General features: G+C 44.0%; 6 protein-coding genes across 8 annotated transcripts in view; 5 read left to right on the forward strand and 1 right to left on the reverse strand.

Moving 5' to 3' along the window:
• The window catches only part of LOC306937226 (keratin, type I cytoskeletal 19-like), a gene marked incomplete at both ends in the record, with an annotated part of 15,107 nt that extends 12,952 nt beyond the window's left edge, over nucleotides 1-2,155 (forward strand). The window contains 3 exons of the mRNA XM_079520891.1: nucleotides 466-591; nucleotides 1,369-1,589; nucleotides 2,038-2,155. Of these exons, the coding sequence (XP_079377017.1) occupies nucleotides 466-591; nucleotides 1,369-1,589; nucleotides 2,038-2,155 (465 nt within the window). The remainder of the gene's footprint in view (nucleotides 1-465; nucleotides 592-1,368; nucleotides 1,590-2,037) is intronic.
• Nucleotides 2,156-9,398: 7,243 nt separating this feature from the next.
• Nucleotides 9,399-21,580, forward strand: LOC306937227 (keratin, type I cytoskeletal 50 kDa-like; the record flags this gene model as incomplete). The annotated part of the gene is made up of 7 exons (XM_079520892.1): nucleotides 9,399-9,842; nucleotides 10,913-10,995; nucleotides 11,550-11,706; nucleotides 12,545-12,706; nucleotides 13,374-13,499; nucleotides 20,797-21,017; nucleotides 21,385-21,580. The coding sequence occupies 7 exons, from the start codon at nucleotides 9,399-9,401 to the stop codon at nucleotides 21,500-21,502; spliced, it is 1,311 nt and encodes a 436-aa protein (XP_079377018.1). The 3' UTR covers nucleotides 21,503-21,580.
• Nucleotides 21,581-24,400: 2,820 nt separating this feature from the next.
• On the forward strand, nucleotides 24,401-30,127 carry LOC306937229 (keratin, type I cytoskeletal 50 kDa-like; the record flags this gene model as incomplete). Its single annotated transcript, XM_079520894.1, has 7 exons — nucleotides 24,401-24,849; nucleotides 25,916-25,998; nucleotides 26,731-26,887; nucleotides 27,363-27,524; nucleotides 28,160-28,285; nucleotides 29,365-29,585; nucleotides 30,010-30,127. Exons 1-7 carry the CDS (start codon nucleotides 24,406-24,408, stop codon nucleotides 30,125-30,127), a joined length of 1,311 nt encoding a protein of 436 aa, XP_079377020.1. The 5' UTR covers nucleotides 24,401-24,405.
• An 8,845-nt stretch (nucleotides 30,128-38,972) lies between these two features.
• Nucleotides 38,973-43,215, forward strand: LOC306937230 (keratin, type I cytoskeletal 13-like; the record flags this gene model as incomplete). The annotated part of the gene is made up of 6 exons (XM_079520895.1): nucleotides 38,973-39,094; nucleotides 39,679-39,835; nucleotides 40,666-40,827; nucleotides 41,494-41,619; nucleotides 42,466-42,686; nucleotides 43,098-43,215. Exons 2-6 carry the CDS (start codon nucleotides 39,698-39,700, stop codon nucleotides 43,213-43,215), a joined length of 765 nt encoding a protein of 254 aa, XP_079377021.1. The 5' UTR covers nucleotides 38,973-39,094; nucleotides 39,679-39,697.
• A 15,574-nt stretch (nucleotides 43,216-58,789) lies between these two features.
• On the forward strand, nucleotides 58,790-93,113 carry LOC306937231 (uncharacterized protein; the record flags this gene model as incomplete). Its single annotated transcript, XM_079520896.1, has 18 exons — nucleotides 58,790-59,176; nucleotides 60,042-60,124; nucleotides 60,463-60,619; nucleotides 61,917-62,078; nucleotides 67,511-67,636; nucleotides 69,392-69,466; nucleotides 69,780-69,931; nucleotides 70,078-70,182; nucleotides 82,530-82,697; nucleotides 83,141-83,660; nucleotides 85,973-86,055; nucleotides 87,480-87,636; nucleotides 88,517-88,540; nucleotides 88,606-88,743; nucleotides 89,642-89,767; nucleotides 89,928-90,002; nucleotides 90,710-90,894; nucleotides 92,546-93,113. 18 exons carry the CDS (start codon nucleotides 58,790-58,792, stop codon nucleotides 92,610-92,612), a joined length of 2,790 nt encoding a protein of 929 aa, XP_079377022.1. The 3' UTR covers nucleotides 92,613-93,113.
• A 419-nt stretch (nucleotides 93,114-93,532) lies between these two features.
• Nucleotides 93,533-106,799, reverse strand: LOC306937731 (uncharacterized protein). 3 transcript variants are annotated; one of them, XM_079521646.1, is made up of 3 exons: nucleotides 106,613-106,799; nucleotides 102,006-103,004; nucleotides 93,533-95,729 (listed from the first exon to the last, which is right to left on the reverse strand). In XM_079521646.1, the coding sequence occupies exons 2-3, from the start codon at nucleotides 102,603-102,605 to the stop codon at nucleotides 94,638-94,640; spliced, it is 1,692 nt and encodes a 563-aa protein (XP_079377772.1). In that variant the 5' UTR covers nucleotides 102,606-103,004; nucleotides 106,613-106,799; the 3' UTR covers nucleotides 93,533-94,637. The 3 variants fall into 3 exon arrangements, with proteins under 3 accessions (XP_079377772.1, XP_079377773.1, XP_079377774.1); XM_079521647.1 differs by lacking the exon at nucleotides 106,613-106,799 and adding an exon at nucleotides 104,045-104,502; XM_079521648.1 differs by lacking the exon at nucleotides 106,613-106,799 and adding an exon at nucleotides 103,896-104,030.
• Nucleotides 106,800-120,635: the final 13,836 nt, after the last annotated feature.

A 120,635-nucleotide genomic window follows, 5' to 3' on the forward strand; every position in this document is an offset into this window, starting at 1 on the left:
GTAGTTTTAGTCACATTTTAGTCTTAGCGTTAGTCTAGTTTTAGTCGACTAAGTCTACAGTTGATTTAGTCGACTTTGGCGGGCCTTGATGCCGTCATAATGACGATAGCAGATCTACAAGCTCACGACGTGCAACGCGTTGTGCAAGTGTAACATTTATACTGGATCTCTTGTCCACTAGTCCCCTCCTAACATTTTAGACCATTTAGTCACCATAGCTTAGTTTTCATTTAGTTTCCATTTAGTTTTCGTCAGTGAAAAATGGTAGTCGACAAAAAATGTCGTCTTAGTTTTAGTCGACGAAACACTGGTCACGACTCGAGTAAAACGTTTTTTTTCCTAGATTTAAAAAATATATATTTGATTTTTTTTGATTTTTTAGAATGAATAGCCTACATTTTAAAACAAACTAACAAACCTAAGAAATTCCATAAATCCCATTAACGTTGGTTTCCGTGTCCACAGACCACCGAGCTGAACCAGGAAGTCACTCAAAGAACCGTGATCCTCGACTCGTCCCGGAGTGAGATCATCGAGGTCAGACGGACGCTGCACAGTCTGGAGATCGAGCTCCAGGCCGAGATCAGCAAGGTAAGAATCGGTTTAGGGCAGAATAATGGCTTGTTATGGTTTTTGTTTCCGCCGACATCAGGGGAAACGCTTAAGCGTTGTAGTGATGACGAGAAAAGCAGACTGACGTTTGATTAGACGGTCTGCTCCTGTTCACATTTTATGATTGGTTTAGTTATTTAAAAGGCCTTGCGAGGCAGAACCGTGAGCCTCAAAGGTACCACTATACCAAAAGTTTACGAGAACTCAGAATGCCAATGTTCTGGTCCAATTGCAATGGAAAGGGGCTCTTATACAGTAACTTCACCCAACTCACAATACGATTTTTCGCGATTTAATAACCACAAAATGATTTTCTAGGTTCAAGATGCAATACTTTATTGCCATGTCAACAGAGTTGATTGGAATTTGTTTCAGTGCTCTAAACACAGACATGCAAATAGACACATAATTCACATCACACAGTAGAAAAAGATACAAAAGTACAAACATCATATGAGAGGGACCAATAAATAAGAAGAATGCAAAACGTTACAATTCATGTTAAATAAATGGCAATTCATCGCAGTTCATCGTTCTTACAAAGCAGCTTCAAGCTGTAAAGTGCGAGTGAAAAGAGGGTCAGCATTCAGGAAGGCGAACAGCCTCGGGATAAGTGCTTCTAGACAAATGACATATTGTTTATCAATTATCTTACAAAGATCCTGTACTTTCCTAAATAGTTTTTAATCGATTTACAGATGAATCGTTACATTCCACTAATCCATCCCCCTCCCCTATCTTCCATGTGTGGAGCAGAAAGCGTCTCTGGAGGGCGTCCTGGACGAGACCCAGTGCGGGTACGCCAACCTGCTGGCCGGCTACCAGAGACAGGTGGGCATTCTGGAGGAGCAGCTGACCCTGCTCAGAGCCGACACGGAGGGCCAGGCTCAGGAGTACCAGAGGCTGCTGCACATGAAGACCAAGCTGGAGATGGAGATCGCCGAGTACAGGAGGCTGCTGGACGGAGACCTCGACAAGTAATATATCTGTAGATGATTTGTTAAGTTAATTTGTTCAATTTATATAGGGGGTCAACAGGCAGAGTATTGTTTATGTTTATGTTTATTGTTTATGTTTATTCAACTTTCAGCATGATCACAGGTTTTAAAAGACAGGTGCCATTAAAAACACTGAATTATTTTGCCGATCACAAATATAAAACTTCAAATCTAAAATGCAATAGCCTATCTAAAAATCCAAATGGTGTATGATGGAGTCATTGTTATGACTATTTGGGGGACTTAATTGGCATGGAAATGTTTGGGAAGCCCTGGCGTGTCTTGTAACCACCCTTTTTGTTCCATTTGGTCTCTCTCTCTCTCTCTCTCTCTCTCTCTCTCTCTCTCTCTCTCTCTCTCTCTCTCTCTGTCTCTCTCTCTCTCTCTCTCTCTCTCTCTCTCTCTCTCTGTCTCTCTCTCTCTGCAGTACCAAGACCATCAAGACCACCAAGGTGGTGACCATCATACAGGAGGTGGACGAGTATGGCAACGTGCTCTCCAGCGAACGCCAGACCAGTTCCAACACCGTGGTCATCGACGAGTGATGTGTCTGACATTGTGCAGGCCCACTGAGAGCCTGATGATGTACTGTACTGCATTGTGTGTAAGCCTGATTCCCCAATAAAACCCCACAGTGACACAGTGCTTCTTTCTGTCGTTTGAGTTTGTTTATGAATGACCCTCAATAACGTACTGTATCGCAGTGGTTTTAAAGGTTTCTGTGCCGAACGAAGGCCGTCAAAGGGCACGTCAAAATCTCGATACTGTAGGCTAAATTAAGGCCTCATAGGCTATTCCGGTTTTAGGTGATAAGGTGACCACCGTTTGGTGGTTAGTAAAAACAGAGCAATGGGTTTGGGTGAGCGGTGAGCCGCTTATCACAGGTGTGACGTCATGTTGCAGTTTCCCCAACCACTGGTATTCATGCTCCTAAAACTGGAGCATGAATACTATAGGCCTAAATCATATGTGTGCAAAACAGCCTCTAAAATGTGTGTTATCACTTTTTGCACATGAATTAATGGAAATTAGCCCTATAGCCCTATTTCATCCTTTCACAAAAAAGAAGAAAGAAAAATACATAGAAAGTGGAAAATAGAGGCTACAAGCTCAAATGTCACATTCTTGAAATTGTGTGTGTGCGTGTGAAAAATAATTAAGAAGAAGCAACACGTGACATGGGTAAATAAAAAACATTCTCTGTTAATGCAACCACATTGCATGCTCCAAAATTCTAGACCTGACTGTATGTGAACGGTGATTTAAGAGTGCCCTCTTCTGTCAAAATGGAGAAACTGCATCAACATTCCCTCGTGCAGTATGATATGTTCCCCCATAGCAGCCTGATGACTACAGGCGATGCCGTTATAGGCTGGCCTTAGACCTTTGCTCTTCCTGAACTGAACTGTGGACTATATCAGGGACAAAGCACTTGGCTTTTTCTTTCTCTTGGATTATGCGGCTGACACACACTGACTCTTCGCACTTGACCCATGATAGCACCTTTATATATGTCTGTATATATCTCATCTCAGGTATAGTGCGGCGGTTAAGCTCATATATGGAAAGTATTGTGCATTTTATGACTAAAGCATGAAACTTTCAGAATATCATCTACACACCCCAAGGTTTGATTTCAGACGTGGAACCACTTTCTGACTGACCTCTGGTGACCTTGAGGGGTCATTGACCTCAGAATTGCATTTTGCACGTTTTGCTCCATTATTTTCCACTATAATAATTATTTATTAGAGCTGGGACTCGATTAAAATTTTTAATCTAATTAATTAGAAGCTTTGTGATTAATTAATCTCGATTAATCGCATTTTAATCGCATATCAATATTCAACCCGAGAACAGTGATAAACCTTTTTTTTCAAATGTTTTTTGGTATCCCAGTGAATCAATGAATAGTGACTACAGGATACCACTCATTTTCAACATTTTACTGTCATTAATATACCTTAGAGCTGTTGTGTGGAAATAATAAAAAAGTCACCCCATTCTGTGTTGCCTAGAACTGGAGGTCTGAAAAAAATCAGTAACAGTAAGTAGATCTCAGTGACATCACAAAGCTGTACTTCATAGTGTTACTGTTTTTTGTCAGACCTCCAGTTCTAGGCAAAATGGGGTGACTTTTTATTATTTCCAGTTTTCCACACAACTCCATAGAAAAATGTTGAAAATGAGGGGTATTCCCCTTTAAGCAATACAACTTTTTTTTCTCCAACAGATAAACAAGTGCAGCAAGTGCCTATATAAAGTGACTATGAATACTCAAATGTGCTTTACATGGTGGGGCATGAGGAAAAAAAATAAAAACAACTTTATTAGGGGGTAAACACTTAGACAAAGGAACAAAATAAAAAAACGGTGGAATGAACTAGCTGGGGAGTGCATTTCACATGGGGTTGGGGCAGACCATTGTCTGACCACGGACTTTCACACTTGCTGCTTCAGTATGTTTCGCATCGAGGACAGCTTGACAGCTTCGTGCTGTGGTGAAATCTCCGCGAGCCTCTGCAAGGCGTGCAAGCCTCTACTCTGCGAGACATGCTAAGCTGAAGCAGCTAGCATGGAAGCTAGCTCTGATCCATGGCTATGGACCAGAGCTAGCATGAAGCATGGAAGCTAACATTGGTCATATGGCTTATGGATCCGATTCCTTTCCCTCTGACATTGCACACAACCATGCTGCTATCCACGCGTCCATCCGATAGCTTTTAAATCTAAATGTCCCATCCACGGAGCAAACGTTTGGGTGTTATAAGTTGTTGTCTGACGGAGCTGTAGTGTACTGTGCCACTGGACTGCTGCTGCTGCTCCTCCCCTGCCGTGCAAGGAGTGCAGCAGCCTAATGAGCCTAGAAATGCACCCAGTGAGAAATGTTCCGCCGTGAAAAAAAAGGCGCGATTAAATGCGTTAATTTTTTTAACGCGTTAATTTTTCTGTAGTTAATTAATCTCAATTAACGCGTTAAAGTCCCGGCCCTATTATTTATGTTTGTTAAATGGAAGTTTTGTTCTAATGAATGACAACTTAAAGCCCAATAGTCTACAGAGATGGTGAATCATGTCAACTTTTATGATATAAATGTTATGACATTGTAATAACATTAAAAACATAGAGAGCGGTTAAGCTCATATATGGAAGGTATTGTGCATTTTATGACTAAAGCATGACACTTTCTACAGTGCTAGCAAAATAAAATAAAGATAGAGCTACAAAAAGGACTGTATGAAGAGGTATAAGGAGATGGTCAAAGCCAATACAGCTGCACAGGAGCGTGTGCCAGCGAAGAGTAAAAAATGACAAGAACCACAGAAGAGATAGTTGTCGTTATTTTAACATTATTGTATTGGTCTTAATCTTTTTTTAATGAAATTATGGAAGAAAGAAATACAGAAAGACTTGATTGATGAGTTTTTTTGGTTTTTATATCCAATGAATATCGTTACAGTATATTCAAAGGTGCTATAGGGTATAGCAGTGGTGGCTATTTTATGGTTCCAGACTCCATTCATTTTTCACATATAGAGATTTCCAAACAATATATATATCAATCCAGGATCCATAAATGCTGTGAAAAACAAAGGCTATTGTATATTATATAATTAAATATTTAAAAAGAAATCACAGAATCAAATGTTTTAACGTCATGATTCAGTACGGTCCTGGATGGCTTGATTCTATAGGCTTATTGTTTTTTGTATATAAATATTCGTAGAAATCTCTATGGGGGAAAAAACAATGGGGTCTGGAACGATGGAACCCGAAAATGGCTGCCACTGCTATTGTATGCCCTATTCATCTCATGATTTTGGTTTTGGGGGCAGCATGGCGAGCTTTCAGGGTTCATACGTTTTGGGGGAAGTAACTGTTGGATACTCTTAAGCCATCTATACCAGGTGGCAGGAATTTAAGGAGACGTTGGGAGATAATATGGTACCATTTCTGTCATAACACTTGCTACCAGTGACATCGATGGAGAATCCAAGCTAATATAAACTGAAGACTATATTTTTGGAAAGTTAGCTATTATAGAAGTCATTGTTCTCACATTAATACAAAATCAAATTAAAACATTTAAATGTTCGAAATGAAAAACCTGCCTACCGACAATGTCACCGGTAGGCAAGTCTCTGAACTGTCCACAGCCCTACTCTGAGACACAGACTGAGTGGACAAAAAATGTACCATAATGAGCACTAGTGAGTTCACTTAGAACCACAACCTCACACTCAATGGTCTTTTTCCACTATCTTCATCATCTCTCTCCTCATTCCCTTCAGCCTCTACATCTTCTTTGTCTTCATCTTTGTGTATTAGACCTTATATTAACCATATTGGAAAATTCTGTTTTCTGCTTCAATTAGGTTATTGCTGCTCAAGGCCGTCAGACCTTTGAGGTCAGGGGTAGTTGGGGATTAAGGGTCTTTCTTATGTATACCTCGACACATTGCCGGGGCCTGGAATTTAACCTGGGACCTTCTGTTTCCCAGGTGGCTCATTCAGCTATGGCCATCCTTCTTGTGAATGGGTTGTAGAAGTTCCAACAGGAACTGTATTGAGAGACTAGGCATGGTACTTTCTCACAGGGTAGGAGAGTAAGGAGACAGTATCACAAGCACAAGCATCTGATAACACTCGATGCCTGCTTTTATCACATGTTCATCAATGTTCCAATGCAGAGTGTGCATCATGCCGTGCTTTCAGATTCCAAGACGTCCGATCATCTACCTCATGAGCCACTGCTGCCCCGTCACTCCACTGGATTAGACATGTCATAAAATAGGCCAAAAGACGAATTATTATATACTTTATGCAAATTATGCAAATGAGGAACAATTTCATAATTTAGTTATGGCAAGAGATTAATTTATGTAACATAATATAGATGTAGACTCTAAAACAACCTTGATATGTTGACTAAAAGCAATAACACTATAGCTAATTCCTAATTTGTACCTATGTTTTACATAATTTATGCCAATTATGCTAATGAAGAAAGGGTGTATGACTTCACCATAATAACAGATGCATTTCTGGATATCACAAACATAGACTTTGACTAAAGTCACCTTTCAAAGTTAAATGGATGCAAAATGATAGCCATTTCCAGTTAATTTGCTCATTAAGCAATTGATTTGCTCATTATGCTAATTACTCAAATTGTCCAACATATAACTTTTAGCAAACAATCATCATCTGCCAGCCTATAGATGACATTTTAATCATAAAAGTTTAAAGGAAAAAACATTTCTGGGTTTAACATGGGCAGTTTACAGCATGGTTTGACAGCCCGAAATGTGTACAGCCTCTGATAATTTCCATATGTAAATTCAGAAGTGTTTCCACGTCTAAAAACAAACTTCATGGTATATAGAAACACTGTAGAAAGTGCCATGCTTTAGTCATAACATGCACAATACCTTCCATATATGAGCTTAACCGCCGCACTCTCTCTCTCCGCACTCTCTCTCCTAGATGTTTTTAATGTTATAACAATGTCATAACATTTATATCATAAAAGTTGACATGATTCACCATTTATGTAGACTATTGGGGTTTAAGTTGTCATTCATTAGAACAAAACTTCCATTTAACAAACATAAATAATTATTATAGTGGAAAATAATGGAGCAAAACGTGCAAAAATGCAATTCTGAAGTCAATGACCCCTCAAGGTCACCAGAGGTCAGTCAGAAAGTGGTTCCACGTCTGAAATCAAACCTTGGGGTGTGTAGATGATATTCTGAAAGTTTCATGCTTTAGTCATAAAATGCACAATTGGTTTGGTTATCCGCCGCACTAGTACTGTGTGTAAATATGTTATTATGTGTAAAAATAAATAACAGTTACAAAGTTTGTAGCAAAGGTTTGCCACATCTAATGTAGGATTTGTGGAAACGCTTTAAACTTAAACCCTTTTGGGGAAGCCCTTTTTTTGTACGACTTGTGGAAAAAGCTTCAAACTTTAAACCTTTGTTGTTTTTGTTGCCTACGGGAACAGGAGATGTAGGCCCTGACCTATGGGCGGAACGTCTCGGGAGCCATTGGTTCCCAAGTCTATTACTTACAAGGCAACTCACTCAAAACACAATGTGGCGTGTTGTGCACTTCACTCCATCTTCTGGGAGTCCTACAGCAGGGGTTCTCAACGTTTTTGGCCAGGGAATACACCCGGAAATGCTTTGGCAATGTCTCGGGACCCCCGCCCCGCCCCCTACCGACCCCAAATATAAATTGACTGCTACAATAACCTTAATAATAGAGACGATACACCATAAATAAAGACTGAAACCAGATATAATCATTAGGGAAGGTGTACTCTGTGTAGCCTACTATACTGTATGTAAACTTAATTTCCATTTTCCAGCCATTCAGTTGCACAAAAAAAAAGAACCCCTGTCCTACAGGACAGCAGCCGTATACCCACCCTCTGGAAAACATCACCCATCATACCGGTACCCAAGAAACCCCGCCCCTCAGAACCTAACCGCTATAGACCCGTTGCATTAACCTCAGCAATGATGAAATGCCTGGAAAGACTGAAACTATAGTAAAATAATCACTTATATTAGGGGATGTACTGGGTTCAAAAGTGACATCAGAAAAAGAGAAGAGAATCCGCACACTCATCTGCTCCAAAAGTTTATTATTGACCGAAGACTTCTGAACATCATTCTGCCAACTGTCAGGTCACAGCTGGACCCTTTCCAGTTCGCCTATCGGGCCACGAGGGGGACAGAGGATGCTGTCACAACTCCCATGCACACAACATCAGGTGCAGGGAACTGGCAGCCATATGACTAGCAACAGCAACTGAGAAAATAAACGCCAATTGTGTCCAGAATGTGATGAAGTATGATTTTTCATAAGCCCACAGTCAGGTGACTTTTGACATGTTTGAAGGGGCCCAGCTTTGAGGGTTTGTGTAAACACAAACATTGAAGACAAAAGTCGTCAAATTGTGATTGGCCGGCATGAGATGATGTGTGATGATGTATGATGATACAAAACTAAGCTCGTGTGAGCTTGTAGATCTGCTATTTTCAGCATGCAACCAAGTGTAAAATTACTTATACTGGATCTCTTGTCCACTACTCCCCTCCTAACATTTTAGTCTAGTTTTTATTTGTTGACCATTTAAGTCACCATGTTAGCTTAGTTTTCATTTATTTTCCATTTAGTTTTCGTCAGTGAAAAATGGTAGTCGACGAACATTTTTCGTCTTATTTTTAGTCGACGAAACACTGGTCACGACTCGAGTAAAAATGTTCTTTTCCTAGATTTAAAAAAAATATATTAGATTTGTTTTGATTTTTTAGAATTAATAGCCTACATTTTAAAACAAACTAACAAACCTAAGAAATTCCATAAAGCCGGACGACCACTATGGCTAATCTCTAATGGACCTCCATCTGATAGTGACACGCGGTCACACAGGACATTCCAATGTCACGCAGGACATTCCAACCTGCCGGACCTGTGCTGCTGATTAGCCACAAAACCAGTTATCTGGTATTCTAAATGTTCCGAAACCGCCTGGCCGCCCCTCCCTCACGTTCACACTATAAAAGGTGCCGTTGTCAAACCTAGTGCTTCACTTCACTCACAGCCCTCTCCTCTCTCCGTCCAGAGCTTAACCTGCCACCACCGACCAGCCGAAAACCTCGTCCTCTCCATCCAGAGCTTAACTTGCTGCCGCCGACCAGACGAAAACCTCATCCTCTCCATCCAGAGCTTAACCTGCCGCCGCCGACCAGCCGGAAACCTCACTCAGACATGTCTTTTTCCTCTGTGAGCTCTCCTCGCTCTCCCATGACGATGCCCTCCTTCGGTCAGCTATACATCGAGCCTCCCATGACGTCTATGCCCACCTGCGGTTTTAGTGTCGACCCTGCTCCCACCTATACACGTGGTCTGCGGGCCGGCAGCATGTACGGCGGAGCCGGAGGTTCCGGCGTCCGTATCTCCCAGGCCTCCATGGTCCGCAGCACCAGCTGCGTGGAGGTGTCCGGCCCCTGCATCAACATCCACGACAGCAAGAAGGCCACCATGCAGAACCTCAACGACCGCCTAGCCACCTACCTGGACCAGGTGCGCTCCCTGGAGGCGGCCAACACCGACCTGGAGCTGAAGATCAGGCAGTTCCTGGAGCAGAGGGCCGTGCCGGAGACGCACGACTGCACCGCCTTCAAGATCCAGATCAACCAACTTCAGGACCAGGTGAGAAATGAAGAGCTTTTTCCGCGGAGTTAGTTAGGTGCTGTAGCAAACGGTGTCGATCTCATGAACTCATGTATACATTTTCGGAGCTTGGTCACACTTGGTTATTTACTTTCAACATGGCTTCGCTATTTTGTCATCATATAGGAAGATTTCTTGCAAAGGTTTCCCATCATTTTCAATCATTTTCATTTCATTGTCAACACTTCAAAAAGTTTGAGGCCGATTCTACAAATGCCTTCTAAATCAGTACTTCTCACACTTTCAAGTATACCTGCTATTTTTGAATAGCCAATGCTAAAATTTTAAATGACAGATCCTTTCCCAGTCTAAATGGGTTAAAATAATTTTCATTTTCAAAAATCCTGAAAATAGCAGATTTACAAGCTCAATGTATTGCTCACAAAAACCCATAGCATCAGCTTGTAGATCTACTATTCGCTAGTCATCATAATTAAGTAAAAGTATAGAGGTATAAAGTAAACATTGGAAGCAACAGAACTGAGTCTGTATTAATTCATATAAAATTATTGACAAATTATTTATGTTGTATTTTTAAATTGCTGACATTGCTGTCCAGACAATTTAATGAGTAGACTATTTTGAAACCTTTTGGAATGCTAGACTAAATGCTTGCTGAACAGGTTAGGCGTAACCATTACAGATACTCTCCTAGCCTATAGATTCACCCCCCCCCCCCCCCCCCCCCCCCCCCCCAAAAAAAAGAACAAAGGATTTAATGGGAGCCAAAGCCAAAGAGGTCCCACTAACAGGATACTGGTTATGCATCCTTGAGGTGGTAGCCCTTCTACCACCTCCCGACAAAATTAGCTAAAAGCCAGTCTAACCACTTTAGCCCTATTTTTTATATTGGCTATTCGAAAATAGCCGATCTGCAAGCTCACAGTGCGTGAGCTTAATTGCCTCTCATGGTGTACCTCAGTACCTGGCACACAATCTTTTCAGACGGGGGTCTTGGACCAAATACATTTGGGGCTCCTTGACATGAACATGTTTCACTGATCTAGCTGTTCAGCCGTTGACACTTCTACTGCTTCCTCACTCTATAGATCACCAGCTCGGTCCTTGGCAACGCTGCAATCTACCTGGCGGTTGACAATGCAAAGCTGGCTTCAGATGACTTCAAAATCAAGTAAGTACGGAAACAGGCGTCAAAACAGACAAACAAACAAAAATACTGCTTTGTTCTCTTGAGAAAATGAACACATTTTAAGCTGAGAGACACGTCTTGTGGTTTGGGTTGTACTTCCATCGGGTGAATGACAGCATAGGAACAGAGACAGAGAACAAGTTAAGCGGGATAGTATGTTTGAGGCTGAATTTAGGACTATTTTTGATTTTCATCTGTAGTTCACATGTGCAGGCTGTTAAAAGCGGTGATATACAGTAACTAGACAACACAAGACAACATAGTGCAGGAGACTTGGGAACTGAAAGATTGACCTGGATATCAGCACCTGGACTAATTGGGTTAGGCTAACCCAGGTCACATTTTCCGAATTACTGAAAGTGTGGTAAAACGTGGCTTTCAGGCTAGAATACATAATGTTGCTGGGGATTCCCTGGACCCATAGAGTTATAATATATCGCCTGGAACCTCCTCAAGGACCCCCGGGGGTCCACAGACAGACCCCACTTTGATACAACCACTGACTGTATACTGTACCGTTCCCTTCGTTACCCCAGGTATGAGGGCGAGCTGTCCATGCGCCAGTGTGTGGAGGCAGACATCGCTGGTCTGAGGAGGGTTCTGGATGAGCTGACCGTGAGCAGATCAAACGTGGAGATGCACCTCGAGGACCTGAGGGAGGAGCTGATGAGGCTGAAGATCAACCACGAGGAGGTTGGTATAGATGTCTGGAGGTCAAAGATGACGCACAGACACTCAAAAGCTGTTGTAGTTTTGATTTGAAGATATTGAAAGAAATTATAATGGTGATCCAAAAGAAAGAAATAGGGCTTACGTGTTACACTTTTCACTATTTGTCTATGACGAAGTACTGTATATGGGGCTTAAGTGGGCACACATCTTTTCCTTTTTGCCATTTTGGGGGGTACTATGGAGTATAGCTTATACCGGACGGACAGTATACCAATAATCTTAAATAATCAATGAAGTCGATTCATCTGACCAGGGGAGGATTATCCAACGGGCCTGTTGGGCCAAGGCCCAGGGGCCCCTGAGCTAGGGGGGGCCCTGAGATTGAGCGTCCGCATGACCACGAAGAGGCTCAAGCTCAGGGGCCCCCCCAAAAAAGGGGTAACAGTGAATAACAGTGACGCACACGGTCCTTGTCACTGTTATTAACAATGGGCTTATTTATTTGTGTCAATAAAATAACCCCAAAAGTCCTAAACCATCATGATACGGTACATTACTGCAAGTGTTTAAACCCTCAGTTTGCATTTATTTGGCTTAGTTTTTGGCTGTTTATTATTTTTAAGCAATCCCTTGCTGTAAATTCTGAATATCGCAGGCCTATATGTCATAATTGTTATGCGTATACGTGTGCAGACAGTATGCGCCACGTCGGGAAGAAGAAGAAAAAAAAGCTCCAGGGGGGTGGGGGGGGGGGGGGGGGGCTTTTGCATGACGGTGGCCCAGGGGCCCATAATTTCTAGATCCGCCTATGAATCTGACCCGCCACGTACAATAATGCCAATCTGGTGTGGTTCTCCAGGAGACGCTGATGCTGCGTTCCAAGGTGGGATGCCAGGTGAACGTGGAGATCGACGCTGCCCCTCAGGAGTGCCTGGCCACGGTCATGGAGTCCATGAGGGAACACTACGAGAGGGTTACGGCCCAGAACCGCCTGGAGCTGGAGACGTGGTTCCAGACCAAGGTAGGGCCACGCTACACACTGGTTCCCAAACAGTGGGTCGGCACCCATCTGTGGGTCACGGACCAATTTCTATGGGTCACAGCCAGTGTTGTTTTTTGATTTTAGTTTTAGTCATAGTCTCTTGAATAGTTTTTTTGTGGTTTTAATCACATTTTAGTCACCTGGAATGTCTTAGCGTTAATGTCTTAGACTAACATGTGTTTTGGCTGGCCTTGATGCCGTCATAATGACTGATTTTACACTTGCAGATTTTAAACTAGCAGATCTACAAGCTCACAACGCGTCGCGCTGCGACGCGTTGTGAGCTTGTAGATCTGCTATTTTCAGCATGCAACCAAGTGTAAAATTACTTATAGCCTACTGCATCTCTTGTCCACTAGTCCCCTCCTAACATTTTAGTCTAGTTTTTATTTGTTGACCATTTAGTCACCATAGCTTAGTTTTCATTTAGTTTCCATTTAGTTTTCGTCAGTGAAAAATGGTAGTCGACGAACATTTTTCGTCTTAGTTTTAGTCGACGAAACACTGGTCACGACTCGAGTAAAAATTTTCTTTTCCTAGATTATTATTATTTTTTTTTTTAGAATGAATAGCCTACATTTTAAAACAAACTAACAAACCTAAGAAATTCCATAAATCCCATTAACGTTGGTTTCCGTGTCCACAGACCACCGAGCTGAACCAGGAAGTCACTCAAAGAACCGTGATCCTCGACTCGTCCCGGAGTGAGATCATCGAGGTCAGACGGACGCTGCACAGTCTGGAGATCGAGCTCCAGGCCGAGATCAGCAAGGTAAGAACCGGTTTAGGGCAGAATAATGGCTTGTTGTGGTTTTTGTTTCCGCCGACTTCAGGGGCAACGCTTAGCGTTGTAGTGATGAGAAAAGCAGACTGACGTTTGGTTAGATGGTCTGCTCCTGTTCCCGCGCCTCCCAGTAATGTTCTACAATCCATTTTATGATTGGTTTAAGTATTTAAAAGGCCTTGCGAGGCAGAACCGTGAGCCTCAAAGGTACCACTATACCAAAAGTGTACGAGAACTCAGAACTGGACCCTTTATTTGTACATTGAAAGTCCAAAATGCTTGTTTTCTAGAGCCAATGTTCTGGTCCAATTGCAATGGAAAGGGGCTCTTATACATTAACTCATAATACGATTTTTCGCGATTTAATAACCACAAAATTATTTTCTAGATTCAAGAACCAGTACTTTATTGCCATGTCAACAGAGTTGATTGGAATTTGTTTCAGAGCTCTAAAAACAGACACATAAATAGACACATAATTCACATCACATATTCAGACAGTAGAAAAAGATACAAAAGTACAAACATCATATGAGAGGGACCAATAAATAAGAAGAATGCAAAACGTTACAATTCATGTTAAATAAATGGCAATTCATCGCAGTTCATCGTTCTTACAAAGCAGCTTCACGCTGTAAAGTGCGAGTGAAAAGAGGGTCAGCATTCAGGAAGGCGAACAGCCTCGGGATAAGTGCTTCTAGACAAATGACTGAAAACTATATTGTTTATCAATTATCTTACAAATATCCTGTACTTTCCTAAATAGTTTTTAACCCATTCTGACCTGAGATCAGATTCTAAAAATGTCTTCTACATCCTGACAGTTTTCTGAAAAAGCTATGTTTCTGTGTCAGTCGTTCTTCGATTTTTCGAAAATAGCAGACCTACAAGCTCGTAGCGCGCCACTCGGTGGCGCGCTATGAGCTTGTAGATCTGCTATTTTTCGATAGCTAATGCATAACATAATGCTAACACCAAAAGGGGTTCCCGACCCAAAATGGGTTAATCGATTTACAGATAAATCGTTACTTCTATTTCATACCTACTGACCGCCAGAGGGGCGGTGTTTTCAACACCTGGATATACATCGCGCGCACGCGCAGAGGCCGAATATTAATACCAACACTGTCACTCGTGACCCCCTGTGGGCGTGAGCCACCGATATAGGTGCCCAGTTCACAGGGTTCATCCTCTTTCATCTTTTCGCCTTTGAGCGCAGGTCGATTTATTTTATTGAGCTCCTGCTACTAGCACTTCGAGGCTGTATGGGGGGGCTCTCGACGCCGGTCATGCCTATAAGCCTCGTAACCGTTCGGTTGGGGCTACCTTGCGTCCTCCAGAGGCTGCATGGTTGGCGGCGATAATTTTCCGCCGGGCTCCCTGGTCCAACTATTATGTTGGACTTTATTTTCTACAGGTAAGTTGCGTGTTACTTTACTTGCCCGGCGGGCGTGCCTGCTACAGCCTTGCGTTATCTTCGCTTTGCTGTGTGGCGTTACATTGGGTTGGTGACAGTGTTTGCTCGCTGGAATCCAACTTGTATGATTTGTGGGATTGTCGGCAGTATCCGTCCATCCTCCCGACTAATGCATTAAGGGTTAGCGGTTGTGTGTTCACTAACTAAGAGCTAACTTTGTATTTAATGTCGGTGTGCTGTTTGTGTGGCTCGCAGAGGTGTGCTTCGCCTCGAAAGCGACCGCGGCGGCGCTTATTTGACTATTAATCAATACTCATGTTGAATGGCCGCACGATGCTAAATAAGCAACAGCAATGTTTTATGGCGTCAGTAACTGGGCAGTCGCCGTACTGCAGCGACGCTTATTCTGACTGATTTATAGGATTAGTCATGTTGAATGACCACTCCTCTCCACGTGTTTCTGCAAGAAGTGTTTTTCGCTCTGTCGCAGACGTGCAATCTACCACATATGTGGCGCTTGGTTGCAACGATGTCTACCAAGAGGAGGTTTGTGTGGTCGTGACGTTAATGAGCGCTTTCCCCAGACGATTTCTGGTTAAGGAACAAACTTTTTCAAAATGCATGTCAAGTTGTAAACGCAGCTTAGTGCTGACTTGCTAGTTTGTTTTGCTCGTTATATCAAGCAGGAATATGACAATGTTGTCACTGCAGCGTGCTTAACGTCACAGCTTAACTTAAGTGTATACTGTGTGCTTGGCAGTATAATTACTAATATAATGTTTCAAGCGTCTATCGCTTAACCATTGCGTGGTTATCTCTACTAGGCACGGGATCGAGGGCTCTTCCCCTAGGCCTGTAGATGGCCTTCCTCAGTACATAACATGTACTGAGAATCAATATCAATAGGCATATAATGCTGTGCCTATGCCTATTTGGACTAGTCATTAGCTGCCTTTGCAGCAACTGCCCTGATCCGTCTTGGGGGCAAGACAACAGGATACATTGGCGGGTACATATGTAGTGTACTTGATACTGTAGCTTGAGTGATCATGCTCTTTTGCGGCATTATCACTGACACTGGGGGTGTGTTTCGCTCCATTGCTGTCATACTGTGTGCTTGAGTGGTCTTCGCTCTTCGCCATGTCTACATAGTATTGTTTACATACTGTGTGTACTGATGGTCATTTTTACCAGCACCGAGGGCATGTTCCGCCCCGCCACTATCATATTGTGTACTTGACATAGGCATGAGTGGTCTCCGCTCTTCGCCATGTCTGCATTGTATTAATGACATACTGTGCGTACAGATGATCAATAAGCGTAACGCTGTGGCTGACTGGTTCACTGGCATTGAGAGTGTGTTTTGCTCTGCTGCCATTCTCTGAAGGTTACGCAGTAACCATGGTTATAAGAGATATAAGTGAGGCATGCGCGAGTACGTGCTTTTATGCCCTCGTCGAGAGGGCACGTGCTACGTCATGATGCAAAAGAGGCCCATTCTCTTATATACTTAATAGAATGTGAGTGTACTATTAAGTACTTCTATTGTCCGCGCCCAAGTTGGGACGCGTCCCATAGCGAACTGCTGAGGGTTAGATCTTCGTATAACCACGACATTGTGTACCTGGTACTCACTACTGCTTTGACATGTGCAGTATACTGTGATTACTTGCTATCATAGCTTGAGTGTACGTCGCTCTGCTGCTGCCAGATATTACCAATATGCTTGGTACTAAAATGGTTGTATATGACAGTCCAAGTGTTTGGCCTTGCCACTATACTATGGCACTACTTGACACTGTAGCTTGAGTGATTCTCGCTCTTTTGCTGCATTATCACTGATCACTCTTTCGCTACAACTACTGTACATAACCAGTAGTATTTAGAGTGTCTCGCTCTGCTGCCGTTCATGGATTAGTGCAACATGCTGGTCCTCTCTGGTCCCACAGAGGAGGTCCATTACTTGCGCCTGTAGTCGGGTTTTGACTTGGGCGCCGGACACAGGCTATGGCGGTGGTTCATTCTTCCATCCATCTCCAACCGCTTATCCGTAGTCTGGTAGCGAGGGAAACGGCTCCATACCGAGAGCTGCAGACTTCCTCTCCAGAGCAGCATTAGCAACTTCATTCTGGGGGATCCCGAGACGATCCAAGGCCATTTTGAAGATATTGCTGCTATTGTGGCTGCATACTGCTGGCACGTATGCCAACTGTGTTGGCCGTGGTTGTGGCTGATTTGCCTCCCACAAGGATGCTAGCGTTGTGAGATGATGCTCTCTCAACTAGGGGAAATTTCAAGGTGGTACTCTTGGCCACCAAGTTGCTCAGGTTAAGAACGTCTTAACCCATTTAGGGCCGATGCTGTAAACACCTTCTGAATCCGGACCTAGGTCTCGGAATGATTTCAAATGTCGATTTCATGAATTGAGAAGAGTATACATATGGCTATATACTTTACATAGCAGCGGCAACCCAGACTTGTTCCTGTCTTAATGGGTTGATACATGGGTGCTGCTCTTTTCCTGCTGTTTCCAGAGCCGCTACTCGTGGTCTGTGATGAGTAGCACTGAACTTTAGATTGCCTTCTGGGGGTGACCAACGAGACAGGGTCCCTAACCCTGGACTTAATGCCAGCATTGCTTCTCTGGTGGTGTCACTAGATGAAGCCTTCGAGCTAGTATGGCTATTGCCCATGGCCGCACGCAGTGTAGAGTCACTGGTCTGCCAACTAGATCCATGCCACGGCAGCTGGACTGGGACGTGTTGGACGGTCCCTTAATGGTCACCTCATCCTGGCCCTCTGGCCTGCGCGCATTGATGCGCAGGCACGGCACCTATGGGTGATGCTTGTTCTAGGCGTTAGCTTACGTGGTAACTAACTACCCTGATGATGTTGGGGCCTAGTGTGGCCCAGAGGGGCGGCCACGGCGGGTTAGTGAGCCCGCCTGGCGACCCAGAGCCCCTGGATGTCCCGGGTTCAATGCCAGATCCGGCCAGCAATGTGTCCATGTGTGTCCCGGTCTGAGCCCCTAATTGCTCCCCGAGCGCTGTAGAATGGCTGCTCATTGATCCTAGTAGCAATAAGATGGGTAAATGCAGGGGACACATGTTGCGTATGTGCAACCGTACAGCTGAACTAGCTTGCACATCAATTATAGACTCAGCATTCTAACAGGCCCCACTTTCAGGGAAGTACAGTGGGACACTTAACACTCTGCCTGTCGTTCCAGGCCGGATGTTTGGGCCTGCCACCCAACAGACCTTGCAGCATAGTGCACGGTGAACAAGCAGTTTGGTTCAACTGAAGGTTTCTCCTTGATTCATGATGTGACTGATGACGGTGGTGGTTTTCGCCTGATCCTCGATCTCAGACCTACCAGCTGCCTCTGGTCATGTATGCTGGGCACAGTGGATGTGCTCCAGGCGGTGCCAGATTGAGAATGGTCTGCAAGCATGGCCTTGCTTAAACTCTTAGAGTTAATGGGGGGCTGACGGACAGCTTCCACTGACCTGTCTCGTCTTGGACGAGTACAGTGCTGCCAGCCAGTTCCTCTGGTTGTTGGGCACACCGAAGCGACGTTGACAGTTGCTTCTCTAGGGCTGCTTTCATTGCACCCTTTTACATGTTCTGTCTATAATTTCTGGGCCTCGAACCCCAGAATTCTGCCTACCACCGTGGATACGGTTGGGTTACTGTTTCAGTTATGTACAGGCATTTAAGCGTGCTTCGCTCTACTGCCATCTCCAGCCAGTGTCTGTGATGTACTGGGCCAGTGTGCAGTGGACTTGGCCCTTGGGATGGTTAGACTTTGTTCGTAACATGATATGTCAACAGTCTACCTTCCGACCCACTAAGGGGTCGCTCGATCCAGTCAGTCTCTGCAGGAGGTCTTGCCTCATCTTGCTGGTTTCATAGCAATGCTCTTGTTGGGTATACAGTCCAGGCGGCGGACATGCTTCCCATTTAAGCCTCTTGGATCCGATGATGTTTCGTATCACTGGGCATATGTACGGCAGAGCAGGATATTTGGCCTTGAGCGCTTGACGCGTGGCCAACTGTAGTTCTCCCTTCCGGCGCTGACCGTTAGGGCAGGACACTCTGGCCCACCCCTGGCCAGGCGGCTTCTTGTAAGTCTTCTCTACACTGCCACTTTTGGTGTCGTGTATCCTTCACAGGATAGGCAGAGGCAGTCGCACAGTAGTATGGTGCCACCGGTATGGTCAGGAAGTATGAGTTTCCATGTTTCCGCCTCAATTTGTTTTTCATATTGGGCGGGCTATACGCGACTTGAGGTTCGTTTTTGGTTACCACTGCAGCCGAATCATCTACTGCAGCTTCTCGATGAAGTGCTTTGGCCTCCCCACAGACAGAATCCCCTGTCACAGTTTAGGGAGAGGGTGCATTCTCACCCGGGTCACCTTCGGCTGCGTAAACTGACCACTGACAATCATGCCTATTGTCCGAACCCTACTTGATTCTTGTGCATCCTGCACCAGGGCGTTGCACGCCAACACAAGTAAACTGTGGTTTAGTTGAGACAAAGCACCACCATGTTGCTCTGTGTTTTCAATACCTGCCTGTGATATTGGCAGCCTTAACCTCTCCACCAGGAGAGTAATTGTGATTGAGAACTGTTGTGCCCAGTACGGGCCCTGAGAGCCTATTATGTTAGACCTACCACATGCACTTGGTGGTCAGAACGGCTCTTCATTGGCTATGATGGCTCTAATAAAGGTTGCGCTCTCTGGACAGCGCCTGTCACACTTTATTGTGGGTATGCCATCAGCCACGCTGACGGGGCGAGCAATCGCCCCCTACCATCTGGTACGAGGTACCACTCTACCAGGTTTGGATGGACTTTGTCCCCAGCCCTTGGATCGGGCCGTTCTCAAATGGCTATCTACTAGTACCATTTGCCCTCACTGCGACCCTACGGAAGTGAGTAGGTTGTCTTCAGGCCCTGCCCGGTGCCTGAGACTGGGATGCCGATGGGTCTGGGTTTACCATTCGCCAATCCCTCTTATGTCTTCAAGGACTTTCTGCCTTTCACGTTGGCTAGCCTATCATTTTTAGTTTGCTCCACAGCCAGGCATGGAGCATTCTAGTACCTGCCTATTGTGCCCTGTCCGGGCTCTGTGGCACGGCATAGCTGTGATGGCTGTTTGGTTGTTTTTGTCTGTGATAAAGGGCACAGGAAAGGCTGTGCCTTGATTCAACAGAGACTAACGCAACACTTAGAGGTACTTTGATTGTTGCGTTGAGGTAGATCTCTTCAGTAGGCCTCAAGGCCTCCCCAGAGGCATTTTGACATGCCAGACCAGGGGGTGGACATCTGTGCTGCAGTGCAGCCAAATGGGCTCCATCTGTTTTGGGCTTTTGCCAAGAGTCAGCCAACCTGACTCTCCCTCACCCTGTGGTGACGGCTGTTTGGCTGTCCATTAGATCTGCAAACCGACCTCGGTAAGCGCAGATTCCTCGTGACCATGTTGGTATGAGTCATCCAGGTGTTGAAAACACCGCCCCTCTGGCGGTCAGTAGGTATGAAATAGAACGAGAGTTATGTATATAACTACGGTTCTATGAATACCGGATGACCGCCAGAGTTCATTGTCACTCGGAATCCCGACGAAAAGATTTCAGGAGGATGAACCCTGTGAACTGGGCACCTATATCGGTGGCTCACGCCCACAGGGGGTCACGAGTGACAGTGTTGGTATTAATATTCGGCCTCTGCGCGTGCGCGCGATGTATATCCAGGTGTTGAAAACACCGCCCCTCTGGCGGTCATCCGGTATTCATAGAACCGTAGTTATATACATAACTCTCGATTCCACTAATCCATCCCCCTCTCTTCCATGTGTGGAGCAGAAAGCGTCTCTGGAGGGCGTCCTGGACGAGACCCAGTCCGGGTACGCCAACCTGCTGGCCGGCTACCAGAGACAGGTGGGCATTCTGGAGGAGCAGCTGACCCTGCTCAGAGCCGACACGGAGGGCCAGGCTCAGGAGTACCAGAGGCTGCTGCACATGAAGACCAAGCTGGAGATGGAGATCGCCGAGTACAGGAGGCTGCTGGACGGAGACCTCGACAAGTAATATATCTGTAGATGATTAATTAAGTTAATTTGTTCAATTTATATAGGGGGTCAACAGGCAGAGTATTGTTTATGTTTATTCAACTTTCAGCATGATCACAGGTTTTAAAAGACAGGTGCCATTAAAAACACTGAATTATTTTGCCGATCACAAATATAAAACTTAAAATCTAAAATGCAATAGCCTATCTAAAAATCCAAATGGTGTATGATGGAGTCATTGTTATGACTATTTGGGGGACTTAATTGGCATGGAAATGTTTGGGAAGCCCTGGCGTGTCTTGTAACCACCCTTTGTTCCATTTGGTCTCTCTCTCTCTCTCTCTCTCTCTCTCTCTCTCTCTCTGTCTCTCTCTCTCTGCAGTACCAAGACCATCAAGACCACCAAGGTGGTGACCATCATACAGGAGGTGGACGAGTATGGCAACGTGCTCTCCAGCGAACGCCAGACCAGTTCCAACAGCGTGGTCATCGACGAGTGATGTGTCTGACATTGTGCAGGCCCACTGGGAGCCTGATGATGTACTGTACTGCATTGTGTGTAAGCCTGATTCCCCAATAAAAACCCACAGTGACACAGTGCTTCTTTCTGTCGTTTGAGTTTGTTTATGAATGACCCTCAATAACGTACTGTATCGCAGTGGTTTTAAAGGTTTCTGTGCTGAACGAAGGCCGTCAAAGGGCACGTCAAAATCTCGATACTGTAGGCTAAATTAAGGCCTCATAGGCTATTCCAGTTTTAGGTGATAAGGTGACCACCGTTTGGTGGTTAGTAAAAACAGAGCAATGGGTTTGGGTGAGCGGTGAGCCGCTTATCACAGCGGTGTGACGTCATGTTGCAGTTTCCCCAACCACTGGTATTCATGCTCCTAAAACTGGAGCATGAATACTATAGACCTAAATCATATGTGTGCAAAACAGCCTCTAAAATGTGTGTTATCACTTTTTGCACATGAATTAATGGAAATTAGCCCTATAGCCCTATTTCATCCTTTCACAAAAAAGAAGAAAGAAAAATACATAGAAAGTGGAAAATAGAGGCTACAAGCTCAATTGTCACATTCTTGAAATTGTGTGTGTGCGTGTGAAAAATAATTAAGAAGAAGCAACACGTGACATGGGTAAATAAAAAACATTCTCTGTTAATGCAACCACATTGCATGCTCCAAAATTCTAGACCTGACTGTATGTGAACGGTGATTTAAGAGTGCCCTCTTCTGTCAAAATGGAGAAACTGCATCAACATTCCCTCGTGCAGTATGATATGTTCCCCCATAGCAGCCTGATGACAGGCGATGCCGTTATAGGCTGGCCTTAGACCTTTGCTCTTCCTGAACTGAACTGTGGACTATATCAGGGACAAAGCACTTGGCTTTTTCTTTCTCTTGGATTATGCGGCTGACACACACTGACTCTTCGCACTTGACCCATGATAGCACCTTTATATATGTCTGTATATATCTCATCTCAGGTACTGTGTGTAAATATGTTATTATGTGTAAAAATAAATAACAGTTACAAAGTTTGTAGCAAAGGTTTGCCACATCTAATGTAGGATTTGTGGAAACGCTTTTAACTTAAACCCTTTTGGGGAAGCCCTTTTTTTGTACGACTTGTGGAAAAAGCTTCAAACTTTAAACCTTTGTTGTTTTTGTTGCCTACGGGAACAGGAGATGTAGGCACTGACCTATGGGCGGAACGTCTCGGGAGCCATTGGTTCCCAAGTCTATTACTTACAAGGCAACTCACTCAAAACACAATGTGGCGTGTTGTGCACTTCACTCCATCTTCTGGGAGTCCTACAGCAGGGGTTCTCAACGTTTTTGGCCAGGGAATACTCCCGGAAATGCTTTGGCAATGTCTCGGGACCCCCGCCCCGCCCCCTACCGACCCCAAATATAAATTGACTGCTACAATAACCTTAATAATAGAGACGATACACCATAAATAAAGACTGAAACCAGATATAATCATTAGGGAAGGTGTACTCTGTGTAGCCTACTATACTGTATGTAAACTTAATTTCCATTTTCCAGCCATTCAGTTGCACAAAAAAAAAGAACCCCTGTCCTACAGGACAGCAGCCGTATACCCACCCTCTGGAAAACATCACCCATCATACCGGTACCCAAGAAACCCCACCCCTCAGAACCTAACCGCTATAGACCCGTTGCATTAACCTCAGCAATGATGAAATGCCTGGAAAGACTGATTCTGAAACTATAGTAAAATAATCACTTATATTAGGGGATGTACTGGGTTCAAAAGTGACATCAGAAAAAGAGAAGAGAATCCGCACACTCATCTGCTCCAAAAGTTTATTATTGACCGAAGACTTCTGAACATCATTCTGCCAACTGTCAGGTCACAGCTGGACCCTTTCCAGTTCGCCTATCGGGCCACGAGGGGGACAGAGGATGCTGTCACAACTCCCATGCACACAACATCAGGTGCAGGGAACTGGCAGTCATATGACTAGCAACAGCAACTGAGAAAATAAACGCCAATTGTGTCCGGAATGTGATGATGTATGATTTTTCATAAGCCCACAGTCAGGTGACTTTTGACATGTTTGAAGGGGCCCAGCTTTGAGGGTTTGTGTAAACACAAACATTGAAGACAAAAGTCGTCAAATTGTGATGGGCCGGCATGAGATGATGTGTGATGATGTATGATGATACAAAACTAAGCTCGTGTGAGCTTGTAGATCTGCTATTTTCAGCATGCAACCAAGTGTAAAATTACTTATACTGGATCTCTTGTCCACTACTCCCCTCCTAACATTTTAGTCTAGTTTTTATTTGTTGACCATTTAAGTCACCATGTTAGCTTAGTTTTCATTTATTTTCCATTTAGTTTTCGTCAGTGAAAAATGGTAGTCGACGAACATTTTTCGTCTTAGTTTTAGTCGACGAAACACTGGTCACGACTCGAGTAAAAATGTTCTTTTCCTAGATTTAAAAAAAATATATTAGATTTGTTTTGATTTTTTAGAATTAATAGCCTACATTTTAAAACAAACTAACAAACCTAAGAAATTCCATAAAGCCGGACGACCACTATGGCTAATCTCTAATGGACCTCCATCTGATAGTGACACGCGGTCACACATCGCAGGACATTCCAACCTGCCGGACCTGTGCTGCTGATTAGCCACAAAACCAGTTATCTGGTATTCTAAATGTTCCGAAACCGCCTGGCCGCCCCTCCCTCACGTTCGCACTATAAAAGGTGCCGTTGTCAAACCTAGTGCTTCACTTCACTCACAGCCCTCTCCTCTCTCCGTCCAGAGCTTAACCTGCCCCTGCCGACCAGCCGAGAACCTCGTCCTCTCCATCCAGAGCTTAACCTGCCGCCGCCGACCAGCCGGAAACCTCACTCAGACATGTCTTTTTCCTCTGTGAGCTCTCCTCGCTCTCCCATGACGATGCCCTCCTTCGGTCAGCTATACATCGAGCCTCCCATGACGTCTATGCCCACCTGCGGTTTTAGTGTCGACCCTGCTCCCACCTATACACGTGGTCTGCGGGCCGGCAGCATGTACGGCGGAGCCGGAGGTTCCGGCGTCCGCATCTCCCAGGCCTCCATGGTCCGCAGCACCAGCTGCGTGGAGGTGTCCGGCCCCTGCATCAACATCCACGACAGCAAGAAGGCCACCATGCAGAACCTCAACGACCGCCTAGCCACCTACCTGGACCAGGTGCGCTCCCTGGAGGCGGCCAACACCGACCTGGAGCTGAAGATCAGGCAGTTCCTGGAGCAGAGGGCCGTGCCGGAGACGCACGACTGCACCGCCTTCAAGATCCAGATCAACCAACTTCAGGACCAGGTGAGAAATGAAGAGCTTTTTTCCGCGGAGTTAGTTAGGTGCTGTAGCAAACGGTGTCGATCTCATGAACTCATGTATACATTTTCGGAGCTTGGTCACACTTGGTTATTTACTTTCAACATGGCTTCGCTATTTTGTCATCATATAGGAAGATTTCTTGCAAACGTTTCCCATCATTTTCAATCATTTTCATTTCATTTTCAATGCCGATTGTACAAATGCCTTCTAAATCAGTACTTTTAATTATTTTGTACAAGCTTGCAGTGCGGCACAAAGTGACGCACTGTGAGCTTGTATATCTGCTATTTTTGAATAGCCAATGCTAACATTTTAAATGACAGATCCTTTCCCAGTCTAAATGGGTTAAAATCATTTTCAAAAATCCTGAAAATAGCAGATTTACAAGCTCAATGTATTGCTCACAAAAACCCATAGCATCAGCTTGTAGATCTGCTATTCGCTAGTCATCATAATTATGACAAAGTATAGAGGTATAAAGTAAACATTGGAAGCAACAGAACTGTGTCTGTATTAATTCATATACAATTATTGACGAATTATTTATGTTGTATTTTTAAATTGCTGACATTGCTGTCCAGACAATTTAATGAGTCTATTTTGAAACCTTTTGGAATGCTAGACTAAATGCTTGCTGAACAGGTTAGGCGTAACCATTACAGATACTCTCCTATCCTAAAGATACCCCCCCCCCCCAAAAAAAAAGAACAGGATTTAATGGGAGCCAAAGCCAAAGAGGTCCCACTAACAGGATACTGGTTATGCATCCTTGAGGTGGTAGCCCTTCTACCACCTCCCGACAAAATTAGCTAAAAGCCAGTCTAACCACTTCAGCCCTATTTTTTATATTGGCTATTCGAAAATAGCCGATCTGCAAGCTCACAGTGCGTGAGCTTAATTGCCTCTCATGGTGTACCTCAGTACCTGGCACACAATCTTTTCAGACGGGGGTCTTGGACCAAATACATTTGGGGCTCCTTGACATGAACATGTTTCACTGATCTAGCTGTTCAGCCGTTGACACTTCTACTGCTTCCTCACTCTATAGATCACCAGCTCGGTCCTTGGCAACGCTGCAATCTACCTGGCGATTGACAATGCAAAGCTGGCTTCAGATGACTTCAAAATCAAGTAAGTACGGAAACAGGCGCCAAAAAAGACAAACAAACAAAAATACTGCTTTGTTCTCTTGAGAAAATGAACACATTTTAAGCTGAGAGACACGTACTGGTTTGGGTTGTACTTCCATCGGGTGAATGACAGCATAGGAACAGAGACAGAGAACAAGTTAAGCGGGATAGTATGTTTGAGGCTGAATTTAGGCCTATTTTTGATTCTAGCTATAAGCTATATTAATAGATAGAAATAGAGTGTGCATTCTATCACAAATAAAAATGCTTATAGATAGACTAACTTATTCAGGGACTTCAGGCAAATCAATCAACATTTCAGGTTTCACATCCATGCAAATGAGCCAGAGTTAGCAATAAGCACATTTTCATCTGTAGTTTCCATGTGCAGGCTGTTAAAAGTGGTGATATACAGTAATTATCAAAACAAAAAAGACATACTGTATCATACAATACAACACAAGACAACATAGTGCAGGAGACTTGGGAACTGAAAGATTGACCTGGACTGACTTGGGTTAGGCTAACCCAGGTCACATTTTCCGAATTACTGAAAGTGTGGTAAAACATGGCTTTCAGGCTAGAATACATAATGTTGCTGGGGATTCCCTGGACCCATAGAGTTATAATATATCGCCTGGAACCCCCTCAAGGACCCCCGGGGGTCCACAGACAGACCCCACTTTGATACAACCACTGACTGTATACTGTACCGTTCCCTTCGTTACCCCAGGTATGAGGGCGAGCTGTCCATGCGCCAGTGTGTGGAGGCAGACATCGCTGGTCTGAGGAGGGTTCTGGATGAGCTGACCGTGAGCAGATCAAACGTGGAGATGCACCTTGAGGACCTGAGGGAGGAGCTGATGAGGCTGAAGATCAACCACGAGGAGGTTGGTATAGATGTCTGGAGGTCGAAGATGACGCTCAAAAGCTGTTGTAGTTCTAATGGGTGTCCTTCTTGTCTACCGGCCCTGCATGTCTCTGTCTCTTTTGACCCAAAAAACAGTTTTCTTTGTGTACACAATGTTATTAATATTATAGGGATTGGTGTCCCTATTAATTATAAGCTAAAATAAAGGAAATATCCAAGTTGATTTGAAGATATTGAAAGAAATTATAATGGTGATACAAAAGAAAGAAATAGGGCTTACGTGTTACACTTTTTACTATTTGTCATATGACTGTATATGGGGCTTAAGAGGGGACATTGACGTGCAGGCTTTTCTTTTCCTTTTTGCCATTTTGGGGGGTACTGTGGAGTATAGCCTACCGGACGGACAGTATACCAATAATCTTAAATAATCAATGAAGTCGATTCATCTGACCCAACACGTACAATAATGCCAATCTGGTGTGGTTCTCCAGGAGACGCTGATGCTGCGTTCCAAGGTGGGATGCCAGGTGAACGTGGAGATCGACGCTGCCCCTCAGGAGTGCCTGGCCACGGTCATGGAGTCCATGAGGGAACACTACGAGAGGGTTACGGCCCAGAACCGCCTGGAGCTGGAGACGTGGTTCCAGACCAAGGTAGGGCCACGCTACACAACCACTGGTTCCAAAACAGTGGTTCGGCACCCATGTCTGTGGGTCACGGACCAATTTCTATGGGTCACGGCCAGTGTTGTTTTTGGCAGCAGATTTTTTATTTTAGTTTTAGTCATAGTCTCTTGAATAGTTTTCATGTGGTTTTAGTCACATTTTAGTCACCTGGAATGTCTTAGCGTTAGTCTAGTTTTAGTCGACTAAATCTACAGTTGATTTAGTCGACTAACATGTGTTTTGGCGGGCCTTGATGCCGTCATAATGACTGATTTTACACTTGCTGAAAATAGCAGATCTACAAGCTCACGACGCGCAACGCGTTGTGCAAGTGTAAAATGTATACTGGATCTCTTGTCCACTAGTCCCCTCCTAAAATTTTTGACCATTTAGTCACCATAGCTTAGTTTTCATTTAGTTTCCATTTAGTTTTCGTCAGTGAAAAATGGTAGTCGACGAACATTTTTTCGTCTTAGTTTTAGTCGACGAAAACAACACTGGTCACGACTCGAGTAAAAATGTTCTTTTCCTAGATTTAAAAAATATATATTTGTTTTATTTTTAGAATTAATAGCCTATACAAATTCCATGAATCCCATTAACGTTGGTTTCCGTGTCCACAGACCACCGAGCTGAACCAGGAAGTCACTCAAAGAACCGTGATCCTTGACTCGTCCCGGAGTGAGATCATCGAGGTCAGACGGACGCTGCACAGTCTGGAGATCGAGCTCCAGGCCGAGATCAGCAAGGTAAGAACCGGTTTAGGGCAGAATAATGGCTTGTTGTGGTTTTTGTTTCCGCCGACTTCAGGGGCAACGCTTAGCGTTGTAGTGATGAGAAAAGCAGACTGACGTTTGGTTAGATGGTCTGCTCCTGTTCCCGCGCCTCCCAGTAATGTTCTACAATCCATTTTATGATTGGTTTAAGTATTTAAAAGGCCTTGCGAGGCAGAACCGTGAGCCTCAAAGGTACCACTATACCAAAAGTGTACGAGAACTCAGAACTGGACCCTTTATTTGTACATTGAAAGTCCAAAATGCTTGTTTTCTAGAGCCAATGTTCTGGTCCAATTGCAATGGAAAGGGGCTCTTATACATTAACTCATAATTCGATTTTTCGCGATTTAATAACCACAAAATTATTTTCTAGATTCAAGAACCAGTACTTTATTGCCATGTCAACAGAGTTGATTGGAATTTGTTTCAGAGCTCTAAAAACAGACACATAAATAGACACATAATTCACATCAGATATTCAGACAGTAGAAAAAGATACAAAAGTACAAACATCATATGAGGGAGACCAATAAATAAGAAGAATGCAAAACGTTACAATTCATGTTAAATAAATGGCAATTCATCGCAGTTCATCGTTCTTACAAAGCAGCTTCACGCTGTAAAGTGCGAGTGAAAAGCGAGTGGAAGTGGAAGGCGAACAGCCTCGGGATAAGTGCTTCTAGACAAATGACTGAAAACTATATTATTTATCAATTATCTTACAAATATCCTGTACTTTCCTAAATAGTTTTTAACCCATTCTGACCTGAGATCAGATTCTAAAAATGTCTTCTACATCCTGACAGTTTTCTGAAAAAGCTATGTTTCTGTGTCAGTCGTTCTTCGATTTTTCGAAAATAGCAGACCTACAAGCTCGTAGCGCGCCACCGAGTGGCGCGCTACGAGCTTGTAGATCTGCTATTTTTCGATAGCTAATGCATAACATAATGCTAACACCAAAAGGGGTTCCCGCCCCAAAATGGGTTAATCGATTTACAGATAAATCGTTACATTCCACTAATCCATCCCCCTCTCTTCCATGTGTGGAGCAGAAAGCGTCTCTGGAGGGCGTCCTGGACGAGACCCAGTGCGGGTACGCCAACCTGCTGGCCGGCTACCAGAGACAGGTGGGCATTCTGGAGGAGCAGCTGACCCTGCTCAGAGCCGACACGGAGGGCCAGGCTCAGGAGTACCAGAGGCTGCTGCACATGAAGACCAAGCTGGAGATGGAGATCGCCGAGTACAGGAGGCTGCTGGACGGAGACCTCGACAAGTAATATATCTGTAGATGATTTGTTAAGTTAATTTGTTAAATTTATATAGGGGGTCAACAGGCAGAGTATTGTTTATGTTTATGTTTATTGTTTATGTTTATTCAACTTTCAGCATGATCACAGGTTTTAAAAGACAGGTGCCATTAAAAACACTGAATTATTTTGCCGATCACAAATATAAAACTTCAAATCTAAAATGCAATAGCCTATCTAAAAATCCAAATGGTGTATGATGGAGTCATTGTTATGACTATTTGGGGGACTTAATTGGCATGGAAATGTTTGGGAAGCCCTGGCATGTCTTGTAACCACCCTTTGTTCCATTTGGTCTCTCTCTCTCTCTCTCTCTCTCTCTCTCTCTCTCTCTCTCTCTCTCTCTCTCTCTCTCTCTCTCTCTCTCTCTCTGTCTCTCTCTCTCTGCAGTACCAAGACCATCAAGACCACCAAGGTGGTGACCATCATACAGGAGGTGGACGAGTATGGCAACGTGCTCTCCAGCGAACGCCAGACCAGTTCCAACACCGTGGTCATCGACGAGTGATGTGTCTGACATTGTGCAGGCCCACTGGGAGCCTGATGATGTACTGTACTGCATTGTGTGTAAGCCTGATTCCCCAATAAAACCCCACAGTGACACAGTGCTTCTTTCTGTCGTTTGAGTTTGTTTATGAATGACCCTCAATAACGTACTGTATCGCAGTGGTTTTAAAGGTTTCTGTGCCGAACGAAGGCCGTCAAAGGGAACGTCAAAATCTCGATACTGTAGGATAAATTAAGGCCTCATAGGCTATTCCAGTTTTAGGTGATAAGGTGACCACCATTTGGTGGTTAGTAAAAACAGAGCAATGGGTTTGGGTGAGCGCTGAGCCGCTTATCACAGCGGTGTGACGTCATGTTGCAGTTTCCCCAACCACTGTGGTATTCATGCTTCTAAAACTGGAGCATGAATACTATAGACCTAAATCATATGTGTGCAAAACAGCCTTTAAAATGTGTGTTATCACTTTTTGCACATGAATTAATGGAAATTAAGCCTATGTAAGAAAAATACATAGAAAGTGGAAAATAGAGGCTACAAGCTCAATTGTCACATTCTTGAAAGTGTGTGCGTGCGACCCCGTGCGTGTGAAAAATAATAGATTTGATTTAGGAATTAAGAAGAAGCAACATGTGACATGGGTATACACGTGACATGGGGACACCCACGACACATGGGTAAATAAAAAACATTCTCTGTTATTGTAATGCAACCACATTGCATGCTCCAAAATTCTAGACCTGACTGTATGTGAACCGTGATTTAAGAGTGCCCTCTTCTGTCAAAATGGAGAAACTGCATCAACATTCCCTCGTGCAGTATGATATGTTCCCCCATAGCAGCCTGATGACAGGCGATGCCGTTATAGGCTGGCCTTAGACCTTTGCTCTTCCTGAACTGAACTGTGGACTATATCAGGGACAAAGCACTTGACCTTTTCTTTCTCTTGGATTATGTGGCTGATACACACTGACACACTTGACCCACGATAGCGCCTTTATATATGTCTGTCACTCATTCTTCAGATAAGGGACAAAACCTTTTTCAAATCAGATTTTTTTTTTTTTAAGAACCATTAAAATGAAATGGATGTATTTGTAGACACAGGTCTCAACTACCAATCTTGAGAAGGAACAGGTTTTTCGCATAACATTTCTTTCTAAAATGGGACATTTATGCACTTTATAACTGATTTATGTCAACTCCGTCAGACACACTAAAATCCCTTTTATTTTAATTTGATAATTTCAACAATACTATAAAGTCCTCAGTTATGTTATAATGGCTTTTAGTAGTCAAGTTAAGTAATACAATTAATTTAATATTGTTTTATTCCAATATCACACTATTATGAAATATCCCATTTCTCAAATCCTTCATTTTCAACCTTTACTTTCAATATTATAACATAAAAACCATGTAAAAAAAAAAAAAAAAGCATCATTACGTAGTATTTCAGTTGGTGTTTCAATACATAAGCACAAAATATTTGACATTGAATCATCTATTTCTTTGGAAATTAACAAAAACATCATGTGACCAACGTCTGACGGAGTTGACGAACATCTGACAGAGTTGACAAGTTGAACTGATTTAGGTTCTAGACCACTCTTGATTCTGGTAACTAATCCCACATTTTCAAGGATGAGGAATACAGTGGTACTATTTAGATTTGCCCTGTGACCATGGCAGCCATTTTTCAAAATGGCCGCCACCTGCTGTTACTTTACAATAACTCAAGTTCTACACCACCTAGGATCTTGATTCTGGTGACTAATACTATTTTTGACAGCTGCTGAAAGTTGGGTACCATCAACAACCAATATAAGGCTAAATGTTCTAAATTTCATTATGCTTTAAGTAGCATGTGGCATGTCAAACGAGGGGGTTTTCATGATTCTGAATCCATTCCAAGCATTAGTTTTGCACGAAAAACACTCCTTGAGCTAAAAACAGCCATAGCCATCATCACAGATGTGATGAGGTCAGCACATTTGGGCACATTTAGGCAAGTGGCTATGGCCAAACTAGGGGGTCTATGGCCAAACTAGGGGTCAAACTCCTTGGGCTAAATTCGGCCATATCCACTTGCCCAAATGTGCCCAAATGTGCTGACCTAATCACATTTGTGATGACGGCTATGGCCGTTTTCAGCCCAATGAGTGTTTTTCGTGCATAGCTAATGCTTGGAATGCATTCAGAATCATGAAAACCCCCTAGTTTGACATGTCACATGCTATAAGCATAATGAACATTTTGCCTTATATTGGTTGTTGATGGTACCCCAACTTTCAGCAGCTGTCAAAAGTTCCCCTAGGGTGGTTGAATATAAAGCAATGGGATATGTTAGTAGACACCCTTCCAAACACATTGGTGAAGAAAATTCTTGGTAAGGAATTTATTACCAGATTTTATTAATATCCCCATACTAAATAACTCATGTTCTAGACCACCTATAGACCCGACTTCACCAACAGAGACCCGGGTGACACCTAAATAACAAGTTTGGACAGCCCCACCAATTAGTGTTACGGAAAATAGCAAGTGTCTTGGAGGCAGCCGACATCTGTCGAGGCGATGGGGTGGCCTTTGAGAAGTTTGCGCTTCAAGTACAGTCGCTGGTAGGCATGCTAACAACCCTAGGCCCAGAGGGAGACACAGAACTTAGATGCGGCTCACAAGTTGCACGACTCCTCAACAAGCTGCCACCAGAGATAAGAGTTGAATTCCGCCGCACAATGCTCTGCGGCCCAGGAGCAACCAACACCCTGTTGGAGTTCTCGGAGTGGTTGAAGCACGAATCCCAGCCATATAGCCTGTGCAAAGGCAAACACCTTGAAGTCCTGCTTGAGGTGAACAGTGAGCGAAAGACTCTGCCTCAACGGAAAACCTGAAGATCTGCATTCAGAACTATCAGGCAGGATGTGCAGACACTGAAGGCATCAGTGTCGTTCTCTGTGTCCCCAGCATGTCAACCAAAGCAATGTTACCAAATCAAAGGAGCCTTCACCTCAAGTCACCTGGGGCTGGGTGAGCAATCGTATCCTGTATCTAGCCTCACAACTAAATACAGACACTTGGCCAGACTGCCGCTACAACGGTTTGAAAGGGTCAAACCCCTCATCCTGATTGGGGAAGACCACCCCACCTAATCACACCAACCGAACAAGTGAGGTTGGGGCCTCCAGGTGGGCCAGCAGCCATCTGCACAAGACTGGGCTGGACCCTGCAGGAAAGCAATCTCCAGCCAAGACAATGTAAGAGCCCCAGAACACAGAGCTCATGAGGACGGAGAACCACTGGCATGAGGCCACCAAGATACAACGCCCAAGAGACCCAGAGTGTGCCACCGCTCGCAGTAAGGAGATCAACTGCTGCAGCAACGATGTCATGAAAGGCAAGTCTCTACCAAAAAAAACCCTGAACCTAATCGGGGTGTCAAGAGACCAAAGTTTCTCCCCCACAGTTCCCTGCAGTGGCCAGTGAAGTCAAACTGTGCGTCTGTGCCTGAAAGGGACAAGTCAAAGGCCATAAAGCCCACCTCCTGTAATGTCCTGTCAGTAGCAACTCAACCTGCACCTGAAATAAGCCCTGACCCCTCCCAGAGAAAGTTCATCCTTGAAAATGTAATGATTAGTCGCCAGATCCAAGATCCTTGGTGGTTGAGTTATTGGTAAAATAACAGCAGGTTGGTGGCCATTTTGAAAAACAATGGCTGCCATGGTCACAGGACAAATCTAAATAGTACCACTGTATTCCTCATCTTTTAAAATGTATGATTACATTGATTAGTCACCAGAATCAAGATCCTAGGTGGTCTATAACTTGAATTATTGGTAAAATAACAGCAGGTTGGTGGCCATTTTGAAAAACAATGGCTGCCATGGTCACAGGACCAATCTAAATAGTACCACTGTATTCCTCATCTTTTAAAATGTATGATTAGTCACCAGAATCAAGATCCTAGGTGGTCTAAAACTTGAGTTATTGTAAAATAACAGCAGGTGGTGGCCATTTTGAAAAATGGCTGCCATGGTCACAGGGAAAATCTAAATTGTACCACTGTATCCCTCATCCTTGAAAATGTAATATTAGTCACCAGAATCAAGATCCTAGGTGGTGTAGAACTTGAGTTATTGTAAAATAACATCAGGTGGCGGCCATTTTGGAAAATGGCTGCCATGGTCACCACGAGACAAATCTGTGATGGCCCTATAGCCAAAAATGTCCCTTAAGGAGTGCTCTAACTGTCTGCCAAATTAGAATACTTCCCATTATTCAAAAACTATCATTTTATTGTTTTGGGAACACTTTTGTCAACTCCGTCAGATACATGTCAACTCCGTCAGACACAAAACCTGACGGAGTTGACGTCTGACGGAGTTGACAAAAGGGCATTTGTTTTCATCTTAACCCTCTGTAGTACAATTTAGCCATTTAGTTTTTTCTTCAGTTGTTAGCTAAACCTAACCCTAAACTAAAATACTAAACATTATTTTGGAATTCTTAACAAAGATCATAATAATGTCCTGACGGAGTTGACATGTAAAAGCTGTGACCACATTGATATCAACATTGTTTGTTTAAAATATCAAACAATTGAATGCTTGTCAGACCAGGTGCTCCACTGTTGCAACAAATATAAACAGGACTTGGAAAAGGAGTATTCAGGCTAAATCTGTCGACAATATTTTCTGATTAATTTAAGACTTTTAAAAAACCTGACGGAGTTGACGGAGACATGGGACACACATTTGATATGAGATATTTAATTTAAAATATAAATTAAAATTAACTGTGTATATTGTTTGCTATGTTGTTGACAATCTACTTTCATTTAGTATGTATATTTATGTGATTGTGACAGTATTAGACACTTTTTTGGCAGTTTGAAATTGTGACAACTTGCTGGGGACAGGCTAAATACAGGCCTTTTTGGGTACAGTGCCTGCTTTTAACTAATTCAGATATATTCATATGAAAAAATATATAATGAAATTAATGGCATAAGAATACACAACTGTATTACATTTAACTTTGCAAGTGCTTTTATTTTTATGAATTAATTTATTTTTAACATAAATAAGGCTCTTATCTGTGGGACATGTTTTTTCCACTTTTGTCCCTCATCTCAAGAATGAGTGATGTATATATCTCATCTCAGATACTATGTGTAAATATGTCATTATGTGTAAAAAAAAAAATCACACCCCCCCTGCCTCCTGCATTATGTGACATTTAGAAACAGGTGGTACGCAGGACGGTTGAGTGATTTCCAACAAGCGCTTCCAAACTCCAACACTCCATGCTGCTCAATGTTTTGCCACTCAGTCTAGATGAGGGGGGCGTGTCCTGATGGGAAAATCATGCAAGTGCATACTCTTTATATGGCATGCAGCCCCCAGATATAAGTTCTGACCGACCTACCGACCAATACATACAATTAACGAAAGCCTCATTCACACACATTCCCCGACGACACACTGCATCCGTTACCCTCACTTTACGTCAAAAGTCCTAACTATTACTCAAAGTATATTTTTTAACACCATAGCTTTCACTGTGTATTTTATGAATTGAACACATTGAAAAAAATCCCTGCTTCGTTTCCTTGCTGCGCTTGACACAGCCAGTGTGAAGGCAAACCGCAGCAAATTAAATACCGGTATGCAAGAATCCCAACTTCTCCGCCCATTCGCATCAAGTCTAACGAAGTATTAGGTGGGAATGTGTCTCAGGCTATATATATATAGTATATAGTAGCCTGATCAGGCTACTATATACTGTATACTGTTAAGTTCAGACTGAGACGGATCTCCAGAAATCAGATGTGACTCAGATTTGAACCCAACTCTGAATGTGTCTCAAGTCGTATTTGTAAAAAATCTGATTCCATGTGACTTGCTTGTGTTTAAACAAATCAGATTCCAATGTGGATGTGGCACAGGTCTGATTCAGGCTGGATTTGACTGCCAGTGTAAATGGGGCCTTAACCCATTCTGGGCAGGAACCCCTTTTGGTGTTTTAACTAAGCATTATGTAATACTTTAGCTATTGAAAATGTCATAGCGCGCCTTGTAGGTCTGCTATTTTTGAAAAATCGTGAAAATGTGACACAAATATTTGAATATAATATTCTTTCAGAAGACTTTTTATTTATTTCGACGTCAGGCCTACCACCTATACAATACAAAAGCATTAGTAGAACATGTTTCGCCAACAACATAGTTGGCACGCATACAATTTTAATTTGCATGATTAGAGTTGGAATACATGATTATACCAGATTACCAATGATACTAATAATTAGCCAACATAGTTGATAATATAATTATACAGGGTGTCAGAACCATACTGCAAACAACAATGTTAATTTTGTTGACTAGAACTAAAAGGAATATTTTCATATCTATTAGTCGCCTAAGACTTTAAGACTAAACAATTTAAGATTAAAACTAAATGGTGTGTTATTCAAAAGACTAAGACTATATCAGAATTTGCTGTCAAAATGAACACTGGCAAACAACAAGCAAACATGGAAAGGACCAAAAACTAATTAAACAACAAAAAAAGGAATCAATAGGTCTGTGTTATCAGGGTATTAATGTGTGACAATGAATGCGTGCGTGCGTGCGTGCGTGCGTGCGTGCGTGCGTGCGTGCGTGCGTGCGTGCGACTAGGATTGTAAGTGTACGTATGTGGCCTTATGTGAATTGGGTCACATGATGGTTGAATGACGATATTCTTATTATTTACAACCTGTATATCTGGTCAAGAGGATTCTCCTAAAAGGCAGCTTATAGAATACTAAAAGCCACCTGAGAACTACCGTCCATAGGCCTACAGTATGTCCTCAGGCGACAAAGCTGGACGACCACTGTGGCTCATCTCTAATGGACCTCCTCATCTGATAGTGACACGCGGTCACACATCGCAGGACATTCCAACCTGCCGGACCTGTGCTGCTGATTAGCCACAAAACCAGTTATTCTAAATGTTCCGAAACCGCCTGGCCGCCCCTCCCTCACGTTCGCACTATAAAAGGTGCCGGTGTCAAACCTAGTGCTTCACTTCACTCACAGCCCTCTCCTCTCTCCATCCAGAGCTTAACCTGCCACCACCGACCAGCCGAAAACCTCATCCTCTCCACCCAGAGCTTAACTTGCTGCCGCCGACCAGCCGAAAACCTCAGTCAAGCCATGTCTTTTTCCTCTGTGAGCTCTCCTCGCTCTCCCATGACAATGCCCTCCTTCGGTCAGCTATACATCGAGCCTCCCATGACGTCTATGCCCACCTGCGGTTTTAGTGTCGACCCTGCTCCCACCTATACACGTGGTCTGCGGGCCGGCAGCATGTACGGCGGAGCCGGAGGTTCCGGCGTCCGCATCTCCCAGGCCTCCATGGTCCGCAGCACCAGCTGCGTGGAGGTGTCCAGCCCCTGCATCAACATCCACGACAACAAGAAGGCCGCCATGCAGAACCTCAACGACCGCCTAGCCACCTACCTGGACCAGGTGCGCTCCCTGGAGGCGGCCAACACCGACCTGGAGCTGAAGATCAGGCAGTTCCTGGAGCAGAGGGCCATGCCGGAGACGCACGACTGCGTCTCTAAATGTTTTGATGAATGTTTTGATGAATTGAACATGGTGGACCCTGTTGTAAACAAGTGTAATGCTTAATTGGGTCGTCCACTCACAGTTAACAGCCTTTGTATTGAGTTTGTGCTTGAAATGTACTGTAATTCTGCAAACTGTTAATAAAATTTTCAATCAATCAATCAAAACCGCCTTCAAGATCCAGATCAGCCAACTTCAGGACCAGGTGAGAAATGAAGAGCTTTTTCCGCAGAGTTAGTTAGGTGCTGTAGCAAACGGTATCGATCTCATGAACTCATGTACATTTTCGGAGCTTGGTCACACTTTTACATTACATTTACTTTCAACATGGCTTCGCTATTTTGTCATCATATAGGAAGATTTCTTGCAAACGTTTCCCATCATTTTCAATCATTTTCATTTCATTTTCAATGCCGATTGTACAAATGCCTTCTAAATCAGTACTTTGAATTATTTTGTACAAGCTTGCAGTGCGGCACAAAGTGACGCACTGTGAGCTTGTATATCTGCTATTTTTTAATAGCCAATGCTAACATTTTAAATGACAGATCCTTTCCCAGTCTAAATGGGTTAAAATAATTTTCATTTTTAAAAATCCTGAAAATAGCAGATTTACAAGCTCAGTGTATTGCTCACAAAAACCCATAGCATCAGCTTGTAGATCTACTATTCGCTAGTCATCATAATTATGACAAAGCATAGAGGTATAAAGTAAACATTGGAAGCAACAGAACTTTTAGAAAATTATTGACAAATTATTTATGTTGTATTTTTAAATTGCTGACATTGCTGTCCAGACAATTTAATGAGTAGACTATTTTGAAACCTTTTGGAATGCTAGACTAAATGCTTGCTGAACAGGTTAGGCGTAACCATTACAGATACTCTCCTAGCCTAAAGATACCCCCCCCCCCAAAAAAAAAAAGAACAAAGGATTTAATGGGAGCCAAAGCCAAAGAGGTCCCACTAACAGGATACTGGTTATGCATCCTTGAGGTGGTAGCCCTTCTACCACCTCCCCGACAAAATTAGCTAAAAGCCAGTCTAACCACTTTAGCCCTATTTTTTATATTGGCTATTCGAAAATAGCCGATCTGCAAGCTCACAGTGCGTGAGCTTAATTGCCTCTCATGGTGTACCTCAGTACCTGGCACACAATCTTTTCAGACGGGGGTCTTGGACCAAATACATTTGGGGCTCCTTGACATGAACATGTTTCACTGATCTAGCTGTTCAGCCGTTGACACTTCTACTGCTTCCTCACTCTATAGATCACCAGCTCGGTCCTTGGCAACGCTGCAATCTACCTGGCGATTGACAATGCAAAGCTGGCTTCAGATGACTTCAAAATCAAGTAAGTACGGAAACAGGCGTCAAAACAGACAAACAAACAAAAATACTGCTTTGTTCTCTTGAGAAAATGAACACATTTTAAGCTGAGAGACACGTCTTGTGGTTTGGGTTGTACTTCCATCGGGTGAATGACAGCATAGGAACAGAGACAGAGAACAAGTTAAGCGGGATAGTATGTTTGAGGCTGAATTTAGGACTATTTTTGATTTTCATCTGTAGTTCACATGTGCAGGCTGTTAAAAGCGGTGATATACAGTAACTATCAAAACAAAACAGAAATATCATGTCAAAAGACAACACAAGACAACATAGTGCAGGAGACTTGGGAACTGAAAGATTGACCTGGATATCAGCACCTGGACTAATTGGGTTAGGCTAACCCAGGTCACATTTTCCGAATTACTGAAAGTGTGGTAAAACGTGGCTTTCAGGCTAGAATACATAATGTTGCTGGGGATTCCCTGGACCCATAGAGTTATAATATATCGCCTGGAACCCCCTCAAGGACCCCCGGGGGTCCACAGACAGACCCCACTTTGATACAACCACTGACTGTATACTGTACCGTTCCCTTCGTTACCCCAGGTATGAGGGCGAGCTGTCCATGCGCCAGTGTGTGGAGGCAGACATCGCTGGTCTGAGGAGGGTTCTGGATGAGCTGACCGTGAGCAGATCAAACGTGGAGATGCACCTCGAGGACCTGAGGGAGGAGCTGATGAGGCTGAAGATCAACCACGAGGAGGTTGGTATAGATGTCTGGAGGTCAAAGATGACGCACAGACACTCAAAAGCTGTTTTGATTTGAAGATATTGAAAGAAATTATAATGGTGATCCAAAAGAAAGAAATAGGGCTTACGTGTTACACTTTTCACTATTTGTCATATGACGAAGTACTGTATATGGGGCTTAAGTGGGCACACATCTTTTCCTTTTTGCCATTTTGGGGGGTACTATGGAGTATAGCTTATACCGGACGGACAGTATACCAATAATCTTAAATAATCAATTAAGTCGATTCATCTGACCAGGGGAGGATTATCCAACGGGCCTGTTGGGCCAAGGCCCAGGGGCCCCTGAGCTAGGGGGGGCCCTGAGATTGAGCGTCCGCATGACCACGAAGAGGCTCAAGCTCAGGGGCCCCCCCAAAAAAGGGGTAACAGTGAATAACAGTGACGCACACGGTCCTTGTCACTGTTATTAACAATGGGCTTATTTATTTGTGTCAATAAAATAACCCCAAAAGTCCTAAACCATCATGATACGGTACATTACTGCAAGTGTTTAAACCCTCAGTTTGCATTTATTTGGCTTAGTTTTTGTCTGTTTATTATTTTTAAGAAATCCCTTGCTGTAAATTCTGAATATCGCAGGCCTATATGTCATAATTGTTATGCGTATACGTGAGCAGACAGTATGCGCCACGTCGGGAAGAAGAAGAAAAAAAAGCTCCAGGGGGGGGGGGGGGGGGGGGGGCTTTTGCATGACGGTGGCCCAGGGGCCCATAATTTCTAGATCCGCCTATGAATCTGACCCGCCACGTACAATAATGCCAATCTGGTGTGGTTCTCCAGGAGACGCTGATGCTGCGTTCCAAGGTGGGATGCCAGGTGAACGTGGAGATCGACGCTGCCCCTCAGGAGTGCCTGGCCACGGTCATGGAGTCCATGAGGGAACACTACGAGAGGGTTACGGCCCAGAACCGCCTGGAGCTGGAGACGTGGTTCCAGACCAAGGTAGGGCCACGCTACACACTGGTTCCCAAACAGTGGGTCGGCACCCATCTGTGGGTCACGGACCAATTTCTATGGGTCACAGCCAGTGTTGTTTTTTGATTTTAGTTTTAGTCATAGTCTCTTGAATAGTTTTTTTGTGGTTTTAATCACATTTTAGTCACCTGGAATGTCTTAGCGTTAATGTCTTAGACTAACATGTGTTTTGGCTGGCCTTGATGCCGTCATAATGACTGATTTTACACTTGCAGATTTTAAACTAGCAGATCTACAAGCTCACAACGCGTCGCGCTGCGACGCGTTGTGAGCTTGTAGATCTGCTATTTTCAGCATGCAACCAAGTGTAAAATTACTTATAGCCTACTGCATCTCTTGTCCACTAGTCCCCTCCTAACATTTTAGTCTAGTTTGTATTTGTTGACCATTTAGTCACCATAGCTTAGTTTTCATTTAGTTTCCATTTAGTTTTCGTCAGTGAAAAATGGTAGTCGACGAACATTTTTCGTCTTAGTTTTAGTCGACGAAACACTGGTCACGACTCGAGTAAAAATGTTCTTTTCCTAGATTATTATTATTATTTTTTTAGAATGAATAGCCTACATTTTAAAACAAACTAACAAACCTAAGAAATTCCATAAATCCCTTTAACGTTGGTTTCCGTGTCCACAGACCACCGAGCTGAACCAGGAAGTCACTCAAAGAACCGTGATCCTCGACTCGTCCCGGAGTGAGATTATCGAGGTCAGACGGACGCTGCACAGTCTGGAGATCGAGCTCCAGGCCGAGATCAGCAAGGTAAGAACCGGTTTAGGGCAGAATAATGGCTTGTTGTGGTTTTTGTTTCCGCCGACTTCAGGGGCAACGCTTAGCGTTGTAGTGATGAGAAAAGCAGACTGACGTTTGGTTAGACGTTCTGCTCCTGTTCCCGCGCCTCCCAGTAATGTTCTACAATCCATGTTATGATTGGTTTAAGTATTTAAAAGGCCTTGTGAGGCAGAACCGTGAGCCTCAAAGGTACCACTATACCAAAAGTGTACGAGAACTCTGAACTGGACCCTTTATTGGTACATTGAAAGTCCAAAATGCTTGTTTTCTAGAGCCAATGTTCTGGTCCAATTGCAATGGAAAGGGGCTCTTATACATTAACTCATAATACGATTTTTCGCGATTTAATAACCACAAAATGATTTTCTAGATTCAAGAATCAGTACTTTATTGCCATGTCAACAGAGTTGATTGGAATTTGTTTCAGTGCTCTCATACAAATAGACACATAACTCACATCACATATTCAGACAGTATAAAAAGATACAAAAGTACAAACATCATATGAGAGGGACCAATGCATAAGAAGAATGCAAAACGTTACAATTCATGTTAAATAAATGGCAATTCATCGCAGTTCATCGTTCTTACAAAGCAGCTTCACGCTGTAAAGTGCGAGTGAAAAGAGGGTCAGCATTCAGGAAGGCGAACAGCCTCGGGATAAGTGCTTCTAGACAAATGACTGAAAACTATATTGTTTATCTTGTTTAATTATCTTACAAAGATCCTGTACTTTCCTAAATAGTTTTTAATCGATTTACAGATAAATCGTTACATTCCACTAATCCATCCCCCTCTCTTCCATGTGTGGAGCAGAAAGCGTCTCTGGAGGGCGTCCTGGACGAGACCCAGTGCGGGTACGCCAACCTGCTGGCCGGCTACCAGAGACAGGTGGGCATTCTGGAGGAGCAGCTGACCCTGCTCAGAGCCGACACGGAGGGCCAGGCTCAGGAGTACCAGAGGCTGCTGCACATGAAGACCAAGCTGGAGATGGAGATCGCCGAGTACAGGAGGCTGCTGGACGGAGACCTCGACAAGTAATATATCTGTAGATGATTTGTTAAGTTAATTTGTTCAATTTATATAGGGGGTCAACAGTATTGTTTATGTTTATGTTTATTGTCTGTGTTTATTCAACTTTCAGCATGATCACAGGTTTTAAAAGACAGGTGCCATTAAAAACACTGAATTATTTTGCCGATCACAAATATAAAACTTCAAATCTAAAATGCAATAGCCTATCTAAAAATCCAAATGGTGTATGATGGAGTCATTGTTATGACTATTTGGGGGACTTAATTGGCATGGAAATGTTTGGGAAGCCCTGGCGTGTCTTGTAACCACCCTTTGTTCCATTTCTCTCTCTCTCTCTCTCTCTCTCTCTCTCTCTCTCTCTCTCTCTCTCTCTCTCTCTCTCTCTCTCTCTCTCTGTCTCTCTCTCTCTGCAGTACCAAGACCATCAAGACCACCAAGGTGGTGACCATCATACAGGAGGTGGACGAGTATGGCAACGTGCTCTCCAGCGAACGCCAGACCAGTTCCAACACCGTGGTCATCGACGAGTGATGTGTCTGACATTGTGCAGGCCCACTGGGAGCCTGATGATGTACTGACTGTACTGCATTGTGTGTAAGCCCGATTCCCCAATAAAAACCCACAGTGACACAGTGCTTCTTTCTGTCGTTTGAGTTTGTTTATGAATGACCCTCAATAACGTACTGTATCGCAGTGGTTTTAAAGGTTTCTGTGCCGAACGATGGCCGTCAAAGGGAACGTCAAAATCTCGATACTGTAGGCTAAATTAAGGCCTCATAGGCTATTCCAGTTTTAGGTGATAAGGTGACCACCGTTTGGTGGTTAGTAAAAACAGCAATGGGTTTGGGTGAGCGCTGAGCCGCTTATCACAGCGGTGTGACGTCATGTTGCAGTTTCCCCAACCACTGTGGTATTTATTCATGCTCCTAAAACTGGAGCATGAATACTATAGGCCTAAATCATATGTGTGCAAAACAGCCTCTAAAATGTGTGTTATCACCTTTTACACATGAATGAATGGAAATTAAGCCCTATTTCATCCTTTCACAAAAAAGAAGAAAGAAAAATACATAGAAAGTGGAAAATAGAGGCTACAAGCTCAATTGTCACATTCTTGAAAGTGTGTGCGTGCGACCCCGTGCGTGTGAAAAATAATAGATTTGATTTAGGAATTAATTAGTGTGACATGGGTACACCCACGACACATGGGTAAATAAAAAACATTCTCTGTTATTGTAATGCAACCACATTGCATGCTCCAAAATTCTAGACCTGACTGTATGTGAACCGTGATTTAAGAGTGCCCTCTTCTGTCAAAATGGAGAAACTGCATCAACATTCCCTCGTGCAGTATGATATGTTCCCCCATAGCAGCCTGATGACAGGCGATGCCGTTATAGGCTGGCCTTAGACCTTTGCTCTTCCTGAACTGAACTGTGGACTATATCAGGGACAAAGCACTTGGCTTTTTCTTTCTCTTGGATTATGCGGCTGACACACACTGACTCTTCGCACTTGACCCATGATAGCACCTTTATATATGTCTGTATATAATAATAAATAATACACTTTATTTATAAAGCGCTTTTCAAAACAGAGTTACAAAGTGCTTTCCAGTGGCATATAAAAAGGCAATACATCAGTTAAGAGGCACTTACTGGAATGAAACAATAGAAATACAGCGTTACAGCATTACACAGCAATAAATAAACAATACAAATAAAACAATACCACATAGTGAAGACAATACAATAAATCTAGGGGAAAGCCTGTGTGAATAGGTGGGGTTTTAATAGTGCTTTAAAAAGAGCCACTGAGGTTGCGTCCCTCAGGTTCTGGGGTAGGGCATTCCACAAGTATGGTGCCCTGGCTGCGAACGCCCGGTCACCCATGGTGACTAGTTTGGTTTTCATGGGAGTCAGGAGACCCCTACCCACCGATCTGAGGGTACGCGGGGGGTTGTACGGCTTTAGCATGGCAGAGATGTAGGTAGGGGGCAGGCCTCGCACAGCTTTAAAAGTTATCAATACAATTTTAAAATGTACTGGCAACCAATGAAGGGAGGCCAGTACAGGGGTGATGTGTTGTTAGCAGTCTCGCTGCAGAATTCTGTACCATTTGTAGGCGAGCTATTGCTTTTTTGGTGAGCCCAGAGTACATGGCATTGCAGTAGTCTAGGCGTGAGGATATAAATGCGTGAATAACTTTTTCGAGGTCTGTGCGGATGAGGAATGGTTTGATTCTGTGAATGTTTCTCAATTAGAAAAAGCAGGACTGTGACTTTGGTTATTTGCCCGTCAAAGGACAGGTCGGAGTCAAACCATATATGTCTCATATCAGGTACTATGTGTAAATATGTTGTTATGTGTAAAAAGAAATAACAGTTACAAAGTTTGTAGCAAAGGTTTGCCACATCCAATGTAGGATTTGTGGAAACGCTTTAAACTTAAACCCTTTTGGGGAAGCCCTTTTTTTGTACGACTTGTGGAAAAAGCTTAAAACTTTAAACCTTTGTTGTTTTTGTTGCCTACGGGAACAGGAGATGTAGGCACTGACCTATGGGCGGAACGTCTATTACTTACAAGGCAACTCACTCAAAACACAATGTGGCGTGTTGTGCACTTCACTCCATCTTCTGGGAGTCTTACAGCAGTGGTTCTCAACGTTTTTGGCCGGGGAACCCCGGAAATGCTTTGACCCCGCCCCCTACCGACCCCCAATATAAATTGACTGCTACAATAACCTTAATAACAGCGACGATACACCATAAATAAAGACTGAAACCAGATATAATCATTAGGGAAGGTGTATACTCTGTGTACTATATGTAAACTTAATTTCCATTTTCCAGCCATTCAGTTGCACAAAAAAAAAGAACCCCTGTCCTACAGGACAGCAGCCGTATACCCACCCTCTGGAAAACATCCACCGTCATACCGGTACCCAAGAAACCCCGCCCCTCAGAACCTAACCGCTATAGACCCGTTGCATTAACCTCAGCAATGATGAAATGCCTGCAAAGACTGATTCTGAAACTATAGTAAAATAATCACTTATATTAGGGGATGTACTGGGTTCAAAAGTGACATCAGAAAAAGAGAAGAGAATCCACACACTCATCTGCTCCAAAAGTTCATTATTGACCGAAGACTTCTGAACATCATTCTGCCAACTGTCAGGTCACAGCTGGACCCTTTCCAGTTTGCCTATCGGGCCACGAGGGGGACAGAGGATGCTGTCACAACTCCCATGCACACAACATCAGGTGCAGGGAACTGGCAGCCATATGTCTAGCAACAGCAACTGAGAAAATAAACGCCAATTGTGTCCGGAATGTGATGATGTATGATTTTTCATAAGCCCACAGTCAGGTGACTTTTGACATGTTTGAAGGGCCCTTCCTATGCCCAGCTTTGAGGGTTTGTGTAAACACAAACATTGAAGACAAAAGTCGTCAAATTGTGATTGGCCGGCATGAGATGATGTGTGATGATGTATGATGATAAGAGCGCCCCTCACTTCACACGGGTGTGATTTTTAATATCCATACTAGTGCATTAACTAATGCTATAGATGACAAAAAGCAGAATAATGCTGCTTAGTTCAGGGCTTCATTTGGTGTCTTGTAGGGGTTAACTGGCAATGGCCACACCCTCGTGTTCATATTTAACCTCAAATTCAGTTGTTTTATTTAGATTTTCCCAAACTCATTATATCTTTCTTTCTTTCTTTCTTTCTTTCTTTCTTTCTTTCTTTCTTTCTTTCTTTCTTTCTTTCTTTCTTTCTTTTGCTGATTAATCTGATTACATAGTAATGCTGAATGCATCTCAAATTAATCCATGGCTGTCCGTCTAAACTTACATGTTAGATATTGTTTTCTTTTTTTGTAACCACAAATGTATTTATCACTTTCAACCTGGCATCCCTATTCTTGGCATGTCATTATAGGCAAACATTTTCAAACACCCAAGAAACCTTTGCCACACCTTTGTGCCTCTTTTCCTTTTTCTGTTCCCCCCTAATGTTCCCCCCTAATGTCGTGTGGGAGATCTGACTGTTCCAGACAGTACTTAGCTTGCATAACGTGTAGAGCCCAGGATTTCCAGTTTTTCATGTGTTTATGAGGTGACAGTACTTCATTAGACTCCTTGGTGTGGTTGTTATGTGAAATTAATATCTTCCATTTGTATATTATAGGGTTTCTTCCTGGAGGCTGAATCCTCTCCCCTCCCCCTTTATCATACAACAACAGCTGTGGGTGCGGCCTCATCTCAGGTGGATCACCACCCATCACCGCCCACCAGGCAAACCAGGCATACATAAAGGGGAGGCGTCCAAAGGTGTCCTGTGGCATGGAATGAGTTGAACTGGTGGGAGTGTCCACATAAAAATGACATTTTAACAAATACTGTACACGTTTTTGAGGTATTATAATAATAATAATACCTGATGATCATGTTTTCAAATCAGTCTTTTTATCACACGTCTACAGTGCCGGATTAACACCTCTGAGGGCCCCTGGGCACTGTAGCTCGAAGGGCCCCCCTTCACGCGTGCGCAACATTTTTGCTGTTTTGGGGCCGTTTTGGGGCCGTTTTGAGGCGGTTTTATGCCGTTATATTGGCCTATTTCCGGTCGCCTACCCCCCCCCCCCTCCCCCTCAGAGTGATAGCCAATCAAGCTCATTGTTGCTGCTTTACACACAATTGCACTTTTCAGCTGCCTTCTCACCAACAATAAAAAACTAATCTTTTTAGACACCATTTATTTAATTCAGTTTAGCAGGGAAAATGTCTGTTTTTTGTTTTTTTTAGGGGCCCCTGGTGCCCAAGGGCCCCTGGGCACGTGCCCAAAGTGCCCATATGGTAAACTAGATCCTCGGCGTCGGGCAACCAGTAGCCCAAAGTAATAGTTACACTATCAATAAAGCCAGGGGAAAAAATGATTGTTTCCAGCAACCTGCATGCTCTTTCATCAGCCATTCATTGTGGCTGTGCAGGTAGATCGCATGACACACCCCTAAACAATATATCATTTAAATAAATAACCATCCGTGACATCTGCCACTTGAATTTAGGTGACTTAATTCACTTGATGGATTGACATCAAAAAGGTCAAACCCACAATGCAATACTTTGTTTTCCAGAAACAAAGTAAGTCAGTCAGTCAAACGTCAGTCAACGTCAGTCAGTCAAACGTCAGTCAAACGTCAGTCAGTCAAACGTCAGTCAGTCAAACGTCAAAATTACAAAGTAAAAAAAAACACCAATTCCATTTCCCTCCTCTATTTCCCATTCCAAATGCGTTTGCCTAATATGTAACTATTTTCAGCAATGGGGTAATATCTATTTGGTTGATCTGGTTAAGCTGGGCATGTTGAGCCCAGTATAGCTCTCAAGTCTAAAAAGTGTGGGCACCTCTGCTGTAGCTGGTATGATTAATATGTGTATGTAGGCCTAATAATAATAATAGTATACAAATTCTGTACACATTATGCTTAGAAAGGTGTGCATTGGTTTTACTTTAATGTGCAATGCTCTCCTCTTTGTTTATCGTATGTTTACATTGTGCACCTTGGTGAAAGTCCCCAAGCTGAGGTTGGATGCAGGGAACGTGGTTTTTCAGTGAAACCACCATAGCTGTCATGCAGCCAAACCCCCCGAGGGTTAGAAACTGCTTTGTATGCATGCAGCTCCGTCTGTGTGCGGACAGACGCCTTTATCTTTTCACTCTTCAAAAGCAACACAGCGTCGTGAACCAGCCAACATTAAGATTAGTCAACAGCTCGATCTGAGAACTCAAACTTACTTTCACTAGTAAAAGGCTGCCACACCTCTAACTGGGGGAAATGATTTATTGTTGTATGCACAGTATGGAATGTGCAGGTGAGGTGTGGTGATGAGGACACATGGAAGGACGGGAATCAAGCCTGATTCTTACTTCACAGTACGGCTTCATTATGCATATCATGTATTCATAGCGATAGATGGATATTGATCTGTCGCAATAGAACTAAGCTCTCTGGGCTTTCTTGTGTTTTCATCCTCTGTGATCATCATCATCATCATCATCATCATTATCATCATAACCTTGATTTAAGCTCGGAGGACAATTGAGGGACAGGCCCTCATTTTCAATGTAGCCGAAAATACAAAACACCACATCAACAATCAACGATATACATTAAATACAGCAATATCAAATATATGAATTGGAAAACAGAAAGTATTCAAAACTAAAAGAACTATAATAGTTTGAGATGAGAATTAATTAAAACAGTTACATTGTTGAACAAAAGTGCTAGAAATAATTTCCCTGAATTGACCTATAGGGAAGGCAGTGATCTGTTTTTTAGGGACCTCTGGAGTTCGTTCCAATCAAATGGAGCACTGGCAGAGAAAGCTGCTTTACCTATAGCTCTGAGTTAGCAAATGGAACCTTGAGGGTCAGTTGATGCATTAACAATGACATCAATCAATCAATCAATCAATCAATCAATCAAGCAAGCAAGCAAGCAAGCAAGCAATCAAGCATTTTGTTTAACTTTCACTAATAAAGGCCGACACTTTCAACAAAGTAGATTTACAGTAAGGTTATTGAAAAGAGACATAGTATGGTCAATTTGGACGCGTCACGCAGCACGAACTTGACACATTCACATAATGAGCATGCACGATCGCAAGACTAGAGTGTGCAGGTTAGACGGTCAAGGACACAAGGGAGACCGCCAAGGATGGAGGTTCGAGGGAGGGACGTACGTGGATCTAGGAGGAGATCACGACAGGAAGACAAGTTTGAGCTCTTTTACCACAAAAAGGGTGTTCTTCTGTATGTGTCTTAGATATACATGTACAAGCTTTTGCCACAAACGGTACAACGAAAGGTATCTTAGCTTATATTTACAAACTGTACAACCAAGGTCTCTTAGGTTTTTCACAAAAACAAAAAAACATATTTACACAGAGCTAATAAGGTGTGTGAGCATAGCAGCCACTGTGTACTGCAGCATTACACTTAAGGACATTATTCAAGGTGCTAGGAAATGGATTAAGGTGCATGTCCTTGACATTTCCAAGACCCCATCTAGTATCTGGAGAGGATAAAAGAATGGGGTTAAAAAAGGCAGTGCTGCACACTGAACATGTCGGCACAACTGAATTTCCCCCAGGGATCAATACATGTTGATTGCATTCATGATCACGTGATCAAGTGAGTTAGTCGCCTAGGCTATACGTGCATCATCATTCATCGGCTAGTACATTAATCTTCACCCAAAGCGGTGTGAGCTGTTTGCCCTATTCACGAGGTGTGCTGTTGTGTTATGCAGCATATAAAGGTTGCATGGTTTAATCCTAATGCGAGGAACCGATATTTGCATGCTTTGAGACTGCGGTGCGATTGTGTCACGTCTTCATGTTGGGACAGAGGTGGCTTAAAAGGTTACGGATGCTTGTGGCAAGACGATAATAGCTTTCTCTAACACCCCATAGTTTATCTATCAGCCATTTAGCCTGAAGGTCACAGATCAGTGATACTATAGACATGTTTTTCTTTTCTTTTTTCTTCTTTTTTGTATCTTGAGCAACACACTGAACTTCAGCCCACTGATAAATGAATGCACTAAAACCACACACAATAAAGTGGGCCTTGGTCCAACACAATGCTGTTACAGTAGCGCTGAAAACGGAGCAGCCCATATGCAGTGCCCTGAATGTTGCCTTCACATGCAGACAGTGAATCACTTCGAGTGATGACGGGACGCACACTGAAGCATTTCATGACATAATATTGTCTGTCCTGATGAAGGTCGACCCTTCTTTGTTTTTCAAAGATAACCTTTTTAAGTATGCTTTATTGCCCTACGCAGCTGTCAATAGCCTTGAGGTGTGCATCGGCCTTTTGCTAAAATCTACACGCTCTTTAGGGAGGATGCACTGTGACCTTTATGCTTGCGGGTGGCCGTGTTATCATGCTCCTCATGTCGCGTGCGCAGGGATTCCCATAATCCCCTCCCTCTCACACAATATCAAACCCCCCCCCCCCCCCCCCCCCCACACACACACACACACACCCACACACACACACACGTACAGGCATCCATATGCACAACCCACTACACACAAACACAAGAGACACACACCACCCTCCCATCATGAATTCCCTTTCATTAATAAACGATGCCTGCGCCTGGTGAGGAGATCAAGCATGAAAGACAAATATAACAAATCAAGCACTGCTTGATGGAGTTGTTTTGTCCCCTGCAGCCAGCAGCAGCAGTGATCTGTCCCAGCAAATGTGTGTTTTGTCAGGGAAGGCTGAATACGCACGGATGCTTTTTGTTTTGTTTTGTTTTTACATCATCACATTGCTTCGGTTCCCACACCCATTCACACCTGGAATGTACAGTAGCCTACTATGAACTGCAAGTGGATTGGCTGTATAGGCCTGCAGCTAAATTGGTTAGTAGCAATCTCATAATCTGAAGGTTGCAGTTGCAGAGGAGACCCCCCCACGGATCTCTACCCTCCCAATGACTTATTGTGGGGGTTAGCAGAGATAGAGTACTAGTAGAGAGGCTGGGGAATTGGGAATTGGCTTTACTAAATTGGGACTTGAAGGGGAGTTTTTTGTTTTGTTTTTTGTCTGGGAGGGGCATGTGTTGCTCAGCAACATTTTTCATTATTTGTCCGCCCTGATAGATTTATGTTATTGAAAAAAATGCAGTAAAAAGATTTTGAAAAGAAGGTTGCAGTTAAATCCCCCCCAATCTGTCCAGGTTATTACAGTGATCCTTAACCCATTTTGACCTGAGATCAGATTCTAAAAATATCTGTTTGAAAATGACAGTTTTCTGAAAAAGCTATGTTTCTATGTCAGTCGTTCTTCGATTTTTCAAAAATAGCAGACCTACAAGCTCGTAGCGCGCCACTCGGTGGCGCGCTATGAGCTTGTAGATCTGCTATTTTTCAATAGCTAAAGCATAACATAATGCTAACACCAAAAGGGGTGATCCCCAGCTAAATGACGGAGAGTTGCTAACCAAATGGACCCGTATAGACCTGTAACTCTTGAGAGCAGAAAATGAAACCAAATGGGTCAAATGGTAAGGGTCCATTTGGTTTAGTTTTACGCTCTCAAGAGTTCAATTATTGTCTAACATTTGGGTTATTACTAAATTTACAGGTCTTATTTTTGTCAACGTTTGCCTGTTATCTCTGTACACATCAATACAGCATGGAATTGTGGACAAAGTATTATCCAACGATAACAAAATAAGTTTTTGGTCTGAGAGGCTAAAGCCCAAACCACGCCAATGGCTCGAGACACAACAAAACGGTTTTAGCGTTGGTCCCAGCGGTGTGATATGTCCTGCTGCACGTCGGAGCATGGTGGCGCATGTCGACGCAATTAAGGCGACCCAGGTGATTCAATTGGCTCAATTCAGTGGTTGCTTGCAACTACATGCGTCTACTCGCAACCGTTTGGTTACCCATTGGTGTGGTTTGGGCTTTAGTCTCATCAAATGGTGGTTCGTGGCTCAAATGCTGAATAAATAATGGACCTTGATGTGAAAAGGGTTGAAAACCATGCACTGCAGTATGTGGTGTGTCCCTGAGCAAGACTGTAACTCCTAACAACTGCGCAATTTTGGCCATGTAACGTCAGTCACAATTTATTGTTACCGTACTTCATTTTTTGACGAATTGTGAAAAATGTAGAGGGTTCTTATTCAATGATTGTCGTCCGCCGCTGTCCATATTGGGAGAACAGGTGTCGGGTCTCGTTTTCAGGTGGTGAAATTCGGGTTTTGTGGGTTCATTCAATCCTTCCTTCCTTCCTGTCGACCGGCTCACCTGACGTAGCCTATACCTTCTCTTAATTCATCGATGCACCTGACACCTTTCATTCCTGCAGCATGCGACCCACATCTGGTTCACTGAAGGACGCACAGGGCCTGTACAGCCTTAGGTGACAGTCAGACATCTGCGTGCGTGTGTTTGCACGCGCGAAGCGTGTGCGTGCGTGCGTGTGCGGGTGCGGGTGCGAGTGTGTGTGCGTGTGTGTGCGTGTGCGGGTGCAGCTTCACGGTTCAGAGTGCTATGCGGTAATAGCGGTGCCATTCACCTCAGCATTGGCAACGCCAGGCTGGCAGCAGAGGACTGCTTGCAGGATGAAGTATGAGATCATTATGGAAATGAATGTACGGGCGACCAAATTAATATGCAGTATATTAAGTTCATCTATCAACGTAATATTGTACTTAGTAATGTTGCAGAGAGTAGTAGTGTGAGAGAGTATATAAAACTATCCGACTGTCATGGGGAAATAAAACAGTCATATATCATAGAGGTTTCAATCAATTGTCAAGAAGTGCCTGTAGGATAGTTCTCTCTCTCTCTCTCTCTCTCTCTCTCTCTCTCTCTCTCTCTCTCCTGTCATGGGGAAATAAAACAGACGCATGCATATATCATGTTTATGAAGCTCACATCAGGGTGTGTGAACAGGTTTGTTCTTTGTTTTTTACTGTTGCATCTCAATGCTCATACTGAGTCAAATGGAATTTCCTCCTCTGTGCTCATGTTTCGTTACTTTTCATTTCCTTCACAAACACAAAGCAATCGTTCAGATTGAAAGTGAGATGTGGATAGTCTGCAGTTCTGTCAAGGGTGTGGACCGGTGTATGAAAATATCATGATGAGTAACCGGGGTGTGTCTGTGTGTGTGTGAGTGTGTGTGTGGTGTCTGGTATAATTGGCAGCCGTCATATATGGCGGAGACGTGCCTGTGACATGCCTGTTGTATCATGAAAACACATGCCATGACTTTGCAGATGTAACTTTAATGCACCTATAATATTTGTGTCCTTGTATGCATATCCTTTGTGTGGACATAAAGAAATGGTTAAAATGTGTGTGTGTGTGTGTGTGTGTGTGTGTGTGTGTGTGTGTGTGTGTGTGTGTGTGTGTGTGTGTGTGTGTGTGTGTGTGTGTGTGTGTGTGTGTGTGTGTGTGTGTGTGGTGTTTGGCAAAGAGTGTGAGTTTAACAGGTCACGCTATTTTCACTTTTTCTTTCCCATTATGTGAATATAATAAAAATCTATGTTCCTGCACCTATGGGTGCTTAGACTGACATGCACTATAGGGTGTGCGATTACACACACCACATCATGCAGCACAACATCATTTGCACATACAAACCGCAATGGAAATACTGTAAGCAGCTATAGCTGTCTATTTTGCATCCATCCCTTTTGAAAATGGTGTGACAATGTATGTCATTTTACATCATTTATGTTTTGTTGTCAATAAAGTTGTCAAATTCAACTAGTTCCTTATTATAATTTAATTTATATGATTAAATAATGCTAAACATGAACTGATAACTGTAGCCTTGTATTAATGGTGAAGCTATCCAGCAGCACATCAAGTACTTCATTAAAACTGCAGCCCCACCTTTACCAGCGGCAACATTGTGATGAATACATGAACGCATTACAAATGACATTCCAATGGTATGATCGTGTAATAATGGGCCTTTCTGCATAATGTGCACATTTACATTTGGTACTGCAAAGCCTCCGAACGAACATAAACACAAGTGGAAATAGCTCATTCACAGTAGACTTTATACATGATCTTCCATCGTTTTCAAAAATGTTAAAGGATGTTTACATATTTTCTACATAACAGAACGTGTCACATCGTCGACAGGTTGGGAGGGAGCTTGTAGGCTACTAATCGATCTATTTTAAATGTCCCTGTATGTCACTGTATGCTAGCTACTTCGGTTCTTGTCCCTGTATGTCACTGTAGCATGCTAGCTATACTTGCTGTACATGCTAGCTACTTCGGTTCTTGCCAACACAACAGATGACACAGCGCATAAGCATTCGTTTAGTCCAGCCTTGCTGCGTCTGCTGCTTAATGTTATGCATTTGCATCAAAGTCTTTTATGACTTTGAACTTTGCCAGCTCTCTGTCGCTCTCTCGCTCTCTGTCCGGGCTATGGTCTCTCTCTCGCTCTCTGTCCGGGCTATGGTCTCTCTCTCGCTCTCTGTCTGGGCTATGGTCTCTCTCTCGCTCTCTGTCCGGGCTATGGTCTCTCTCTCGCTCTCTGTCCGGGCTATGGTCTCTCTATCACTCTCTGTCCGGGCTATGGTCTCTCTATCACTCTCTGTCCGGGCTATGGTCTCTCTCTCGCTCTCTGTCCGGGCTATGGTCTCTCTATCACTCTCTGTCTGGGCTATGGTCTCTCTCTCGCTCTCTGTCCGGGCTATGGTCTCTCTCTCGCTCTCTGTCCGGGCTATGGTCTCTCTATCACTCTCTGTCCAGGCTATGGTCTCTCTCTCACTCTCTGTCCGGGCTATGGTCTCTCTCTCGCTCTCTGTCCGGGCTATGGTCTCTCTATCACTCTCTGTCCGGGCTATGGTCTCTCTATCACTCTCTGTCCGGGCTATGGTCTCTCTATCACTCTCTGTCCGGGCTATGGTCTCTCTCTCGCTCTCTGTCTGGGCTATGGTCTCTCTCTCGCTCTCTGTCTGGCTATATGGTCTCTCTATCACTCTCTGTCCGGGCTATGGTCTCTCTCTCACTCTCTGTCCGGGCTATGGTCTCTCTCTCACTCTCTGTCCGGGCTATGGTCTCTCTATCACTCTCTGTCCGGGCTATGGTCTCTCTATCACTCTCTGTCCGGGCTATGGTCTCTCTCTCGCTCTCTGTCTGGGCTATGGTCTCTCTCTCGCTCTCTGTCTGGCTATATGGTCTCTCTATCACTCTCTGTCCGGGCTATGGGGCCACAAGAAAAGCGAAGAAACAGCTTCTCACTCCTGTATGCTCAATAATAATAATAAAGCTGTAAAGGACCACTTCACCACTTTTCAACTTCTCTTTAATTGGTCCTCACTGATGTTCATGATAAAATACCACATTCATTTCCTACTGAGTCTGTGTCTCATAGGAGGGCTGTGGGCAGTTCAGAAACCAGTGACATCATTGTTAGGCAGTTTTTTCTTTTTTTAACAAATAAGATTTAGATTTGTATTATCGCGAGAACGATGGCTTCCATTATCGCATTGCAACTTTTCAGGAAAAGAAAGCCTGCAGTTTCTATTAGCTTGGATTCACCATCGATGATGTCACTGGTGGACGGGTTTCTGAACAGCCCACAGCCCTCCCATGAGACACAGACAAAAACATGGTGGCATTTTATCATGAACATTAGTGAGGACCAAGTATGTGAAGGTATAGGCTGAAAAGTGGTGAAGTGGTCCTTTAAATTATAGCACCTTTCAAAACAGAGAATCACAGACAGAACACGCGACACAAGAGAAACATTACGCAGTAAATTCATTAGGACACAGTAGGTTAAAACATGTGGGGAATAAAGGCAGCTTTATAAAAGTACGTTTTCAGGAGGAATTTGAACCGGGGCACACGTACGCACAGCACTCTCTGCCGTCCAGAGAGTCGGAAGTTCTCGGGAACTCTGAATGCGAAGGCCCGATAATATTTTGTTTTTTGCCAATCGGTCATTGCCAATGCAGAACAAATTCAGATTGCTTTATCGACCCACTGATGAGAGGAGTACGTGTTCATGATTTATTCTCATGAAAAGAGGAAAGGAGCACTGGAAATGAGCACTATAGGCCTATTACTGGGAGCACTAGCAAATAAATAACCACAATCTTTGTACTCAAATGCGTTTTTTAGACTAAAGTGTTTTACTATATATTCTTTTGTAAAGTAAAGGTGTTGAGAACTAGGCTAGCACTCATTGCTAATACACTGTAAGCAACGCATCTACAAATTGTATTGTGCAATGTGATTGTGATGTCCATAATAAATAAACATAACGTAACACGACGACTAGGCCTACTATTTACAATCTGGCTGAGAAATGTCACAGGGGAGTTTGGAAACACAGCATTTTCAAACTGTTTGATCCACACCAGAGTTCACATGCGGTTCACACCACTCCAAACAAACCGGACTCAAAAGTGTATTAAGCGGACCGCGGTCCTTTTCAAACAAATCAAACGGTTCTGGTGTGAAAGCAGCCTAAATAGTAGCCTCGGCCCCAGCCTCATTTGAGAAGAGCCTTTAGTCTATAGAATAGCCCAGGGGTTCTCAACCCGTGGGTCGCGACCCCTCGGGGGGTCGCCAAATTATTTTAGGGGGTCCCCAAATTATTTTCAAAAAAAAAAAAGAAAAAAAAGTTTTTTTTTTTTTTTTTTTTTTTCACGATTTTTCAAAAATAGCAGACCTACAAGCTCGTAGCGCGCCACTCGGTGGCGCGCTATGAGCTTGTAGATCTGCTATTTTTCAATAGCTAAATTATAACAATGCTTAAAACACAAAGGGGTTCCCGCCCAAAATGGTTTAAGGTTATTGTAGCAGTCAATTTATATTGGGGGTCGGGAGGGGGCGGGGTGGGGGTCCCGAGACATTGCCAAAGCATTTCCGGGGGTCCCCGGCCAAAAACGTTGAGAACCCCTGGAATAGCCTATAGTCACAATATAAGGCAGAGACATAGCCGGAGCCCGGAAGTGTCGGTCCGGAATATCCGTCAGATGTATATCCCCCCGGATACGATATTGTTTGACCAATCACAACACTTGTTTCATTCACGGAGAATGTAAACAGATTTGTAAAAGGGTCAACGTCATTTCCTTGAACGGTACCAAAATCCAGCTATACTTCCGGCTAATGCACTCTACAGCGTAGGTCTTGCCCAGTGTGCCTATAATAGGCACAATTAGGACTAACAGGACACAGGTGAATTCAGCAGACAATCAACACAGGGATAGCCAGGATACAACAAAAAGGACACAGGTGGAAAAAACATTGACGAATCGCAGGATTGGTGAGACAAGACAGGTAACACTAACAGAAGCAACAGAGGAAACCAGGAGACACCAGAGCATTACTACAAAATAACGTGTAAAACTAAAACTATAAGAAACGAAGAAGACCCAACCAACCATATTATCTATCCTTACACTAGCAGGGCTAAAACGAGCTAACATCACACATATCCTTATGCAACATAACAATGTACTAGAATCATACTTGCAAGGTTCCGCCCTGCAGCATACAGATAAATATACAATACAATACAGTACACAATACAAGACAACAAAGGCACACAGTGACAACATTAAAATACCACACACCACCATACCTAGTGCAAAAGAGGGGAAGAACATCACCTCAAAACCTTCGACCCCTACCCTCTCTGCCCACTGCAAGAGACCTTTAGCTTATCATTTGTATTCTGTGCATACTGTAGTACTGCTACTGCAGCTACCGTATCATGGTAGTTAGTATAATTAGACACATGTTGAAAGGACTGTGCGATGAAGTTGGAAAATGGTCATGGGCAGAGTGTTTCACTTGGTAAAAAGCATGTACGTGTGCACTTACAGTGTGTAATTATGTGTCCAGCCTACGCTATACCTATTCACACACAACACACGATCCCTGCCATCTTAACCCCCCCCTTATTTATAGTGACACTAAATAAGCCTGAGAACAATGTATGGCTGCTGACTGTCTTGTCTGATTATATTTCAGGTGGATATAAGACCCGAGAAAATGTCCATGACCTGATCTGACTGCATGGCTGGCATCCTTAAACTCGTAGCATTTATAGGATACGAAAAGCACACAAAAGGAAAAAGGTTAAAAAAAACATTGCTTTGAATAAATACTTAACCGTCAACCGGCATTCATTCAGCAGACGCTCTTAATCCCGAGCGACTTACAAGGTATCACGAGGTCAATAAATCAAATGCGTAGGAAAATGTCACGTAGAATCACAGGATCATCATCTGTTATTACAGTAGGTTGTAAAGTGACCGTGTGATACCACACCTAGCAGGATTGTAATCGTATGCCATCTGCTCTTCTCATTCAGCGTTCAGAAGAAGAATGCTTGGACCCGTGCCTAAAGCACCAGTGTGGTATTTTGACTACGACGTGATGATTGACGACTGTGTTTCCTCAGACACTTTAAAAAGGGATGTCCAGGGCGGCTTCTCTTCACTTTCTCTCGTCCCCGGGCAGAGACACACAGAAGCAAGCGGCGGCATCCCCATCGTCTGACAATGTACGGCTTCTCCGCAGGCTCCATGAGAAGTTCAAATGTCGGCGCCTCCTACCTCTCTACGGTCAGAGGATCAGGCAGCGTCTACGGAGGAGCGGGAGGTGCGGGGACGCGCGTCTCCACAGCCACGGCATCGTTCTGCTCCATGAGCCGCGGCGGCGGTGGCTACGGAGGCATGGCGGACGACGGCGGCGTCATCGGCAACGAGAAGTGCACCATGCAGAACCTCAACGACCGCCTGGGCACCTACCTGGGGAAGGTGCGCTCCCTGGAGAAGGCCAACGCCGAGCTGGAGCTGAAGATCAGGCAGTACTTGGACAACAAGGCAGGGCCGGCCGCCAGAGACTACAGTGCCTTCTACGCTACCATCACCGACCTGCAGGCAAAGGTATAGGAGGAAAACCCACCGGGAGGCTATCCATCAGAACTCCCATAATGTTTACCATTAACCCATTTAGGCCTGACCTCAAAATTAAAAAAAAATCTTCTAAATCCTCCAGTTTTCTGAAATAAATATTTTCACGATTTTTCAAAAATAGCAGACCTACAAGCGCGTAGGCGCCATGAGCTTGTAGATCTGCTATTTTTCAATAGCTAAATTATAACATAATGTTTAAAACACCAAAAGGGGTTCCCGCCGAAAATGGGTTAAGACCTGAGGCCGATTCTATACGAATGCCTTCTAAAGCAGAAATTCTTCACTTTCAAGATCTTTCAAAAATGTTTAAAAAAATAACAGATGTACAAGCTCACAGCGTGGCACAAAGACGTGAGCTTGTATATCTGCAATGTTTGAATAGCCAACGCAGAACATCTAAAATGACACAGATGCTTTCCCGGTGTTGTTGCGTTGAACAGTTGCTAATGTGTGACATTCTACTCTCACACCCTTCTCTCTCTCTGTGTGTGTGTGTGTGTGTGTGTGTGTGCATGCGTGCATGCGTGCGTGCGTGCGTGCGTGCGTGCGTGCGTTCAAAATAAATCTTGTCATCACCTTTAAATCAAAGATAGCAATTGTGGTATCATGTGTGGTTATGGAGAGAAGCATGTTGGTTATTAGACTTTTTTCAGAAAAGGATTTAAATTAGTCCTGTAAATTAAACAAATCACTTAACTGTACAGCTTCAGCAATACAAGTGAGATTGAGGTAAGGTATACTGAACAGGAGTTAAAACAACTGAACTGAACTGACCTTTTCCTCATGTGTGTGTGCGTGCGTGCGTGTATGCGTGCGCGTGCAATCATGCATACAGATTCAGAGTGCGATTTGTACCAACGCATCCATTCACCTCAGCACTGACAACGCCAGGCTGGCAGCAGAGGACTTCAGGATGAAGTGAGAGTTCATAATGAAATGCCTATAGATGTTTATGGTTATGAATGTGTGAATGATTAGATTGAAGTCATGCTGTGTCACCTTTTCAATCAAACAACCAGTTAGTTTTGAACTTTTGATATAATCTTTCACTTTTGTACAATCACAATTCAGCATGAATAGAAAATGACGTATAGGCACCGGAAACATACAATATAGCATGTGTATATAGAAGCACGTATGCGCATGATATGTTAGACATGCAGATGTAAGATGCCGCCATGAGCCAAGATTAAGAGATATAGATATGATATTCTTAAGGTCTCTCTCTCTCTCTCCCTCTCTCTCTGTGTCTCCAGGTATGAGAATGAGCTGGCCATGCGTCAATCAGTGGAGGCGGACATCTCTGGGTTGAAGAGGGTTCTGGAGGAGCTCGGCATGGCTAAGTCTGACTGGGCCATGCAGTTAGAAGGACTGAAGGAGGAGCTGGTCTACCTGAAGAGGAACCATGAGGAGGTTGGTGCCACCAGGCTGCTACCACTGCTGTCATTTGTACTTTTACCATCCGAGACATCATAAGCCCTTATACCACAGGTCGTTTCGAGGAAGCATCTGATTGGTTGAAACAGCCTTCTAGCCGTGGGTTAAACCAGCACCATTCACCACCTAATCAAAACAAAGAATTCAGCTGCTCTGTTCTCCCAGAGCGCTAGCAAACTCGGTGGCTAGGCTAGCTAGTTTCTTGGGACATTTGTGGTCGTAGTGACTGCATCTGTCATTAAAAAAATATATTCTTTCAGCGATTTTCTTAGCTTTAAGGGTAACTGTTTGTATAATTGCAATATTACACTCGAGGGTGTGGTTTAATGTGATTATTGCCACTTCAGTGATGCTTGTGGAACTCGACTTCGTCTCGTTCCTTATTACCGCATCACTGTGGTGGCAATACTCACATTAACCCACACCCTCTCGTGTAATATTGCTTAATTCAGCCACTTGATGTTGTAAAGTACTAGCCTACACTCCGCATAAAAACACCTCTATTGCATGAGGTTACAGGTTACTTATTTCTCTGAGTCATGTCTATAGGGCAGCATTCGATCGTAACAAAGTGACTGCCTGCAATAAGTACCACAGACGAATAACAGTCTAAGTCCACACTATTGATCCATAATATATAAATGATAGATAAGGGTTCAGGACAACAAGGCCTTTTCGTGGAGGGGTCAGTCTGAAATTTGGACTTAGACTGTTTTTCGTCTGTGGTACTCTTTATAAAAGTATCTTCCGCACTGAACACAGAACCATGGTGAATGGCCACCGATTTTGGACCCATTACATTTTTTTCACAATCAATATTTATTTGATTATTTATTCATTATTATTATCATTTTATTTATTTATTGTTTACTATTATTATTCATACGCGCATTGCCGATTTGCATCCTGATCCCGGCGGCTTTTGCTGCATGTCACTCCCCATCTCGCAAATAAACGCATAAAAAGGCCAACAATATATCTTGACAATAAATCTTGTCATCACCTTTAATCAAAGATAGCAATTGTGGTATCGTGTGGTTATGGAGAGAAGCATGTCGGTTATTAGACATTTTCAGAAAAGGATTTATATTAGTCCTGTAAATTAAACAAATCAGTGTACTGTACAGCTTCAGCAATAAAAGGGAGCTATGTTGAGGTATGGTATACTAAACCGGAGTTAAAACAACTGAACTAAACTGACTTCTTTCCTCATGTGTGTGCGTGCGTGCGTGCGTGCGTGCGTGCGTGCGTGCGTGCGTGCGTGGTGTTCTAGGAGCTCCAGGCCATGCGTTCCCAGATGGGCGGTCAGGTACACGTGGAGGTGGACGCTGGTCCTCAGGAGGACCTCAACAAGGTCATGGCCGAGATCAGAGAGCACTACGAGGAGGTCGCCACCAAGAACCGCAAGGACCTGGAGAGCTGGTACACACAGCAGGTACTGGAGAACTACAAACATGGAGGCCTGGTACACACAGCAGGTACTGGAGAACTACAAACATGGAGGCCTGGTACACACAGCAGGTACTGGAGAACTACAAACATGGAGGCCTGGTACACACAGCAGGTACTGGAGAGCTACAAACATGGAGGCCTGGTACACACAGCAGGTACTGTAGAACTACATACATGGAGGCTTGGTACACACAGCAGGTACTGGAGAACTACAAACATGGAGGCCTGGTACACACAGCAGGTACTGGAGGCGAGTTTTTTATTCCTATGATGGGAGGGAATTTGGAGCGCTGTGATTGGTTGTCAGTGGAGTAGGAAGCGCTGGGCTGTGTTTTGGACCGCACACAAGTGTTTATGCCTACTAGTACTCTATGACTAGTACTAACCCTATCTCTAACTCTAACCTAAACATAACCGCAAGCAGGGGAGCAACGCACCCCTCACCAACCTTAATCCAAAAACTATTAACGTACCCCTCACCAACCTTAATCCAAAAACTATTAAAAAATCCGCGGTAGTAAAAGAGTAGTAAAACGAGCGCTCCTAAACCTGAGCTATCCTAGGAATAAAAAACTAGCGTACTGGAGAGCTACAAACATGGAGGCCTGCTACACAGCAGGTACTGTAGAACTACAAACATGGATGCTTGGTACAAACAGCAGGTACATTAGAACTACAAACATGGAGGCCTAGTCACATTCGAACTACAAACATGGAGGCCTAGTACACACATCAGGTACATTAGAACTACAAACATGGATGCCTAGTCACATTAAAAACTACAAACATGGAGGCCTAGTACACACAGAGGTACATTAGAACTACAAACATGGAGGTCTAGTACATACAGCAGGTACTGTAGAACTACAAACATGGAGGCTTGGTACACACATCAGGTACATTAGAACTACAAACATGGAGGTCTAGTACATACAACAGGTACATTATAACTACAAACATGGAGGCCTGGTACACACAGCAGGTACTGTAGAACTACAAACATGGATGACTGGTACACACAGCAGGTACTGTAGAACTACAAACATGGAGGCCTGGTACACACAGCAGGTACTGGAGAGCTACAAACATGGAGGCCTGGTACACACAGCAGGTACTGTAGAACTACAAACATGGAGGCCTGGTACACACAGCAGGTACTGTAGAACTACAAACATGGAGGCCTGGTACACACAGTACTGTATAACTACAAACATGGAGGCCTGGTACACACAGTACTGAATAACTACACATATGGAGGCCTGCGACACACAGCAGGTACTGTAGAACTACATACATGGAGGCTTGGTACACACAGCAGGTACTGGAGAACTACAAACATGGAGGCCTGGTACACACAGCAGGTACTGGAGAGCTACAAACATGGAGGCCTGGTACACACAGCAGGTACTGTAGAACTACACAAATGGAGGCCTGCTACACAGCAGGTACTGTAGAACTACAAACATGGAGGCCTGGTACACACAGCAGGTACTGGAGAGCTACAAACATGGAGGCCTGGTACACACAGCAGGTACTGTAGAACTACAAACATGGAGGCCTGGTACACACAGCAGGTACTGTAGAACTACAAACATGGAGGCCTGGTACACACAGTACTGTATAACTACAAACATGGAGGCCTGGTACACACAGTACTGAAGAACTACACATATGGAGGCCTGCGACACACAGCAGGTACTGTAGAACTACATACATGGAGGCTTGGTACACACAGCAGGTACTGGAGAACTACAAACATGGAGGCCTGGTACACACAGCAGGTACTGGAGAGCTACAAACATGGAGGCCTGGTACACACAGAGGTACATTAGAACTACAAACATGGAGGTCTAGTACATACAGCAGGTACTGTAGAACTACAAACATGGAGGCTTGGTACACACATCAGGTACATTAGAACTACAAACATGGAGGTCTAGTACATACAACAGGTACATTATAACTACAAACATGGAGGCCTGGTACACACAGCAGGTACTGTAGAACTACAAACATGGAGGCCTGGTACACACAGCAGGTACTGTAGAACTACATACATGGAGGCTTGGTACACACAGCAGGTACTGGAGAACTACAAACATGGAGGCCTGGTACACACAGCAGGTACTGGAGGCGAGTTTTTTATTCCTATGATGGGAGGGAATTTGGAGCGCTGTGATTGGTTGTCAGTGGAGTAGGAAGCGCTGGGCTGTGTTTTGGACCGCACACAAGTGTTTATGCCTACTAGTACTCTATGACTAGTACTAACCCTATCTCTAACTCTAACCTAAACATAACCGCAAGCAGGGGAGCAACGCACCCCTCACCAACCTTAATCCAAAAACTATTAACGTACCCCTCACCAACCTTAATCCAAAAACTATTAAAAAATCCGCGGTAGTAAAAGAGTAGTAAAACGAGCGCTCCTAAACCTGAGCTATCCTAGGAATAAAAAACTAGCGTACTGGAGAGCTACAAACATGGAGGCCTGCTACACAGCAGGTACTGTAGAACTACAAACATGGATGCTTGGTACAAACAGCAGGTACATTAGAACTACAAACATGGAGGCCTAGTCACATTCGAACTACAAACATGGAGGCCTAGTACACACATCAGGTACATTAGAACTACAAACATGGATGCCTAGTCACATTAAAAACTACAAACATGGAGGCCTAGTACACACAGAGGTACATTAGAACTACAAACATGGAGGTCTAGTACATACAGCAGGTACTGTAGAACTACAAACATGGAGGCTTGGTACACACATCAGGTACATTAGAACTACAAACATGGAGGTCTAGTACATACAACAGGTACATTATAACTACAAACATGGAGGCCTGGTACACACAGCAGGTACTGTAGAACTACAAACATGGATGACTGGTACACACAGCAGGTACTGTAGAACTACAAACATGGAGGCCTGGTACACACAGCAGGTACTGGAGAGCTACAAACATGGAGGCCTGGTACACACAGCAGGTACTGTAGAACTACAAACATGGAGGCCTGGTACACACAGCAGGTACTGTAGAACTACAAACATGGAGGCCTGGTACACACAGTACTGTATAACTACAAACATGGAGGCCTGGTACACACAGTACTGAATAACTACACATATGGAGGCCTGCGACACACAGCAGGTACTGTAGAACTACATACATGGAGGCTTGGTACACACAGCAGGTACTGGAGAACTACAAACATGGAGGCCTGGTACACACAGCAGGTACTGGAGAGCTACAAACATGGAGGCCTGGTACACACAGCAGGTACTGTAGAACTACACAAATGGAGGCCTGCTACACAGCAGGTACTGTAGAACTACAAACATGGAGGCCTGGTACACACAGCAGGTACTGGAGAGCTACAAACATGGAGGCCTGGTACACACAGCAGGTACTGTAGAACTACAAACATGGAGGCCTGGTACACACAGCAGGTACTGTAGAACTACAAACATGGAGGCCTGGTACACACAGTACTGTATAACTACAAACATGGAGGCCTGGTACACACAGTACTGAAGAACTACACATATGGAGGCCTGCGACACACAGCAGGTACTGTAGAACTACATACATGGAGGCTTGGTACACACAGCAGGTACTGGAGAACTACAAACATGGAGGCCTGGTACACACAGCAGGTACTGGAGAGCTACAAACATGGAGGCCTGGTACACACAGAGGTACATTAGAACTACAAACATGGAGGTCTAGTACATACAGCAGGTACTGTAGAACTACAAACATGGAGGCTTGGTACACACATCAGGTACATTAGAACTACAAACATGGAGGTCTAGTACATACAACAGGTACATTATAACTACAAACATGGAGGCCTGGTACACACAGCAGGTACTGTAGAACTACAAACATGGATGACTGGTACACACAGCAGATACTGTAGAACTACAAACATGGAGGCCTGGTACACACAGCAGGTACTGGAGAGCTACAAACATGGAGGCCTGGTACACACAGCAGGTACTGTAGAACTACAAACATGGAGGCCTGGTACACACAGCAGGTACTGTAGAACTACAAACATGGAGGCCTGCTACACAGCAGGTACTGTAGAACTACAAACATGGATGCTTGGTACACACAGCAGGTACATTAGAACTACAAACATGGAGGCCTGGTACACACAGCAGGTACTGTAGAACTACAAACATGGATGACTGGTACACACAGCAGATACTGTAGAACTACAAACATGGAGGCCTGGTACACACAGCAGGTACTGGAGAGCTACAAACATGGAGGCCTGGTACACACAGCAGGTACTGTAGAACTACAAACATGGAGGCCTGGTACACACAGCAGGTACTGTAGAACTACAAACATGGAGGCCTGCTACACAGCAGGTACTGTAGAACTACAAACATGGATGCTTGGTACACACAGCAGGTACATTAGAACTACAAACATGGAGGCCTAGTCACATTCAAACTACAAACATGGAGGCCTAGTACACACATCAGGTACATTAGAACTACAAACATGGATGCCTAGTCACATTAGAACTACAAACATGGATGCCTAGTACACACATAGGTACATTAGAACTACAAGTATGGATGTCTAGTACATACAGCAGGTACTGTAGAACTACAAACATGGAGGCTTGGTACACACAGCAGGTACATTAGAACTACAAACATGGAGGCCTAGTCACATTAGAACTAAAACATGGAGGCCTAGTACACACAGCAGGTACATTAGAACTACAAACATGGAGGTCTAGTAAATACAACAGGTACATTATAACTACAAACATGGAGGCCTGGTACACACAGCAGGTACTGTAGAACTACAAACATGGAGGACTGGTACACACATCAGGTACTGTAGAACTACAAACATGGAGGCCTGGTACACACAGCAGGTACTGTAGAACTACAAACATGGAGGCCTGCTACACACAGCAGGTACATAGAACTACAAACATGGAGGCCTGGTCACATTAGAACTACAAACATGGATGCCTGGTACACACAGCAGGTACTGTAGAACTACACATATGGAGGCATGGTACACACAACAGGTACTGTAGAATTACTAACATGGAGGTCTGGTACACACAGCATGGTACATAGAACTACAAACATGGAGGCCTGGTACACACAGCATGGTACATAGAACTACAAACATGGAGGCCTGGTATACGTGACTGTCAGTGTGAGGGGTCCCCAGTTCAAATATGATTATTTTGGGGGGTCACTGCCTGAAAAGGTTGAGAAACACTGGGCTATAGGGTGTCATCAAACATCGTCATTATGAGAAATGTAAATGTCACGTGACTTACTGTGTGTGTGTGTGTGTGTGTGTGTGTGTGTGTGTGTGTGTGTGTGTGTGTGTGCGTGTGTGCGTGTGTGTGTGTCCTGAGCAGACAGAGACCGTGAACAAAGAGGTGGTCTCCCATTCGCAGTCTCTCCAGTCGTCCAGGTCAGATGTCACAGAGGTCAAACGGACATTGCAGTCTCTGCAGATAGAGCTACAGTCCATGCTCAGTATGGTGAGTATTAGTAGTAGTAGTAGTATTATTGGTAGTAGTAGTAGTAGCAGTAGTAGTTGCAGTAGCAGTAGTAGTAGTAGTAGTAGCAGTAGTAGTAGTAGCAGTAGTAGTAGTTGCAGTAGCAGTAGTAGTAGTAGTAGTAGTAGTAGTAGTAGTAGTAGTAGTAGTAGTAGTAGTAGTAGTTGCTGTAGCAGTAGTAGTAGTAGTAGTAGTAGTAGTAGTAGTAGTAGTAGTAGCAGTAGTAGTAGTTGCAGTAGCAGTAGTAGTAGTAGTAGTAGCCTTAGTAGTAGTTTCAGTAGTAGCAGTAGTAGTAGTAGTAGTATTAGTAGTATTGGTAGTCATAGTAGTAGCAGTAGTACAGCAGTAAGTTGTGACATTGTGAATGTAACAGTTGACAGTCACCATTGTTAATGTACACGTAAACATTCCACATGCTATTAGGTCTACTAATGCACATTGTTGCAGTAAAATCCTCTGTTAATTTTACTCTGAGAGTGTACAAATGTAACCATATGGACACTTGCAGGCAGTGCCGGTTCTAGGTCCAGAAAAATCTGTAAATTTGCCATGGTATAGGTAGAGGGATGGTATGACAGACTGGTATAAACAGCGCCCCCAGTGGGGAGGGATGGTATGACAGACTGGTATAAACAGTGCCCCCAGTGGGGAGGGATGGTATGACAGACTGACTGGTATAAACAGTGCCCCCAGTGGGGAGGGATGGTATGACAGAGAGACTGGTATAAACAGCGTCCCCAGTGGGGAGGGATGGTATAAACAGCACCCCCAGTGTAGAGGGATGGTATAAACAGCGCCCCCAGTGGGGAGGGATGGTATGACAGACTGACTGGTATAAACAGCACCCCCAGTGGGGAGGGATGGTATGACAGAGAGACTGGTATAAACAGCGTCCCCAGTGGGGAGGGATGGTATAAACAGCACCCCCAGTGTAGAGGGATGGTATAAACAGCGCCCCCAGTGGGGAGGGATGGTATGACAGACTGACTGGTATAAACAGCGCCCCCAGTGGGGAGGGATGGTATGACAGACTGACTGGTATAAACAGCACCCCCAGTGGGGAGGGATGGTATGACAGAGAGACTGGTATAAACAGCGCCCCCAGTGGGGAGGGATGGTATGACAGACTGACTGGTATAAACAGTGCCTACAGTTGATATTAACCTGCGGACCGCATTAAGTGAAGGTGGGGGCCACATGTGGCCCCCAGGCCGCCAGTTGATTTTAACCTGCGGGCTGCATTAAGTGAAGGTGGGGGCCACATGTGGCCCTCAGGCCGCCAGTAGCCCATGTATGGGATAGGGGATACATTAAAAAAATAATAATAATCTTCTCCCTGTGATGTGGCCCCCTCAGTGGTTGTGGCCCTAAGCGACCGCTTATACCGCTTATGCCTAGAACCGGCCCTGCTTGCAGGTCCGACATGGCAACAAATTACTTAAATTAACGCTGATGATTCCACTCTGTATACAAATGAGAACCATATACAGGAACGCTGTGTGTGTGTGTGTGTGTGTGTGTGTGTGTGTGTGTGTGTGTGTGTGTGTGTGTGTGTGTGTGTGTGTGTGTGTGTGTGTGTGTGTGTGTGTGCGTGCGTGCGTGCGTGCGTGCGTGCGTGCGTGCGTGCGTGCGTGCGTGCGTGCGTGCGTGCGTGCGTGCGTGCGTGCGTGCGTGCGTGCGTGCGTGCGTGCGTGCGTGCGTGCGTGCGTGCGTGCGTGCGTGCGTGCGTGCGCGTAGAAAGCGTCCTTGGAGGGGACCCTGGAAGACACACAGAGCCGCTACTCTATGCAGCTGTCTGGCTACCAGACGCAGGTGAGGGTCTGGCCGACAACACCATCATTGATGCTGTCTCTGTTTGGCCCTGTGGCAGTACTACCTTCGGGCTTGGGCATGTTATCTGTAGACAGAAGATCTTTCTAAAGTTTATTTTGTTTTGTTTTGTTTATTTTTTGTTCAATAGCCGGAAGTATTAGAGCTGAAGTGATGAATCCGCTTAATTTCAATACTTCTATCTTTTTCATCAGATCACATATTTCGGTGATGGTCATGACTTTCTTCTTCTTCTACTACTTCTCCTTCTTCTCCTCCTCCTCCTCCTCCTCCTCCTCCTCCTCCTCCTTCCCAGGTGACGGGCCTGGAGGACCAGCTGGGTCATCTCCGGTCTGACCTGGAGCGCCAGCGCCAGGAGTACCAGATGCTGCTGGACATGAAGACCAGACTGGAGATGGAGATCGCCGAGTACAGGAGACTGCTGGACGGAGAGGCCAGCAGCAGCAGGTACGTACCACACACAAAGCACTTTAATTTATGTTTATTACGCATGATTGTCACATCCATTTAAAGCAGCAATCCGGGACTTATTTTGATAAATGAAACGCTATTTTAACGTATAGTCTGACTGGTGTTTTCCGATTGGTCGACAGCGTGTCCACTTCCTCATCGTCCAGCACCACGGTCAGGAAGGTGGTGACGGTGGTTGAAACGGTGGTCGACGGGAAGGTGGTCTCCTCACAAACATCGTCCTACTGAGCCGGCCCAGGAAGCCACGAGAACACACACATCTCATCTTCCAAGCAATAAAACAAAGCGTGTGGAATAATGTGTGCGTTTGGTCAATTTGTAATGATACACTGACTGAGGCACATTGTATTGTCCTTAATTGTTTGATGCCATGTTTATGAACCGATCTGCATGATTGGAACATAGACTAGAAACCAGGCTATATAAACATATTACAAACATAAACATATTACAAATTACTGTCACCATCATTAATCGGTTAGTCAGCAAAAAATATTCACGTATTAAAAGGAACATCAAGTCCCGGACCCAATTTATGGCCCAGTACCTTTCTGTGCGTGTGTGCGGCCGTGTGTGTGTGTGTGTGTGTGTGTGTGTGTCAACCTTGTAGCATGCTGCACCCTCATAAAACTAAATAACTATTAGGTCTAAAGCACAGGTTATCTGAAGCCCAGGGCCAGAGCTTTATTTAAAGTTATGTAACTCAACCGTCCATGAAAGTGCTCGACTCCTTGAAGTGATGCTGGAATGTTCGTCATGTTCTCATCAAATCAATTATATTGAGCACATTAGTGAAATTATCGGTATGAACGAAAATATGAACTGCATGGCAGAGTTTGTACATGCATAGTCTGGACACAGTGGACAGGTAACAAAAATGCTAATGACGATATGCAAATATCAAACATCTCTATTATTATTTTAACTTTTTTTTTTTTTTTTTGTAAATAAATGCTACTTCATCATAAAAGAGTGTCACAGAAAAGTAGCAAAAATAGCAGACCTACACGCTCACAAGCCTGAGCCTAAAAAAGGAACGGGTTCCACCCCACAGCAACGGAATACATGTGCACGTAGAATTGTTTTAATGAAAAAAACAAAATGCATTGTACAACAGGCCAGGTAAAAACATTATCACAGTTCTGGTTTGTCATACAAGACATTATTTGAGATGGGAGTTCAAGGTACCAACATGTTCTGCAGGCCTAACTGTTCACCTTAGATTGGTCAAGCTATACGACACTTCTCAGTGCCCTCTAGTGGTGGCCTAGTGCCAATGCCACTGTCAGCCCTCAAAGAGTGATTTATTTTTTACCTTTTTCTTTGTTTTGGCTTCTTGAAGACAAATTATATCAATTGAATTGAAGTGCCATGAAGCCCCTTTTCACATTTCTCTTTAAATGTGTGTGTTGGAACGATTTGTTTATAGAAATACTGTGCAGGATCGTAAGGATCCAGCGATGGGGAACTTGTACTGTGCTGTGCACAGTTTTAATACTGAAATATTATTTCTATTTATAGGTCATTACCGCTCTGGAATAACCTGCATTAAAATCTCTGCAGCATTTATAGTAAAATAATAACCAGGTGTCTGATTTGTTCATTTCATTCTGAATCTGTTAATTCACACATTCACACAAATCACATTTCTGATTATTGTGACGATTGTTTATTTTATCTCTTGAATCTGCGGTGGTTGGTTTCTTATCATTGTGTTATAATTTCTGGTTTCATTTAATTTTTTTTATTTGCAATCATGGCTGCTTTTGTGTGAGGTGTTAATTGGTTTGTAATGGTTGAGCACCCGCCCAGAGAGCTGCATGGTTTCCATGACAACCGTGATTATGATAATTAGAATCCTTAATAAAACAAAGGTCATCAGATGAAGCGAGATAACGACATCACTAACGAGCCGTAGCGTCTGAGGTCTGAGTCAGCGCCCTGGAGGGGAGCTGTTAGTATACACTTAAATGCACTCAGTTTAACAGAAACCACCTGGAAGAGTCGCACGCACGCACACACACGCACGCACGCACGCACACAAATAGACATGCATAGGCACACGTAAACTCAAACATACATGATATGGACCACAATGGAAACAAGCTGCAGCTTTTTGGTGTTTAAAGGGGCATTCCACTCATTTTCAACATTGTACTATGTCATTAATATACCTTAGAGCTGTTGTGTGGAAATAATAAAAAAGTCCCCCCATTCTGTGTTTCCTAGAACTGCAAGTATGGAAAAAATCATTAACATGGTGAAACACATCTTGATGACATCATCAACATGTGTTTCACCATGTTAATGTTTTTTTCAGACCTCTAGTTCTAGGAAACACAGAATAGGGGGACTTTTTTATTATTTCCACACAACAGCTCTAAGGTATATTAATGACATAGTAAAATGTTGAAAATGGGTGGTTTTCCCCTTTAATACATTTTGTGGCTTTTAGTTGGTGATAGGCTACTGTGCTTCTAACATACAGTACACACACACACACACACAACACACACACACACACTGCACACACACGCACACTCACACTTATCAATTCAAAGGGCTTTATGGCATGAGAAAACATTATGTATTCATTGCCAAAGTAAAAGTGGAACAATACAAAACAAAATGTATGTACAATTGTCAATTGTACATATGTCTATATGTACATAATATCCAATAAATCAATACAATAATAAAATAAATGTACCGAGGTCACTCTGTGCAGGAACACGCACGCACGCACGCACGCACGCACTGCGTGCACGCACGCACGCACGCACGCACGCACGCACGCACGCACGCACACACACACACACACACACAGGCGCGCCGCTCGCACATGCACTCATTCATACAAGGGCAACTGAGGGGACCGTGTAGCACAATGCAAGTTTGGGCAAACAGTGTTTGTCAGTTAGGGCCTCCCACTACTCTTCACTAATTGCCTGACCTTTAAGCACGAACGTATGCGGTGGCGTAGAGTTTCTGCAGGTTTCAACAAGTTCAATATAATACCTTTAAGAACTTCTTTTCTGGTGCCTTGTACAGTGTCTTCTTTATTCTGACTCCCCATGTGACCCTATATGGTGCCTTCATACCTTAAAGTTCATGCAAGTTCCTCATCCCAGCGTCGTTTTTGCACAAGGTGCAGGATGCGGCAAGTGTGCGTTTAACCAAGCACTATGAATTGCATTTTTATTGCATTTTCATAGCGCTTTTCCAAGTGCTCAAATCGCTTTACAGTGGTTCATTCATTCATACATTGGGAGGTGAAGCGGCGAACAGTCGACGCCAGCGTCCTCACTTCCCACATTCACACACCAATGGTGGCGAGCTCACACCGACCAACTCATTGGAGGCGATGTAGGGTTCAGTGTCTTGCCCAAGGATATGTGGACAGGAGGAGCAGGGATTTGAACCGCCGACCCAGGGATCATTGGACGACCTGCTCTACCTCCTGAGCCACAGCCGCCCTATCAAGCAGTAAATGCTGTTCTTCTTGAGCCTTTGATTGATTGATTGATTGAAATATTTATTAACAGTTTGCAGAATTACAGTACATTTCAAGCACAAACTCAATACAAAGACTGTTAACTGTGAGTGGACGACCCAATTAAGCATTACACTTGTTTACAAGAGGGTCCACAATGTTCAATTCATCAAAACATTTAGAGACGTACAAATAGACACTTCTATATAGTCAAAGAACAGAACAGGAATTCATCATAGAGGTAAAAAGGGAAAAGAGACATATACAGTGAAAAAAGGGGGGGGGGGGGGGGTGGTGCGGCATTCAGATTTTTACGGGGGCCAGTTTCGAATTGCAGCCGTCCGTAGGTGCCCTTTGAGAGAGGTTTTGAAGGAGTCAAGGGATTTGCATGCATCTAGACAGGTACATACATTGAACTTAAAGCACGTACCCACACATGTGACGTTCACAAAAACAATGTAACCGTTAGCCTACTTCGAGAAGTAGGACAGTTATATACTTTTTAATTATAGGCACATTATCCCCGTGCTACACCAACCGCCGTGCTCCGAGCATTCTGAACATGCTGCAGAGTTTCAGTGCCTTGCTCAAGGACACGCCATGGGGCATCGTAGATTCAGGAGATGGGACCCTAAGGCATGATGACAAACAGGTGGCTGTGTTGGGGACCCTAAGGCATGGGGGATGACAGACAGGTGGTTGCAAGGACCCTTATCTACACAGGCAAGGAGCGAGCGTTCCAACGGCAATATCACACGAAAACCTGTCCTGATATGGACTAGCGTCGGCCATTGCTTTGCGAAGTAGCCTGAATCCAATAACCAATAAACAGTAGCATGTAGACCGCAACCAATAGAAGTGTTTGAGGCCACAAAACCTCGCTCAAATAGACTCTGCGAGCGAATATAGTATGGGGTGGGATGACGCCGGCGCTGCACGCTTGCGGTACGTCAGAACAGTCTTGTTGAAAAACATGTGTTCTAATGAGATGTCAAGGTTCGCTCGCATCGCTGGCAGTGTAGATGAGGTGTAAGGTATGGCCGATGACAGATACATGTGATTGTATTGGGCCCTACGGCATGGGGGATGTAGACTGAAGAGCTGCGGGACCCTAAGGCATCATGGGTGATCGTGACAGACTGAGGAAATGTTGTTGGACCCAAAGGCAGTGAGAGGGCGATATTGATAATAATAAATTACACTCCGGTGGAAAGACCATGATTGAAGGCTCTGCTCAAGGCTTAAAACAGCTCTCTTGTAGCCCATGGAGTTCATGTTATTATTTCACCATGCAGTCTTATATTAGTATTGGAAGATTATGCAAAACTATCTAGTATCATGCTAACTTGTCAGCTGTACAGTGGAAATGACAGATTGCTAGTCTGGTGTAGACAGCTATGAAAATGATCATGCTATCATGGCCGTACCTTAAAGCTACCTGATTTATGGCAAAAGAAATGCTTATGGCAAAACTTAACTAAAATTATAATCACTATTATGGGTCCCTAAAACATTCATTCAGCTCTTTTGAATGCATTAATTGCATACACTATTCGGTGATATATTTTCTGCCTATTCGGGCCGAAACCGAATAGGCCGAAAATGCATTTTTAGCCATTTTCTGCCGAATATTTTCTGCGGCCGAATATTCTGTGCATCACTAAATCTCCAGTCTATTATCAGACAGTCACAGAAAATAGTTCCTGACAATATTGACCACTGAGTTCTAGCTCTTTCTCGTAGAAGATTCAGGGTTCCATTGAGCAGCCTGAACATGTCTTATGATTCTCAATAATAACGGGTAATATATAGGTTGTTGCGGCCATGGGGCTTGTGAAACAGGCTTATGTCACTGCAATTAAATGCTATACGCAAAATTATATGATATAGTCCTACCAGTGGCGTGCACAGACATTTAGAGGGGCAGGTGCTCAAGTTAAAAAAGGGCACCTTGTGCAGCGCGTGGAACCGGCCGGTTGCCTTAATCCATTTTGGGCGGGAACCCCTTTTGGTGTTAGCATTATGTTATGCTTTAGCTATTGAAAAATAGCAGATCTACAAGCTCATAGCGCGCCACCGAGTGGCGCGCTATGAGCTTGTAGGTCTGCTATTTTTGAAAAATCAAAAAAAAAAAGAGAAAAAAATGTTTTTTTTTTCTTGTTTTTTTCAAAAGGGCACATTGCCAAAAGGGCAGGGGGTGCTCTAGCACCCCCTAGTGTCTATCTGTGCACGCCACTGAGTCCTACTGCACTACAATATGCTATGCTATAATTATAAACTATAATACTATTCGGTCTGGAATACACTGTGGCACAAACGGCAACTTGATAGAAGCTCGTTATTTAGACAGGTTGCAGCAAAACCCAGTCGTGTTTTTACACCCCATTAGATCCCTTCCCAAGCCTGCGGGGCTGGCTGTCAAATTCACCGTCAAAGTGACATGAAATAATCCTCCTTTCATCTGGAGTGGTTTAGCACAAAGAAGACACCGTGCAGATCTGCATAGCTGCGCCAAATGTTGTCTCTACTTGCACAAGAAGCATCATTTCGGCATAATTGTATTTCTGTTTTTATCATGAACCGCATGTATGTTTGACATGGTGTTTTTGACATTGTGTCCTCTTGTAATCTTTGTTTCCCTCTTGAAACTGCAAAACAGTGGAAGCTTGTACAGAAAAAATAAACATCTGTCAACTTGTGAAGTAAAGAAATAAAGTTGAAGAAATAAAGTTTTAAGGTGAGCGTCTCATGCCATGATAGGTATCAACCATAATAATCCATAACCATTTGAATCATAAACAACTGCAAAACAAACAAGCAAACAAATGCAATCCACTAAAATACAAAATACAACAATCAAATGAAATGCCCGCTGGCAGGAAATGCAATCTGATGATAGGGTCTGCACTGTATAGCTTGAGTTCTGGGGGGATCTTATTTGGACATTTCTGTTTGATAAGACTGTCCAGTCAGCAGTGAGGGAGAGATGGTCAGATCAAACTCAAGGACATCATGATAGATTAGATCTTTGTCTAAGTGTTGTTTTCGGGCGAGTATCACATGGGGCAGTGGTTCTCAACCTGTGGGTCGCATGGTGTGTGTGTGTGTGTGTGTGTGTGTGTGTGTGTGTGTGTGTGTGTGTGTGTGTGTGTGTGTGTGTGTGTATGTGTGTGTGTGTGTGTGTGTGTGTGTGTGTGGGAGGGGGGGGGGGGGGGGGGGCAGGGACATGAGCAATGTATTTCTCAAAAAGGGAAAAAAAAAAGTACTCACCCAACCTTGAAGTCAGGAAGCAGTTTCCCCTTTGTCCAAAGCTCTGAATGGATTTAGAGCTAAACCCTCAGAAAAGCTCTGAACTGAATAGTAGTGTATACTGTAAGCCTAGTAAAGACCAAACCACACCAAAGGGTCGGTTCGGGACGAGACCGTTTTTAAACTACACCAATGCAACTCAATGAGTTGCATTGGTGTGGTTTACTTTAAAAAAACGTCTAGTCCCGACTCCCGACCCTTTGGTGTGGTTTGGGCTTAAGGAGGAATAGTTTTAACATGTAGACACCTATGAGTGCGTGAGTGCGTGCATGTATGCGTCTGGCCAGAGCTAATCCTGCAAATCAACCACTGCCTGCCAAATGTTGCACAGCGTACACTCTGCCAGCATATAGGCCACGTAAGTACGCTCTGAGGCCTCACTCAGACCTTTAAAACATTGATGCATGCTTGTTGTATGAATGTTGTAAGTGTCATGGCCGCCCCAATGCATTTCCAATGGAAGTCACATGGTTTGATACAACATTTTGGACTACAAGCTGTTGTATGGCTTTCGGCTGTGTTTCGACTGCGCCCCTCCCCCTCATACAACACAAATGTTGTGTCAAACCATGTGACTCCCATTGGAAATGCATTGGGGCAAGCTGTATCACACCCTTTGCATACAACAAGCATACATCAATCTGTTGCGACCGTGTGAGTCAGGCCTGACAGTGGTGGAAAAAGTACTCAATTGTTTTACTTAAGTAAAAGTACCAATACTGCAATTTACTTCGTTACAAGTAAAAGTACAGAATTGAAAATGTACAAAAGTACAAAAGTATCTGCATCAAAATGTACTTAAAGTACTAAAAGTAAAAGTACTCATTGTGCAGAATGTCCCATTTCACAAGTTCAAACTGTGTACACAATCTTTTGAAAATAGCAGATCTACAAACGCGACGCATTGTGAGGTTGTAGATCGGCTATTTTCAAATGGACGAAATGTATAGGGTTGAAGTGGTTAATGTATGTTTTCTAATCAAAATGAAAATCTCCAAAGTAACTAGTAACTAAAGTTTTCGAATAATTGTACTGAAGTAAAAGTACAAAATTTGTCTCTGAGATGTAGTGGAGTAGAAGTAAAAGTTGGAAATACTCAAGTAAGGTTGGAAAGTTGGAAATACTCAAGTAAAGTACAAATACCTCAAAATTGTACTTAAGTACAGTACTTAAGTAAAAGTACTTAGTTACTTTAAACCACTGCGCTCTGATGAAGCCTTGCCCACAGTTCAGGTCATAAGTCATAGTTATGTCATCCACATATCAGGCTTTGATGTAGTAATATACTTTCCCTAATACATTGATAAATAACATTTTAGATCTACTTTACAGACACGATTGACCTGAGGCCGATTCTAAATGATCTTTTTAAATAAATGTTGTTGCTATAATTATGAGACACAGAGGTCAGGTGTATGTGACACAGAGGGTGCAGCCGACATTTAAGGTAAATCAATGTATAGATTGCACCAGGTCTAAATTCAACCACCCTGCTAGAGTAAATAAGGTGGTTGAATGGAGTGATAACAATGATAACAGAAGAGATTGTTTTTGGTGCACCACCAGAGATACACAGATCCCCCATTTCTATTCATGGTGAACCGATCAACCAGGTATGTTCGTACAAATACCTAGGAGTAGTAATAGACCATCTGTTGTCATGGAACGATCAGATTGATTCAGTGTGTAAGAAAACAAAGCAAATAATCTACTTCCTTCGGTGCTAGTAGACAGATTCTTCTATTGTTTTTCACTTCTGTTATTATGAGTGTTCTTCAGTACTGTAGTACCACCTGGTATGGATGTTTGTCTGCAGCCCTAAAGTCACAACTGCTGCAACAACTGAACATTTGTTCAAAGATTGTTGGACAACCACTTCAGACACTTTATACATCCACGTATGATAACAGCATCCTAAGGTTAGCAAGGAATATCACCTCTAATACTTTTTTTCTTTCTTTGTTTATAGAGGGTATGCGCGTGACATCATCATCAAACCAGGAAGTTATGCGGGAACGCCTTCTGAGTGCCAAAAAATTACTTTCTGGCCTTGACAGCTCATACATCCACACAGAACAGTCCAATATGATTGCATTAAACTATGTTAAACGACATTAAACTCACTTTGCCACTCACTTTTCCACTCGATTGGCCATTCACGTTATGCATGCGCATACCCTCTATTGCCATTATAAGATAATTTACAGGCAATTTGTTTCATATTATAAGACATGTTCATTTTCTCTCAGTTTCTCTCATTTTCTCTAAGTGTAAAAGCAAAATAGGTGACATTACAAGAAAAACACAAAAATACATAGTAATAATATTGTTTGCCTTGCGAGTGCCTTGGGGGTGAACTTGAACTTTTCACTGTGATATGGGAGGTTTTAATTTAGGGTATCTGGGCAGCGTCTCTACCCATTAGTAGAATCTGCTTCCAGATATTCTGCCACTAAACTCCCATCTCCTTTTGAAGTTATAGGGAGCTTGATTTGTAACTGGGCTGTCATATATGTCTTATATATCTGTTTAACTTTTTGTAGCCACTGATCAATAGTAGGGGGGTTGGGTTTCATCCATAAGTGTCACAATCTTTCTTGCAACTATCAACAGAACGTGCATTATAGCACTGGTCATTCGTGAACACTTGTTCATATATGTCTAATAAAGATGACCTTGAGTTCAGTCAGTGGAATATCTCTTTTAAAGATTTTGTCTAATTCTGTTTTTACCTTTTTAAGTGGTGCAACCACTTCCTTAAGTGACTATGTGTGTGGCTGGCTGGGTGGGTGGCTGGCTGGCTGGCTGGCTGGCTGGCTGGGTGGGTGGCTGGCTTGGTGGTGTTTCCGTCTGAGCACGAAAAACAGCATGGTTGTTTTTCACCACCTGTGCGCAACCTAACACACACACAAACACACACGCACATATTAAAGGTATATTCAGTGATTTGACTTAATCTAAATATCACTTATTTTTTCTTTTTTTCTGGATAATCCTCCCTACTATAGAGTGTGCTGACCATATAAGGAGTTCCTCCCTGTCCCCAGTGAGCCCCTGGGGTCAAAAAACCCTAGTTTCAGTTTTGGTGGCGGGTGGCAAAGCCTTCATCCAATCAGGATGAGAGAGGCCTTCCTCCAATCATGATCGAGTGGGGGTGGGCCTTGGTGCACATGCTGTTGGCCTGTTGCACTTCCCCCCACTGTAGAGCGTGCATGTGCACATTTTGTTACCGGGGCGGACTGGGTGGTTTTCCAAATCACTCAAATCACTGAATGCTCCTTTAACTGTATATATGGTGATTGTGGGTGTGCCAGTATACAGTACAGTGACAGAACAGTACAGTACAGTACAGTAGAGGGTACAGTAGTCATTTCTCAACCGTTTCGGACGCGGGGCGGCTCGCCGGAATCGGGCTGGCACCCTGGGTGCGTTCCTGTGGGTCTGGAACCCCCCCCCCCCCCCCCCGGGACCCCCACAGTGATTTTTCCAATAAGTCTGTATTTTTGGGCAGTCCCAAAATATATGGGTATGGTCACCAATCATATCACAGTTTCTCCAACATTTATCAGTGGAGTTGGGTTTAAAACACACATGCTCTAACAACTAAGCATGTGTTGTATGGAGAATATAGGTTGCTACCTTCAGGAAGGAGATATGGTGTACCAGCATACAATAAGGTCAGACTAAAGAGGTCCTTTGTCCACCAGTCGACCTTCAGGAGTTGTAGTAGCCACGGGGTAATCTAAGCGGTGGATATTGCTCTTGTCTTCATGTCTTTATGTATGTGTAAATTGTCTTGTTCTTTGTGTTATGTGTATATGTGTTCTGCATACATGGCTGCTGGGTCGCAGGACACATTTCAGTGTGAACTGACAATAAAGTACTATATCATATCATATATCATATCATATCATACCATATATCATATCGGTAAAAGGAGGCTGCAGATCCACATCATTTTATAGTTAATTGGTTTTGATGGAAAGCACACTAAGTCCAGCTAAAGGTGAGTGTGGAGTACATCATGTTTGAATGTCACCTCCTGAAAAGAAAATAAATGCTCAGAGACGCTGAGAGTAATTCTTCACATTCATGGGGATTTACACTTAAAGGGCATGAGGTGTTATCTTTACTTAAAATTACAGTAATTAAGTAATCTAACAGTAATCAAATCTTATTAAGATTTGCTCAATGCTCAATATGTGCCAAGGATAATTCCACTGGTAACTCCACTCCAACCCTGAGGGTAAGTCAACTGAGGTTTGAAAGAGAGAGAGAGAGAGAGAGAGAGAGAGAGAGAGAGAGAGAGAGATGCAGATGCATCCACTTAACTGCACTTAGTTTAACAGAAACCTGGAACACACACACACACACACACACACACACACACACACACACACACACACACACATGCGCGCGCACACCGACGTGGCATTTGTGTCATAAAAAAGAAAGCAGCTTTTATTTTATCATGTCATTCAGAGCCATTAAAGCCTGCTTGCACTTAAAGCAGTTCACTCTGACACACTGCTTTAATAGCAGCTCTTTATGCTGATCGGGCAAACTGACAGAATAACAGGTTGATCCTTGTAACTGAAGACAGCAGGGCGGTGTGCATCTAGAGGACAGCCGGTGATGTTGGGACGCGATATCTCCTGGATCAAGTGAAGGCATTCCTGTGTTGATTGATTGATTTAAAAGGGCATGTCTGGACTCAGGACTGCTTCAAATAATGCTCAAGTGCATTGTCCTTATAAGTCGTCCATTATACAGGTGTGTACCGTGTACTGTATGCTGATTGCACATTGCAATAGTGCTTCTCACTCGCAGTCTGAGGTGCTGCAAACACACAAAACAGGCAGACCAGGTCTGCAGCATATGGTGGAGAATGGAGCTGCATGGTATCATCAACCTGCCTGTTGTTGCCAGATCGAACAACTCCTCACAAATGTCCAGTCCATATATCTGGGCATAATATACATGCCCACCGCCCCACTATAGCCCCTCATATGCCCAGCTTTGTGTGTCTGTGTGTACCACGGAATGTGTTGATTTCATTGGCAGCAGGGAGTCATTTTTTAGTGTCATTTTTGAGCGGTGCCTCCGCTCCATTACGCAGCTATGTGTGTCCCTAGTACATATGTACAGTATGTTGTCCATGTGTCCCTGTCTCCATGTGTCCTTGTCTCCCTGTGTCCCTGTCTCCCTGTGTCCCTGTGTCTGTCCGAGCACGGACAGCTGCAACACGGTAACTCTGTCATTTCTCGACCGTTTCGGACGTGGGAAGGCTCGCCAGAACAGGGCCGGCCCCCTAGGCGTGTTCCTGGGGGTCTGGATGTCCCGGGGACCCCAATGCGGTAACTCTGTCATTTCTCACCGTTTCGGACGTAGGCAGGCTCGCCTACAGTAACTCTGTCATTTCTCAAAGATATTTTCCAAATATACCCTAATCAAAGTACAGTACAGAGCACAGTACACTACAATACAATACAGTACAGAGCACAGTACAGTAACTATAACAATAAATGTATAGTTGCACCGCTCAGTTCACACAGGTGTGATTTTTTTATTCAACGTCAGATTCAGTGTTTGATTCGGCATAGCAAATCTTCTTAGTATGTCAGAGGTGGAATCAGCCAGTATGGGTGAGAGAGCATGAGAATATTGTGTGTATGCGTCTGTGTGTCTGTCTGTGTGCATGCGTGCGTGGATGTGCATCTGTACCAAGACCTTAACTGACACACATCTGACGTCTCTTCTGTGTGTGTGCAGGTATGTGGGCGTGTCATGCCCCCAGGTGTTCGTGGCACAGGGCCAAGCGTACCAGATGCCACGGGCATTTTCCCATCAGCTCCCTGCCAACAGAGCTCTTCTCCTCCGCGGATCTCCTGCAGAAACCCTGGCAAACCCCAGAGGGGGTGCTGAGATTTTACAGACTGTGTACCTCCCTTAGCCCCTTTTGGGCGGGAACCCCTTTTGGTGTTAGCATTATGTTATGCTTTAGCTATTGAAAAATAGCAGATCTACGAGCTTGTAGGTCTGCTATTTTTGAAAAGTCGAAGAACGACTGACATAGAAACATAGCTTTTTCAGGAAACTGTCAGGATGTAGAAGACATTTTTAGAATCTGATCTCAGGTCAAAATGGGTTAGACACACACACACACACACACACACACACCCACACGCATGCACGCGAGCAAACAGACACCCACCCCGTGCACACCCCAACCCCGTCCTCACCTGTGAGCCATGTGTATAAAGCTCAGACCCAATCCCGTCCGTCCCCACTGTCTATCCTCAGAGCCAGGCAGACAGACAAGACAGAGACAGCCTCTCCTCCTGTTCCTCCTTTTCTCTCTTCTTCACCTGCATCATGTTCAGATCTAGCTCTAGCTCCTTCCGCTCCTCCAGCGGCGGTGGAGGCGGTATGTCCATGGGCGGCGGAGGCGGTATGATGTCCATGGGCGGCGGAGGCGGCATGTCCATGGGCGGCGGCGGAGGCCGCATGAGCAGCATGTCCTTGGGCGGCGGCGGCGGCATGGCCCGGATGAGCTCCGTGTACGGAGCGGGAGGCGGCGGCGGAGGAGGTTTCGGCGGAGGCGCAGCTTTCGGCGGAGGTGGCGGAGGTGGAAGTTACAGCTTCGGCATGGGTGGTGGTGGAGGTGGTGGAGGTGGTGGAGGCGGCGGCGGAGGCTTCGGAGACAGCGTCATCGGCAACGAGAAGCTCACCATGCAGAACCTCAACGACCGCCTGGGCTCCTACCTGACCAAGGTGCGCACCCTGGAGTTGGCCAACGCAGACCTGGAGCTGAAGATCAGGATGTTCCTGGAGAGCAGGACGACTCCCGGGGCCAGCGACTACTCCGGCTTCTTCGCTACCATCATCGACCTGCAGGGAAAGGTAAGGACTAACACAGGCTCCACACACACGTCACCAGACTCTTCTCCGTTGCAGTTATAGAACTGCAGACTCACTCCCAATGTTCCGCCGTATAGTCTGAAAACTCACCTCTTCAGACTCCACCTTAGCCCGCAGCACTGGCCGTAGCACTTGCCCTATAACAGCCTTGACGACCTTGCAGGCGTATGCAAAAGCTAAAATAATAATACAATTATAGTTTCAATGTATGGAAATGCAGGATATCTACTGTTAGACAGATTTGGTTTAATTATGATCCTAGATGACTATTTCTATGCATTCGATGTATTACCTTGTGTTGTTCTTGCTTACTGTAAATCACTCTTGATTAAGATCGTCTGCTGATTGCCTAAATTGTAAGGAAATGGTTCCCTCTCCCACGCTGTTGACCACTTGACCTGTCTTCTCTCATCCTCTTCTCTTCTCTTCTCTTCTCTTCTCTTCTCTTCTCCTCTTCTCTTCTCTTCTCTTCTCTTCTCTTCTCTTCTCTTCTCTTCTCTTCTCTTCTCTTCTCTTCTCTTCTCTTCTCTTCCCTCTCTCTTCTTTTCCTCTGAAGACTGACGACAGTGTCGTCATGTTGTAGTTTTCCAACCACCGCAGTGAGAGGGCTTTAGGGTATCACCTAAAACGGTGGGCATGCGTGGGCCTTTAGCCTCTCTCTACAAAAAGGTGTGTGGTGTTTCTAAACGCAATGCCTTCACGGAGACTCACCACCGGCAAACAATGATATCACGTTTGTAACGTTTGTATTCGTGCAGGAAAGGTTTGCTATAGATGTGTTTCCCGCTCCTGTAGTTTCAAAGCATTGCAGTTTGATGCACTTTCACTGACTCTACTGCACAGGACAGCCAAGAGGCTTCTGGACAGTTGCACTCATGCACTGGGTTGTCACTCAGGCATCAAGCGCTTTAGGGCAGTAGTGGCTCAGTAGTTAAAGCGGCCATCTGGGAATTGAAACTCCTCTGTGTTCAGCTCCTCTATGTGTTCAGCTCCTCTATGTGTTCATAAACGCTCACTGCTGATGTCCTTTTTTCCCCCCTATGAGCACTTTATCATGGTAGTTAATTGAGAATGAGGACCGTGTTTATAATATTCAACGTTCTCTGCCCAGGGTTTTCCTTTACCAGTTGACAGACACATCTGAACTGCAGAACACAAATGCTCATCAATGTTGTATAGCGTTTCATTCTACTTGCACTATAGCAGAGGGGTGGGGTTTATCCGTGTAGGATTTCCATCTCCTGGATGGAAATGATCCATGTTGTCCTGAGGTAGTGACCCCACCCCTCTGGTGCTACCTGTGTGTCAGATCCACTAGTAACCCCACCCCTCTGGTGCTCTCTGTGTGTCAGATCCAGTAGTAACCCCACCCCTCTGGTGCTCTCTGTGTGTCAGATCCAGTAGTGACCCCACCCCTCTGGTGCTCTCTGTGTGTCAGATCCAGTAGTAACCCCACCCCTCTGGTGCTCTCTGTGTGTCAGATCCACTAGTAACCCCACCCCTCTGGTGCTCTCTGTGTGTCAGATCCACTAGTAACCCCACCCCTCTGGTGCTACCTGTGTGTCAGATCCAGTAGTAACCCCGCCCCTCTGGTGCTACCTGTGTGTCAGATCCAGTAGTAAGCCCACCCCTCTGGTGCTCTGTGTGTCAGATCCACTAGTAACCCCACCCCTCTGGTGCTACCTGTGTGTCAGATCCAGTAGTAACCCCGCCCCTCTGGTGCTACCTGTGTCAGATCCAGTAGTAACCCCACCCCTCTGGTGCTACCTGAGTGTCAGATCCAGTAGTAACCCCACCCCTCTGGTGCTCTCTGTGTGTCAGATCCAGTAGTAACCCCACCCCTCTGGTGCTCTCTGTGTGTCAGATCCAGTAGTAACCCCACCCCTCTGGTGCTCTCTGTGTGTCAGATCCAGTAGTAACCCCACCCCTCTGGTGCTACCTGTGTGTCAGATCCAGTAGTAACCCCACCCCTCTGGTGCTCTCTGTGTGTCAGATCCAGTAGTAACCCCACCCCTCTGGTGCTACCTGTGTGTCAGATCCAGTAGTAACCCCACCCCTCTGGTGCTCTCTGTGTGTCAGATCCAGTAGTAACCCCACCCCTCTGGTGCTCTCTGTGTGTCAGATCCAGTAGTAACCCCACCCCTCTGGTGCTCTCTGTGTGTCCGATCCAGTAGTAACCCCACCCCTCTGGTGCTCTCTGTGTGTCAGATCCAGTAGTGACCCCACCCCTCTGGTGCTACCTGTGTGTCAGATCCAGTAGTAACCCCACCCCTCTGGTGCTCTCTGTGTGTCAGATCCAGGGAACCATCATCGATAGAGGAGTTGTGATCCTGAGCATCGACAACGCCAGGCTGGCATCAGACGACTTCAGAATCAAGTCAGTAAAATGCTAATGATGATCATGATACAAATATCTAATAATAATAATAATAATCTTTTTTGTATTTTGAGGCTTACTTTTCATTGTATTCCTTGCCATTTCCTCTTGAAATTAAACAGAGAACAGTTCTAAATTATATTGGCCAGACGTTGCCAGCAGACACGATTAAACAGGAGTATAGCTCCCTCTTCTGGCTGGCTCACAGAACTGCACATTGAATCTGTGCATGATGATAAGGATTTGAGGTCAACCAACCAACCAACCAACCAATGTGAACCAACGAGTCAGTCAATCAATCAATCACTTTTTGATGCTATCACCCTGATTGAATCGCTGACTGGGTCAAAAGCTGGTATTGATTTTCAGTGAACAGACAACTAAAATCACAAATAATTTACAAAATTATATAACACACCCTCACCCACTAATGAGATGTCAATGTGCTCACGTGAGCTTCAATAGCAGGGTGAGGTGAGCTAGGCTGTGTAATGTAAGCAGCGGGCAATGACAGCAGGTTTTCTGTCAACTCTCTGTCAACTCTTTATCTCTGTACAGCACCAGAAACCAACGATCACACGCTCGCCTTCAGCAGGCTAGCAGTTGTCACTAACACAGAAGTCAGATCAGGTGCACTGCGGTCACACCAAACTCAGATTCTAATTAGTTTGACTCAGGCCAGGTCTTATACAACTTAAGTTGTATAAGACCTTGTGGTTTTCCATTTCCATTGATATCTTTGTAAATAAGTGTCTAGTCAAGTACTATATATAACTGTTGAGTTGTGCTTTAAATTCCTAATATAAATAAAAAAATCATCATCTGAAACACTAATCACCATTGTTATGGCCTGGCTCCAAGGCCACAACAGAAAAGGGGAAACCACACAGGTGCCCATTTTCAACTAAGGCTTAACAAAATGCAACTGAAACAAATGTGCTCTTCTGTGGCTGCTCCTGCAGCCTGAGCCTGGAGGAAATGAGGGGTCTTGTATAGTGTTTGAAGAGACACTGGCCAGGTGTCTCCCCTTCCTCTGATTAATTCTGGCTCCACCCTCCAAACAAATTGAAACTGGCTAGGCAGAAATCGCGGCTTCAACTTTGCAGACATCGGCAAAGCATTTCCGTTTTGTTGCCGACGCTAAGTTAGACGTGATTGTTGTAGTAGTAGGGTCACCTGCACCTAGCTGAGACTACAGTGTCAAGCAGTGAAAAATACAATAAAATAAAAATACTAATTGGGCTGGCCTTTTTTTCAAAAAAAGGGAAATAGACCTCTGTGTTTCTGCTGTTTTAGAAATCACTCTTGTCTACAGTAGCCTACATATCACTTTACCTTTGGTTTGAAAATTGTAAACCAGATATGCAGTCAACTGAACGTAACTATAATGCGATTAACGTTCAAATGTCCTGTCCTGGGTTCAGGTATGAGAATGAGTTTGGCATGCGTCAGTCAGTGGAGGCGGACATCGCTGGTCTCAGGAACCTGCTTTCAGAACTGGGAATGGCCAAGTCAGAACTCACCATGACAATAGAAGGACTGATGGAGGAACTGGTCCAGATCAAAGCCAACCACGAAGAGGTATCATAATATTGTACTACATTACTACTATACCATATACTGTGTAGGGCATTAAGCAACTAGTCGAGTAGTTTACTAGTCGACTAGTAAATCCACTATAGTCGACCTTGTTGGTACTAGTTGACTAGTTGATAAGAAGAAAAAAAAGTTTTTTTGTTTGTTTTTGTTTTGTTTTTTTTCACGATTTTGTAGGCCTCAAGATAAGGTAGATTATAGTTATGGTCACCAATGTACAGTTTTTAAATGTACAAATATTTATTTCCAATTTGTTTACATAATAGGTAGTTAAACAACTAGTCGACTAGTCGACTAGTAAACTAGGCAACTAGTCAACTAGTAAAAATGACTAGAAGTGAATGCCCTAATACTGTGCCACTGTAGCCTACCATAATACCAGTGGTTCTCAAACTATGTCATGTCATATATGCCAGGGACCCCCCCCCCCCCCCCCCCCCCCCCCCCCCCCATAAGAGAAGATTGTTACGGCTCTAGCAGTGATTCTCAACCATTTTAATTTTCAAGGACCCCCAGTTTGACATGCATTAGGCCTCAGACCCCCATTTAATGGCATTTTCCACCTTTGGAACCCCAATTTATATTGTAAAATCATTGTTGATTTAATTCTGAGAGTGTACAAAGTGTACATCTGTTCCATTTGTACACTCGAGAGTTACAGACCCATAAGGGTCCATTTGGTTCCTAACTATCATTTAGCCCCTGGAACTCCCTCAATGACCCCACTTTAAGAACCACTGCCATGTACTACTACACTGGACCACCAGTGTAGTAGTATTATGGTACAGTACGTGTCCGCGACCCACAAATGGCTCATACAAAAACTGTACACGGTATACATTCGTATCTCATATATCTCGTGCAGGACCTTCTGGCCGTGCGTGTGCAGGTGGACATTCATAGTTACACTTTAACGCTTCTCTCGTGCAGGACCTGCTGATGGTGCGTGCGCAGGTGGGCGGCACGGTGAACGTGGACCTGGACGTGGCTCCCCAGCAGGACCTGAGCGTCATCATGGCGGAGATCAGAGAGCACTACGAGTCGGTCGCGGCCAAGAACACCAAAGACCTGGAGGTCTGGTTCGAGAAGAAGGTAAAGGATCTCCTCCTCGCACGCACCTCTTCCTAACAACCCCCCCCCCCCCCCCCAAGTGACATCCTTCATCAGTCAACTCAAGTGTTTTTACATTTTGTTTAGCAATACCTTATTACAAATGTTATTTGTATTTTAATTTTTTTCTCTCACTGAGTCCCCTATATACCCCTCCTCTTCAAGGACTCATTAGTCAGAGGTGCCTCAGTCAGTGTATATTGTATTAAGTCTATTGTATATTAAGTGGTTGACTATGTTGGCCTAACTTTCGGTACTTTTACATGGGACAAAGGACTCTGATATTCTGACATATTGTACATATACCTGTATTTTTTATCCAAGAACTCTGGTGTCAATTATTAATTGTATCTGAATTGGTTTATGTTTGCACTTCTGGTACAGTTGGCTGTGTAGTCATGTATGTCTACACATGGGACAGAGGAAGTTGTCTCACCTAGTAGGGAGACTATAAATGTGACGCTTCCGGAGTTTATAGCATTCATGAAAGCTTGAGGGCCGAAACGCTTACCATGCCAACTGTTCAATGAATTAAAGGTGCCTTAAAACGAGAGTTGCGTGAGTGTTTTCTCTTTTAGAGATTATTTCTGTAAAGTATACTTACACAACCGAACACCCGGTAGTGGTTCTTTGCTTACAGCTGACTGCAAACCACCCCATATTATACATCCACAAATCAAATATTATCTCATAATATGACATTCAATACATGAGTATGTACATATTACATCGCACATCTCATATAGGCAATTTGAGAAAATATATACCAACAAATACAGTAGGTTATATAGGGCAGGCTATTCGGAGTGACCGAAATCTACAATATATGATATATAAAGTATGTCTCCTCTCCTCCTCTGTGGCCCTCTCCTCTCCCCAGGTTGAAGCCCTCAATAAGGAGGTCATCGTCACTCAGACGACCGTGACGACCGTTACCACCGAAGTTAAGGACACCAAAAGTACTCTCCAGTCCCTGGAGATCGAACTGCAGACACAAATGAGCATGGTTGGTGACTCTCTCTATTTCTCTCTGTGTTCTAATTCTAATAATATCCAAGTTGCTACATAAATGAAGTTTAAAAAGAGACTCATTTCAGCCATTTTAAAGATGACCGTTTAGGTTCCTGTCTTGCTAATCATGTCTCGTCTGTCTCTGAACTGTACAGAAAGCGTCACTAGAGGGCGCCCTGTCAGAGATAAACGGTCGCTACAACATGCAGATGTCCAGCTTCCAGATGCAGGTCAGTAGATCTTCTTATTCTGCTCACATGCCTATGAAACCCGTAGAGATCACTGGGAACTGGGAAGTTCTACTTCCTGTTTGTGACATCTGTGGCAAGTTATGCTGTCAGATACAGCCTAGGCCTAGGACATACACACACAGACAAATGTCTCTTCACCATGTCCGTGGCAAATATTACATTTTCTTCTTCACACACCATTATAATGTTCTTATTTTGACCATAAAATCCCAATTACTGAATGACCAGGTTTTCTTCAGAATATGTATGACACTGATTATTAGTATGACACTGGCATTGGGAGTCCAACTAGTGGTTCTCAAATGTGTACAAATTTCACTCCACTACACTAAGTACTTTAATTTGTTAGGCCTACATTACCCACTTCAGCCCTATACATTTAGACCATTTGAAAATTGCCACTCTACAAGCTGACAATGCGTTAGATCTGCAATTTTCTAATGATTTTTTCATTTCTGCATAATTAGTATAGCCTACTTTTACTTTTGGTAGATTTTTATTCCAATACTCTTTGCACTTTTACGCAAGTAGCCTACATTTTTAATTCCGGACTTTTAGTTGTAACAGGGTATTTCTATAATGCAGTATTGATACTTTTACTCAAGTAAAAAATAAATAAAAATGTGAGTGCTTTTTCCACCACCACTGATATGTATACTAAAACGTGTCTCTGACCTGGTGGACAGGTGAGCAGCATGGAGGGACAGCTGATGCAGCTCAGGGCTGACCTGGAGCGCCAGGGCAACGAGTACCAGATGCTGCTGGACATCAAGACCAGGCTGGAGATGGAGATCACCGAGTACAGGAGACTGCTGGACGGAGAGGCCAGCAGCAGCGCTAGCATGAGCATGAGCTCTTCTGGTGGTGGGAGGTATGTATCTGTGTGAGACACCTGTCCAATGGCAACCAGTACCACATTAATGGAGTAGAATATGGGGAAAGGATTAGAAAGAGATACAATGTAAAAAAATATGTATATATATATATATATATATACTGAGTGAGTTTAATATTAGAAAAAACTCCACATCAGTTGGTGTTCTGTTGTGTTTGAAGATTGAATTTAGAAAAATAGTGCCACAAGCAGATAAAATGGGCTCTATTTTCCTCCATGCTACACCCCGTATCCCTAAACTTCTTTGCCTTTTTTTTTTTTTTTTTTTTTTAACTATTTTGAAAAACATTTTTGAATAGTTCAACTACATCGACGCGTTGAGTTTGTAGATTGGCTATTTAAACTATTCAAAAATGTTGCTATCAATAATAATGACAACAACCTCTAAATAGTTTCAACACATTATGTCAGCTGGCAGGAAAACACTGAAACAAGGCTGATTCTGATTGCACTTGGACTACTTTCATTTTAAAGATGAAAGAAATCCTGTTGATCAGGTAGCCTACATTGCAATGGTATGCCTACTCCCTACTGCATTGTTGTGTCAATGTAACTCAATAATGGAGTCCACCGTATGCTTTGTGGGCCAGCATTGGGAGCAAACCCCATATCTAATATACTAATCCTTTCCATTTTTGAGTGGTGTAAACCACTCCTACAACTGGCTTTGTTAGTTTACGTGTCTGTTTGTACCAAAAAAAAATCACACCCGTGTGAACTGAGTGGTGTAAGGTTTTATATAGCCTGATCAGCTCTGATCTGACGTAATGAAATCACACCCGGATGTGATTTCACAACTGGCTTTTTTTGTGCAGAAAAAATGAGCATGGTTGCTACGGTCATCCAGTTCACCCGGGTGTGATTTAATTACGTCAGAAATTATTTTGAACATAGCAACCATGCTCATTTTTTCTGCACTAACAAAGCCAGTTGTAGGAGTGGTTTACACCACTCAAAAATGTACCCGTGTCTGTTCGTACCAAAAAATGAGCATGGTTGCTATGGTCACCCAGTTCACACGGGTGTGATTTCATTACGTCAGACATTACGTCAGACCACAGTTGATCAGTCTATATAAGACCTTACACCACTCAGTTCACACAGGTGTGATTTTTAATGTAATAATAAGAATGGTGGAGAAAGGGAGAGAGGGAGACCAGCGTACAGAGAGAGAGAGACCTACAGTGAGGGAGAGAGAAACGACAGGAGAGAGGGAGAGACCCACACGTTCTTTTGTTCTCTGAGCTAACTGGCGTTTGGAAACCATGGAATTATTTAAATTTCCATTAAAATTAAACATTTGAATGCAATTCACTTGCTTATATGTCTTCATGTATCATATAATAATTAATAATAAAAACCAGATGAAGACAGTGATAATAATCCAGTAATAATGGTGGCACAAGAATGTACACAATGCCAGTTTGTAGATCTACAGTTTTTAACTAAAACCTTTGCTCCTGGGGGTCCCTGGAACAAACTTTGAGTTAAATGCATGTCATTGTGGGGGTCCTTGACGTGAAAATGTCTGAGAACCACTGACATACAGTTGCAATATACGTTCTTCAGACACCTGGATTTAGAAGACAGTGTTCAGGTCTTGATGGTTTAATCTCCTTCCTTCCAGTTCCAGTCACAGCCACTCGTCCTCGTCCAAGACGGTGACCACCACCACAGTGGTCTCGTCCTCGTAGCCGGCTGACCGCCCACGATCCCGCCTGACCGCAGCCTATCGCCTTCACCCGTTCCGACTCAAGTGACCAATCATGATTCACCTGGTGGAAGATGCTGACGCGCCTACAATTTCTTTGCATAGAAAAAAAAAAAATCTTCCACTATGACCTTTGTTAAAAAGCTGCGACTAGCCTTTTTTTTCCGCCTGAAAGAGTATGGTCTTCTGGTCTGGAAACACACACCGTTTCCACCGATCTCTGCAACGCTTGAAATCAAAGGCCATCGTTCACGCTAAGATTAACACGTAATATGTAAGTAAATAGAAAATGAAATAACCAGTTATGATACAACAGGATGTCTGTCATAACTTAAACATTTTTTGATCATTATTACATAGAATATGATTCTTTTCCATACCTAGAAATAGTATGAATTTAATTGATGTATTATTTGATAGGTAGCGGATATGTATGGCCTGTGATTTAAGCACACTAATCTCTTCCTTGTCTACTAAATTGAGGAATAAAATTTAACAAAACAAGCTGCTTTGTCCGAGTCCAATTATGAGACAATTGTGTTGCCCGTTTACAACACACCACAATGAATGAAAAGGGACTAATATGGTCAACTCTTTCAGTGCAGCCAAGACCCAGAAAAGTGAGAAGACAGCCAACAACACAATCCACTAACAGCATGACACACATAAAACCAGGAGAACAGACATGACACACATAAAACCAGGAGAACAGACATGACACACATAAAACCAGGAGAACAGACATGACACACATAAAACCAGGAGAACAGACATGCCATTAGTTTCTTTAATAATTTCTTTTTTTCCCAGTACAATGATGCTTTTTTTTATTTATTTTTTTGCTTTTTTATGAATTACACGTTATCAATAGAAGATTTGTACACAGTGAGAGATCATTTGACACGGGCGGGAGGGGGGGAAACGGCATTCACTTTTAGCGATGCACCGATACCGACATCCTGGGTTTCATCAACCGAGGCTGAAGTGCTCATTGATTCTGGATACAACAAAGTACTGAGTGTTACCGGCCTAGTGATACTGGAATGGTTCATTTAACTATAGGACTATCATTATTTGCTGCAAAAATAGAAAGGGAATGTGATTTTTATCAAAAAACCAAGCAAAAGAACCGTTTCGTGATACAGTTTCAGCCTCTTCCCCAAGGAATATGCATTCTGCCATAATATTGTCCAGCATAAAACCAGCGTATAGAGTCCATCATTCTCATCACACACACACACTCAGACAAGTACTCAAAAGGTTATACATTCTGAATGTTATGGATACTGAGCTGGTGACTGAGCAAACGGCTTGGCACACAGTGTTGGCAAGTACTCATGAATAAGTACTTTTGTACTTGGTCAGTAAACGTTTGGTACACTGTATTGGTTTTGTTAAGTACAAAAAAGGAAATAAAGTTCAAGAAGTTTGGTCGGCGTTTTATGGTCCTGTGCTCGGTGTCGTCGGCATAACACCGCAAAATAAGTGTTTTCCACGTCTTCGACTATGTGGTTCACCAAAGAAACAAACAAACAACAAAAAACAAGGTATCGGTGCACCTCTATACTCAACATGGTACAGAAAGACCTGTTAAAATGATTATCTACAAACGCCTCGGTAACACAGCCGCACAGTACATGTACACGCACACACACACGCGCACACACACACGCACGCACGCACGCACGCACACACACACACACACACACACAGAGACACTTGCATAAGAGCAAATCAGTCACAGAGTCAACCCTTCCCCGATTACAGAATGCAAAAAAAGAGCACATAAAAGGTATGAAAAGATTTAAGAAAAGGCATAAGGAAAACAAACGAACGGAACATATACTTATATATTTATATTTATATATATTTATATATATATATATAGCATTTATTTAAAAAAAAGAAAGAAAAGAAACAAAAAAAAACAAAAAGAAAGAAAGAGTAATACTTTTTCTCGAGAGGTTAAAGGGTACAGACAGAGTTGGTCATTTTCGTTTACTTTTTTTTAGCTGCTCTCATTGTCCATTGTGCTGCTGCTGTTGCTGCTGGTGCTTCCCGCGTCGGAGCGCTCCCGCTTGTGGATCTGCTCGTGTGCTTTGAGGTGGCCCGACTGGCTGAAAGTCTTCCCGCACTGCGGGCAGGCGAAGGGCCGCTCCCCCGTGTGGATCTGCTGGTGGGCCTTGAGGTGGCCGAGGCGCCCGAAGCTCTTGCCGCACTGGTTGCAGCCGAACGGCCGCACGCCCGAGTGGATCTTCTCGTGAGTCTTAAGCACGCCGGAGTTGCTGAAAGTCTTGCCGCACTGGGAGCAGGTGAAGGGCTTCTCCCCCGTGTGGATCTGCAGGTGGCTGCGGTAGCTGCTCTCCTTGGAGAAGCTCTTGCCGCAGTGCTGGCAGCAGTAGGGCCTCTCGCCCGTGTGGCTCAGCTGGTGGGCTTTCAGCTCCTTGGACTGGCCGAAGCTCTTGCCGCACGTCAGGCAGCAGAAGGGCCGCTCGCCCGTGTGCAGCCGCTGGTGCGAGCGCAGGTCGTCCGCCTTGGTGAAGCCCTTGGGGCAGTGGGCGCACACGTAGGGCTTCTGGCCCGTGTGGATGAGCTGGTGCCGCTTGAGGTTGCCCGCCTGGCCGAAGCTCTTGCCGCACTGCGAGCAGGTGTACGGGCGCTCGCCTGTGTGGATGCGCTGGTGGGTCTTGAGGTTGCCCAGCGTGCTGAAATTCTTCCCGCACAGCGTGCAGGAGAAGGGCTTCTCGCCCTGCATGTTGCGGGGCTTCCGCGACGTCGCCGGGTTTTGGCCCCTCGTGCCGCCGCCCTGACCGCTCCCGGAGGACCGGGCGGGCTGGAGCTCGTACAGGCCCTCTCCCCCAAACTCCGGCTCCAGTTTCACCATGCCGTCGAACATCACGGACGGCATGGCGTTGAGCTTGTTGAGCTCTGAGCGGAGCTCGGCCATGTGGATGGACTCCAGGCCGTTGTGGTGCGGCAGGTGGCTGTGCATCAGGATGGACTCCGGGTACTCCGACTTCAGGGAGCACAGCTCCGTGGCGTAGTAATACTGCAGGTCCGCGTGCTGTTCCGACTTGATGTACTCCAGAGTGTCCGACACCTGAAAACAGGGGGAAATGGACGTAAGATAAGGACCAAACGATACAAATCACAGACGCATATTAACCCATTTAGACCTGAGGACGATTCTACAAATGTCTTCTAAATCCTGACAGTTTTCTTGAAAAACCCATGTTTCTATGTCAAGGACCCCCAAGATTATATGTAATTGGCCGCCGACCCCCATCTGAAAATATGTAGTTCCAGGGACCCCCCCAGTAGCAAAGATTTGAGTTAAAAACGTTCGCTCTGAAAGAATATATATTCAAAGATTTGCACCACATTTTCACGAATTTTCAAAAATAGCAGACCTACAAGTTCATAGCGCGGCACTCGGTGCCACGCTATGGGCTTGTAGATCTGCTATTTTTCAATAGCTAAAGCATAACATAATGGTTAAAACACCAAAAGGGGTTCCCGCCCAAAATGGATTAAGGTCAACAGGTAAGTAGACTGAGCTAACGTTTCTGGTCTAGAGAGGGGCGGGTCGTGGCTGAGATTTGCGCACGCCCCGATTGGATCTCACCGAGCAGTCCTGTGTGTGTCTCATTGCAACGTGCAGATGAACACTGGTCTCTTATGAAGATAAATTACAATCACACTAATAGTCTACCTGCCAGCCCATAAAGCCCCTATTGTGAACCTGGACATTTTGAGTACCCTGAAAGGTTTATATTACAAATTAGCCCAAGGAGTGTTTTTCATGAAAAACCAATGCTTGCAATTGATTCAGAATCATGAAAAGTTTGACCCGTCACATGCTACTTAACTTCTTAAAGGGGCATTCCACTCATTTTCAACATTTTACTATGTCATTAATATACCTTAGAGCCGTTGTGTGGAAATAATAAAAAAAATCCCCCCATTCTGTGTTTCCTAGAACTGGATATCTGAACATTGTTTTTGATACTTACAGTTCTAGGAAACACAGAATGGGGGGACTTTTTTTTATTATTTCCACACAACAGCTCTAAGGTATATTAATGACATAGTAAAATGTTGAAAATGAGTGGAATGCCCCTTTAAACCCCAGGGGGGTACAGGGGGAAAATCCGCAACATCGGGGGCAATGGGGCTCAAGAGGTTTTAAAGCATAATGATTTTTTAAAAAAATGCCTTATAGGATGTTAATGGTACCCCAGCTTATTATGCTATTATGAAAACTGCCCAACATATGCAAGTTAGCGTCCGACAGTTTCTAAATGCTGGGGACCCATACTTAACATTTCTAACATTAAACTTTAGGCTACTCAAAATGCCTGGGTTCACATTCTGGCAAGTGGAGTGGGCAAAACATTTAATGTTGTGCAGGTATTTGCCTAAATAAAAGTACAATGTGGCCATCTAGTGGCGATTGTCACACGGAGTAAAGTTAAATGGATGGAATCCACAGACTATTAAGCCATCAAATAATAATAATAATAAACTTTATTTATAAAGTTGCATTTTATCATACAGAAAAAGCAACCCAGCCTGGGCCGTGGCTCAGCGGTCCAGGCACCTTGGCTGGTAATCCAGTCTGGCAGTGTGCCGCGGGTTTGATTCCCGATCCCGACGGCCTTTACTGCCTTTACCCCATCTCTCTCCCCATTTCCTGTCAGCCTACTGTCTGTCCCTCCATGAAAAATATAAAATAAAGGCGAAAGCCACAAAAAAAAAAACATTTAAAAAAAAAAGAAAAAGCAACCCAAAGTGCTTCACATAAAACAAATAACAAGCAGTGGAATGCCAGAAAACAAAAAAGCAAGTCAACACAAGGGAAAAAAAGGATACAAATTAACAAATATAAATAAATAGCAATAAAAACATTTTTAAATGGTAAGACAATTTGAACACAAACAGAACACTGAATGTGAACACAAGATCAATTGAAACAAATGCCAGAGTATAGCAACATGAATGACAGGTGTGAAATGAGTGGAACTGAATGAACAAAACAGGTTGATGTGTGATGGAGAATTTGACATCTTCCTGTGGGAAGAATAGAGCCAGAACATGTGCTGCTGAGTGGATGACACTTAGGTGAGGGATAGCCTGGGATCGATCAATACCATTTTTGGTTTTCTTCTCTCTTTTTCTTAAGTCAAACTTTCTCTTTATAAGCACAGCAAACAAGTACAAGACAACGTCACGGACCTCTGAGGGTTGTGGCTAAAAGAAAACAGGAAATATGGGTTGTAGTTTTCACAAACCACTTGAACCTGAGCATCCCTATTCCACCCGTTTCGACTGGTATCAATGGACAAGACCGCAGTTATCAGTTATGATCAGTACGATTGTTTCGAGCTAGTATGGGCATGCTCTGCCGACCCAACGGCTCAGTCGGTAGTTCTCCGTGATTATTTCGCTTGATTATCACTGATGTCCTGACGGAGGCGCGCCGTGTCTAGTGGCCTTGAGCTACGTGAGGCACCGCCGAGTGAGGCGCCGTGCCGAGTTACGTCCCGATAGGCAGAGAATAGTATATATTAGTAGCCCCATAGTTTCCATGCGCCGACAATAGTTGGAAATGACACGTCCACCAGGGGGAAACCTTGACCAGGCTATGGTGAGTATGCCAGTATGGCCATACTGGGCCCATAAGATGCATGATAAACGGACATACTGGGCCCATAAGATCGTATGATAACGGTCGAATCGGCTACCTATTCTGGGTATGGAATAATACGCGAGCATTCAGTGTAAATCACAACAAGTCATGCTTGTGATGCGTGATTGTCTGCGAAAGGATTTGGGTGTAGAGGGATATAAGGAGGGGATCAATTAAACTGACCCCAGTCAAGTAAGTACTGTATTATACAGGGTGTCAATTATGGGATTGTACCCCAACAATGACATGACTGGAGTGGAGTAAACTCTCCGGCTATCTATTTTAACCCATTTTGGGGCGGGAACCCCTTTTGGTGTTTTAAGGATTATGTTATACTTAATAACTATTTTTGAAAGATCGTGAAAATGTGGCGCAAATTTGGAATATATATATCCTTTCAGAGCGAACATTTTTAACTCAAATCTTTGCTTCTGGGGTGTCCCTGGAACAACATATTTTGAGATGGGGGGTTGGAGGCCAAATACATATAATTCTAGGGGACATGAAATAGTTTGAGAACCACTGACATAGAAACAAGAGGTTTATCAGAAAACGGTCATGATTTCGAAGACATTTGTAGAATCGTCCTCAGGTTTGCAATGATGAGCAATGATGAGCCTGCACAACTAAGAATTGCACGCACCTTACTTGTAATGCGACGTGACAATAAAGAATGGATTCTGAGAGCTGCACTTCAGAGAGACACAGAAGACTGCTCAGTTAACCCATTCTGACCTGAGATCAGATTCTAAAAATGTCTTCTACATCCTGACAGTTTTCTGAAAAAGCTATGTTTCTATGTCAGTGGTTCTTCGATTTTTCAAAAATAGCAGACCTACAAGCTCGTAGCGCGCCACTCGGTGGCGCGCTATGAGCTTGTAGATCTGCTATTTTTCAATAGCTAAAGCATAACATAATGCCAACACCAAAAGGGGTTCCCGCCCCAAAATGGGTTAACCTAAGGACTACACATGGGATGTTTACCTGCTTTCTGCAGGTGCTACAAGCTAGCGCTACGCCTGTTGCTGTGTGCTCACCTTCCAATTCTCATTCTGAGGTTGCCAGCAATCAGCATCAGCTCTTGTCAGTTAAACAGTATCGTGAAAGTTGATCTAAAAACATGTTTTATGCACAATGTACAAAGAGTCGTTTTAATCTGTGCTGCTGACAGTACGGGGACCCCTTTTGGTGTTTTAAGCATTATGTTATGCTTTAGCTGTTGAAAAACAGCAGATCTACAAGCTCAGAGCTTGTAGGTCTGCTATTTTCGAAAAATCGTGAAAATGTGGCGCAAATCTTTGAATATATATTCTTTCAAAGCGAACATTTTTAGCTCAAAGCCTTGCTTCTGTGGGGTCCCTGGAACTACATATTTTCAGATGGGGGTCAGCGGCCAATTACATATATTTTTGGGCCTTTCTTGACATTGTTGTGTTGACTGTTTGAGAACCACTGACATAGAATTAAGCAATAAGCCACGAGAGGTCTCAGGTTATCGGGTATTTTATAATGGCTGGGAGGTGTAGGCAGATCCGACGCGCAGCGGAGGGTCTTCTACCTCCCAGCCATTGTAAAAAACCCGGTAAGCTGGGGCCTCGAGTGGCTTATTGCTTTTCTAAAACGGTTACAAACATATAGCAATATTAACCTAATAAAACGCGCCACCAGAGCGAGCCACATCACTTCCTTGTTTTGCTCACAAGTAGACTATTTTGACGGGAGAATAGCGCTTGATGTCTTTACGGGGCTGCCTGGAGCCACACATTCACAGTCATATGAGCCGGGCGGTGCTTAGACGCCCGCACGGCATGGGTTCGTAAGGCAATCAAGCGCTCCCCTTCCCCAGTACAGCTACAGAGATGCGGAATCAGCTGCGAATGATATAAAGTGATTGAAGGTGTGGGTTATCGGTGAAATTTACACCGGTCACGTGACGGTAACCAGCCAATCAGAATCAAGTGTTGGGACTAACCGTTTTAGAAACATGGGTTTTTCAGAAAACTGTCAGAATTTAGAAGACATTTTGTAGAATCGTCCTCAGGTCTAAATGGGTCAAGGTTGCCAGAATGATCATCAGCTCTTGTCAGTTAAACAGTTGATCTAAAAACATGTTTTATGCACAATATACAACGAGTCGTTTTAATCGGTGCTGCTGACATCTTAATCAGGCTCCGATTCATTGGCCCTGCAATTACATATTTGGAGTGAAGAATTGGGGTGATGAATGCAAACCTACAGACAGTGTACAAAAGGTACTACTTAATCAGTATAATTTGTTTCATCTGTTGTCTGGGTACCGTGACCATGTTTGCTCACTACTACTACCGCTTGCCTGAAACCTTTAGTCTTGAGCTGATCTTAAGTCAGCTGAGTGTGAGCTGCATTCCTAAAATTTCAAATGTGAGACAGTGCTTGAAATACACCCAGACGACGGTCGGCTGACAACAGAGGGGGGGTTGAGTGTTGGTGTTGGGGTAGCCTCTTGGTGTGTGTGTGTGTGTGTGTGTGTGTATTTTTCGTCTGTACTTTAGGTGGACCTCCCAGTCATCAAGTCACCGGGACGTGTGCTTTTGCCATCACCTGTCTTAGGTCGAGTTTGGGCCCAGAGCGTACAATTGAGTGGGAGAAGGGCTGCTGCGGGCTGGTGGAATTTTCCACACAAGAGGACGAATGATGCGGTTGTTGCGAACACGATGCAGTGACGGCAGTTCATTTGAGCAGTCAACTTTTTCACCGCCGACACCTCCCGCTGCTGTCAGAGTGTCAGCCAATTTGGACTATTCTAGATGTCAGGAATCAGCACAAGGCGAGAGGAATCACACTACACATGTGAAATCCCCAAGATTCCTGTGATACTGTCTGTGCGTACATTCTATTTATGAACTCACAGGCAATATTAAAAAAGGTGCCTCCCTGGACGAATGGCTATTAAATGGCATCGCCAGTCTGCATTCATTCTTTAACAAGAATTGCCGATTAATACAGAGTTCCCGTACGTATTTGTTGCTCTATCATTTCCGAGTGGCAGTGACAGCGTACCGTCTCATCTCGGGCACTTCTAGTCTAGACGCATGCAGAAAAATGTACGTGTTTAAAGGCATCTTGGCAGGCCTTGCCCATGCAAGATGACAAACCGGGAGCTGTAATTATGTCGCTTTCAGGATAACTGGGGACTGGGAACTTTCTGGCTGCCGAGCGAGAGAGGGGAAAAAAACATTGGATTTTATTTTGGAAGTTCAAACCACGTTAATTGCTATATTACACACAGTGTAATTAGGAATGTGTGTCTTCGCATTTAAGACACAGAGTTACAGTCAAGACACATGGACACGTTTCACCAGTTCTGTGACTCAGTGCCTACTGCCTTGCTCAAGGACAGGTTGTTGGGGCCTGGGCATACAGCTGCCCAGGTACAGAAGGACCTGATCATTTGTCTATTGGCTGCCGTCAACAGAACCCGATTTGGGTTCTTGTTGAAATACATGCGTTTAGATCTGGTTTGCCAATGTAACAGCAGAGTAACATTTACGACTGTACATTTGGCAGACCCGTAATCAGAAACCCTGGCTATCCTGCAGCCTAACGTTGCACAATTAGAAACACAGAATGCCGTTAAGTGACTGCAGCTGCAGACAGACGCCACAGAAAGCCCCGCTGCACAGAGCCGCGTGCGAGGTTCATTCATACCTGGGAGATGTAGTCGAACACCAGGCTGGGCTCGTAGTGAGACTTGTAGTCCAGCTCCGTGACGTCAGCGTGGTGGAAGGGACCCAGGTGGTGGTTGCCGTGGTGATGGTGGTTGCCGTGGAGATGCTCGGACTTGATGTAGTCGAGGCCGGTGATCTCCATCTTGATCTGGTCGTGGCACAGCTCGGCGGTGGACAGCGGCTGGATCTCCGACAGGTCCACGGTGCTCCGGATGGGCTCCAGGTCGCCGTCGTCCTCCAGGCCCGGCTCCCTCTTCACGCACGGCAGCATCACCAGCGGCTCGGCGATGTCGGCCGCCAGCGAGCTGAGGGTGGGCGTGGGGCAGTCGGACGACAGCAGGGCCAGGGTGGGAGAGGAGGCGCTGCAGAGGTCGTCATCGTCGTCATCGTCGTCGTCGTCATCGTCATCGTCGTCATCGTCATCGTCATCGTCGTCGTCATCGTCCGAGGAGGAGATTGTGGTGGTGCCGGAGCAGTCGAGCGGCTGGAGGTCGAGGGGCGAGGATGGAGAGCTGCTGCAGTCGGACGCCAGCGGATGCGCCAGGCTGAGGCCCAGACACTCCGCCTCTAGCTCGGTCATGGCAGGCGGGAGCAAGGCGGCGCTGGCTGGCAGTGATGGCGGGGGCAGGAGTTTACCTCCTCCTCCTCCTCCTCCTCTTCTTCCTCCTCCTTCCTCCCAATTTAACACTAGAATTCTCTCTTCCCTCCTTCTCCTACTTGGGGATTGCACGAGCCTTTTTAAGGGCCTCTTCCTTCTCCTGTAACTCCGCTCCTGATCCAATAGTGGGAATGTGGCAGTGTGAACAGTTCTAGTGGTCCTTCTGTGTTCAGAGCGGTCTGGGCTGAGGTTCAGGTCTCCTTGCCTCCTCCTCCTCCTCCTCCTCTGCCTGCTGGGATCTGGTGGAGTCTACCTGATGGCACACCTGGGTGGGCTCGGGGATGATCAAACAGCGGGACGCGATGGGGTCACCAGCCACACCTGAGAAACAGAAAAAGTGAGGAAAGTAGGGGGGGGGGGATGTGGTTATGGAGAGATGGATGGGGGGTGTTGAAAAGACAAAAGTTATAGAAGGAGAGATGTTTCAAAATTATAAAGGTCAGAGAAAACAACATTTCTTGAGAATAGAATTGAGTCACCAACATCCAACCTGTCCTACTGGGTCAATAGGGGGTGCATACTTAGTTTAGACTAGTCATTGGTTAGACATGGGTTACGGTTAGGTTTAGGTGTGCTGCCCCGTGGGAGGTTAGGTTTAGGGTGAGGGTTTGAGATAGGTTGTAGATGTAGGAGTTGTAGATGTAGGACTAATCGACATTAAGACAAGAAGTTTTCATTTCAAGTTATAAATATTAGTATGGCCCAATTCCCTGATTTTCATAATTAACTAAATTATTATAAATGAGTACTGTTAAGGAACTGCATGAGTGTCAGCGGTTGGGCAGTAAGTTAGTTAATCATCCCATATAAACATACTGACAAAAACAAATAGACCGCCCTGCAACAAAATAACCTTCAGTAATATATTATCCATGTACAGTATCCATCCATGTACAGTAATGATTAAAATAAATAACTACAAAGGCCTACAAGCTATCCAAACACAAACAACCAGAAAATTATAATAACAGCATCTTCCCCACTCTTGTGAAAAAAAATCAATTCAAAGTCTAAAAGTATAAATGTGCCATTGCATTTCTCCCTATCGTTACAAAAGCCCCATTGTCCCTGACACAGGGCCTGTCTGTATACGTCTGCATGCATGCACTGCTCAGGAAAAGTTTGCAGGGAGCTTGTTTTAACAGACCATAACGTTTTAAGGGCACCACATGTCTGACAGAACAAATAGATAATAAACACAAACACACACACCTTCAACAGTAAAGTCACCGCAGACGCAACGAACCTTAGAGGGTGTTCTATAATAAACCCTCCCGAATAAGACCTGGGGATTGCGCTCAGTAGTGCATTATAATAAATAATCATAATAAAGCATAAAGTTATGGCTAATGCATGCATACCTGTCGACTATATTAGCCCAGGTAGCAGCCAGCGCCAATAAGTCACCACGCAAAACCATCCGATTTCTCTCTTTTCTGGTTCTGGTGAAACATTTTTCAAAGCTATTAAAAAAAAGAGATGCGTTTGAGCACAACAGGAGGAGGACAGTGCGCTCCAGGTGTTGTTGTGACTCTCTGACAAGTGTGTTTTATTGTTATAATAACGAGCAAATGGAAATGAAAAGGGTAGAGGAGAGAGAGAGCAGGGAAATGCTTGCTCCTGTGGTATACAAAGACAGGGCAAACTGCCATGTCCGTGTAGCTAGCTGTGCTAGCAGCCAGTGGCCATCTTGTTTATCACAGCACTAAACACAACGGTCGGCTCACTGCCTGCTTCCTTCACAACGCGCCAACCACGGCCAAGGAGGCGGCCGGGACGTCACGACGGAGCGTGCTGTGTTCTAGTAGCGGGAGGGCTTTGGTTCAAAGTCTAGACAGAGACTCATTTGCCTTGATTTGAAGACAAAGTTGTCTTTTTTTTTAGTGAGGGGCGCTAATATATTAAAGTCTAACTCATGTTGATTAGGTGATGTAAAACGAACGGTGCCAACACAAACATTAAACGCCATTAACAATAGTTACATGACGTAAATTTTCCCTTCATTGTCAATGGCGTTTACAAAACAAACATTGAACTAAAAACAAACATTAAACATGTATATAGGAAATCACACCTGTGTGAAGTGAGGGGCGCTAATATATTAAAGTCTAACTCATGTTTCTATGATTAGGTGATATAAAACAAACGGTGACAAAACAAACATTAAATTCTCTTTATTGTTAATGGCATTTAATGTTTGTGTTTAAGGGACAAGATTACGTACATTTTCCCTTAATTGTCAATGGCGTTTTTAAAACAAACATTGCACTAAAAACAAACATTAAACCTGTATATAGGAGGGGCTAAAAACAGTACAGTGGTACGATTTTAAAATTGTACCCTATAGGGGCTTGTTTACATTGTGGTCCTGGTCATCAAGTGTGTGTGTGTGTGTGTGTGTGTGTGTGTGTGTGTGTGTGTGTGTGTGTGTGTGTGTGTGTGTGTGTGTGTGTGTGTGTATGTATATATATATATATATATATATACACACCAAGCAATCTTCGTTCCTACTCTCACCTATGGTCATGAAGTGTGGGTCATGACCGAAAGAATAAGGTCGCGAATACAAGCGGCCAAAATGAGTTTTCTTCGACGGGTGGCTGGCTTCTCCCTTAGAGATAGGGTGAGAAGTTCAGTCACACGAGAGAGACTCGGAGTAGAACCGCTGCTCCTTCGCCTGGAACGGAGCCAGCTTAGGTGGTTCGGGCATCTGGTTAGGATGCCCGAACCTAGGGAGGTCCTCGAGGCACGTCCCACTGGGAGGAGACCCCGGTGCAGACCAAGGGCCGATTCATACTCCTATTTTACCGCTGTAGTGCCGAAATGATTTCGGCTCGTCAGAAATTTTCAGTAGCACCCAAGAGCCGACCTTAGTAGCACCCCCGAACCTCAAATTACGTCACATTGTAGGCTCTACAGAGCCGAACCGACTTTTATAGTATGAATCGCGCCCAAGGCACAGTTGGAGGAAACACATCGACTCACTGGCCTTGGAACGTCTCGGGATCCCACAGGAGGAAGTCACTAATGTTGCTCTGGAGAGGGAAGTCTGGAGCTCTCTGGTGGAGCTGTTCCCCCGCGACCCAACTACGGATAAGCGGTTGAAGATGGATGGATGGATGAATATATATATATATATATATATATTATTATGACTATATTTGACAATAATTGTTGTCAAAATAAAAAAAGCATTGCATCAAAATGGTTAACCTTTCTTAATCCTAGAAATGGCTTCCGCTTAATGTCATTAACCGTCCCATTTTAATTATCTACAAGCTCTACGGAAATAACTAAATTTGGAGAGAGAAAAAACTTTTTTCTTCAACATTGTTGAAGAATCTTAGATTTTTTTGAATTTGATTAAATGTCCATATCAAGGCTAACGACAGTCTAGCAAAGCAAAAACACTAACTTCCGCTTGCTTGTGACGTCACGGAGTCATCCCTGGCATGCTTGCTGGCAATCTCTCGACTGGCTGGCTGAGCTAACGCTGCTAGCCTTAGCATGGAGGCTAGCAGCTAGCAGCAGCTCAGTGGCATGCAGAGAGCGAGAGAGAGAGAGGAGGAGAGAGAAAGTGAGAGTGAAGAAGAAAAGTAGCCTCTTCTTCTTCTACCTGCGTCGCGCGCACTGTCCGTGCACGAGGCGAGCAGTACAGTACAGTGATGCTGCTGCTGTGCTGCTGACAACACAACGTCCAGAGAGCAGACAAAAGAGACAAAACACGCACGAAAAGTGTGTCAAATGTGTATGATGGAAGTGAAGCGTGCCGTGCAGTGTGCACTGCAGCGAGCGATGCACATTCACATACAGGAAGGGGAAAAAAAGAAGCAGGAACCCGCGGGGCTGCAGACAGACAGACATCACACACACACAGACAGACAGTGACACAGACGGACAGACAGATCGATAAATCACGACGGTTATACCTGCGCTCCTAACGGTGGTCTTGGGGGTTGGGGAGGGAGGGAAGGAAGGGGGGGCTCGGCTCGGTTCGGTGTCTGTCGCCGCTTCTATTATCGCCACAGTTGGCCGACTTCAAACTCCACCGGACCCGCCACGTCCGCCACGCAACCCGCTGCCTGCCTGCCTCTCTCTCTCTCTCTCTCTCTCTCCTCCTCTCCCCTCCTTCTTTCTATCATTGACTCATTCCGTTTTCACTCACTCCCTCCCTCTCTCTCTGCTGCTGCCTGTCTGTAATGTATGTGTATAGTGTTGTACTCTACAGTACACACATCACCGTATACTAGGCAGTGTGCGTGCGTGCGTGCGTGTGTGTGTGCGCGCGCGCCCTAGTAGTCTATGGTTGTCTGGTACAGCACAGACAGCATCACTAATCATTTGTAACACCATCCATCCTCTTTATAAGTGTGTGTGTGTGTGTGTGTGTGTGTGTGTGTGTGTGTGCGCGCGTGCGTGTGTGAGAGTGAGAGTGAGTGCGTGTGATGCTCTGATTCACATCACTGAAGTCAGTTGTAACACCAGACAGCACCATTCTCAATGTTTGGTATTGTTACAGAGCCGGCCCCCCTGCGGAGCCCCCCCCCTTTGCTGTGTTTAACAAAAGCAGCAGGGGGTCAGTGCGGTCAAGAAGCAATTAGGCATTCATCATCGTAATAATAGACCGCACTACGACTAATTAAACTGTAATAATCTGAATTTTGATTGACTCTCTGCTGCTGTCAGGTGCATTGTATTTGATGTGTGTTCTTCTGGAGGTATAGTATTAGGTCTGTGCCTGTGTGTGGTCACATCACATACGATAGTGAGACTATGACCTGTTCTAGTCTCTGCCATGTTATTAACCCATTTAGATCTAAGGCCGATTCTACAAAATGTAGAATCCCCCCCCCCCCCCCCCCCCCCCAGAAGGAAAGATTTGAGTTAAAAATGTTCGCTCTGAAAGAATATATATTCAAAGATTTGCGCCACGTTTTCACGACTTTTCAAAAATAGCAGATCTACAAGCTTGTAGATCTGCTATTTTTCAATAGCTAAAGTATAGCATAATGCTTGAAACACCAAAAGGGGTTCCCGTCCAGAACGGATTAAGGTAATTAGGCTATAATGGCCGTGGGCTGTGAATAGCCCACTTGTGTTACGATAATGGGATTGTGTTCAAACGCCATTCCGCTTTTTATGTGCTAAGCCACTGTGGAATTGTGTCATTATATAGTCATACAAGTCGCAAAATATTTTTGGACTGACTTCCACCTGCTATCTAGTTTTACACGTCGACATTTTGTCCCAGTTACCAAACCCAAACGTCTTTGCAATTGAAGAGGTGCAACTATTCTGCTATATTATATAACTGTTTTATGAATAAAAGTGAAAAAGTGAGTATGTTGATACCATATGACGTACACCATACATGGGCAACTGGCGGCCCGGGGGCCACATGCGTCCCCCACCATCACTTAATGTGGCCCTCAGGTTAATATCAGAATACTGACATTTTATTGATTTGAAAACATGACCCGCTTTAATTTCTTCTGTCTATTTTTGCTAAAACAGTAATATGCAATGTGGCCCCCTGGAGTGAGTCTGGAAATATAGTGGCCCTCTCCATTGTCAAAGTTGCCCACGCCTGACGTATACAATATTGGGCTGCTTGTATTTATTGGGCTGCTTGTATTTTGTCTCCATGCTCTTATATTGAGACATTTAGATTGTGTCAAAGGTCACAGTCTCACCTATAGACACAGGATCTGACATGAATTTTGACCTGATGGTCAAGATTCAGTTCATCCCCTGAGCAATGAAGCAGGCATGCAGGCTCTATTAGCTCAATGGTAAAACAAGTCAGCACTTGCGCAGGAAACTATAGGTTCAAATCTGTGGTAGAAGAGGAAAGTTATAGTGCAGCTTTAATGTAGAAGTTGGTATTTTATTCAGTGCTAGCAGGAACAGTAATCTTAAAGCAGGGGTTTTCAACCAGTGGTCCTTGAGGGGGTTCCAGGTACGTGGTCCCCAGCTAAATGATGGAGAGTTGGTAACCAAATGGCCCCTTATAGATCTTTAACTCTTGAGAGCGTAACATTTCAAGAGTAAAATTATTGTTAAAACATCTGCATTACTTCATTTACAAGAAATCTACACAATTAGAGAATGTAGAAGAATTGTTGTCTCTCCTATGCTATACCAACATCTTCAACAAACAAAATCTTATCCAACGACAACAAAATATTCTTTAGTTGTGTTGGGTCTGAGAGGCTAAATGTCATCAAATGGTGGTCCGTGGCTCAAATACCAAATAAATAATGGTCCTTGATATGAAAAGCGTTGAAAACCACTGTTATGAAGGAAGGGGAAAAGTTGCACGCTCCGGCATCTGATGTTTCGGCCCTTAGGCCTTACTTGGAATCAACCAAAAAATGTCTTGATTCTGAGAAAGGCCTCAGAGCCTTCCTCAGAATTGTAGTCCGTGCTGCCAGAAACCTGTCAACAAAGTGAATCCAAAATCAAATGGCTTTTCTTCTATATGTGACCGCAGCTGTCCCCGTTCTCCATATGGACGTGGTGTCATTACAATAGAGATTTATGAAGTGAGAGGTGATACATAACTGTCATTTGCTGCTTTCGGACAGTTTAGGAGGACAACTGTGGGTGCGTTACATAATCTTGATTGGATTTTTTTGTATTGACAAAACAAATCAAACTAGAAAAAGTGCCCCTCGGGGCAAAGGTCTCCACCAAGCCAGGTCAGGTTGTGGCCTCTTGGTGGCGCTATAATAGACCAATGTGAAAAGGGTGCCATTTCTTCATACGCCTTTGATGGCAATTGGATGATTTGAGGCATTTTGTTCCAAAAATGTGTTTTGCAAAAATCAACCTGTTGGTGGCGCTATAACAGGCCAATGTGAAAAGGGTGGGATATATTCCTCAGCCTAGTAAGAAAATGTGTGAAAGATTTCACGTAAATTGCATGCTGCGTTCATGATTTGAGGCTTTTGTTCAAAACGGGGCAATCTTGCAAACTGTGAAAGCCAATTATAGCCAATTAGGATGGAATATGAAATATCGGACAGATCCGACTTGAGCACATGACCATAGAGATACTGTGTAACAATTTGTGAGATTTTTGGACAGAATCTGGAGGAGTAATATAAAAAAATGTGTTTTACAAAAGTCGGCCTCCTGGTGGCGCTATAAAAGGCAGATGCAGAAAATGCAGGTCAAAGGTTTGTCCTTGGCCTATAGGGAGTGTGCATGCAACGTTTCACGGAGATCGGTGCAGTTTTAGGTAAAACATGTGAAAAGCTGCCTCATGGTGGTGCTATAACAGGCCGTTCTGGAAAATGTGGGGCAGAGGTTCATCGTCAACATCCAGGGAGTGTGTGTGCAAAGTTTGGCATCGACCGGGTTAGCGGTGCCGGAGATTAGCTGGTAACAGACGGACGGACATACGGACGGAGTGCAAAACATACTCTCTCCCCATGCCTTCGGCCTGGTGGAGACAATTAATAATAAATAGTTACACCATCCCGGTGGCTCACCTGGTACATCACTTACTGTACCTCCTTGCCACTGCCAACACGCGTGTTCTGGGCCGATGTATCATGTGGGGCCCTTTGCTGCTCATCTTCACCCCCATCTCTCTATCCATTTTCTCTCTCTCTGCTGTTGCTATCGGGTGGAGGTTTGAAAATGCCCAGAAAAATAACTAAATAAAAAATAATACAGCACAATTTAAAAGCCATAATTATGTTCTTCCAACTAAGACAATTTCAAAAGGGAAAGTCAACTTAAATAATAAACAATAAAATCAATATGGAAAAATATGGAGCCTGCTATAACTCAACTAAATAGTTATGGCCTGGGCCATGGCTCAGTGGTCCAGGCAACTTTGCTGGTAATCCAGTCTGGCAGTGTGCCGCGGGTTCGACTCCCGATCCTGACGGCCTTTATTGCATGTATTCCCCCCATCTCTCTCCCCATTTCCTGTCAGCCTACTGTCTGTCCCTCCATAAAAATATAAAATAAAGGCGAAAGCCACAAAAAAAAACATTAAATAGTTATGGTTTATAGAAATATAATTAGGTAACAGGTGCTATTCAGCCAAGTCTTTATGGAGTTGAAGTTAACATTAGAGATAATCAACATGATGCTTGCAGGTAACCCGTTCCACAAAACTGCTGCAAAATATAAAAATGTCGGGTTCATAGTTAAATAATAATAATCACGTCATATTCAGAAGCTGTTCCAGGGTCGTACTGGCTAAAACTAAACGTGCAAGTCAGGCCCATAGCCTAGAGCAGTTGTTCCCGAACGGTGTGCCAAGGCACACTGGTGTTCCGTGAGACAAGTCCAAAAAAAGTGTGCTTTGGGATTTTGTAGATATGCCGTTCACGGAGCACGGCACTCGCACGCAGCTAAGTATAACTGAGGCGAAACTCTCAACTTTGAACCAAGTGGATTCATCAGGATTTCCTTTTGGTCAGAGACAGAGGGAAGACCACCAATGTGGTCAAGACCGAGACCAGTCTTGAGTACTACGGCCGTATCCGTATTGACTGAAAATGTTAATCTTACGGTTACAGCTACTCTATATATAAGCGTTACGATCTTAGAATAATAAATGGCAAAATGTCAGTGTGCAGTGAAAAGGAATGGCCGCACATAAAAGACTGTGCATGCTCGGTTCAAAGGAGTATGTACCAGGCAGGCTTTTAGAATAGAATAACATAATGCCACAAGATAACATAGAAACCAGACATGGGAAGTTGTTAACATTTATTGGTTTTATTTGACTAACATTTAAAGTACCCAGTCTCAACTTCTAAAACAGGTAAGAAAAAAAACAAACGAAACAAAAAAAACATCACCATTGCCTACATAATAATCATATTTTCATGACAGTTTTAACGTGGCATGAATGACATTCAGACTGCACTCATGTTCTCAACATGGGGCGGCGGCACAAAGGGAAGGAGACTCATGGCTGGACACCATTCCTATTTGAGATAGTCCATTCCGGACATGCAACTATACTGAGGGAGTAAACAAAATAATTCCACCGTGAGAAGAGTGGCTCACACTTGCAGGAGCTCGTCCATTCGTCACGGTGCTTCTGGTGTAAGCGTTTGGCAATAAACTAACCATCAACGTGACTTCTGTTAGAAAAGGGTCAAAGGTTAAAACGTTAAAAAATATATATATTTCTTTTTTTTTTATTATTATTATTTTACTATGGGACTCATAGATCCAGAAAGTACTTCTACAGTGTATTTTCTGTAATGGACTGACTGGAAAGTAGAATGGATGGACCCAGCCTTGATCCGAGATTCAGAGGTCCAGAGAGACTGAGACACAAAACTAGGCCCTTAGAATTTGGCAGGTCTAGCTTAGTTTTAAATTACAAAAAGGGCATATTTCAGAAAAATAAAATTAATAATAAAAAAAATAAAAGAAGAAAAATGACTTTAGGAAAATTAATTTCACCAGTAACTGGAGTAGAAATAAATACAAAATAATTCTGTATTTGAATATAATCATCATGATTCATTAAACACGGTTCACTGTGTCAGTAGGAAAAAAAAACTGTTGCATATCCCTTTAATTCCCTCATTCGTAATTTTCACAAGGTGAGACAGATCATCCCTATTCTGATCATTTCGAAGCCAACCTCTGACTGAGGAGGCTGGAGTCGCCATTTCACGTACATACTCTGGGAACCACAACCACTTTTCAGGAAAAAATAAAATAAAAACATAATCATGGAAATCTTGATGTGTAGTCGGGTGATGTTTGAACCACTGAAGCTTCGTCGGGTTCACATGCTTTATGATTCATTCCGTGACCGTTTTTTTCTTCAACGTCCTCCTGGTGAGTGCATGAATAGAAAAGCACCTGGTTTAATTCAATACAGATTCAGCAGGATTAAGGAGCACACTCCACTCCGCCCTCTTTTCTCCCTTCCGCTACACTTTCAGTGGATGTAAAGGAACATCGTTTTCATATACATATGATATGTTTCTCCAGTGTAGTGTTTGTCTGTATAACTTCACTGACTACTCATGGCTCTGTTCCAACTTAACAATCGTCATTTCCCTTTTTTCTCTACTTCACTTGAAGGAAGAATCTTTTCTTAATTTCACACAACGTGCTAAGTAATTAAGGCTCGATTACACAAAAACGTAAACATGTAAACAATATTGGCTCTGTTAGTCATCTGTAACAATTGGTTATTGTTGCTACGACGCTGGATCCCTTTCCTTACCGATATATAAATAGTCTAGTGTCCCACTAAACTACTCGTTTCATTCTGGTGACTGTACGATTCTCGCCAAGTGCTTTTCTCTTCATTATGGCTTTTTTTTTATTGAGGACTTGACAACAGGTAACATACACTGCTGTGGTTCACGGGGGAGTAATCTGCTCATGTTTTGAAATTCGACTGAATGTCCTTTGCATGCCGTATTATAGCCCATTCATTTTGTTGTCTGACTGTGTTCCAACAGTCAGACCGTTTGGGCCTTTTGAAACCAGTTAAAAAACACATGCTTTTGAAATATGATTTCTTTCCTTGTCACTTGTGTAATAATATATAAGCCAAGACCCGCCTGTCCAAAGAAAAAAAAAAAAGAAGAGAGAAAAAAACCTCTACATGTCAGGTAGTCTAATAACAAGTACTTAAAAACTATTGAGGTAATGAGGTCTGTGTGTCACATATAGGAACCGTTTAAAAAAAACGACAACATGAGGTATAGTGTGGATTGGTAGAGTTGACAGAGTGACGGAAAGTGCAATACATTGGAGTAAAGACACAGTCAGTATAATACAGTACTAAAAAAAGGAACCAAAGAAAAAAGCAGGTTCACACTTGGCATTTTGCAGAAAAGCGGTTGGGTAATTCACATATAATGCAAAGCAGAGACTGAAGCGGAATACATTTTATAGTTGCTGCAGTCGGAGCAGGGTAAAGCGCTCAGGCGGCTGAATGTTGGGGTTTTGAAGCATCATCGGTGAACGAAACCAGACACTGCCAGGATATGCTGTGTGCGTTTATTTTAAGGCATCTTGAGGATGATAATCTGGTGTGTAACATGTTGAATCAACAAATGTTAAGGTTTTTCTGTTTTTCGTAGTTTTCCCAGATTGTCTTGATCGTGTGTAAAGAAGTCTCAGATGTAGAGCAGCCCTGGTTTGGCTTACTACCGTGCAGGATGGTCATGGTACTCTTGAATTAAATGGATATATTTTCTCGCCAAAGGCGGTGTGTGCGCACATGTGTGTGTGTGTGCACACATTTACTGTATGGAGCCAACATTGTGCGTCTCAGAACGCCCCCCCCCCCCCCCCCCACCTAATACAATCCATCATGGCTCTAATGCCCCGTGAAAGAGCCGATTTACAAGCTCGCAACGTGCCGCAGTGCGACGCGTTGTGGCAAGTATAAAAGCGGTGCGCAGTAAGTCTGCGAGTGCTTTCTCACGGTCTACAATGTTGAATAAGAGGCTAAAATGTTATCATGCAACAAACATCTACAGCCAGGAAGCAGAGATTCATCTAATATTGCTTGGCGACAAAGTTCAGTTCCAGTAAGGGACACATGGAATCACTGGACCCTACAGAGAGAGAGAAATGAGTTCCACAACTCTTAAAAAAAAAGTTCTAGAACATTCCATTACGAAGACGTTCTGCCTTTCACAGTAACCAGCAACCTAATCAGAGATAACAGCCGATTGTGCATGCTGAAGCATTGTAGGAGCAATATGAGCATTTCAATACAAGTCAAGATGTCTGTTATCCCATCTATCTAAAATGTTACCTATCCATCCCACCCTTCTTTTCCCCCCAAAAGTCATAGAAAAATGATGCCAAAAGTTATTTACAAAAAATACAAGTCACCTCCGACTCAGGCAATAAAACATACAAAATACTGACATTTAAAGAGAGCGCGCAAAAAAAGCTAGCTTCACCAACGCGTGAATGCAAACGCTGCGCGAGAAGGTGACGCAACATCTGCCCGTTGCCCCGAAATTAATTTCCTTTTTTGTTTTCATTAAAAAGGTAATTACAGGCATATGCAAATTTTGTATTGAAGAGGTGCGGCGGTGCCTGTACCGAAAGCCAGTGATTTTTCTCGAGAATAAAGAGCACTTATTGTCTTCTAGAGACGGCGGAGCTTGTCCAGTCAGTGTCCACTCCAGTCCAGGAGGTGACCCTAATTGGGTTTAATTCTAGCTGTCTAATCAGGGGGCCCGTGTGTAGACCTTAATAGACATCAGGTGAATGCAACATACTGGCATTAAGAGAACATATTCAGTAATCTATTGGCCCACAGAGGAGACCAGAGGATAAAAGAACCACTGGTTTAGAGGTGGCACAGCTACTTCCCAATAGAAAGTAGAGGTGCAGTTCAACGTGCCAATTAAGTCTTCTAAAAGAAACTGAATGATTCCACGCGGCCGTATCCAGTTCCTTGGTAACCCGAACGTGGAATTAAAAAAATCTGAATCAACTGGTTCACCGGGCTAAAACCACATCGATGACACTTTACGGGAGGACGTGCCACAGCACCGACCACAATTACAATCAACAACTAAGTTCTCTTGCATCGCACAAGATCAGGGCTACCACGACAAACTCAAATTCCTGACAGCAACTTCATCATTATATTAATATAGCTAAATTACTTCATAGAAACAAGAGAAGAGACCGTCGCTACGCCTGCCCAAGGTGTATGGTAGAATAGATTGCACACTATACATTTGGCAGGTGTTAATGTCACGGTCAGTCACGCAGTGAACCGTCACTATTGCAGCTGGGGGATGACGGCTTGGTAGTGCTGATAGGAGCCCAGCTAAGATTGAGAAGAGATTTGAGTTGAGGTTTACGATTTCAAAGGTAGCGCCTACCTACAGCATAACATGTAAGGAATTGACTGAAAAAGACGGCAAGACGAGACGATGGTGAGCTCCAATTTTGGGCATGTCATCATAATCAGGCGAACATTAACAGGAAGGGGAGGGGCCAAAATAAACAGATCTACAAGCGTACGACATGACACGTTGTGACCTTGTAGGTCGTCCATTTCTGCCCGCCGATAGTTGTCCGATGTGCTTGGAGGGCAGAGAAATGCCAATTGTATAAATCACGTGCAATGTTCTGTTGTTTTTAACTACCGTGTGTTGTTGTTTCCCAAAACCACGTGCTGCAATGTACCCAAAAGGACCGTGTGTAAGCAACCATAAGTAATACAATGGTAATATCTGACCTGAACGCAACCAAGAACCACAGCTACAAAAGCTTTTAGGCAGTGAAGAAAGTACTAATTTGCAACCCAAGGTGTAATGTAGGCAAATCGTCTGTTGACTAATGAGAGTGAGGGCATTCCCTTAATCACATAAATCACTAGAATAGGGAGATCCAATTGAAAAGCGGTTAACGATTAATTACTAGCACACTATGTCCCCTTGAGCAAGGCACTAACTCTGCTCCAGCCAGTGTTGATTTTGTCGACTAATACTAGGACAAAAAAGACAGACAGACAGACAGACAGAGACAGACAGACAGACAGACCAGGAGACAGGATAAAAGATGAACTTTGGGCCTTAATGATTAATCCTAGATGGTCTATTTTCAGCAACGGCATCAAGGCCTGCCAAAATACATTTTAGTCGACTAAATCAACTGTAGATTTAGTCGACTAAAATCTTATGACATTTAGTCGACTAAAACTAGACTAACACTAAAACATTCCAGGTGACTAAAACTAAATGAAAACTATTCAAGAGACTTATGACTAAAACTAAAATCTGCTGTCAATATCAACACTGGCTCCAGCGTAGCAGCAGTAGCAGCTCATGGCTTCTACACCAGGTGGGAACTATATGATGCTGAATAATAACCGGCATGTTCAGCGAAAAGCCTTTTACTGGATGAATAAATGTTAGCAAATTATCCACATTGATTTTCTATTTCTTTTTTCCCCCCCTTCTTCTGCCCCAGTTATAAATCCCGAGCTACACTGACTCAAAACGTTGCCGGTCGGTGTATTATTATTGACTTAAAGAAACACCATCAATATTTGGAGAGCGGATAGCAGAGCGTGCCACGGTAATGCTGTCAACACACAGCAGGAGTTCATATACACGCTATGCGTCTGGCCTTCACAAAAGCTCTTCGGGTATTTTAAAGAAAACAACGTTTGGGGAAATTGTCTTCCCTTTGGTCGTCTGTTTTTCTTGTTTCTTTGTGGTTATTTATGAGTTTCACACCATTTTCATTATCCGTTGCATTAGTTCACAAATACGAGGGTAATAATAGGGTATCATTGATACATAATATCAACCACTAAACTAAGGAATACAACAATGCCAATGTTGTATTTGTTAGTGATACCCTTCCCCCAAGTGAGGTTTTCTATGAGAACAGCCGGGTTGACATGGAAAACACTAATGTAGATGGGCAATTCTACCATCAATTGCATTATTGTCCTTTTGTTTCGCAAAAAAATTACTTTATCTGGAGACTTTTGTAAAGCCAGACCCTGAAACGTTCAGTTTGGATGCCTTTAAAACGTTTAGAATGACCTTGACAGTGTGTATATTAAATACACAACCTTATCCAATGTATGTGTAATTTATAGGGCCATTAAACTATGAATAAAAGGAAGGTTCAGGTTCAGTGAGATTCCTCAGACGTAATTACCAGGGTTGGGTTCAGTCCTGCACGTCCACATGATTCATTGCTTCGTGGAATTCAATTCAATAACGCATGATCGTTTCTGGTTGGTTCCAGGAAAAAAAAAAACTGGCTTTTGTTTGAGAACCCAACCCAGACAGAGCATTGGCATGGTGTAAAGGTGACATTGATTACACCAAAGTTAAACCTAGGGTCCAGATATACGACTTTGTCATGAGCGTAAACCATGGTCTGGGGCTGAGCTGTGGGGTTATCCTATGTAGTGAAACAGGGGGGTATAGCAGTGGGGTTTACTACCCGCTACCAGTGGGTAGGTAGAGAGGCTGTGGGGTTTCCTACGCAGTGAAACAGGGGGGTATAGCAGTGGGGTTTACTACCCGCTACCAGTGGGTAGGTAGAGAGGCTGTGGGGTTTCCTACGCAGTGAAACGGGGGGGGTATAGCAGTGGGGTTTACTACCCGCTACCAGTGGGTAGGTAGAGAGGCTGTGGGGTTTCCTACGCAGTGAAACGGGGGGGGTATAGCAGTGGGGTTTACTACCCGCTACCAGTGGGTAGGTAGAGAGGCTGTGGGGTTTCCTATGCAGTGAAACAGGGGCAGAGGGAAAGCGTGGCTAACAGCTAATAGCTAACAGAATCTCTCTTTTGGCCGTTGAGCTTCATTGGTTCTAAGGAGACTCCTTGGTGGGGTACAGAGGGAGATGACACAAGTGGAACACACTCTCACCTCACTCACCTCCCTACATCTCTTTCTCCGAAACACGCACGGGCACACACGCACACGCGTGCACACACGCGCACACACACACACACACACACACACACACACACACACATGCACACGCGCGCACACACACACGCACACACACACACACACACACACACACACACACAGAGTATTGCTTGCCTTCTTGCTACAAGTCTATGGTTTTGTGTTGCCACAAGCTGTAGAAGAGTCTACAAAGAGGCACACAAAATCTTGCATATCAAGGAAGACACCACAATACAAAACATACAACATTCAATAAAGACAAATAAAATCATAGAGCCTGGATGAAATAGAGCCTGGATGAAATAGCAGGCCTTTGAAATAGAAATCGACTGACTGACTGACTGACTGACTTGACAGTGACAGACAGGCTTTCCATCAGTGGGAAAACAACAGAAACCAGCATGACATAATTTAGTCAGCATCTTTAGAGACTTCCATTTCACCAAATCCCACCTCGGCTCGAACCCTTCCCCTTCTGGAATGGCCCCTCCCCATCCTGTTCAAGCCCCTTCCCTCAGCAGAAGGTTGAGGGAAGGCCCAAATAAGGCAGGGAAGCAGAGAGGACCTCCGCCGCCGCCTCAGGCTCTAGAATGTTCCCAAAAGGACTCTGAAGTCACCCAGAAAAACAACAACAACCCTACATTTCCACGGTAGTATTGCCGCACTTCCTGGGTCGTGGGTCACGTGACCTAAAAAGGTCTTGCATCGTCATCATCGATCCCCGAGGGTTTCCTCTTCCCAAATCCAGCCTCAACTTGCTTCTGTTTGCCTGGCCCTCGGGACTATTCTCTTTAAGAGTACCGGAAATGTGGGTGAATGAGGAAATGGGAATTGCCTAAAGCCTATATATATACACAGTAGCAGTTATGATGATAGCAGGTTGTCAAGGACAGAGTGAAGTCAATCTACAGTATGTGAGTACTACTGTCCATCATTGGTGTCTCACTGAAATAAGCCATGCTTGACAAAGAGGGGGAAAAGAGCATTGCGTTTAAGTGCCTAGCTAACGCTTGGTCGCGCTGTTCGATCTGGATTAGGATGCTTTTGGCTTCCGCATTGGATAATTGTTTACATTCCAAATATCTCGACTCCTTAACCAGACCAACCCGTTGAGCGTGGTCCCACGTTAATGATATCATCATCACCACTAGCATTCTGCCGCGACGGTCGCCTCTGTCACGTCAACCGTCCACTAGCGGAAATCAAACCGGCTTCTAAATGTAACAGAAGATAAGATACACAGCGTTTGTGTTTGTGTGGAGGAGGTATTCGTGTTGAGATGAAAAGTAGAATACTGAGTGGGAGAGAGACAGGTAGTAGTTGATAGCGGGCTGACCAAGTGACGGTAAGAGGAATAAAAAGTAGAAGAGAAAAGAAAAACCCATCATTCTGGTCGGCGATGTGCATCGAAGAGGAGACCAATAGAATGTCTTCCTTCCGCCTTGTCATCGAAGAGGAGACCAATAGAATGTCTTCCTTCCGCCTTGTCATTTCTCTTGCTCCCCAAACCCTGGCTCATACTGGGCGTTTTCTCTTTCGTTCCGTTTTGTTATTCTTCTGTTCTCCCTCTTTCTCCAGACTTAACGTTTTAATCAGTCCTTTCTCACGTGATACAACAATATAAAATTGCAAAGGTAGAAACGGTCTAACAAAAAAAAAAAAAACAGGTTCACATTCAATGAATCCTTAAAAACGCCACTGATGCACAGAGAAGATGCACATTGAGCAGTTCAGTTCAGTTTTTTTTTGTGTGTGTTTTTGTGTGTTTTTTTCTTGTCTGTACAAGGCTCTGGGGGTCCACAGAGAGGAAACCATGCCTCAAGGCTCTGGGGGTCCACAGAGAGGAAACCATGCCTCAAGGCTCTGGGGGGTCCACAGAGAGGAAACCATGCCTCAAGGCTCTGGGGGGTCCACAGAGAGGAAACCATGCCCCATCGTCCACGTGAAACAACTCAAATAAAAATAATAAAAGATCCCCGTCACGACATTCCAAAAATGTAAAAATACGAAGAAAATGCACTTGACATTAATCCAAAAATGTAAAAAAAAAAAAGAGAGAGAGAAAGAGAGATAAGAGTCTGTTCGTTTGAGAAAATCATAAAGGCCACTTGAAAATAAGGTCAAAATGAAATTGGTAGAAAATAAACAAGGTCACTTCATTGGTAAGTGACCACTTCGACTACATTGCTAGGTCCATGCTGTACAGATTTTACAATTAAGAGACAAAAAAAAAAACTAAAACTACAACTACAAAACTACAACTCCCAGGGCAGGGAAGAAAATAAAATCCACCGGCCACAGAGCCTGCTGCTACATCCCCTAAAATTCGCCAGCCGCTTTTATTTTTCTACCAGCCAAATCGATTTTTTTAGATCCAAAAATGTATGTCTGTTCTCCCTCGTATGTATGTGACAGGTAGTGGAGAGGAGCAGCATTTGGCTGGTATTACGTTTCCCTCCCTCATCCTTGTTGAACTGGGTCGACGTAGAGATGCACTGACATCCAAGTGGAGATTTTAAAGGAGTGAAAACAG

The sequence above is a fragment of the Electrona antarctica genome (assembly GCF_951216825.1).
Source record: "Electrona antarctica genome assembly, chromosome: 14".
In the NCBI taxonomy this organism is placed as follows: Eukaryota; Metazoa; Chordata; class Actinopteri; order Myctophiformes; family Myctophidae; genus Electrona; species Electrona antarctica.

Excerpts from the sequence above, each read along its gene's own strand:
- LOC306937731 (XM_079521646.1), bottom strand. The coding sequence starts at position 102,605 with ATGACCGAGCTAGAGGCGGAGTGTCTGGGCCTCAGCCTGGCGCATCCG. Across the intron at positions 95,730-102,005 it reads TGTTCGACTACATCTCCCAG|GTGTCGGACACTCTGGAGTA; the intron begins GTATGAATGAAC and ends CCCTGTTTTCAG.